The following is a 143496-nucleotide window of genomic DNA, read 5'->3' on the forward strand; positions in this document are numbered from 1 at the left end:
ACAGCAGCAGGACATGACGCTGGGATAAGGAAGTTTCCCGCCAAATAAGGGACGGTTGACAGCTATGAGAGGACCCCTCACCCTGCAATGTTTAGTGATTGATCCCACTCCTGCCACCAAACAGTGACATTGCATTTGCTTAGCTCACTCTACCCAACTCCTCCTTCCTTGCATCAAAACTGGTCACACAACTCATTCCAGATCTGACACCTTCAGGCATGCTAGCAGGGAAAGGATTCAAACACTTTCTTGGGTCTTTCATCACAAATATACTACCAGTGCCACGTTTAATAGTGGACGTTTTATGAATGTGCTGGATGTAGCAAATCAAGTCCCCTGTCATTTGATGCTATCTGAGCTGAGCTTATACCTGCAAAGGTTCATTCGAACAGGAAGATCATGAAGTAATGAACACGCATACATGGAACTCAGATCTAAGTTTCTAGCCAGAAGCACATCCAACCGCGACTATGTCATGCAAACACACCGCAAGGTTGCCAACTTCCCCTCGCAGCTTGGCTCCTGTGCCGTTAACGGCAGGCTTGACAGCCAAGAACTAAGCCTTCCCCAGCATGCTGATGTCAATACGGATAGGCAAAGCTCCCCCTCCCCCACTTAAAAAAACACACGCTGCTTGCCACTCTGCTGCAAAAGGCACAGGAGCCTTAAACATGGGGGGGGGGAGGGAGAAGACGCTGGCAACCTTAAGGAGTAATAAACGTCTTGCGCATACAAGCGCTCTTTTTAACCCGCGACGGCTTGCCCCCCCCCAATGAAAATGGAGAGGCATCTGACTGCGACGAATACTGCAAGTTTCTTTTCTGAGAAGTGCTGGGGAAGGGAGGCGGGGAAGAGAGCACCGCCCGCGGGCTCACGTCGGAGCGCTGCGCCAATCACAAGCCAGTGGGGGGCGCTCCCAGGAGGAGTCCCCCCCACCCACCTCCCCACGTTTTGCAGTCATGGCGTTAGGGGTGGGAGGGTGGCGGGGAAGCGTACAGTACGAGGAGCCCACACCCTGCTGCGAAGCGGCACTGTCTTCCTGCGTCTCCCCGACAAGGGAGGGGGCGGGCACAAAGCCAAACTCCCCAGGGCGCTTTCTTGCAGCGCGATCCTGTGGACGTTTCCTCGCGAGTCCCCGTGTGAATGGGGCTTGCTGCCAGGATTACAGTCTCAAGACATCCATATATAGGGCTTCGGGTGTGTTTGTTTTGCGGGCGGGGGGGGGCACAGTCTTATAAGCCCCGATAAATACTGCAGGCTTCATTTCCGAGGAAACACGCGTCGGATCGGGCCGCGTGCCTCCTCCAGGATGTGTGTCAAACGCACCCTCCTCCTCCTCGGCTCCTTTGCAGAAATGAACCCGCCCTCCGCCCAACTCTGCTCGGATTCAAGAAAGATCCGAGTTACGAAGCAGAGAACGAGGAAACGGCGCGCCATGCACGCAGGGTGTGTGTGTATGTTTGCACACCCCGAGCCTGGAGCGTCACCGGGGATCTCCTGGCCCCCGAGTGCAATTGCTGCTCGCCACCCGGGAATCTGGCTCGGGGCGCCGCCGACAGCTCGGACAGGCAGCAGCGCATGGGGAGGTGGGCTTGTCCTCCGTACCTGCTGCATGGGAACGGCAGCCCTTAGAAAAGGGAAACGAGTGGGGCATTGCAAAAAAGAGAAAAAAAAACCCACCCTCCCTACTGAAAACCCAGGAAGACACGCCGCTAAATTGCCGGAGTTTGCTCCCAGCCCGCAGGTCACTCCTTAAGACCGGAGACCCCGGCGAAGGGCTCCGCGCTCTGCTACTAACTGCCGCCACTGACACCTTATTTCCTGGTTTGCAAACTCAGGACCAGACCCATCTCGGCGGAGTGATTCGATTTTCTTTCCTAGCCTCCTCCCCTTTTTGCTTCTGCTTTCTCTCTCCCCCCCCCCTTCTTTTGCACGAAAATAATTTGACAGCGTTTTGCTGACACGGGGATTTTGCACCAGAGATTAAGAGAGAGGGGGGGCAGAGCCCCCACCCTAAAGTGGCATGCAAGGAATTTCATGCACAAGGTAAGTCCAGCTCCCTTGAGCTTCTCCTCCTGGCGTGGGCTTGGGAAAGAGCGAAGATTAGTTATTTCCACCTCTCTCTCTCCGTCTCCCCCCTGTACTGTCGCGGAGGGGAGGAGGGTGCATTGCACGGGGGGGGGGAGAGAAGAGGGGGCGGAGGCGGCGGGGTTGCGTGTAGATATGCAAGTATATATTTCCTGGCGGAGCGATATTTGTTTACAGCAAGAGCTTGTACTGTAAGCAAAGTAGGACCCGAGTAAATAGCAGCTCAGTAATAAATTAAAATTGCAATTGCCCCGTCGCTGCACAATATAGATCCATTATATGTATTAAAAACTGCGCCCACACGGACCCTGCATGCACTTGTTGCAGACTTGCACCAGGTAGGCAAAACGCTTAACAACTTCCATTCTTGCACGGAGCTTGCAAACTCAACTTTTTCTTTCTTTTTTTAAGTTTGTAAGTTCACTCACTTTCGGTATGTAGGACTGAATGGGCGAGGCCCTCTCTGCCTCCTGCTCCTTCCTGCAAGATATCCCAGCAGGAGGAGAGAGAGAAAAAGGAGATCATTAAGCCTGGCTATTATTATGATTATTATTTTATTATAAATAAATGCCCCCCTGGCTGCGTGCTTCCTTAAGTAAGGTGCAAGGCCGTGAGTGGTTTTTTTTAATCGGATCGAGGCGAGTCCTCGCACTGCGGGGGGTGGGGCGGGAAGAGGGCAGCGTGATCTTTTAAATCGAGTGCGTGTACAGGGAGCTGCCCGCGGTGTGGCAAGAGAACCATATGCGAGGATCTGGCAACGGCGGATCGCACACGCTGCCTTACCTACCTGCTCCCAGTCGGTGGGAAGTTAGAAAGCGAGAGATTTGCATCTTGGCCACTCCCTAAGCCCGTACACCCATGCTTTCTTTCCCCGTAGCGTTCGCTTAGCATTCATCAAAAGGAAAGAGGCACTTAAAGTAAGATGGATGCAATTTTTTTTTAAAAACAGAGATGAGTCAGTGCCTGAAAAACCCCATAAATGAATACGGTTGTGTGTTGCGGTTGTGTTTCATATAAAAATATAGCAACCGGAGAAGGGGAATATGCAAGGCCGGTACTGAGACCATATATATTTTCCTTGTTTCCAGAGTCTGACTCCGAGAGCGTTGCATGAACAGAATCCATATCTGCTTGTGTAATTTGGATTAATGCGGGATTCACATGCTTCACCCAAGAGGTTAAAATGAGATCTGCAACTTTTCATTGATTAGTCAGTTTTTAAAAAATACCCTTTGACCACCCACAAAAGTTGTCTGGTCTAACCTGGTAGCAGTTAATTTTAAATAGAATGTTTATTTATTTTTAAAACAAATATGTATGAAATTGTAGGCAACTGGGCTCCATGTTAGAAGAACCACTTGTTCTTTTCTTGCATATTCATCCCTGAATTGTGCCTATGAGCATTAAGCTTAAAAGCAAAATATGCCTGTTTTTCTTTTGTTTTAATTCATAAGGAGATTTTTTAATTAATCGTCTAAGGTGTCTTTAATCATATGTCAACCCTGGTTTAAAATACTTCAGAGTCAGTTTGTAGGTTTCCAGATGCATAGTGTGAATGTGGTTCTTGGCTATAAGATTAGAGTATATTAATGTGGGGGAAACCATGTGCCTAATTGGTTTGGAATCTCTTGCCAGCTGTCTAGTAGTTTTTAATGTGATATAATCTGCAGTGTTTACTAAAAAGCTGGTGGAGCATTATGGTCAACAGCAAACCTGCATCCCTGCTCAGAAGTTAGTCCCACTGTGATCAATAGGATTTAACTGCTTAGTGTGTTTAGGATTGGAGTGTGGAGCTAGATCTCCACTTTTAGAAGACCAAGACCAACCCACTCTCTTGTGGCACCTTCAAGAGTAACCTTAAAGGTTGGGAATTCCTTAAAGGTTGTTATGGCCTGAGCCAGAGGTGGGAAACCAAGGTATTTTTGTGTGGCTAGAAAATGGTGTCCTTCAACTCCTGCCTCATACTGGCCTGAATGGAAGCTAGATTTGGGAGTAGAGAAACTAGCCTACTGAACAAAGGTAGAACTTGTGTTTGTTGCCCCTTCCATTTTTGTTTCTGGACTACTGAAAGGAAGCCTGGAAGGGAATATGGCCCTGGTAGGTTCCTCATCCTGGTCTGAGTCTTGGTGAAACTAGTCTATTTCCATCAGCTGCATGAATCGTCAGGGTAAGTTAGCAGACATGTGCACCAGTGATTGGGGTGGGGCATTTTTCTTTTTAGGGAGTGACATTTTCAGCATCTGGTTTTAGAGGGAAATGAAATGCTTTCCATATGAACCTACCCAGACCCTGAGATCATCTTCTGAGGCCCTTCGTTGTGTGCCTCCTCCATGAGAGGTCCGGAGGGTGGCAACACAAGAACAGGCCTTTTCTGCAGTGGCTCCGCGTTTAAGGAATTGTCTTCCCAGGGAGATTCTGCTGGCGCTTTCGTTACACACCTTTATGTGCCAGATGTAAACATTTCTCGTTAATAAGGCCTTTGGCTGATTGACATCCAATGCCCTTTTAAAAGGTAGTGGGAAGTACAGTGGTACCTTGGGTTACATACACTTCAGGTTACATACGCTTCAGGTTACAGACTCTGCTAACCCAGAAATAGTGCTTCAGGTTAAGAACTTTGCTTCAGGATGAGAACAGAAATGGTGGTCCAGCGGCGCGGCAGCAGCGGGAGGCCCCATTAGCTAAAGTCGTGCTTCAGGTTAAGAATAGTTTCAGGTTAAGAACGGACCTCCGGAACGAATTAAGTACTTAACCTGAGGTACCACTGTAGGTTGTTTATTGGGTTGCTTTTATTTTTATTATGTATTTTGTGATTTTATATTGTGATTTTATGTTGTAAGTGCCCCTAGAATTGTGGGTATCGAGTGGTATACAGATTTAACTAATTAATAATAATAATAAATGCAAAAAGTACAAGCTCTGACTGTTTTGTTGCAGAGGAATTGCAAGGTTTGTTCACATAATGTATGGTAAGCATTTGTTCAGATTCAATGTGTCTCTTCTCTGGTCTCCACGTTTCTCTATCGCCGCCAGACACAGTGGTCCAGCCGCTTTGGAGCCCCTCTTTGAGAGGGCACTTGGCGAAAGGTGTTTGTAGAAGACCTTGGGGCATGGGTACAGGTGCATATGGGGGGGGGCATTCTTCATTTCCCAAGCCATCTTAAGGTTTTCTATGTCAAAATCAGCATTTTGAATCTGGCTGGGAAGCAATTTGGAAGTCGGTGAAGGTATATGTTCTGAACATGTTCAGAGTTGCTATATAAATCAGAGTCCCGGGAAAGTGTCCTGGTAACTATAGTTTGTTAAGGATATACAGTCCCCAACTTTCCTTTAGTGTCAAAGAGGGTATAAGGTTGTTTTAAATGTAAGGTATTGATGTTAACAGTTGAGGCATGAGCCCAACTACACCTTTTTAGGGGTCTGCTTTTGTGTGCATGGTGCATGTAAGAAAATTGCCAGGCTTCACCATGCTTTGATCTGAGTGCTACTCCTCTTTGGAAAGAGTGTGTATGTATGAGTGTGAGAAGTAATAAGTGTGGTGGTGTAGTGTAGTGGTTAGAGTGTTGGACTAGGACTTGGGAGATGAAGGTTCAAATCCCCTGTCTACTATGAAAGGCAAACATAAAATGAAGAGAATCATGTATGCCACCTCGAGGTCTTTAGAGGAAATGGGGAGTTGTAAATGTAAAAATAAATTAAATAACAATGATGAGAGCTGCTGTACCACTGATAGCAAAGAGTGAGTTATGAGCAGGAAGTTTTTGGTTCAAATGGTAGCTTACCCACAAACTTGTTTTATGGCCTAAGCTAAGCTCCTATCTCTCAGCCACCCCGTTGGGTAAGCTGCTGTTTTTCTGTCCGGCTCCACGTTTGCAATACAGTGTTGATAATACTTCATAAGCACTGTTCATAAACAATCATAATATTGAGTTAGTTATTGAGAATGTGCGCTTGAAGCACTGTGAACCCTTAAAAGCTTTCTTACTACAGTGGTACCTCGGGTTACATAACGCTTCAGGTTACATACACTTCAGGTTACAGACTCCGCTAACCCAGAAATAGTACCTCAGGTTAAGAACTTTGCTTCAGGATGAGAACAGAAATCGTGCTCCGGTGGCGCGGCGGCAGCGGGAGGCCCCATTAGCTAAAGTGGTGCTTCAAGTTAAGAACAGTTTCAGGTTAAGCACGGACCTCTGGAACGAAATAAGTACTTAACCTGAGGTACCACTGTAAGAGTGTCCCTGAGCATGTGCAGTGTCTCACAGGCTTGAGTTTAGGAGACAGAGCATTGCTTCTAGAAATATCTGTTTCTGCACCTGTTTCTTTGGAATTGAACCACTGGAATCTAGGGCGCTTATCTGATCAAAGCAAGTCGATAAATCAGTTGAGTTTTTACTAGATTAAAAGTGGCATTTTCTCCTTTGCGTAAGTACTTCTAGCAACAATGATCAATGCTTGCTAAAAGAATATGTTTTGCGTGATTGATCTGTGAAACCTTTTAAGTTTATTAAATGTTGTTTAGCTGATTAAACAAACTGTTTATTTGACTGTAGGTGGTATCCATATTGGAAACCACCTCAAGTTGTGTACTTCTTTCTAGGTTCTGTAAAGATTTAAGAAAAACATGGTGGAATGTGTAGGAGGTAGCACCAAGTAGCCTCTCTCAAGCTTTCTAGACTTTGAAGGACCTGAATGTTTGACACACTTCCTCGTGTGGGAATGGATTGCCAGCCACTTGGTCGGTTTGAAATTCATTTAATTGTTGAGTTTTCAGGGGGAAACGTTTTCAGTAATACACCCAGGCATTGTGTTGTGTTAGCATCGGACGTTAGGGGCACTGCAGGGTACTTAACATGCTTAGTGATTAAAATGCTTAGTGTGCTCAGCATGGCTCAGATACGCCTCTGGGCAGATAAAGATGGTGGATGGGCTCTCATTGGCACTGTGTTTGCTGTGCATTGCACACAACCACACTGTTAGCAAAGGATGTGGCTGCTTCATTCCCTAGCCTTCTTATGACACATGCAGGTCCTATATATATGCAGAACTAGATTCCCCCCTTTTTGGAGAAAGCTTTTTCTGTGCAAAAGTTAATGCTTTTTTTATTTTCCGTGTTTGTGGTGTTTTCATGAAGAATTATCTGTATGTTGTTTTGTCTTCCCCCAGCATACGTCTCTGGTTTATGATAAGAAAAGCTTATACATAAAATAATAGCAACGACACTGTGCATTTCAAAGGCATTTGCTTGTAAACCCTCAATTTTGCATTTAAAGCAAAACTGAACGATGCGCTTGATTTTGTGAGATCTATGTGTGTCTGACAAAATGAATCGTTCACTGTAGTTTTTCAGCACATCTCTGCAATTTTAATTCTCTTTGAAATAAGGCAGGTTGTGGGTGGCTTCCACGTTCACTTGTTCTGTAGCTGAAAAGATTAGAAGACATTGTGAGTCCTGTGTTCAGTTCTGGGCACCACATCCAGGTGTGGACCAGTGATTCCCAAATTTTGGGGGGCCACCCCCCATTGGTTTCATAAACGCATCTCCAGTGCCCCCCACCTTACCCAGTAAAAAGGCATTATTCAGGTTTGTAAGACCCATTAAGGAAGATAATAACAAAATAAAATTCACTTAATGGCACATTTATTCAAAATCCAGTTGAAACTATTTACCATAATCAGTTCAGCAAAAGTGATGAGTTTGGTCCAATGATACCAGCTTTCAAAAGTCTGAGAGTCATTTACACCTCTAGGTAATCCCACCGCGCTCTACTAGGGGTGGTGTCATTCACTTTAGAAACCACTGGTGTTGACCAATTGGAATGAGTTCACTGAGGGCAGCAAGATGGTCAGGGGTGGGAAATACATGTCCTAAGAGGAATGGAAGCCTGCAGCTCAGTAGCAGAGCATCTGCCTTGCATGCAGAATACGCCATCTATCCTGTGTATCTCCAGGTAGGGTTGAAACCCTGGAGAGCCATTGCCAGTCAAATTAGACAGTATGGAGCTAGATGGACCAATGGACTGACTCAGTATGGCAATTTCCTATGTTCCCAACTGGGTAGAATTATGGAATTGTAGTGATGGAAAGGGACCACAAGGGTCATCCAGTCCACCCCCTGCAATGCAGGAATTTTTTAGCCCACTTCTAGTCTGCGGGGACCTCACCTGTCTCCAAGAATTCTCAAAGATCAGGCTTCCTCAACCTCGGCCCTCCAGATGTTTTGGGACTACAATTCCCATCGTTCCCTGACCACTGGTCCTGCTAGCTAGGGATCATGGGAGTTGTAGGCCAAAAACATCTGGAGGACCGAGGTTGAGGAAGCCTGTCAAAGATTATAGACATACTTCTGTTGATGCAGCCTAGAATAGCATTAGCTTTTTTGGTTGCTGCATCACACTCTTGACTCAGGTTAAGCTTGGAGTCCACTAAGACCCCAATGTCCTTTTCACATGTATTTCCAGTAAGCCAGGTGCCCCCATCTTAGGTTTGTGCATCTGGTTCTTCCTTCCCAAGTGCAAAACTTTTCATTTGTCCCTATTGAAATTCATTTTGTTAGTTTGGGCCTAGGTCTCCAATCTGTTAAGGTCTCTTCCTTCTCTGGGTAGTGGCATGAGTCGTTCTCTGCAGTGTGCCTTCCCCAGCCAACTTGGTGTATTCTGAGGTCTGCAATTGTCCTTGCTCCTCCGGCTGTTGCTTTGGATTTCCTGCATGAAGCAGGCTGCATTGGGGAACCAGTGGCCCTTTTGATGTTGTTAGACTCCCAGCTCCCATCAGCCCTAGTCAGCACAGGCAGTGGTCAAGGATGATGGGCGTTGTAGTCCAGCAACATCAAGTGGCTTACAGATTCCCCATCCCTGGCCTACAAAGTCTTGTGTGATGCTGTATTGGGGGTTGCTTCTCAGGCTAGGTCTACAGTATTCCTTCATTGTGCCATACAGTGGTACCTCTGGTTACATACTTAATTTGATCCGGCGGCCTGTTCTTAACCTAAAACCATTCTTAACCTGAGGTACCACTTAGGTAATGGGACCTCCTGCCACCGCATGATTTCTGTTCTCATCCTGAGGTAAAGTTCTTAACCCGGGGTACTACTTCCAGGTTAGTGGAGTCTGTAACCCGAAGTGTTTGTAACACGAGGTACCACTGTAGTGCTATGTGCTTTAAAAATATATAAGAACTATACACCATTCTATGACATTTAACATACATTTGCCCAAGAGACCTCATTATACTAAGAAAATTCAATAGTAAAGGCAGCTAATTAGATGAGGGAAAAGTTTGTAGTGGAATCCAAAAATGTATACTCAGAAACAAGCGCTATTGAATTCAAGAAGTGGAGTTAGGATTTCAGCCTTAACAAAAGTGATTTTATCTATATATAATTCTCAAGAGAGTATCTTTAAAGAACTATATTTGTGGAGTTCGCATTGGCAGGTGCAAGATCGATTCCCATATTTGACAGCTGCATTGACAGCTGTAATACTAGATGATCCTCACGGTGCCTTCAAACTCTACAATTTTATGACTTTATGTCTTGTAAAAATTTCAGTATTTTTGTCTGCTTGTAAGATATAGTGATGGCCTGGCTACCAGCTTGGATGCGGAGAGGAAGAACCATGTACTTTACCTTGAACTTTGTGGAGGAAAGGTAGAATCTAAATGTGATGGTGATGATGATTTTTTTTATTTTTTAAAAAAACACCCCATAGTTTTTGCTTAGTTCAGATGTAATGGCAACCTATAATTTGCCACAAAACTGGAAGTCAGGGAACATGCAAGCTAGGTAGTGTCACAAGTTAAACATAGTTTGCTGCTTCCTTGTAGTATGCTAAGCACTTGAGAATGCAACTACGTGTGCATTTGAGGAGGTCTGCAATGTGGAATGTAGAAGAATGTGGGCAGGCACGAATATATGGATTGTTCATGCTGGATCAGTGCTCTGCGTCAGGATTGGGGAACCTTTTTTTTTTTTTTGACATTCCATTCTGAGCAACCTTCTCAGGGCAACATGCCAATTGTAGGTGGAGCCGGAGGCAAAAGCAGGCAGAGCAGTGACTCTAAATTTTGCTTTCATGTAGTGGGCACTCCTATCTCCATTCAGGCAAGCAAGAGGCAAACACCAAGAGTTGAAGGACACAATCCAGGCAGGGAAAAACAATCAAGGCCAGAGAGGGGTGTGGCCTGGGGAGAGGAGGTTTGGCTTGGAGAAAGTGCCAAGGGCCAAATAGAGAAGTCCAGAGGGCCACATTTGGTTTGCCAACCCTTCTCTGCATGGACCCTTAGTCTAAGGCAGGCATAGGCAAACTCGGCCCTCCAGATGTTTTGAGATTACAGTTCCCATCATCCCTGACCACTGGTCCTGTTAGCTAGGGATGATGGGAGTTGTAGTCCCAAAACATCTGGAGGGCCGAGTTTGCCTATGCCTGGTCTAAGGTACCATGGGCAGTTCATATGTTCTTACCTTCTGTTTGCGTTTCTACGCTGCGTGTGGCTACATTGGAAAGGTGCACATATGTTACTTGGTTTTTGACATTGACTCATAGCTGAATGTGTGCATTGTTGTTCCATGCCCTGGTAGCTTCCATCTTGGTCTACTGAAATGTGCTTTGTGTAGGGATACCCCTGAGGTTGGTCTGGAAGATGCACCGAGTGCAAAATTGAGTGGCTCAACTGCTCAGTGCAAGGGCCAAATATCACCTCCATGTTACATAGTGCTGAGAGTCTTGTACTGGCTGTCAGTCCTCTACTGCACTAAGTTGAAGGTGCTGATTTTGGTGTACAACAACCAATGCAGGATACTAAACAATCATCTCGTCCCTTCTATACCCAGTCACTATGCCCTGCAGATACCATTTCATCAGGAGGGCCATTCCATTTGATGCAGAAATTGGACCTTTAGTGTTGTGGCATCTACCTCTTGGAATTCCCTTCAATTGTGTATCAGACAAGTGCCATCTCTGTTGTCTTTTGGTGTATATTGAAGATTGTCCTTTTCCAAAAAACCTTTAAAGTGAAGATTTTTGTCCTCTTTCATCTACATTGGATTAGAAATAGTGTGTTTTACAAACAGACACATTTTTGAATCACTTTGGGATGTTTTCTAGGAAGTAAATTATAAATCAAATGAACAAAATTAGCTTGTACTGATACTAAAACTCCAAGAGCTTGGCAGCAACTCTTGGCGAGTTGAAGTATTGCGGGTTTTTCTGGAAAATTTTGAATTGGAAAATTTCCCTCTGTACGTTAGGGTAAGCTGCCTTGGAAAAAAATCATTTTGCATCAGAAAATTTTGTGATGTCTTAGAGAGGGATTTAATTTAGCATCTTTATGATGTACTTGCTCTGTAATACAGATGGTTATAGGTATGTTTATATTGAGTGCTCACTGATGGTTTGGTTTGTCTTCAAGTAACAAAAAAGTTAGCATTTCTATTTTACTCATAGCTGTCAACGTTTCCCTTTTTTAAAGGGAAATTCCCTTATTCCGAATAGGATTCCTCGCAAGAAAAGGGAAAAGTTGACAGCTATGATTTTACTTGCATGTAGTAATCAAAGCTAAAAACTTGGAAACTGCTAAGCTTGTCTAGTGTTGTATTTGCAGTTCGCACCCGTTCATAGTTAGTCATGAACTTAGGAAACAGAAGATTTTCTATGGGGGAAAATAAATCACTGGGGGAAAATTCCACCACACATTGTTAGTGGTGGATTGTGAGGCAAAGGGTATTAAACACAGCGATACACAAGAGGTTGTCAGAAGGCTCCAAACTGAGATAACATATGCGATTGACGGTCCCCTTAGGGTAGTTATTTTCAAAATTCCTGCCGGCTTCCTTATTGCTTTGATGTGGGACCTTGAAACACCTCAGCTGACATTCACACAAAAAGGTTTTAAAGTTGCAGGTGCAGCCTGTACTTAAGAATTGAAGGCATCACTAACTTGTGTTACTACGGTTGTTTGTTGTCAGGCTGTTTGGCATAAGTGAATGCAAATCTTGAGAGAAGTTGTGAAACTACCTCCTGAGGGAAGTTTGTCAGGCCCTGCTCTTGACTGGATATCAGGAGCGAGGTGAAGACTTCAGTGTTCTGGTGAGCATTTGAAGTGTCTGTTCGAATGTTTAAGATTATGCTGCAGTTGATGTGCAGTTCTGCTGCTACAATCTTGTTTTCCACCCTGGTGCTGTTGGGAATTTTCATTATGCGGTGTTTTAACGAAGGGAAGTTTCTGTTTATTGAAAGTTACGTATGATGAGAGGCAGAGTTTTGTGGTGGAACACAAAAACTTAAAATGTGCGTGGACAACAGCAGAGTGCTCCATTCTAGTTGAACAGTGGTTGGGATTTTGCCAGTCTCCACATGTATATTGACTGTAAAAGGAAAGCCAGTTACACAATTAGACTCTCTGACTTTTACTGCATATATTCCACTTTGGTTTATTTCTGACTGATCTGATGTTTTTCTATACAGAGTGTACATTTCCCTTGCAATAATTACTGGCAAGATTGAGTGGGCATATAAAATAAATTTGGTGGTTGGTTGTTTAGCCAAAGTGTTCAGTTTGTAAGTCCAATGGCTAATAACCAAAATGAAAGTTAGGAAGTTACCCTGTGCAGTTGTGGCATTGTAAGCTACTACAGTATTGACTAAGACTCCCCAAGCTGATTAATGATTTGCTATTTAGATTCAAATCAACTCATAAAAAATAATCAGTATTATAGCTTGGAAGGAAAGGAATTCCAAAGGTTGTTATCGGGAAAGGAGAAATGAACTCATAGGCTTTTACTTGCACCAGGGTTTTCTTTTGGTAAAGTAAGGGCATCTGTACTTGGCAACATAGAACTAAAGTAGGACAACTCACTAGAGTAGGTGTGAAATGCTGTCTTAAGAGAAGTGAGGCATAGTTTGAGTGTTGCAGGTAAAAATGAAATGTGATGAACTTAAGCTGCCTTTATACTGAGTAGGGACGGAAGGATCTGTCATTCTGCCAATATTAATCCCCCCCCAGCCCAAAATGCAGTTTGTGCATTTTCTTCTAAAAAATCCACATGCAAATTATTATATGCATTTCTGTATGTAGTTTTGACTGATGTACACTTTTCTGCAAGCAGTTTCTTTTAATATGATTTTTTGGTAATATTAACTGGGGCTGATGGGAGTTGGAGTCCCAAGTTCATACCACCCAGCTCTCCCTTCTGGAGCTGGGTCTAAAAGTTTACTTCAAACTGCAGAAAAGATAGGGAAGCAAAATAAATATTGTGGTACATAGTCAGCTGCTAATGACATAGAAAAGAAAGCACTGTTCTATTTTGTCACCTCTGAAGTGTTGACATCTCATGTTTTGGCTGAATACCAAATATATACGAGAAAAGTACAAAAGCAGCACTACCTAAAAAAAGTTGTTTTTGAGTGATGAAGGTTTTAAAAAAAGGATTGGCTTGGTTTTGCTTCAAACTTAACTGAATATGCAAAATCCCTCCAGAAAGGGATCTAAGATTTCCAGTTATAGCAAAGTAATAAAATTGTAATTTTTTTAAAAAAAGAATTTGTCTGTTAGGTTAAATTTCTAGGCTCCTTTCAAATTCACACGTTGGTTCAAAACATAAACAATGCAATGAGAGCTAATTGAAAAGCCAAATCCAAACGATGTTATTTCTTTTTATACCTTTAATGTAGCAATTTGAAGTCAAATATGGTTCAGGGTTTGAAATGTGCTTGCAGAAAATCAAGTTGGGACTTGTGCAGTTTTGGCGGTTGGCATCGTTAAAATAATGCAGAGGCAAAGTGCATGCACACAAGCTGAAAACAACCCAAAGTGTTAGCTGTGCAGCTTAAAGTACTAAATTGGTTTTTATTAAAACCTACTACTGCTGGACTCGATTATAGACTAAAATACTACAGAAATGATGTGCAGTCAAGTCCTAAGCATGTTTACTGAGAAGTCAGCACTTACTGAATCCCAAGGGGCTTGTTCCTAGGTACATAAGTGTGGTTAGGGCCAAAGCTTTAAACATTACCCAATCTCTGTTATTTCTTGTGTTGGTCTTAAAGCCTATATTATTCTTAGTGTTGAATAACCAGTGCCAGTGAGATGATATCTTACCCACTGCGTGAAGCAGAGGAATAAATTTCTGTGGAATAAGAGCTTTTAACCTTGAAAGGGGTACACGTCTGCTGTGGAAACAGAGCAGACATAACATCCAAGAATTTGTTGGATGCAAGGGGGCAGAAATTGAAACGGCGAGATATAAATGTAGCTAACCAACAAATTGTTCACCTTTCCTCCAAGGAACCTGAGGTGGTTCACGGTTCTTCCACAGGTTGCCCCCCCCCCCCACTATTCTATCCTCTCACAACATCCCTGTGAGGTGAGTTAGGCTGTGAGATTGTGTGGCTGGTCTCAGGTCACCTTGTGGCTGAATGAGGATTTAAACTTCGGTCTCCGTAATGCTTGTCTGACACTTGCAGTGTCAAGCAGAAGGTAGACAGGGATCTGGGTAGACCAGTAAGGGGATCTGGGTAGACCAGAAAGGGTTTCTGACTCACAAATAGGAATAAAACATTTCCCTCACCTAAATGCAGCTGCTGAAATGATGAAATGACCAGAGGTGCTGCAAGAGGACCATGAACTGACTTCAGTTCTGGTATTGAAAGCATAATTTTAGGCTCAGAATGACCCTTGTTTTTGAATCTTTGCGTGTACAGTATTCAGCTCCTGGCTCCTGTTGGTAAATATTGGGGTTCCAGAAAATATCAAAGGAGATCCAAGAAACCTAAAGTCTGCCCATTGCTGCTGTACCCCAGTACCACAGCGGCTTCTGAGATTTCTCCAAAGAGCTTTGTGAGAGCTTGGTTAAAAAACAAACCATCAAATTCACAAAATGGTGTTGGAAGGGGGAGTTGCATTGCTTATTTACCAGCATTCAGCACAGGCACTAGCATGTCATCGTCCTCATGGCATAAACAGAAGGAATTAGTCCCAGGTCCTAGTCCAGCACTCAAACCACTTCCCCAACTGGCCTCCTTGGAATGAAGTGTTTGATGAAAATCCACTAAATTACCGGAGGAAAGTTTGTTTAATGCCTCGGATTGGCTTTTTAAAAAGAAGATGTGATCAAGATGCAAGTGTATGCTTTAAACCAATGGTTGGCTATTATTAACAGCAAGACTTACTGCAACTAGGTATTGGAGATATATGGAAGGAGCCTCTGACCGATTGTTATAATAAAGTCTGGGAATCGGCACTTGTTTAGAAACTCACCAATAAACTTTGAAGGGCACAAGGTTTAAAACAAAAGGACTTCTTTGCGGTAGAATGAAATTGCTTCATTAAGCATACAGTGAAGAATGACTATACAGGACTTCATATCAGCATTCTAGGTTGCTTTCATCATTTTTTTGGGTTATCCTTTGAGGAACCTGTGAAAATAAGGATTTATGATGTGGACTTGTGTGGACTTCAGATTTGGATGCAGACTTAATCTCTCGGCGAGGGTGAGGGTTAAATTAGTCACTTCTCTTTTCAATTTCTGCATCTATATTGTTTTGTAATATACTTACAAAAACAATAGCAACAGCCCTGTGAGGTAGGTTAGGCTACAAGACCAGTGACTGGGCCAACGTCACTCAGGGAGCTTCATGGCAGAGTGAAGATTTGAATCCTGACCTCCCACGTCCCAGTGCAGCATGCCAACCATTACATCTACTGACTACCTTCTGATTGTATGTGGATATGGTTTTTGATGGAAGATTGCATTTCCCCATTGATAAAATGCTATAATTTAAGTGTGAATGTTGGTGTCTTCCTTTTAAGCAGCAGTAAGTTCTTCAGTAACTACTGTGCATTTAACACACAAGTCATTATAAAGTAAGTCAAGTAAGAAAGGCCATTTGAACTGGGTGGGACCCCTCTAAACTCTCCCCAGGCTAAACCCCGTACTGTCACTGCATCTTGTCCCAGTTGTTCTTGTCTGACTGGAATCTATGTTTATTAATTTATTTAGACCACTACTGTACTGCTAGAGAGAGAGCAGGGCACAGAAATCTAAAACAGCAACCAGAAATCTGACCAAACACACACACACACACACACACACACACACACACACACACACAATAAAACGATAAATACAAATTACTAATAAATGTATACTGATATCTGTTCCTTTTCCTTCTGGCACAATTTCCCAATCACCCAGCCTCTTGGCTCTCATCCATGACCCAAACAAACTCACAGAATCATGCCCCTCACACACACAAAATAATCTCACAACGAAGAGAATTCCTGGAACCTTTTGACATCACCCTAGTCTCTCACACTAAGCTTGCTTTTATGGACAGGCACCATGATTGATGGAGCTTTCTCAGGTTGTCCATAGCTGTGTCCCTGCTCAGCACCTTGTTTGCTGCATGGCACACACACAGTCCCAAGCTGCAGTGGGTTTACTTTGGTGAGTTTCCTGTGTTGTGTGTAAAACAGAGAGCAAATAGGGCACTCTTCCACTCTGTGGTCTTGAATTCTCTTAATGCCTCTTGCTTGGCTGGGTGGTGGAAACGGAGGGGGTGTGAGTGTGTGTAGACACTGGCCTACGTACAATACAAAGGTAACCTTGACATTTGATGCTCCATCTACTTTTGCTTCACTGTGCACTGGCATGTGGTCCCTTGCCCTGAAAATGGTTCCCCATCTCTTGTCGTAGAAAGACAGTTGCCCACGAAGCAACCGCAGCTGATTTCATGCTGAAAGGAACTTTGCTGCAAGGCTGGCCTGCAATCTTCAGTTGAAGGTCATCCCTGGTCTCCCCTGTCTGGGATTTAGCCCAGCTAGCAGACATAACAATTCTGTGATTGCCACGTTTATTTTGCCCTCCTTCCTTTTCAGTGTTCTCCCCAACTTTTTGTAATTAGTCTAAGACTGAGTTTTGACCAAGCTGCGGGAGGCAGTGGAAGACAGGAGTGCCTGGCATGCTCTGGTCCATGGGACCATGAAGTGTCGGACATGACTAAACGACTAAGCAACAACAACAAGACTGAGTCTTCAGACCAGACAGTGCAGAACAGTAGTGGGGATTCTGTGGCCCCTCCGTGTGTTGTTGGACTCTAGCTTTCATCAGACTCATCCATCAAGATTAATTGACGAGGTTGATGGGACTTAGTAGCGCAGCAGCCATTGGGGTTAGGCCTCTATCCCTGGTTTAGAATCTAAGCAAGCCTAATTGCTGTACAGGGATGAGGAAAATAAGGAGTAGAATAGATCTGCTGCTGCTCTTCTGCCAGAATAGCACCTCCTGCTGTAGCGTCGTTGAGATTTGCTCCCTCGGAAGGCCAACTTTTCTCCGTCATTGAATAGGTATCGGGAAACGGTGAGAATTTTATTTTCTGTCCTTTTCTGTGCTTCCGGAGAAGCTTACTATCTCGGCATGTCATGCTACTTGTTCTATCCTTTCAAGTTTATCTCTATAGTCTTCCTATTTTAAGATTTCAGTTGTTTCATTTGGCTTCTTGGTGTTGGGTTAGATCAAAGCCCTCTGTTGCGTACTCTGAAAATAGATAAATCAAGTGAGGCTTGTGAAAATATTTCAAGGCTTTTTATGGTGTGAAGTGCTTTTTGTTTAATTCTTTCCTGTTAATTCCCCCCCAAAGAAAGCAGTGTTTTTATTGTAAATGTTGCTTTTAAACTTTTATTAGGATATACATTCTCTTTTTCTTCAGCTTATTAACAACATAACCTTTAAAAACTACTTCTTCTTCTTATTTCTTAGCCTTTTTATATGTTTATTATACTTGGCTATCATCTAAATAGAATCTAAAAACTTTTTTAAAGTGTAAAATTATATCTTATTTTATGCCTAGCTTCTTACTAAGCTTTTATTTACCTTTTCATTTTAGGATCTTTATGTGAGAACTTTGAAGAAAATGAAACTTTTATACAAACATTACTCAATACTCTTTTTCTTTTTTCTTTCTTTCTTTTTTTAAAAACACTTTCCTGCTTTATAGCTTTTTCTTTTTTTAATGCCTGTGTTCATTTTAGATCTATTACATCAGGTTGGTTTTTAAAGGTCTGAGTTAAAGCCGCTTCAGAGTTATTGATTTCTTTTGTGCAAAGTCATCAACCTGGTTTCTGTGTTTCTGTCCTGGTAGCTTAGGGTGAATACTTTTAATACATTTATAATGCAAATGAATTCTATAAGGGTTAAAATGTTTCGTAACTTAGCTGTATACATTTTCAAATGTGTATCATTCAGGCACACATTCCAAGGAGCTAGAATTAGCTGTGTCTCACTTTTGTGTATGTATTTGGTGTCAAATGTGGGTTTACAACTTCATAATGTGTGAAGCAGCCCTTACTCTTGTGGGTTCTCTTTCTGAAGTAGCTTTAACTCTCTGCTATGATTTGCTTTCCTCCACCTCCTTCCTTTCATGTCTGCCAAAGCATTCATTCATGTTCCTTTTCAAGTGCTGTGTGGGGACCATATTAAGTAATGACTTACTAAGTGGATATATGCAGCAAACTTCTGCCCATTCACATGGCCATTTTGATTTTACTTTTGCTTCAAGGAAACCCAGAAGCTGAACCTTGAATTCACCATAGTTTCTTGTTTTGTTTGAAATTTTAAGCTGTAGTTACCAGACTTGGTTTAAAGTTGGTTTGATATCCTGGCTTGTTCCAAACCTGATAACCATGGTTTCCTGGTTGATGAAACAGGAAACTATAATTAATTAGTGGCTTCTTGATTTAGGTTATGCAAACCAGCTCAGTGAGTCAGAGATTCAGTTGCAAGAAGTGAAAACACATAAGCATTGTGAATTTGGGGCAACGGGGACACCTGGATTTGAGAAGCTGTTCTTAAATCTGCAGGTTGGCTGCATGGGCAAAGGAAGGATTAATTTCAGTCTTTCCAGGCATTTCCTCCCTGTATGATAAACGCACTGTGATCTGTCTGCAGATCTAGCCCCCTCACCCACACCCACACCCAGCTCCATTGCAGGATAGCACATTTTCTTACTGTTCAGATTGCAATATTTTGCCACTGGAAAAAGATTTTCAGCTGTGCCGCAAATGACAAAACTCTCTATTGTTTATTGTGATGCAAATTCTCTGTTCCTTAGTTCCCAATCAAACAAAACTATGATTCTGCTTGTAGACTTTTTTAAATAATAAAAAAGCAGCAGTATTTTCTGTTTGTGTGGCTAATGTTTTTTTAAAAAAACCTTATGCTTTTGGAACCTTAATATTAGGAGCTGTGAAGAAGCTGTGTTTTCTAGAAGGTAGGAGTGGGAGTTGTGTTGATGGCTAGACAGGAAATTAGCAGGAACAAAAGCTATTGAGGATTTATTAAAAACAACTACGATTGTCAAGTAGATATTTTGCTTTTGGACTACTTGTGCATTGAAGATAGGTCCAGGGAACATATTTAACTTATTACTTGCATTTGACAAAGCACAAGTGAAACGTTTGTTAAAATGATTTATCAATTTTATTTTGTGTCTTGGTTTGTTCCTATGCTTCGTTTATATAAGGACTATATCTTTTAACTTGGTGCATAGTAGAAAAATGTATGGTTTTGTGCTCTAATTTGCTTTTATTGGGTATGTGGCAATATTAAAAACGACTGTAAAATGTTTGCTGTTTAAAGAAGATATTTCCTGGTGTGTGCGAATATTGTTCTACATTCTTGAAATTGCTTCTCCTAGGTTCAGAAGATTTAAACCTTTTGCAAAATCTTTTTTATTTTTATTTCTGGAAAATGTTCTTCATTGGATATGATTCTCGCCAGCTTAGGGATGTTAATTTCAGACAGAGGGCGTTTTTGAACACTGGGTGTTCTAATTCAGTGTATTGGATACAAGCCGCATGTGAACTTCTACTAAATTGAGTTGCAGACGTGGGACTAGCACAAGCAGGGCAGGTGCTACCTGCATGATTCAAAACAGGAACATAGTTTGTGTGCCTTCCTTAATGTACGCTTTTCTACCACTCTCGGTTTAGTATAGTACCGCAGTGCTAAGTCAGCATGTGGGAAGAAGATGCTCTGCGGACACAGGCTAAAATGTTTCAGGATGGTCCTTGTATTGTAGATCTGCCGTTATGTAAGAAAATAATTACAATTGTGGTTTCTTTATCTGGAGAAAAAATCACCCGCTTTGTAATTATGCATGCGCACACATTGTAATTTGCAAAAGTACAATTGTCAGCGGTAAGCCTCTTGCCTCACTTAACCATAGTAGCTTTTGTTGCGTGTCAAATTAAATTTCTATATTCTTTTGGGGAGCCTTCCAGTTCTAATCCTTTAAGTCAAGAGAAATGAAAAACAGAACAAAAGAACACATGCAATTTATTTTAGGCAATGTGGAATGCAAATATGTATCTGCATGCTTTAATAGCTGCTAATTCGTTTGCCATAGACTATTTCTATTAGAAGCCCTGGGTTAGCTGTAAAGCAAAGCTCCGCTTAGAAGAGGAAAACCAAACCTTCTCTGTTCTGGGCAGCATTCTTGTGCCTGACAAATGTTGAGCAATCCTCTAAACTCTTAACCTCGGGTAAGAAAATATGTGAAATGACCTGACCTTTCTTGAACAGCAGAAATATCTGTGAGTGCAGACTCATGGCTTAGGAGCACCCAATATTATAGAACAGTTGAAGTGGATGTGACGGGTATCAGTATGGGAGCTTGCGGGGCTGTGTGAGCCTTGCAGAGCTTTCAAAGGAGGTGTGAAATGTAAGGCAAGTTCATGCATTACGCAGCAATGAACCTGTTCAGGGAAACTCAAGCAGGCCACAGTTCGGTGGTAGATCACAAGCCTTCCATGCTAAAGGTCTCAACTTCAAACCCCAGCACCTCCAGTTAGGACTGGGAAAGAGCCTGTAATTGGTACAGTGGTCTGACTCAGCATAAGACAGTTTCTTATATTCCTGTCCTAGGTTTTCCACTGAGCATGTGCTCAAGAGGGTGCAATTTATTATCTGTACCCCACCCATCTCATTGGGTTGCCCCAGCTACTCTGGGCAGCTTCCAACAAATATAGAAGCATAATAAAGCACTATTGAAAACTTTCCTATACAGGGCTGCCTTCAGATGCCTTCTAAAAGTTGTGTAGATATTTATCATATTGACATCTGATGGGAGGGCATTCCACAGGGCGGTTGCCACTACTGAGAAGGCCCTCTTCTTGGTTCCCTGTAACTTCACTTCTCTCAGTGAAGGAACTGCCAGAAGATCCTCGGAGGAGGACTTCAGTGTCTGGGCTGAACAAAGGGGGTGGAGACGCTCCTTCAGGTATACTGGGCCAGGGCCGTTTATGGCTTAAAGGTCGGCACCAACACTTTGAATTGTGCTCGGAAACATACTGGGAGCCAGTGGAGACCCTTTAGGAATGGTGTTATATGGTCCCGGTGGACCATAAGACCTCCTGTTTTTCAGTGGAACAAGGGCTAAAAATCAGTAACATTTTCTAGTAGATTGGATGGACTTCTGTTTTCAAGTCTTTAATTTTATGTAAGTTACTGAAATGAGCACAATTTTGGTTTTAATGTAAAAAGGCAGAAGTTTGGAGCCGGGCTTCTTTGATGGCACGCTTAAGTTTGGTGTGAATGAAGTACACTTTTTTTTTTTGTCTGAGCTTCTGGCATATTCACAACGAATGATGTAAATATTGGTCATCACTTACTGTAAATCTTCACGATGCTTGGCAGACGTACGGCTTGATTGAGCTACACAGTGATGCATGCTGGGAAGTAATTTACTGTAAGTGTTGTCTCCACAGTGACTCAAAATTGGAAGTACTTTGATATGTACAGATTTTGAAGACAAGAGAGAGCAGAATAAAAGTCACGGCGGTCATGTAGCGCTACTGTTTGTTTAATCTCTACATAGCTGCAATATAGAAAGTGCTATCTGGGTTCTTTGACTTGGCCACGCATATCTAAGCTGAGAGCACAAGCAGGGAATAGGTGTCTGGTTTTCGGTGCGAAATCTGTTTCGTAACACTTTGAAAACAGCATATGAAAATCCCAGATCAAAATCCGTTGCTTATCGGGTCATTTATAAGCTAGAGGTGGGGAACCTTAGGTCTGGGGGTGGGGTTGAACGCGGCCCTAACCTGTTACAAATGGTTTCTCCATTTACCTGTTCTGTGGCCTGGGCAGTTCAGGTACTTATTTGTGTATGGAACTAAAAGTGCACTTTTACAACTTTGGAGCCGTCTGGCCTGCGAAAATGGCAACTAGATTTTCTGTTTTGGCAACTATAAACCTGGTTTACAGAGCCATTTGGCACCTAGCTTATATATCTCGAGTTTCTTAACACTGTAAGTTGTTAGCTGCCCTGGGCTCTGTATGAGTAAGGGTAGGATATAATAAAAACATGATGATGATGATGATGATGATGATGATGATAATTTTATTATTTATAGCCTGCCCGTCTGGCTGGGACTCCCCAGCCACCCTGGGCGGCTTCCAGCAGAACATTAAAATACAATGGTTGATCAGATATTAAAAAGAGAGACTGGTTTAATACAAACTCTAAACAAAGAAAACAGACACAGGATAATTCTTTTTGTGTGATTGGATGAATTAAAAGAAAAAAGACTGGTACTCCAGGAAGCTTTTTGTGATGCACGTATTTGGCTTCAGTTATGATAAAGATTTGTTGCTTTTGTTGTTGTTCTTGACAGTAATTCTAAATGTGTGTATATACTTTCTGTGGAAAGGAATTGGAGAAGTAAGGCTGAATTCAGTAAGGCTTGTAGCTTGCAGCACCTCAAGGAAAATAAAGAGGAAGTACTGCTACTGTGTGTAAGAGCACTGCACCAAAAATTAATGCGTCCTTCCATGTCCAAAGAGGCTATTGTGAATCAAAGGGAGGGGAAAACATGGAAGGGGAGAGGTGGAAACATGTATGAACTTGGCACTCCAGGTGCATACTACTCCTTCTCTTTCAAATTCCCCAACTCTCATTATTTGAAGGAAAGGGTGGAGGGCATAGCTCACAGTGGAAGCATGGTGGAATAAATGCTGGAAGGTGTCTCAAAAGTCATCTAGTGTTTCAGGACATCCGCTACTATGGCATTGCTGATAGGTAACCATCCAGCCTCCACTTAAAAACTTCTAGTGAGGGACAGTCCACTGCTTTCTGAGGCAGTCTGTTTCTCTGTCCATTACCACTATGAAGTTCCTCCTAATGTTTAGACGTGAGTCCTTCTCCCCTTTGTACTTTGAACACTTTGGTTCAGGTAAGTACCCTCTAGAGCAACACAAACCAAATTTACAACCGTCCTTCAAATATTTGAAGATGTTTTTCCTGTTTCAGGAAGCATTTAATATTTGATTAATATTTTCCCCCTCTGTATTTTGTGGGAAGCTTCCTAGAGTGGCTGAGGTCACCCAGTTAGATGTGCAGGAGTCAATGATAGTTGTGACCTGGGAAGATTTCTGAGGGCTGGTTAGAGACGCCTGGAGTTTTCTTGTTTTGCCGCCAGGCCTGAAGCTTCTGCCGTTGACGTTCACATGTGGAGGCATGTGTTACCTGTGGCTTTTACATGCTGTTTCCTGTTCTGACCCCTGTACAATCCCATTTCTCGCCATGACATAAAATGATTTTGGAAGGCACAAATTTGTGTGTGTGTATCTGTGTGTATGGGTATAAATAAATAAATAAAATCTGTCAGTAACCAGTAGAGAAGATGCTAAGAATACAGAGCACATAAAACAATAAAATACGTTAAGTATGCTATTAAATGTAGAGTTAAAAGCAATGTAAAATATTGCACACTTGTTTAATGTTTAAAACCTCAAAGTCTGCAATTGTGAGAGTGAGTTAGCATGCATACATTGGAAATGAGAAAAAAGATTATTTTGAGGCCAGTGAGGAAAACGAGAAGTAATGAAACAGAATGTGCTCGCAGCCTAGTCTCCACCTACAGCTATCCAGATTCGTATCAGCATGTTGAAGGTGGAAGACTCTCTGTTTTACTCTCGGTCCCAAAGAGCCATTTTGTTCTATATAATCTCTCCTCTCTTTCTCTCTCTCGTTTGCAGCAATGTACACCAGCAAACACACCAGATTGCTTACTCACCAGCTTGGTTTCTCTGTGATTCGTATATTGTGAAAAAGATGGCTAGTTTAGTGTAGTGGGTGATGTCTGGTTTCAGGGTGATGCTGGGCATGTTTGAAAGGAACAAAACTTAGGGCTGAGTGTGCATTGTGTCACACATGAACCTGGCAGTGGGGCATGAACATATAACATTAGCATGTCAAGAGGCTCTGGCCTAGGAGTACACGATGCCCAGGTATTTTTATGAGCTTGATTGTTTAATCCACTCTGCTATTGATTGCTTTTGCTGCCTTAATTTGTTGTGTTGGATTCCCCCCTCCCCCGGTCATTTTATTTGTTGCACCGCTCAGGGGTCCCTTTACCTTTACCTTTATGCTGAATGGAAAATGAGTTACAATATTTTTAATAAGATGTTGTTGGTGTACTCAATATTGTATGTGTGAGTGCCAGCAACCTGGTTCGTGCATGGCATCTGTGCTGATTCCATGTGCTTGACAGGTGTGTTTGGTTTTTAACATGACCAGTGTCACATTTAAAGCAATCCTAAGGGCATGCACTGGGCAGGCACTAGATAAAATTTTACAATGAATTGACTAGGTGACTTTAGGAAAGCTCTTCTCTCTCTCTCTCTCTCTCTCAACACATATTCTTCCATCCACAAGACAGGACTAATATTAGTTCAGTTCATTATAGGGGTACTGGCAATATTTATGTACATGAAGCTCCTTGAATATTTGGCGAAATAATCACCCTTTTAAATATTCAAGGTGCTTCATGTACATAATCTTCACCCTTTTATAGGGGATGCAGGTGGCGCTGTGGTCTAAACCACTGAGCCTAGGGCTTGCTGATCAGAAGGTCAGCGGTTCAAATCCTCACGATGGGGTGAGGCCCCCTTTGCTCGGTCCCAGCTCCTGCCAACCTAGCAGTTCGAAAGCACGTCAGAGTGCAAGTAGATAAATAAGCAGCTTAGTCATGCTGGCCACATGACCCGGAAAAACTGTCTGTGGACAAACATTGGCTCCCTTGGCCAGTAAAGCGAGATGAGCGCCTCAACCCCAGAGTCATTCGCTACTGGACTTAACTGTCAGGGGTCCTTTACCTCCCCTCCCCTTTTAAGACTGGGGCACTGGACCAGTCTTAATTTTCTGCTTTATGGGTTGTATTCAGTGTTGCCTGTGTATGTTATTTTGTTGGCATCCATCTGTCTCAAAAGACAATGGAGTGCACCTCTGGGGGTGAAGTCAAACTGCTGGAGCATCAGAGTGCCATATATAACTGTCATCCCTTCTAGCTAGTATCATTGACAAGTTTCTTTTGGCTCATAAGCTACTGGAAAAAGGAGTTTTAGGATGAAATCTTGTAAAGTAATGCTGTCAGAGTAAATAAAAAGGGGTGTGGGGAAATCAAGGAATATAATAATTCCAACTATTCCTTTGAAATGACAAAGTGCCCACTTCTTATTTTAGCCCATGAATCTAGATTTGCCGAGTTCTAAATTAGGATACGGCAATATTTATTCAGCAAGGCATAAATCTCATTTTACACATCATTCGAACTGTCTTATAATTTAATAGGCTACAAATTTTACTGGGCCTTGTTAAAAAAAAACAAATCAGAAGTGGGTATCTGGCTTAAAGCCTGTTTTCCATCTGTCTGTATTTATAGAATTATGCATGTTTTTAACATGAAAAATGTGAGGTCTGTGTAGTTACAGAGGCAAAGCAAATTAAGTCATTTAGTTGATAAACAGGTCAATGTGAATACCACAAATCCTTTTCATCCTGTAAATAATAGCAAAATGCCTGTCGCTATGATGGGCTTGAAGAAAAGCAAAATTAGAAAGAGCTTGAACATCAGCAGTGTCTGAGAGCAAGGGGACGGTATTTCAACTATGTCCCACATTGCAAGCTCCCATCGAATTTAGCGTCTCCAGTGGGAGCCACTAAGAACGTAGTCCTCACCAACGTCAGTAGCCATATACCCTGGGTTCCCTTTCTTAGTTACACTAGAACACGGGTGCAGAACATTTTTCAGCCCAAGGGTATTTATCAGGGCCTTGTGGGCTGGGACAACACACCACTTGTGAACAACAGTGAATGTAGATTTTACATTTGTACAGTGGGCTATTTTATAGACAAGACCCTTAAACACTCCTGTCTGGCTCCATCTGGGCAAGCAAGAGTAATCACCAGAGTTCAAGGTCACGTTGCAGCTAGGCAAAAGCACCCAAGAAGCCTGTGACTGATGAGGGAGATTCTCAGGGGCCACATAGAGGAGTTCCTCACTCCTGTGCTAGTCTGTGACAATGAGAGGGAACCCAGGAAGCAGTGGTTTTATATACACGGGGTGGAGACCCTGGTATTGTCCAGCTGTTGTTGCACTGTGCCTCCTATTCTCCCTCACCAACTAGATAGTGTCAAGTTAGGAGAAGCTGCCATAAAACGGCTGTCATATTGAAAACAACATTGCTTTCAGTGAGAACTACTTTCTGAAGCTTTAGTCAAATGGAGCCAAGTCCCAATTCTCTAGCTTCATGTGATGTTCTTCGAGCCTTCGGCTGAAGCTGCTACGCTCTTTGTTTTTATTCGTTACCAAACAATACTTCCTCTCCGGCGACTCTTTCTGCATTTTCAGATCAACTCGCCTGCTGACTCAGCAGCCTTTTGTTTTATAAAACGTGAATCTTGAAATATTAATCCTATGTGTTTTGATGGTTTATGTTAGGCCAGGCATAGAGAGCTGATTCTATTTGCAGAAACTGGCCTTCGCTCCTGAAAGGTTTGGATATTCTAGATTGGTATTCTTTATAATGTACTGGTGACTGACAAAACAATGGGTGGTATGTGAATATAGAAAGGGTGGAGGATTCTTCCAAAATCAGGCTTGAATCCCAACTTAAGGTAATTTAACGATTCTCACAGGAGAAAATCCCCTCCAATACCCATCCTATGTTAGGGGGGCTTAACTGAACTTCCAAAGCGCTTTAAGGTACACAGATAGGTTCATGGTGGAAGGAAGAAAGGGTTAACTTGTCATGGAACCCGTTGCTGTATTTTAAAAATAAAATAAAATCCAAAGGCTTTCGAGGGGCTGCATATCTTTAATATGTATTCTGTCACCATACTTTCCTGTGTCTCATTAACTTTTTGTTTTTAAACGCAAATATAGGTTGTGCTCCTTTGTTTCTTTTATTTTTACGTTTTCATTTATTTTCTCAAATTACAGTGATTGACTCCTTAACACGAATCAGCTATACCTTCAAGCATTTTGCCCAAATATTTGTCTACCAGCTGCTTTGTTTGTTCAGTGCAATTTGCTGAATCAGACTATAAATTGAGGGTGTTCCCTGGAACTAAAAGCATGTGAACAGTCTAAATGCATGACTTTTGAAATGTTTAAATTTGTCTTTCAAGGACTGTCCTCTGAGAGGGAGGGTTACAAACTGGGATTAGTTTTTTTTCAAAAGTGCAACCATATTTTTACTGAAATGAAACAAACTTGTTTACAATCACTCCTTGGCATGTTTCATGTTCTTTTTGAATATAGTAGCAGGAGACTCTTTCAGGTGGTCCGCAATTTAACGGAACCACCTTTACCACCGGGGCCTTGTAAAGACCCCAAGATCTCCTGCAACGATTTTGCAAAATTTTTTGCAGATAAAATCACTCATATTCGGAAGGAGCTAGACACCACCGTGGGAGCAGGGCTGGGGCGGGAGAGTGCTAGAGCCCTGTCTGGTCAAGTTGCATGGAATCAGTTTCAATCCGTTACCCCCGAGGATGTGGACAGGCTGCTTGGACGCGTGAAACCAACCACCTGTCTCCTTGATCCTTGCCCATCCTGGCTAATAAAAGCAAGCCGGGAAGGGCTGGGCGATGGGCTCTGCGGGGTGGTGAATGCTTCCCTCTGTGAGGGAACATTCCCAGATCCGCTGAAAGAGGCGGTTGTTAAACCGCTTCTTAAAAAAACATCTTTAGACCCGGCCAGTATGTCCAACTATCGCCCAGTCTCAAATCTTCCATTCTTGGGCAAGGTGATTGAGCGTGTGGTTGCTGAACAACTCCAGGCACGCCTGGAGGATGCGGACCATTTGGATCCCTTCCAATCGGGGTTCAGGCCTCATCATGGGACCGAAACTGCCTTGGTCGCACTGGTTGATGATCTCCGGCGAGCTAGGGACAAAGGTGAGAGTTGTTTCCTAGTTCTGCTGGATCTCTCAGCGGCCTTTGATACAATCGACCATAACATCCTTCTGGACCGTCTAGAGGGGTTGGGAGCTGGGGGCACTGTTATACAGTGGTTTCGCTCCTTCCTCCTGGGCCGTGTTCAGAAAGTGGTGGTGGGGGATGAGTGTTCAGACCCTTGGGCCCTCACTTGTGGGGTACCTCAGGGTTCCGTCCTCTCCCCCATGCTTTTTAACATCTATATGAAGCCGCTGGGAGAGATCATCAGGGGGTTTGGACTGGGTGTCCATCAATATGCAGATGATACCCAGCTCTACCTCTCTTTCAAATCAGAACCAGTGAAGGCGGTGAAGGTCCTGTGTGAGTGCCTGGAGGCGGTTGGAGGATGGATGGCGGCTAATGGATTGAGGCTGAATCCTGACAAGACAGAAGTACTGTTTTTGGGGGACAGGGGGCGGGCTGGTGTGGAGGACTCCCTGGTCCTGAATAGGGTAACTGTGCCCCTGAAGGACCAGGTGCGTAGCCTGGGAGTCATTTTGGACTCACAGCTGTCCATGGAGGCGCAGGTCAATTCTGTATCCAGGGCAGCTGTCTACCAACTCCACCTGGTACGCAGGCTGAGACCCTACCTGCCCGCAGACTGTCTCGCCAGAGTAGTGCAGGCTCTAGTTATCTCCCGCTTGGACTACTGCAATGCGCTCTACGTGGGGCTACCTTTGAAGGTGACTCGGAAACTACAGCTAATCCAGAATGCGGCAGCTAGACTGGTGACTGGGGGCGGCCGCCGAGACCACATAACACCGGTCTTGAAAGACCTACATTGGCTCCCAGTACGTTTCCGAGCACAATTCAAAGTGTTGGTGCTGACCTTTAAAGCCCTAAACGGCCTTGGCCCAGTATACCTGAAGGAGCGTCTCCACCCCCATCGTTCTGCCCGGACGCTGAGGTCCAGTGCCGAGGGCCTTCTGGCGGTTCCCTCATTGCGAGAAGCAAAGCTACAGGGAACCAGACAGAGGGCCTTTTCGGTAGTGGCGCCCGCCCTGTGGAACGCCCTCCCATCAGATGTCAAAACGATAAACAACTACTTGACATTCAGAAAACATCTTAAGGCAGCCCTGTTCAGGGAAGTTTTTAATGTATGATATTTTAGTGTTTCCTGGTTTCTATGGAAGCCGCCCAGAGTGGCTGGGGGGGGCCCAGCCAGATGGGCGGGGTATAAATAATAAATTATTATTATTATTATTTCTGGCAGTCAATATTTAACCCGTGAAAGGAAAGATAATATGAGATCCCAAAATTGGTGGATTATCTGAAAAATATATGTGGTATGAACACAACGTTAGTGGGTTTTCAAGAGGCACTGTAAAAAATCAAATAAGTATTGTTTATTAAAAATAATGGGATTAAGGAGTAATAATGGCAATATAAAAAAAGGGAATGCGTACTAAAGATATAAAAATGGATGACTCTCAGAGACGCTGAAGGAAGTTCAAAACAGACACAATTTGTTGTATTCGGGTTAAAATGTATAAGTGGTGGAAAACTAATAAAAAATTTATTATAAAAGAAAAAAAAGAGAGATCCCAAAATGATTGTCAGAGGGTAATGCACAATATGATCGGATTTGAGTCCCAATAGCCAATATGGCAAGTCATAGACCCCTTTTCATCCCTATTTATTTTGTTGATCAAAGAATCATCATAGAATCTTAGAGTTGGAAGGGACCCCATAGGTCATCTAGTCCAACCCCCTGCAATGCAGGAATCTCAACTAAAGCATCCATGACAGATGGCCATCCGACCTCTGTTTAAAAACCTCCAAGGAAAGAGAGTCCATTACCTCTTGTGGGAGCAAACGTCAATCCACTGAAAACCTGATAGATGTTTGCTCCCCAGGGGAAATCTGCGGGACAAGTGGAAGTGTGTACAAGCCCTGATTGGGCACTGAGGGAGGAGAGGTCTCACTGCAGCGATAGGGAACCTGTGGCCCTCCAAATATTTCTGCACTCCAGTCTCCATCATCCCCAACCATTGTCCACACTCACTGGGGATAATGTGAGTTGTGGTCCAGCAAAATTGGAAAGGCCACTGGTTTCTCATACCTGGAAGGAGATTCAAGGCAGCAGCTGAGGCAGGTTTGGGATGCATCAGCACCTTGCAGATGCATTGCTGTTAAATAACTAGCAGCATCCTACAACAGCCCATTGATGTCAATGTATCATCCAGGTATGCATCTGGCCAGTCAGTAGCTATGCCCCTGTGTGGTGCTGACGGATCTGATCTCTGCTGCAGCTGCCACCTTGTGTCTCCCATTCCTCTTAGCTGTTGCGCAGGGGAAATGGCCAAGTAGCGTCTCTGCTCCAAACCTCCCTAATTTGATAATGACAATTTGATGTTTTATTATGCTTTTATATTTGTTGGAAGCTGCCCAGAGTGGCTGGGGCAACCGAGTCAGGTGGGCGGAATACAAATATGATAACAATAAGGACAACAACAACATTGTATAAGAGGCCCTGCAAAAAGCAGTTTCACAAAAGCGGAGCAGTTCTGCAGTAACAATCTAATGTGGAAGCACCCTAAAATTATTGGCACTCAGGAAATTGAAATATCATTAGAACTTGACTGCCCTGACATTCTTTTCCATCCTTTAATTGAATACCTCTATTTTTAGCTCGACTTTAATGCTAGGCAGCAGACAATTAAAAAATTTGCATACATTTAAATGTATTATGCAGGCCAGCAATGACAATGCTTTAAAAAATAATCTGTAAGCCTTCATGGGCTCCCATTACACCTGTATTGCTTTATGACAGACGTGTAAAGGTCCTTCGACCTCCAGGACATCTGAGGAAGTAAAGCATGAATGTTGTCCCATGTTCACTACAGAACATGCATGCCACCCTGCTCCTAGCATAGACAGGAGGAGATGGACAGGCCATGGAATCATTGGATTGTGACCAGGCTCTGCTGATTGAAATGAAGGCTGGCTGTGTAAACTGATGCCAGAAAGCTGAAGCAAAATGAATATGTCTTGGCTGGGTCAGGGATATATCTAGACTTTCTGGAACTCTTATATGCTCCTGCTCTTCTTCGTATGTTCAGAGCAGAGCAAAACATTGGTTTAGAGAATAGGCTGGCAATGTAATGGTATTTGCCCCCAATAATTTTTAGCCTTTAATCCTGATCTCAGTGCAAAAACCTTTCTGTTCTTCCTTGCCTTTTTAAAACCTCTTTCCAGAGTTTTGGAGCAATATTGGATATGGGCACCCCTGCTTCCCAGGATGTAAGGTCCTGGGGAGTGGGAATGGTGGGAAAGTATGCCCTGCCCCATGTTCTTTTCTGTCACTCTATTTCTTATTATCTCTAATACTTTGGCCACCTCATGAGAAGAGAAGACTCTCTGGGAAAGACCCTGATGTTGGGAAAGATTGAGGGCACAAGGAGAAGGGGGACGACAGAGGACGAGATGGTTGGACAGCGTTCTCGAAGCTACAAACATGAGTCTGACCAAACTACGGGAGGCAGTGGAAGATAGGAGTGCCTAGCGTGCTCTGGTCCATGGGGTCACGAAGAGTCGGACACGACTAAACGACTAAATAATTTTTTTATTATTTATTAAATTTGTATACAGCGGTACCTCGAGTTACAAACGCCTCAGGTTACAAACGCTTCAGGTTACAGACTCCGCTAATGAAATATACTCGGAGTGTGTAGTGATTTCATGCTCTTTATTGCAGCTTGTAAAACAGTGATTGAAATGCCCCCCAAACCTCAGGCTTTTATATACATTATTTACACAATGAATCCCGTCTGATTCTGCTTCCCTCCTGGAGCCTGATTGGTCTTTTCCTGCAGGCCAATCAGTTGTTGCATTCTATGATCCTACTAGCCTAATAGGCAGGTCTCAGGGCAGTTGTTTCAGTGGCGCATGTCCTGGGGGCGTGGCACGCCTCCTGTGCCTAGCACATGCAGGGAGGCAGCTGTGATGGCACCCCACTGGGATTGTGCTGCTGGGGCTGGTGTGCTTCCCCCACACTCCTCTTCCTCCGCCAGTGAGTTGTTTCCTTCCACCCCCACCCCCCAATTCCCTGCAAAGAAAACCCAACCCACCCCCGGGCTATTTAGATCTCTCCATAGTAATGAAATTTCATGGTCAGCTATGAGCAAATCATTGTTTCCAGATGTAATAATTCCAGCCTGATAAACCATGGTTTACTGGACCAGCAGTGAGCTGGCGCCCACATACTTCTTCCTTGTGTGTTTTACTCCATCCTCTCATGCACCCACCTTTAGCAATGGCTGTCTGGGTTTCTGAAATCAGTTTCTCGAGATGTCTGAATCGGGAAACTGGTTTAAGAGCTCTTTCCAAACTAGGATATGAAGCAAGGATCAGATCCTGGAATGCGACGTCTGTCAGTGCATGGCTTGTTACTAGTTATTCAAGTCTCAGCCTATTGTATGTCGCTGAGTTGCCCGGGAGGATAATTGGAGATAAAAGAGGAGGGAAGAAAATTATGTGATTGCTGTACAAGCAGAAACAGCTTTCCCCCCTAAAAACGTTGGTTTATAAAATAAAGCCTGCTAAGTTTGTGAGCTTCTGAGCAGAATGCAATTCACCAGCCATGTATGGTGATGTCTCAAATCTTGTGGGACTGCTACTCCCATCATCCCTGACCAATGATCATGCTGGCTAGAGATAATGGGGATTGGATTGCAACCACATCTGGACTGGGGGAGGCTGTTTTACTGTCTTCCAGGGTCGACAAAAACAGGGGGATTTCCAAGTACCTCATTGTATGGCTGCTGGTGGGCAAAGTTGTGTAAGTCCTCTCCCCATAGTACTGCAAAATACCATAATCAGGATCTAGGTGGATTGGTGGAAATATTTTTATACAATAGATGACCTTCTGTGGACTATAAGTAGCCTGCTGTAAATTGCTTACACACAATGGAACCACAACCATTATTTATGTCCATTTAATCATTAATGAGATTTAAGGTGGCACATCAAGTCATAAAACTCTGCTCTTTGACCATCCAATATTTTCTTACCGAAGAAAAGTTCTGAACTGCACCAATTTCCAGTGGGGTAGTTGTGTTGTTATTATGTTCTTTACTCTTTTACTACTTACAATGCATGCTTATTACAACTTTTAGAACCAGGATTCTAAGTATATTGCTAGTGATTTACTGGAGGTGATTTTCTGTAGGTGTAACTTCTGAATGTTCTTTATGCTTACAAAAAAATAAATAAATACTAGATTTCACTTTCTGATTTACAAGATGTTTGCTCCTGCAGCTTTCCAGAGATTACAGAACTGCATTTTTTTAATTAAAGACTTGCAGATGGCCTCAGTAGGTTTGTTGCTCAGGTTCACATTTAAGGTAGTTAGATGTGTACCAAAACATTTTTTTAGTTGTGTTTGTGTTCAGATATGTGTGTGTTAATTATTTATTTCTTTTAAAAGCAGTTGTGCTTTTCATGCACCTGGTCATAACAGCGTTGTTAAAAACCAACAAAAAGAATAATTCAAACCATGATTAAATTCAAACAAGGAAAAACAAACCAATTCACACCAGAAAGCAGTGGCAGCAGAAAAAAATTCCAGCTAGGTGGAAAGGTGGCAGAATGAGAAGGCCTTTTATCTAAGAGACAGAAACATAAGGCGCCAGCTCTGTAACCAGGGTAGGGCAAATGGGTTCACAACCCCCCTAGATCTGTGCTTCGTCCATCTGTCTCCAGAATTTTGGGAAAGTTGTCTTAATTTGTGGCATGACAGCCTGTGGCAGCCTCCGTTTACAGAATAACAGCTTGTTTTAAGGACAGGAGAAATTGAAGAATAGGACTCTCTAAAAAATTCAGGCAAGGTCTCGGAAGTCTCATCTGGAAGAGCCCCCAAAGTCTGCTTAGACATTTCCCTAACTGAGGGTGGATTTTTCATGATCACAATCACTCTGCAGTCACTTAAGCTGGGGGTTGTAAAACAGACTCAGAACTTCCTTCCTTTTTAAAAAGTACCGTATTTTTCGCCCTATAGGACGCACTTTTCCCCCTCCAAAAATGAAGGGGAAATCTGGGTGCGTCCTATGGGGCGAATGCAGGCTTTCACTGAAACTTGGAGAGCGAGAGGGGTCGGTGCGCACCGACCCCTCTCGCTCTCCAGGCTTCAGGAAGACATCCGCAGCCTAGGCAGCCTTGCGGGAGTTCCTGCAGGGCTGTCTAGGCTGCGGATAGTAGCCTGCTTCCCGGAACGCCAGGTGCGCTCAAAGCAGAGCACCTGGCGCTTTGGGAACACATCCGCAGCCTAGGCAGCCCTGCAGGAGGTCCCACAGGGATGTCTAGGCTGCGAATAGCAGCTTGCTTCCCAGAGCTTCGGGCACTCTGCTTTCAGGGCGCCCGGCGCTTCGGGAACACATCCGCAGCCTAGGCAGCCCTGCGGGAGTTCCCTGTAGGGCTCCCCACGCTGCGGATAGCAGCCTGCCACCCGGTGCGCGGGGCACCCTGAAGCAGAGCGCCCCTCGCGCCGGGCATACATCCACAGCATGGGGAGCTCTGCAGGAGTTCCCCGCAGGGCTCCCTACGCTGTGGATAGCAGCCTGCCGCCTGGCGCGCAGGGCACCCTGAAGCAGAGCTCCCCGTGCGCCGGACAGACATCCGCAGTGTGGGGAGCCCTATCGGCCAGCCCCACAAGCTCGGGGGACAGCAGGGAGGCGCAGCGCCGCCATCCCGCTGTTCCTCGACCTGGTTCGGTTTCCCCGACCTGCTTTTGGGGGGGAAATAAAGGGAAATTTTTTCCCCTTTATTTCCCCCCCAAAAAAACTAGGTGCGTCCTATGGGACGGAGCATCCTATGGGATGAAAAATACGGTAGATCCCTAGACTTCCTAGTGAGAAAGTTAATGGGGCAACATGTATAGGTACTTTATAAATGTTTTCTGTGAAATGCGAGTAAGGTATTTTGTACTTTGTATATTTTTCCTGGTACTGAGGAAAGCTTCAAGTTAGAAAGCAGGAATATCAATGTTTTTGTGTGTGTGTGAAACATGATTGTGTGATTTCCACAATCAGGACCAGCAGGACTTTCTATGGTAAGAATAAAAGTGTCAAAGGTGGCTGTGTCTCTAATTCTATGTTATGCTGTGCTTCCCATGGCAGTCGGTTTTGTGTTATGTCATGATCCCCACCATAGCAGCTATTTTGTGGGCGGTGCACCTAGCACTTTGTCAAATAAAGTAAAATAAAGAGAGAACTTAAAGTGATCTGAAGAAACATCTTCCCTAAATTACCCTTTACTCTCTTAAAATACTGGACTCACGATCATAGTGGCTATTTTCCCTTTTTTTTCTTGAGTGCTTGATGGCAAAGGATGAAACTAGCTGTAAAGGAATATAGTGGTACCTTGGCTCTCAAATGCCTTGGAACTCAAACAACTTGGAACCCAAACACTGAAAACCCGGAAGTAAGTGTTCCGATTTGCAAACTTTTTTGGGAAGCCGAATGTGCTCCGATTTGAATGTTACACTTCCGATTTGAGTGCCACACTTCTGCTTTGAAAGTTACGCTGACGATTTGAGTGCCACACTTCCGTTTTGAGTGTTACGCTGAGGTCTGTCTCTTTTTACTAATTATTTTGTGTTTTTGTTTTTGCGGCTATTTTTGTTTTGTTTTTGTGACTGTGTGGAACCCAGTTCAGCTACTGATTGATTGTTTGACTGCAGTGCATTGTTTATTGCTTTCATTTTATGGATCAGTGGTCTCAATAGATAGTAAAATTCATGTTAAACTGCTGTTTTAGAGTTGTTGTTTTTAAAGTCTGGAATGTATTGATGCATTTTGCATTGCGTTCTATGGGAAAGCGTGCCTTAGTTTTGGAATGCTTTGGTTTTGGAACGGACTTCCGGAACGGATTAAGTTTGAGAACCAAGGTACCGCTGTAGAATCTATCAGCTGCAGAGATTTTTAGTGACCCATAAGGGTTTAGCAAATTTGGTTTTTCTTTCATTTGACCCATGACTTCGGTGTTTGTGTAGATTTGATGCCTCCGGCATCAAAGCATCTTGGGCTGGGCTTTGTGTGGCACTGCCACAAAAGAGTCTCTAACCCAAATGTCTATGAAGTTGGGAGCATTTGTTCGGAGTCGGGTCTCCAGTAAAGATCTTAAGTTAGGGATGGGGAACCTGTGGTTCTCCAGATGTTACGGACTGTAACTCCCATCAGCTTCAAGCCACCATGACCAGGGGTCAGGGATGATGTGAATTGTACTCTCAACATCTGCAGGGCCATACCTTCCTCATCCCTTTGGTACTTAACTAGCAGCAATGAGTAATCTTCAGCTACTTATGTATGATGGTAGCTGCTTCTCATACATTCATATGAATATATCTCCACAGGATGTGACATTTTGTGCGTAGAAGCTCCTCGCATCAGCTGCAGTGGTTTTGTTCATGCTACTGAAGATGTTCTTTTTCAGGGCTTGATAAAGTCCGTAATGCATTAACAACTCATAGTGGCTTTATAATCCATACGCAAGGACTGTGTGTGTGTGTGTGTGTGTGTATACGCGCGCATTCACAATGTTGTTATGGTTGCCATGGCACCAGAGAACCAGTTTTCTCTTGTATTAATTGGCATTTGTGCCTTGGTAATTTTATTTATTTAATTTTAGAGTATTTATTTGTTGCTACCCTGAGGAGCCATGTCAGATCACTGCACAAAGTGGGTCCTTATCGGATATGTGGCAAAACTTCTTGTAGGATTGAAGTAGACCGTGCCTGTGAAATTTGTGACCTGCTAACCACACAGAGGCCACCAGCCATGTTTGATGGCTTGCTAGGAAACTGTTTCACTAGTCCTAAGCAGACAGCAACAGCTTGCATTGTGAGCTCAATATGACTTGATGCAGAGGCACACACGTACTACAATCTAGGTGGCATCGTCGAAGGCTAGAAATCGGTGCACAAGGCTTGCAGGAGAAGAAACAGGCTGGTCTCTGTTTTGCTGTTTAGAGGTACAACCCTTACACCTGTTTTGCTGGGACTAAGTTCCACTGAAACTAGTGGACATAGTTCTGAGTAGATGCATATAGAATTGCATTGCTCATTTTTAGTCACGAGCTTATGTTTCATGTTGTTGCATCAGAACAGTTGTGAACTACCTTAGGTGCAGTAATTGAAGCCAAGGCCAATGTTACTCGAGTGGGCCTTCCACAGACATACACACATGCAATGCGTACACATTGTTTTATCTGTGTGCCACTTTTCCACAGTTAACACCATGCTCAAGGAGGTTCGCAACATGAAAAAAATACATAATTACAGCATAACAAAAATAGTCATAAAGAATAAATAAAACATCAAAAAATACACAACCAAACTGAACAATTTTCATATAAATCACAATAAGATCTGTTGAAGAATCCTTGCAAGGGAATTCTTGGTTTTTTTTAATGAACATCTTTGAGTAAGCCAGCAAGAAGCTCCAGTTTTTAACTCAACTGTGCAAACAAATTACTCGTTAGTCAATTGTGGCCTGGAAGCAGTTTTTGTAAAACTTCCCTTAGTAGTGACAAGGTAAATAGACACTTCATAAGCCTGAATTAATCCATGTGCCAGAATCCAGTATATCCCAGTGAAATCATTGGTGCTTAAACGCTCCAGAACTCTCTGCTGGATCATAACCTAAGGGCCTGACCACCATGTTTGAATAATAATAAAAATGTAGAAGAGATACTATGATCCCTTTCTGATGTGGGCCATTTTGAGCATATTTAATGACAGCAACAGCCTCTTAGCTAAAACAACACAGACAAATTATGGCAGGGGCCATTTTGAGGATATGTAATGATGGCAACATCAGTTCCTTTGCTAAACAATTCAGACAAATAATTTATCACTTGGAACAGCATTTAAAAAGATGTTTCCAAGATCACAGGATGCGCACAGATTGTTTATGCCTGTACTCTAATCATGGAGCATTTGGCAGGGTACAGCCTCAACTAAAAATACACATTTTCAGTCTGATTAATTCATTAATTAAGACTTTAAGCCTGCTCATAACTAATTGCAGTTGAAGCGCCATGTGGATCTGATTATTTTCTCCACACCACATTCCCGCGCCTCCAATCTCACGACATGGAGAAAATAGCCCAATTAGTGTGATGAACAGCTGCACGTGAACCGTCTGATGTGTGAAGGCATCCATTGGAAGGAGCAATTTGGAGTGGCTTCTGTGTGTGGTGTTCCATGAAGAAAAGCTGTTATAGTAGTTCAGATGCTTCTCCCCACCCCGCCTTCCCAAAATTGGGCTTCAAATCTGGCTGGGATCTTGCAGAGTTGCGTGTAGCAGCCTCTACATCATGCCTCTTGGGATTTGCCTCATTGGAGCATCTTTAAAAGGCCTTCCATGGTTGCATAAATTGCAGTGGTCAAATATGAACCCCACCCCCGTGGGGAGACACACCTCCATACAACCTATGCCTGCCAGCAATTCAGCACCTGGACAAGGTGATGCAGGTGGGATATCATGTTGTATGTGGACATGGCCCTGGCACTCGCTCTTCAAGGGGTCATAATTTTATCAGCCTCAGTTCCTCATTTGTAAAATGGGGATAACAGCAGCCTACCTAATTTGACTATTGCCAGAAAAGCCCATTAAGAACTCTGTGAATACAGTGGTACCTGGGGTTAAGAACTTAATTCGTTCTGGGGGTCCGTTCTTAACCTGAAACTGTTCTTAACCTGAGGTACCACTTTAGCTAATGGGGCCTCCTGCTGCCGCCTCACAATTTCTATTCTCATCCTGAAGCAAAGTTCTTAACCTGAGGTACTATTTCTGGGTTAGCGGAGTCTGTAACCTGAAGGGTCTGTAACCTGAAGCATGTAACCTGAGGTACCACTGTAATATTTTTTCTGGTTGAGTAGCAGCTCCCACCGTTCCTGACTCCTGGCCATGCTGACTGGGGCTGCTGGGAGTTGAGAGTCCAGCAACTTCTGAAGGGCAACAGGTTCCTGATCTCTGTACAGTGGTACCTCGGGTTACATACACTTCAGGTTACAGACGCTTCAGGTTACAGACTCCGCTAACCCAAAAATAGTACCTTAGGTTAAGGAGTTTGCTTCAGGATGAGAACAGAAATCGTGCGGCGGCGGCAGGGCACGGCACAGCAGCAGCAGGAGGCCCCATTAGCTAAAGTGGTGCTTCAGGTTAAGTACAGTTTCAGGTTAAGAACGGACCTCCGGAACGAATTAAGTACTTAACCCGAGGTACCACTGTATTAAGACTTAGCGATGCTCAACAATCACCCCCCTTTTTTTTTGCAACCCCAACAGGCAGCTTAAACAGTAGCAGCTTGGTAGGTTGCATATGGAGATCAAGTATCAAATTCCTACTTGGGTACGAACTTTCCTGGTGGCCTTTGACATCACACTCAAGCCACGTACCTCACAGACTTGTTGAGTGGATATAAGCCACTTGTTGCTTCTCTGTGGCTGGAAGGGTGAAATAGCCATTTGGCTATCAAGGCAAGACCGACTGGTGAGAGGTGTCAGGTTGGTGCAAGCTGAGCATGGGCTGGGAAGTGATGGCAAATTTGTTATACTACCCTCATTTGTCCCATGGTGCGAACAGAACAACCTGCTTCACATGAACAACTGGTTATATCAACCCTATAAATGTTTGTTTGTTTGTTGTGTTAGCTTTGAGCCTTGCCTTTTCATATGAAACATCCAAGATGGCAAACGACAAAGCTAAATAGTTACAGAATAAAATTAGATTTGGAAAACAAGAACAGATGAAAATAGACAGAGCATTAAAAAAAAAAAGCAGTCAACTGAAAATGAGCAACAGAGGAAACAAATCGCTTAATAGCCAAAAAGCCTTTCCATACAGGAAGTTTGGAACAGGAAGCCTGACAACGTTAGACAGTCTCAATCAGCGGTTCTCAACCTGTGGGTTCCCAGATGTTGTTGGACTACAACTCCCATCATCCCTGAGCTCCGGCCTTGCTGGCTAGGGGTGATGGGAGTTGTAGTTCAACAACATTTGGTGACCCACAGGTTGAGAAAGGCTGGTCTAGATGGACTTCCCTAGTGAGCAGGTTCTGGAGCATGAATTCGGAACCTTCTGCCTGTAGGCAGAATCAGGCCACAGCCCTTCTGACACACTGGCCGTGTTGTGCTCCCTTCGTGATCATCCCAGCATCAATGTTCATTTACATGACATTGAAAATACTAAGAGACCCAGGGCAGTGGAAGATGTGGTGCTGAGCAGGAAGCAGTTGCTCCCTTCCTGCACTGCTGGCTCTCTTGACTTTCTCACTGGGAAAGAGGAGTTGGCAGTGCAAGATCTGTGTGCCAAGAGATGGGCTCCATTTCCTCAGCATGGCTTCTTCGCTGTGCCCTGAGGAACAAGACTCCCAAGGGAATTCACTTCAGAATGGAGAGGTTCCTCATCCCTGTTTTTAGAGCCTAGGGAATGTAAGAGCATAACAAGAGCGTGCTGGATCAGACCGGTGGCCCATCTAGCCCAGCATCCTCTACTCACAGTGGCTGAACAAGTTCCCTATGGTCAGCCAGCCAGCAAGATTTGAGCAGAAAAGCACTGCGGTTTTCATCTACTAGGAAGGCGCTTCCTCTTGTCTGTCCACAACGTGCCTCCCATGTTGGCAGGATAATAAAGAAGGGCATCTTGTGACGATCTTAAAACCTAGGCAGGTTTGTAATGAAGAAGGCAGCCTTCCAGATCTCAGCAGTATAGACATTTTCTAATTGCAGAAGTAAACTGATAGTGGGGGAAATGTGCATGCACTCTTAGTGTGCCTTCTTTCCAGGAAAATGTTACAGAAATTGCTTGGCTTCAGACCTTAAGAATTGTGCATCAGGATGCAAACTCCGCTTCTGTGCCAGGATGCCTGCGGATCTGATAATGAAGCTATTTTTTTTATGACAGATGCAATTTCAAACTCTGAAAACTGGGACATAGGCAGAAATGCCCTTTGTCTGCCCACTAACTCCTCCAATAGAAGGCCTTTCAAAACAGAACAAAACATAGCAATGAACTCTGTGTATGAAAGCGTACAGTTGGGTTTTCAGGGGACCTAGTCTGAACCAAATATGGTATGTATTTGAATCACTTGTGGCCAGAATAAGTTATTTAATACTCCCAGGTCTTTAACTATACAGTCATACCTTGGGTTGAATGTGCTTCGGGTTGAGCGCGTTCGAGTTGTGCTCTGCGGCAACCCGGAAGTAATGGAACGTATTACTTCTGGGTTTGCCGCTTGCGCATGCACAGACGCTCAAAATGACGTCATGCGCAGAAGCAGTGAAAAGCGACTAGTGCGTGTGCAGACGTGTCGTCGCTAGTTACGTTTGCTTCTAGATACGAATGGGGCTCCAGAACGGATCCCGTTCGTATCCAGAGGTACCACCGTATAGAAAAAGCTCTATATAAATTCTTAATGATGGCAGTATACTAACTTAAGCAATATTTAAATTCTGCTCTGGATGACAAAGGGCCCATTGGACTGAATGAGAGAAATTAAGTGGCAGCAGTTTTATTACTTTTATTAATTTATTTTCATTATTTGTTACATTTTATAAGTACTCCTTCCTTCCATGGAACTCAAGGTGTGCATTGTTTTCCCCTTCTCACAGCAAACCTGCAAGGTAATATATGCTGAGAGTTTATCCCAAAGTCACCCAGTGAGCTTCATAATTGAGATTTAAACCTGGGTCTTGCCTGTAGGAAGTGTGACACTTAGTTTAACCACTATGCCGCAATTTGAGAAGGATGATAAAGCCCCTTTTCCTATAGGAAACACTCCTGGTTTTATTTGGGCATTTCCTTTATAAAGTATGCATAAACAGAGATCCAGTTCTTTTCCAGAGGCATGTATTTTAAACAGGACTGTTGGAGATGCTTACATATTGCATCTGTGATATCTGATGGAAGTGTGTGTGTGTGTGTGTGTGTGTGTGTGTGGTTTTTGGATATTGGAATCTAGTTACAAAACTTTCCAGAGGGATGGCTGGTTTAGTTTCTTGCAGGAGAAACAAAACCCTTGTGGCACTTGAAAGACTAACAAATTTATTATGGCATAAGCTTTTGGGGACTGTGGCCCATTTTTTGGGTTACAGCTGGGAATAATGGGGATGTATCAGGGCAGTGGGAACAAGGGAGGGGCAGTGCATGTGATTTCAGCTGTGTGAACCGGCACATTGTGCAGTCACCTTCAGACATTGGTTTAAGTATGGTTTAAAGCAGGGGTCAGCAAACTTTTTCAGCAGGAGGCCGGTCCACTGTCCCTCAGACCTGTGGGGAGCCGGACTATATTTTTTTGGGGGGGGAGAACGAATTCCTATGCCCCACAAATAACCCAGAGATGCATTTTAAATAAAAGCACACATTCTCCTCATGTAAAAACATGCTGATTCCCGGCCCATCTGCGGGCCGGATTTAAAAGGCAATTGGGCCGGATCCAGCCCCTGGGCCTTAGTTTGTCTACCCATGGTTTACTGTACTTTAAAGTGATGTGTGAACCTGGCCTAGTACAATGAAATATAACTGTGCTTTGCCTCGGTGTTCATGTATTTCCATGACAGTAAAAGAACATATTAAGATTCTTTGGAACTTGTGAGTGTGGATAGTGGTTGCATTACCCTTTTAATGTGTGAAACTATCATTGTTTACTACTTTATTTATTTTATATACCATTCCTTAAGGCATCTACTTGGGTATAAGGCCAGTTGATCTCATTCTTTAAATAGAGCCAGTGTGGTCTAGTGGTTATGAGCGGTAGACTTGTAATCTGGTGAACCGGGTTCACGTCTCCGCTCCTCCACATGCAGCTGCTGGGTGACCTTGGGCCAGTCACACTTCTCTGAAGTCTCTCAGCCCCACTCACCTCACAGAGTGTTTGTTGTGGGGGAGGAAGGGAAAGGAGAATGTTAGCCGCTTTGAGACTCCTGAAGGGGAGTGAAAGGCGGGATATCAAATTCAGACTCTTCTTCTTCTTCTTCTTCTTCTTCTTCTTCTTCTTCTTCTTCTTCTTCTTCTTCTTCTTTCCAATAAGTCCTATTTGGTGTCCTTATTTCCTTACGATATGTACTTAGGCTCACAACCTTAATTTAATTGCTTTTTGTGTGTGCCTTAGATGAATCATATTGGGGCATATGAATACAACATAAAATGCTACAAAGAACAAATTGCCTCAGAGTAATTGAGATTTCTGAAAACAGGAGTTGCTTCACAGATTTATGTGTTGTTTATCAGATTTATAATTGGAGTATGAAGCATGGCACGTTTAAGGAGTCTATTAAGCAAATGTTCGTTTGACAAGATGGTATGTTCTCTCACCTTATGGTTAGAAATAACAATGGAATATAAGAACATCAAAACGGACTTGATGGATCAGAGCAAAAGGACAAGTACCAGTTCGCTTAGACGTAAGTTCTGCAGTATTCAGTGAGGCTTATTCCCTAATAAGTGTGATAATGATTGCAGTCTTAGCCTACAAAAAATGTAGGTGGCATTGTTGGTCCATAGGAAGTGGACGTAGAATCCAAAAACCACATGGCTTTATTAGGACCAGCCAAAATGTCTCAAAATCACAATCAAGCTTTTGATTTGACCAGAACTCTTCCATCAGGGGAGAAGAAACTAGGTGTGGTGATGTTAGCTCAAAGCTGACAGTTTATACAGTGGTGCCCCGCAAGACGAATGCCTCGCAAGACGAAAAACCCGCAAGACGAAAGGGTTTTTCGGTTTTTGCGTCGCTTCGCTAGACGATTTTCCCTATGGGCTTGCTTTGCAAGACGAAAGCCCATAGGGAAATCTCCGGGGACCTCTTTTAAATGCTGGCGGTGGGGAGCAAAGCCTTCCCCCCCCCTCCGGACTTCAGAAGAGGTCCAGGAAGGCCGGCGGGGGCGAAAGGCTTTGTTCCCCACCGCCAGCATTTTAAAAGCGGTCCGGGATAGCAGGGAAGCGCTTCCCGCTATCCCGGACGGCTTTTGAAGGCAGGCGGGGGGGAGCAAAGACTTTTGCCCCCCCCGCCAGCCTTCCCGGGAGAGCGGGAAGGCAGCGTTGCGTTTTCCGCTCTCCCGGGAAGGCAGGCAGGGGGGAGCAAAGACTTTTGCCCCCCGCCAGCCTTCAGAAGAGGTCGGGGGACAGACTGTCCCTGGACCTGGTCTGAAGGCGGTTTCCATAGGAACGCATTAATTGATTTTTAATGCATTCCTATGGGAAACCGTGCTTCGCAAGACGAAAAACTCGCAAGACGAAAAGACTTGCGGAACGAATTAATTTCGTCTTGCGAGGCACCACTGTACAACAATCTACAGGATGCAGAAAGAGTTATGAGGACAGAATTAGATTAGCTTCACCAGCTGTAAGACAGATTGCAAGATGCACCCGGGGCTACATGGACAAAGAAACAACAATGACTTTACTTTCCAGCTATGGTCAGTCAGTTCCCCCGGAAGCTCACAACCAGCCACTTATAAGGGATGGGGCTGGTGATTATTGGGATCTCACCTGACAATGATGGTGGAGTTTAAGCCTTTTGACCCCGGCTATGGTCCCAACGGAAATCTCTCAGCAGCTATTTGCATTGGGAGGAAATCCATCACCATTGTCAGTGGCAAATGGCAACTTCTGATGAGCAGTTTTTGTCAGGACTAGGGGCGTGGGGCAGGGGGAGATGTTTTATTTTGTTAAAAACAACAACACCATTCTCATCTGCTGCAGTTCCAATAACTATCAGTTCCTCGCGGCACCTGCTGTTTTACATTTTAAAAACACCCATGTTGAATTCAAAGACAGTATTTAGCATCCTGCTTGGTTTTGCCATTCCTCAGCATCCAGAACACACAATGGTGGGGATTTTGCTCCATACTACTAATGTTGATGGTAGTGGTGGAGAAACACACTATGTAATGAGATTGGCCTATATATTATGGATGGGAAGGTGACACATAAGCCAAAAGACAATCTGAACTCATCTGTATTCATTAAATGAAAATCAGCTAACAGAGTACATAAAAATAAAAAAATAAAAATCAGCCAGGGTCTCCCTACTCACCCTTTAAGCACTTTATCAAACATGCCGAACTTCCTTTTTCAACCATAGGAATAGCCTTGCTGAAGGCCCATCTTGGCTAGCCTCCTGCTTCCCATGTGGGCTAACGTGCGTTCAGGAAGCCCACAAGCCACAAGCACGAAGGCCTGTCCCTCTGTTTCCTTCAAAAACTGGTATTTAGTGGCATACCTCTTCTGCTCACACGTAACGATGAGCCACGCTTTCTGGCTTATTGTGGTTTGTCGAGAATGAGCAGCATGCTTGTGCACGCTGCCCAATTTGCTCCTTCCATGGCACGTGCGGGATAAGCAAACTAAGAAACACTGGCTTTCCATTATGCCTGAACTGGGTGGTTTGTTCCGCCATAACGAGACTTGAAGCTGTGGTTTTCCTGGATTTAACCCATAAAGCTCTAAGTAGGTTGGGACCAGGTTACTTGGAACTTTGCCTCCTCCCATGTAGGTCTTAGGCTCCTCCGCAAAATCCCTGCTCCTGAGGCCAGCCAAGGAGAGGATGGTTTCAGTAGTGGTACCATGGCTATGGAATGATCTCCCAGGGGGAAGGTTACCTGGTACTTTCTCCAGTGTCTTTTCAGCACCAGATGAAGACCTTTTCAATCACTCGGGCCTTTTAATTTGTTCTTCTTTTCTTTTCCTTTCTTTGAAATCTAGCTTGTTTTTTATTACAACAGAAACAGCATTAAAAAACAAACCAACCCTTGGCTGTCTTTTGTTGAGCAGGATTCAGCTAATGAGTCTTATTAGCAGAAGCTTGTATTAAGGACTTCTGCTTGCCTAGCAGGGCTTCCCCCACTTCTCTTCCCCCTGCAAGCCCCCAAAATTGGCTTGGGCAGGGGGAACCCCTAAATAGTGTGCAGGGGAAAGACAAGGGAAACTTCTGTCTGACAAGCACTCTTTCACTCTTTATCACACACACAGAGCATTGTAGTGTTCATAGGCTGCCAGGGAATATTTGTTTGGTGGGTGGCTATATAAATTCAAATATTACTGCTACTACTAGTAGTATTAACCTTCCCATTAGTATTCTCTATTAGTATTAGTAGGGAAGGTATTACAACTCCTTAATAACTTTTGGTCACCCATTGCTGCACCTTTCCCAGCTCTGTGATACCCTTTTCGATATGTTTGATATCTTGCGCATCTATTAAAATTTGAACCTTGCCTCGTTTTTCAAAATCCATTTTGCATTTTGAAGCAGGCGCCGAGTTTTCTCTCCCCTCTAATGCATGACTCCCAGCAGTGAGAAATATTTGAAGTATCTTGAAAAAAAAATTAATAAAGCAATTTAGCCAAAAGATAATAGCTGACATTTATGGAAGAGAATTGCTTGGCTGCTTTGGGAATAATTGTGTCCATAAGAAATTATCTCTTTTGCATTAAATTGAATAAATGCAATTAATGAGAAGTTAATATAGTCCTCCCATTTCATTGGGTTATATATATATAGACACTGTTATCCCTTTATGTAGGAGGAAGGGCTTTTATTGTGGTTTCCACAATGGTTCTTTAAAGAAGATGAGCAATATTTCCCCCCACAAATTTTAATAAAGAAGATATTAAGAACTGCATTTTTCCCTCCCCTCCTTTCTCATACCCTCAGCTTAATCACATTTGCAGTGCTGTAACTGTTCTAAATCAAATGTTTTCAAGATTCTTGCAGTGAGCATTCCTTAGACAAGAAAATATCTGAGCCTCTGTGCTTTTCCGTCTTCCTCTCTGCCGGATTTCAAGGAAGAGGTCAGAAGTAGTCTATGGTCCTTTAAAAGAGAGGAAATACTTCTGACATTAAATTTAATCTCCACCCCCCAAAAAAAAACCCAAAACCAGCTTCAGGACTGAAATTTGACATTGAGATTTGCTAAGCAAGCCAGTGTGGTGGTGTGGTTCTGTTATGGGCTGGGAACTGGGTTCAAATCCTACCTTAACCATGAAGCTCACTGGGTGGCCATGGGCCAGTCACACCCTTTTAGCCTAACCTACCTCTCTGGGTTATTTTGAGGGTAAAATGGGGAGAGGGAGAACCGTGTGTGCTACTTTCCTGGAGGGAAGGTGGGATATAAGCAGGATAGATAAATAAATGTGTTTGTGCTGGTGAATCATTCAAGCCCTCTGCAGTCTTCTGCATACACAGGATTAGACATGCATTAGCAGAAGAAGCCCATTGACCCCTCCCACTCTGTTAGTCTCATCACCAGTCCCCATCATCCTCTGCAAAGTGAGAGCTGAACATCCGCAGCAAGGAATCTTCACAAGTAGAGAACTGCAGGAGTTGAACCACCTTGGTGGGTGTGGCAAGAGAGAGTTAGGACCAAAGGCTTCATTCGTGCTCTCCACCTCACTGTGTGAGGGGTGTATCTTCAGAAGAGGTCTGTGGCCTGGGTAGTGATGGAGACTTCATTAGATCATCCCAGGCTGAGGCCTAGCACGCATGCACCTGTTAAAATGTGGTGGTGTTGGGGCACAAGGGAAAGAGGCTCAACACATCACTCTTTGTTGCTTGCAGAATAAGGCTCAGTGGGTCTCCCATCTGGTAAATTTCCAGAGAGCTTCTTGCAGGCCATTCTTTACCCACTTTTGCTAGTGAATAGGTTGGTGTCAGGTCTGGCCTTCAACAGCAACGGAGAGCATCTCAAAGGAGAGAAGGGTAAGCCCGGTATAATTTGAGATATCTCTTGTCTGCTCCACACAGCAGCAAGAGGTTTCCCAAAAGCCAGCTTTGGGCACATTGATAGGTGTGGTTTCTAAGCTGGACTCAGACTTTAGTAAGGTCTTCTTGGACACCAAGTCTATCCATGTGACCAGCTGATAGACCTGGTGTCTGTTCTGGATACCTTCCAGGGGCAACAGAAGAAGGTCTGCTAGTTAGTAGACCAAATGTTCCTTGAAGAATTAAACTTTCAGAAGGGTTTTTTGGAGATTGCACACTGTAGCTAACCAGTAGACCTTCAATGTGTTTCTTCTCCAGCGTGCAGAATGTGAATCATTGTCATCTCCAGGTAGGACTGGGAGAGACCCCAGTCTGAAACCCAGGAGAGCCTCTGCAAATCAGTGTAGATGATAACCAACTAGGTGGACTCCGTATGAGACAGCTTCTGATGTTGGTAGCCACCTCTAGGTTTTATGTTACATCTCCCCCACTAACTCACTCTGCCTTTCCATTCTTACTGCCTTCGCAATGTTAGACTTCTCTACTCTGACCTTCATATACAAGTGGGGGGTGGAAGAAGGAAGCCAGAATCTGGGGCAGACTGGAGGGAGCAGGAAAGAGTATGATGGCTGGTTGCAGTTTGCTTTTCTTAACTCTAGGTTGAGACACAACCTGTGGAAAAGAGGTGGAGAAGCACTCTCCTTTCTGTTAGCCACACAGCTTGCTTCTCGGGGGATTCCATAGGGAGGTAAGGGGATTCTTTGGTGGGGAAGGTTAGTGGATGGAGCAATGATTATTACCTGACATTTCCTTTTGGGGAGTGGAATTCTTCATCTGCATTCCAGCTACTCACCCCACTAATTCATTGTATTTGAAATCCCAGGGGTGTCGCATTGGGAGTTGTATTTAGAGCATAGAAATGAAGAGCAGAAAAATGTTTAAGCACACACCCCTTCCCAAGTCATTCTAAGTTGCCTCCCCAAAGTGCTTTTTCTTTTTCTCAATGATAACAGATTTAATTACCTTTTCTTTAAAAAAAAAAACCCCTGCACTTTTGAGTAGGGTCAAGTGTTCTTTCTTTCCTTCCTTTTTCTGTTTTAACTATGCTAGGTGCACTCTTGTCCCAAGGAAAGTTGATAAGGGTATGCAGAACAGAATAAAAACAATTACACCTTTTTCCTTTCCCTTCCCAGGTGTCTAGAGTACGCCGAGTATATATTATCTTCTTAGAATGAAGTCTGATGCTTTTTCGGCCCGTTTAATGAAGGAATGAAGCATTCTCTGCCTGAAAGGGGAACAGCCATTCAGAAAGAATTTAGTTCCATAGTGCAAATGGAAGAGCCAAAAAAATAAATAACTTCACAGACGATTTCTCAGGGATTACAGATCTTGGTGTGTGGTTTCTTAAAAAAAATAACAATTAAAAAATTAAATGGTTTTTGTTGAGAGAAAATGGGAGATCAGCAAATGTACAAAACAAGCCATGTTGTCAACAACAACGAAAGCTTGTATTACCAGCAGCAGCAACAACAACAACACCTAAATTCCCTTGCACCGTTAAACCACAGCTATGGAACATCAGCCATGGATGCAACTCAGGAATCTCCGCTCTCCCCATCGTTTCCTCAAGACACCAGGGAAAACATAGCTTTGAATGCTGGGTCCAAAACCCTTGGGTTGATGGATTCTCCTAGGCAATCCAGTTGGGCCCATTTGGGTTCTGGGAACCACGCCCCAGTGAGGAACAACCAAAACGTTATGTGGGGCTCAGCGAGGCAAGGTGAAGTAACTGACGGATATGAGCATCTGTGTTCCCAAGCCAACGAGGTCAGACCGCAGAAAATGACGAGTGGCGTTTTGCATAAGCTGGACTCCTTCGCCCAAGTGTTTGCAAACCAGAACTTAAGGATCCAAGTCAACAACGTATCTCAGGTCATCCAGCCTTCGGCGATGGGCGGCACTGGCGACAGCGCCCTTCGGCAGCTGCTGTCTCAGAAGCCTGCGGTGGAGCAACAGCCCGCCGTGCAGAGATACCAACAGGTGCCGCAGCAAGTCCACCAGGGGTTTGTCGGCACGCCGCAGAAGCAGCACATGCACATGATGGCGCACCAACAACCCCTCTATTACGACGAACAGCAGCATTTAGCCCATCTGCAGATGCACTCTGCCATGCATCAAGGGCAGGCCCACTTCCAGCAAATGCACTCTCAGCACCTGCTGCCGCAGCAGCTACAACAGGATCAATACTATCTGCAGCAGCAGCAGCAGCAGCAATCCCACCAAGGGCAACATAGGCTTTTAATACACGAGTTGCAGCAGCAGCAGCAGCAGCAGCAGCAGAGGCAATGCCCAGTGCAAACAGCTCAGTATTATTCAATGCCTATGATGCAACAGTTGCAGCAGCAGCAGCAGCAGCAGATGCAATTGCAACTTCCTGCCTTTCACAGAGATCCTGACCAGAAGCCTTTGCACGAGACTCATCAGTACTCTCAGGATCGGGGTCATTCTGTGCAGCTCATTCAGCTGGGAGCAGTGCCTCAGTACTTCTATCAAGATCAGCAGCAACCCTTCAGGCATTTGTATTCACAAAGCTTATTGCAGCAGCAGCAGCAACCGCCACCAGGAGATGCCAGTCAGCCAAACCATTACCAGAGCAACAACAAGGCTCAGGCACTGATGGATTCGCACCTTGGATTCCCCTTGGCAGAAGGGACGGAGGGCCCAGTTCAGCAGGACATGAATTCTGTCGCTGGTGGCGTCCCTCAGCAACCTCTGATGCCCCCAGAAGGTATCCACGTGGATAGCAAAGGACCACAGCCATTGTCCCCTGGTCCAATGTGGCCTCAGGTATGTAATACTTTCTTTCCTGTATCTGAATTTGGGAATAAGCAGAAACCAAATTCGCCTCTGCTGTGTGAAGTGGAATTCCCTCAGAAGTTTTAGGCTCCCATTGGCACAACAGTTTGGTGAATCCACAACTTATTAGCCTGGTCACTGAGGTCCGGCTCCGAGAGCCTTCTGGCGGTTTCCTTACTGCGAGAAGTGAAGCTACAGGGAACCAGGCAGAGGGCCTTCTCGGTGGTGACGCCAGCCCTGTGGAACATCCCATCAGATGTCAGGGAAATAAACAACTACAGTCTTACCTTGGAAGTCGGAACGGATTCCGTTCCAGAAGTCCATTCGACTTCCAAAACGTTCGAAAACCAAATCGCAGCTTCTGATTGGCTGTTCGGCTTCTAAAAATAGTTCGCAAACCAGAACAGTCACTTCCGGGTTTGCCAAAACGTTCGGGAACTAAGCTGTTTGAAAACCAAGGTACACTGCATTTGACTTTTAGAAGTCACCTGAAGGCAGCCCTGTTTAGGAAGGTTTTTAATGCTTTAATGTTTTATTGGGGTTTTTCTTTTTTTGTTGGGAGCTGCCCAGAATAACTGGGGCAATCCAGTCAGATGGGCAGCAAATAATAAAAATTAAATTATTATTATTATTATTATTATTTATTTTAATTAATTAATTGCTGTATTTTTCCGTGAATATGATGCCCCCATGTATAAGTCGCCCCTATTTTTTTAACCCCAAATTAAGAAAATGCACTATACACTATCCGTGTATAAGATGACCCCTTATTTTAAACTTCAAAAAATTAGGGAAAAGTGTAGTCTTATATACGGAAAAATACGGTAATTTGTTGGCTTCCTAATACAGGGCAGTCTTGAAGACGGCATAGTTTAAAAACATAAAAGTTTGTGCTTGTTTAAATTCTAATGGTGGCAGTTGTTTTTCTTCAAAAGAAAAACCCAATGCATAGCATAAAATGCCAGCTTCCATGCCAAAGGCAATGACAGAAAAACCTTGACCTGGCTGTGTCAAATTCCATTAAACGCCCTGGTGAAGAGAGGATAGTCTTTACCTGGTGTCAGTGCTAGCAGGCCTCACTTGGGAGGACATTCCCACAGGCAGAGGGGCTACAACTGAAAAGGCTCTGTCCATCGTTTCCACCCTCTGAGCCTCTCTTGGTGGTAGCATGTAGGGAAGGGCTTCAGATTACACTTTCAAGGTCCAGGCATGTTCTTTTCAGGAGAAGCGGTCAGTCAGGTAACTACTTAGCATTCATTAGCACTGTGTACCTACCCCTCTCCCAAATAGGCGACATGTTGCTAAACTAGAAAAAATGCCCATAGTTCTGATGGCTGAATTAGTGGAGGGTCTATATATTATATTACAGAGATCCCCAAGTGGAGAATTCAGCAGCATTCTGCATTCAAAGATTATCACCATGGGTTCTCTGTTAGTGGAAGCCAAGCTGACCACAGGTGGAAGGGGGAACATTTTGCTCCCACAGTAATATTCCCCGTGCAGCCCCTGTAAACCCAGTGTCTGGGGTGTGAGGCAGGCTTCGTCCCCTCTCACAAGTCCCAGATTCCATCCCATTTAGACCTGGTTTGTGCAGGCAGCAAAAGGTGGAATCTTATTTCTTGTAGTTTGCATCCATTGCTCCGTGTCCGCTTCTCTGGAGCAGCAGAAAACAACCTTTCTCCCTCCTCTATGTGACATCCTTTTATATATTTGTACATGGCTATCATATCACCCCTTAACCTCCTCTTCTCCAGGCTAAACATGCCCAGCTCCCTTAGCTGTTCCTCATAAGGCATCGTTTCCAGGCCTTTGACCATTTTGGTTGCCCTCCTCTGGACACGTTCCAGTTTGTCAGTGTCCTTCTTGAATTTATTTATACCCCGCCCATCTGGCTGGGTTTCCCCAGCCACTCTGGGCGGCTTCCAACCAAATATTAAAAACAATACAGCGTCAGACATTAAAAACCTCCCTAAACAGGGCCGCCTTCAGTTGTCTTTTAAAAGTAAAATAGTTGTTTATTGCCTTGACATCTGCTGGGAGGGCATTCCACAGGGCAAGTGCCACTACCGAAAAGGCCCTCTGCCTGGTTCCCTGTAACCTGATTTCACGCAGAAAGGGACCGCCAGAAGGCCCTCGGCGCTGGACCTTAGTGTCCGGGCTGGATGATGGGGATGGAGACGCTCCTTCAGGTATACATATTCAAATGAGCACCTCTCACGTGTTGAAGGGGGAATAGGGTCAGTCCGCCATCAATACATGCACCAGCTACAGTCTGTCTCTGCAAGCCAAGCCAAGGATGTATGCTTCGCATTATTCCCCCTGGATGTTCTCTCTATTCATGTACATTTGTGTGTGCATACAGCTCCTTCACACTAGCACCAAATGTGCAGCTGGTCAGGGGCTTCACAAACATACACATCATTGTGGATGGGACATAACTAGGGATGTAAGAAGGCGTTTCCCCCCCCTGTTCTGCCCTATACTTACTGCATGCAGTGCTGTTTCCATTCTGCTGCAGCTTGTCTTGCTGTCTGATATGGTGGAATTAAGCATAGCTTACACAGTTCGTATCATTAATTAGGATGTCACTAAGTTATTCCAGCCCAAATATTTCAGTGCAAAGGAAACACAATGCAAGCGTGATCATTTATGTGTAATTTGTGGGCTGAAAGCAACAGCAACAGTGAATACTGATCATATTTGCTAGTCTGATTTCCATTGGGCATGGGGCAAATAAGGAAACACAATGGCAACTTCCACTTCTATAGCTGTTGGAACCTTCTGATCTCCCTAGACAAGATCAGTTAGCATAACCACATCATTCACCTTCACACATCTGTGAATGGGCAGGGGAGGTTGCGTGAAACTCTTTAAATGATTATTTGAATGAGTCATTAAATGTGTGTGAGTCTAGATAGATGATTCTTCAGCATGCTGATATATATACCAGTATTTTCATCTCTTCCTTTAGCAGCAGGTCCATCTGCCTGATGGAAGACTCCAGTCAGTTTCCCCCGAGCAAAGGTATATTTTGGATATAGCTACATTTGTATTCTTAACTTTAGTTTTTTCAAAAGTCCTCAAATAGTGGCCTCTGTGCAAGTCCACCTGTGTGTTTATTGTTCATGTAGTGGAATCTTCTAGAGCTCTAAAGCATCAGGTACTTATTCTATCAATCTTTGACTTAATGGTTTTGGTGCCTGTTGTTTCCTCAGTCTGTTGCCCATGGGACTAAGTTGGTGATGGAACCAGCCAGAACTCTCTGGAACTCATTTCAGGCACCTCTCAGGTGGGCGCCATTGCCATTCTAAGAGAACAACAGAGGTGTTCATTGTAAATTTTGGCACCTCTTTTTCTAGGAAAATAGCACTGGGTGGAACCTTCTGCATAAAAGCATAAAAGTGACCCTTGAGTTAATGCTTGTCTGCTCTCCACCTTTTCACTAGCCGTGAATTGGATCAGGGCCAACCTGTTAAAACCTCACAACAGTAATAAATGGCAAGCACTTTCAGCATTTGAAGGGGAAATTTCATTAATCCTCACTGAAAAATAGTTTAGTTGTGAGAAGATTGCTTAAAAAAAGAAGAAAAGCACTTGCTCACAGAATTGACTCTGACAGTGGATGTTTTTCTGAGGAAAAAATGGCTCACGATCTCCTTAGATCGGGGTGGGCAGACTTGCAGGATCTGCTCTTTTTTTTGTTTACCAGAACTATTCAAAGCTAGGTGCAAAATAATGGTTATGAAGGGTGGATGCAGAGTAAGAATTAAATACAAGCACACCTTCAGCCCAGGTTAATAAATGTACACCTGTTTCCCCACCAATCTCTCTTTTTCTCAGCAGCCTAACTTATGGTCAGGACTCAGCAGAGAAGGTTTCTGTTTAGACATTTGGGAGTCAGAACCCCATGCCAGTCTACTGAAGATCTGCCAGCAGATCCCCATCTATTTTCTGCCTGCCCCTGCTCTGGAGTAGACCTGGTCCTTCACTTCAGGCAGCAAAATGTCTCAAGCTGGCCATGTCAGAGAGAGAATCTGTGATTATAATTTTTTAAGAGTACATGTATGTGGCTGGATTAAAATGTATTTGGAAACATTCTCATCAAAATATGTCTCTCCTTCCTTTCTTCAGCAGCATTCACGATAAAGAAACTCATAGTGAGAGATCTGAAACAAAGAGCAAACTCACATGCACTGTATGCTTGAAGGAATTTAAGAGTCTGCCAGCCCTAAATGGCCACATGAGGTCTCATGGAGGGATACGGGCATCTCCTGCCCTCAGACAGGTAACACTGTGGTGTTTTGCTGTATGGCCTTCACCCTTTTTTACTAAAGTTCGCTGCTTGCTTTGCTTTGCAATTTTCCTTTTTTAAAAAAATACAGTGATTCTCAATCTGATCCTGCTATTGTCAAGGAAATGTGTCTTTCTCCAGTTTCGTTTTCTAGTATGTTCATTCTCCATCAATGGAGATCTATCAATGTCTGATGTCATGTAGACCTGAGAGCTGTTCTGAGGCGCAAGGTTTGGCTAGCCTCCAAGTGAAAGGGGCTCCTCGCTGTCAACACACCTCGACGCCTCCTTATGACACCATTATTATTATTTATTAAATTTGCATACCACCCTTCATTTGTAGAGCTCACAACATAAAATTACAATGTAAAACCCACAAAACACATAACAAAAATAAGAACGGCGACAAACCAATAATCCCTGCCCCCAAAACAGGGATTTTCTCCACTCACCTCACCTGAGTCTACTTTCTGTTCTGTTCTGCGGCGTTTCTTCTGCCAGGGATGTGCATGTGCCACATTTCATGCTGTGTTTTCTAGAGAAGTAGCGGTGTTGACCCCCTACCGCATACTGAGACTTGACAGATCCGCTGCATAGTGGGCTGCAGCCCACAGTGGCCAATGCCTCCATAAGCTGGCTAACCTTGAGAGTACCAGAAGACTCTTTTATTTGTTGTCTGTGCTGCCTTTTAGTGTTCTAGTTGGGAGCAGTCCACGGTTGAGGCTGAATGCCTTTGGTTGTCTGCACAGGACGAAGGGGAGAGCCTGCCGCAGCCCCAGCACCAACACCAGCAGGAGCAGCTGCCCTCCGAGGCGGAGAGCTTCGTCCCCATCGTCATGCCTGTGTCGGTGCCCGTTAAGCTGCTGTCACCCGATCCCGGCAAGCAGGCCGCTGACAGCAGCGCCGTGCTTAAAGATAAGCCTGTCTCAGATGATGAGATGCCCGTTCTTGTGAGGATGACTTGCTCTCCGCCATGCTCCCCTAACGTGGCCAGCCCCTGCCTGTCCTCTGTGAGTGTTCTCTTCCTACTAACTGTGCTAGGGGTGCCTTGTGAATCCCTCTGCATTTTTTTTTAAAGTGCTTCCTGTTAAACATCATCCCTGATTGGACATATGCAATACTGGGTATTAGGTAAAGGTAAAGGGACCCCCGACCATTAGGTCCAGTCGTGGCCGACTCTGAGGCTGTGGCGCTCATCTTGCTTTATTGGCCGAGGAAGCCGGCGTACAGCTTCCCGGTCATATGGCCAGCAGGACTAAGCCGCTTCTGGCAAACCAGAGCAGCGCACGGAAACACTGCTTACCTTCCCGCTGGAGCGGTACCTATTGATCTACTTGCACTTTGATGTGCTTTCGAACTGCTAGGTTGGCAGGAGCAGGGACCGAGCAACAGGAGCTCACCCCGTCGCAGGGATTCAAACCGCCGACCTTCTGATCGGCAAGTCCTAGGCTTTGTGGTTTAACCTACAACGCCATCCGCGTCCCAATACTGGGTACTAGGACTGGGTGATTCCTGGATTTCAACATCGTGATATATCACCAGCTAAATGTCACAATATACCGATATATTGCCATGTCTGAAGTATGGAGTTATGTAGAGGTATTGGCTGGCTTCACAATTTTTTCCACATTGTGATTTATGATGATGTTCATCATCATCAACAATAACAATATACCGTATTTTTCGCACGATTGGACGCACCGGACCATAGGACGCGCCTAGTTTTTTTGGGGGGAAATAAAGGGGAAAAAAATTCCCTTTATTTCCCCCCCAAAAGCAGGTCAGGGAAACCGAACCAGGTCGAGGAACAGCGGGATAGTGGCGCTGCGCCTCCCTGCTGTCCCCCGAGCTTGTGGGGCTGGCTGATGTCTGCCTAGCGCGCGGGGCGCTCTGCTTCAGGGCGCCCCACCCGCCGGGCGGCAGGCTGTTATCCGCAGCTTGGGGAGCCTTGCAGGGAACTCCTGCAAGGCTCTCCACGCAGCGGATGTGTTCCCGAAACGCCAGGCGCTCTGCTTTCAGGGCGCCCGACGCTCCGGGAAGCAGGCTGCTATCCGCAGCGTGGGGAGCCCTGTGAGGAACTGCTGCAGGGCTCTGCACGCTGCAGATGTCTGCCCGGCGCGAGGGGCGCTCTGCTTCAGGGCGCCCCTCGCGCCGGGCGGCAGGCTGCTATCCGCAGCGTGGGGAGCCTTGCGGGGAACTCCTGCAAGGGTCTCCACGCAGCGGATGTGTTCCTGAAGTGCCGGGCGCTCTGCTTTCAGGGCGCCTGACGCTCCGGGAAGCAGGCTGCTATCCGCAGCTTGGGGAGCCTTGCGGGGAACTGCTGCAGGGCTCCCCAAGCTGCGGATGTATGCCTGGCGCGAGGGGCGCTCTGCTTCAGGGCGCCCCACCCGCCGGGCGGCAGGCTGCTATCCGCAGCGTGGGGAGCCTTGCGGGGAGCTCCTGCAAGGGTCCCCACGCTGTGGGTGTGTTCCCGAAGCGCCGGGAGCTCTGGTGGTCCGCTAGCCCTGGGAGAGCCGGGCGACGTCGCGGGGCTCTCCCAGGGCTAGCGGAGACCTTACCGGCACCCAGAAGCTTGGGGCGCGCTGAGCTCCGCACGCCCCAAGCTTCTGGATTAGCGCAGTGGTCCGCTAGCCCTGGGAGAGCCGCGCGACGTCGCGGGGCTCTCCCAGGGCTAGCGGAGACCTTGCCGGCACCCAGAAGCTTGGGGCGCGCTGAGCTCCGCACGCCCCAAGCTTCTGGATTAGCGCAGTGGCCCGCTAGCCCTGGGAGAGCCGGGCGACGTCGCGGGGCTCTCCCAGGGCTAGCGGAGACCTTGCCGGCACCCAGAAGCTTGGGGCGCGCTGAGCTCCGCACGCCCCAAGCTTCTGGATTAGCGCAGTGGTCCGCTAGCCCTGGGAGAGCCGGGCGACGTCGCGGGGCTCTCCCAGGGCTAGCGGAGACCTTGCCGGCACCCAGAAGCTTGGGGCGCGCTGAGCTCCGCACGCCCCAAGCTTCTGGATTAGCGCAGTGGTCCGCTAGCCCTGGGAGAGCCGGGCGACGTCGCGGGGCTCTCCCAGGGCTAGCGGAGACCTTGCCGGCACCCAGAAGCTTGGGGCGCGCTGAGCTCCGCACGCCCCAAGCTTCTGGATTAGCGCAGTGGCCCGCTAGCCCTGGGAGAGCCGGGCGACGTCGCGGGGCTCTTCCAGGGCTAGCGGAGACCTTGCCGGCACCCAGAAGCTTGGGGCGCGCTGAGCTCCTCACGCCCCAAGCTTCGGGATTAATGCAGTGCTCCGCTAGCGGTGGGAGAGCTGGGTCTCCCACTCCTAGCGGATAGCTTCCTGAAGCCTGGAGAGCGAGAGGGGTCGGTGCGCACCGACCCCTCTCGCTCTCCAGGCTTCAGCGAAAGCCTGCATTCGCTCCATAGGACGCACACACATTTTCCCTTGCTTTTTAGGAGGGAAAAAGTGCGTCCTATGGTGCGAAAAATACGGTAATTATTTGTATCCTGCCCATCCAACTGGGTTGCCCTAGCCACTCTGGGCAGCTTCCAGCATATATTAAAATATAGAAAAATATTTCAGGCATAGGCAAACTCAGCCCTCCAGATGTTTTGGGACTACAACTCCCATCCTCCCTAACTAAGGACTAGTGGTCAGGAATGATTGGAGTTGTAGTCCCAAAACATCTGGAAGGCGAGTTTGCCTATGCCTGATATAATTACTCATCCCCTAGACAAACACCCACCCACCCACACCCACACCCACCCACCCACACATACATATACATATCATGATTCGCAATATATTGCCAGGTCAAAAATTATGAAACCAATATCACAATATGGACTTCAGTTTTGGATGATATATTGTTAAATGGCCCAGCCGTAACGAGTACCCTGGTCCCTTCCAGTTCAGGCAGAAGCAGCCTTTTCTTTCTGGATTGTCCCAATATTCCTAAAGGGGATACTTTACTCCCCCCCCCCAAAAAAAGGCAGAGGGATTTATTGCCTATCAGTGTTATTTGTGCTTGTTTGTTTTTAATGTTGCTCGAAACCGTTTTCTTCTTTAATAATGTGGGAGCAGGGCTGAGTGGGATTTTGCCTAATATTGTCTCCTGCAGATTAATAGCCTTTATCACCTAATTATTATTGTAAGAATAATATACTCCGGCAGGTATTGTGAAGGACTTAATTAGTCTCCTCCTTCCTTTCCTCCCTATACATACAAACACCCCCCCCCCAAAGCAGATTATAGATATCTTTGTGTGAATTCTCAAGGACACAAATGACCTTCGGGGAGTCGACTCCCCAGTGTCAACCTCTGTGAGTTCATGGCATTGTCTGAATCGCAGAGGGAGCCCCCCTGAGTCCTGGAAGCTCCCTGCTTCAGATATTTGACCTCCCACTCGTGCAGGGGGGTAGCAGTTGAGGGGTAGGGAGCTTAGTGTTCTCGTCCCCATTTTGCCCTGCGTAATGCTTCTTGTGGGAGGGATTCATTTATTTCCACATTTTTATCCCTCCTTTCCTCCAAAAGAGCTCAAAGTGACATACATGGTTCTCCCGCCCTATATATTGTTACCCTCAGAACAATCCTGTGAAGCTTTCTGCCTGCAGAAACCAGCAAGAAAACCACTGGCAATAGATTTTCTGCCTGCCTGGGTATGGTTGGCAGTGTGGCCAGTGTGGTGTAGTGGTTAAGAGCAGTTGATTCGTAATCTGGTGAACCGGGTTCGCTTCCCCGCTCCTCCACAGGCAGCTGCTGGGTAGTCACACTTCTCTGAAGTCTCTCAGCCTCACTCACCTCACAGAGTGTTTGTTGTGGGGGATGAAGGAAAAGGAGAATGTTAGCCGCTTTGAGACTCCTTTGGGTAGTGATAAAGTGGGATATCAATTCCAAACTCCTCCTCCTCCTCTGCATAGCTGGGGGTTTCTCAGCTGCTTATGCTTCTTTCCACATGTGGAGGTCAGCAGAGATGTGTCAGGACACCATCCTAACTCCATTGGTTTTAGGGGCAGGCAGAGGTTAGGATTCCACTCTTACTTTTTTTCCTGAAAATGGAAAGTTTTAACAACAACAACAAAACCCCCCACATATATGTCTTCAGGAAAGCAAACTTATAACATAAGCAGTGTACCACTTTGGTGCTTGCTGAAAGCTTTTTCATATCAACAAGCCAGCCAAATGCAATTTAGTTTCCTGTACTGATTTATTTTAAAATTGATTCTTTTTATCCATGTTTTAAAGATGATTATTGTGTGTATATTTGTCTTTCAGTTTTTATGGATTTTAGATATGCTTTGGTCAGTTGTTTTATTTCTACGCTGCTTAGAGAGCTCTTTGATTTAGTAGTTCATCATTTTTCTCTCTCTAAATAATGAAATATGTGCAAATAAATGAGGATGGTATCAATTAAAACAACTGGAGCCTATACGTAAAATAAGCAGCAAACGAGGTCTGCAGCACAGGTCATAAAATCAGTGTCATTCATGCCAATAAAGCAAGTTAAAGACTAATGATGAGCTGAAGCATGGTTTCACGAAAACATTTGATAGTGGAAATAAATATCAAACATAAGTTGGTGACTGAAAATGCAAGACTTTGAGTATACATACATAGCTCTATATTTTGGGGCTGTTCTGCGGATCTGTCAAGATCCCTGTCAGGCTGCCAATGTACATAGGGAGGTCTCTGGTTTAGCTTGGCCCATTTTAACTTAAGTTTGCTAATCATTTCACCACTGGGAAAAACCCACACTCTGCCAGACCATTGAAGAACTGAGGGAAGGTGGGTGGAAGCTCACTTCTTAGCTGTCAACCAAAGAAAAAAATGGTGGAGGTTGTTTTAGGGTGTCACCTCATTGATGTCGAAACATAGGTTGGTTCATAGAGGCTCATGAGTTGGTTCAGGTTTTCGTGTCCGCCTGAGACTCTCAAGTACATGATGCAATTTGCCCATGTTACGTCTTAAGTTGTCTGAATGCTGAAAACCTTCCATTCAGGACCTCAACAGAAAACAGCACCAAAGCACGGCCAACGCTGAAGAAAGCTTCAAACCGTTTCAAGACAAGAAAAAATACCGCCACAGACCTGAGCCTCTGTTCATACCGCCACCTTCTTACAACCTCGCTGCACCACACCTGGGCGCGACGCTGTACCAAAGCCAGCTTCGCTCTCCCCGCATCCTGGGAGACCACCTGCTTGACAGCATTCATGAGCCCCCTCCTTACACCCCACCTCCCATGCTCAGCCCAGTACGTCATGGATCTGGCCTCTTCAGCAGCGTTATCACATCTGCTCATGGTGCGTCTCACCCCCAGCTGCCGCTCACGCCTTTGACACCCACTCCCCGGATGCTTCTCTGTCGATCTAGTAAGTATGATGATGTGCTGTAAACCAGGGGTCCCAAACAGTGGTCCATGGACCACCTGTGGTATGTGAGCTTCGTACAGGTGGTTCACGACATGTCCACATGGAACACATATATTGATTTTTAGTTGTGTTTTGTCGTGCGTTTTATTTCTTGCATTTCATTTTACTGTATCGCAAGGCAGATTCTGTGGAATGCAATTAAATGCAACCCAAGCCATTAAAGGACAATAAAAATTAATTGGTATCTAGTGCATTACAGTTGCCACAACAGGCAGAAATTAAGTGTTCTGCCAAGGCCATTTTTTCAAGCGGTCCAGCAATTTTCAAGTGGTCCATGGGGGAGAAAGTTTAGGAACCACTGCTGGAAACTTGACCAGTTTCCATGCAGACGACTTGCCTCACTTCTGTATAGCACAGTGCTGGTTTTTACACGGCATTTTATTTTGCAGTCACTCGGATAGCAGTTTCTCTCTTGCTCACACGTGTCCAAAGAGGAGGGATTGTAGAATATCCCCAGGAACATGCCACCCTGAAAGACTCCTCCATTTTCCCCTGGAATCCATCCAATCCATTTTAGGACTGGGCTACATGATCATTTGCCCCACATAATACAGTGGTACCTTGGGTTACGTACGCTTCAGGTTACAGACTCCACTAACCCAGAAATAGTACCTCGGGTTAAGAACTTTGCTTCAGGATGAGAACAGAAATCATACTCCGGTGGCGCAGCCACAGCAGGAGGCCCCATTAGCTAAAGTGGTGCTTCAGGTTAAGAACAGTTTCAGGTTAAGAACGGACCTCCAGAACGAATTAAGTACTTAACCCGAGGTACCACTGTATATCTGTTGATGAACTGTACCACTTGAGGCTGCAGGTGTGAGGTAGAATGTATAAATGGTCACTCATTTGAAGATGAAGATAGATGTTCAAAGGAGGCAGACATACATTGTTCCATTTGTAGAACCTCCACTAGTTTGCAGTGGGACAGTTTTCACCATGGTTACACAATGGTTTACCAAACCCCCACCCCACCCCCAATTTCATCAGTGCAGAATTTTACTTGCTTGTGGCCTTGAATAATCTCTTTAGCAGTTTTAACTCGCAATATTTTTTACAAAATAGTCTCAAGTTGAAGTTCATGCTAGTCATATATACAGATGCCGCCGAACATAGGAATCTTTCTTAAGAACCTGTGGCCAACCAGATCTTGTTGGACTCCAACTCCCATCGGCCGCAGCCAGCATGGCCAATAGCCAGGGATGATGGGAGTTTTAGTCCAGTAACTTCTTGAAGGTCGCAGATTTGCCATCCCTGTCTACTTTGATGGATCTCAGGGAGAGGCTTTTCCCCACCCGCTGCTATCTTTATCCATTTAATGGGAAAGGCCAGAGATTGAACCTAGGACTATCTGTACGAAAATGTGTATTTTTGTTAGTTTTGTTTTCTGTTAGGTTTTCCCAGAAAGATGCAAATCTGTACTAGTGAAGGGAGTGCCTGCCTGCACACAGAATGACATATTCTTGTTTTTCTTACAGATAGTGTTGATGGAGTCAGTGTCCCAATCACCCCAGGACCTGGAGAACAGACCATTGACGTAGAACCGTAAGAACTAGTCTCATGTATTCAGACATCACTCGGCATCCACTGTAGTTTTATAAACTGAATGCGATCCAAAACAGGATTGCGCTTGCAAAGTGTTTGTAACCTGAGGTGTTTGTAACCCGAGGTACCACTGTAAATAGCTCAATCAGAGGTGATGGGGAAGGAGGTATCTTTAAGCGCAAAATGAAGCATATGGAATTGACACTTTAAATACCCCGGAGGAATGTATTCCTTCCTATGTTTAGTGACCCTTACACTTCCCATCCCTCCGTGTGGCAAACTGATGTAGACCCAGATTTCTCCTTGGGGGCTCCTAAAACCTTGCACTCATTGGGCACCATGTTTAAGCTTTTCAAACCATTAATAAAATCCCTGTCTCACCCAGCTTAACTATTAATGGAACGACGTTCAGCTAAACTAAGCATACATAACCATTTTCAACTGGTTGCTTGGCAGATAATAGCCAAGATGGGAATTCCTTTCCGCCTCACATCACAATTGCATTTTATTCATATTGTTTTTCGTTACAATTCTATCTGTTTAAAAAGTCCACATGGGGGCTGGAGAGTGAAGAACTGGAACAGCTCAGTTTTTAAGGCTTCCTTGTTTGCTAGCATTTGAATTGTCCTAACTCTGTTCCTTAACTCTTCTCTCAAGACAGAGCTTTGCCGTTGAATTCGGTGACTATTCGGTGACTAATCACCTAGTTCTGTTGGGGCAATGGCACAGTTTTAAAGACTTAGGTTAAGATGAAGTTTCATTTTGAGAGGTTCCTCACAGATTGTGCATGTTACGCTATGTCTGGGCCTGTTTGTTTGTTTGTTTATTACTGTATTGGCCTGAATGTAAGCCACCCCCAAATATAGTCCACACCGCTAAAAGCAGATGTCTTAAACGATGGTACTTTTAAGACTCCACTCAGGTTTTATACAAGTCAGGTTGAGCAGGGCGGAGTGTATCCTGTTTTCAGACCGGTATGGCATGGGACGCAGGTGGCGCTGTGGGTTACACCACAGAGCCTAGAACTTGCTGATCAGAAGGTCGGCGGTTCAAATCCCCACGACAGGGTGAGCTCCCATTGCTCGGTCCCTGCTCCTGCCAACCTAGCAGTCTGAAAGTATGTCAAAGTGCAAGTAGATAAATAGGTACCGCTCTGGCGGGAAGGTAAACAGCGTTTCCGTGTGCTGCTCTGGTTTGCCAGAAGCGGCTTAGTCATGCTGGCCACATGACCCGGAAGCTGTACGCCGGCTCCCACAACCCCAGAGTTGGCCACGACTGGACCTAATGGTGAGGGGTCCCTTTACCTTTACCTATGGCATGGGTATATTCCATCTTTCCTCCAAGGAGCTCACAGTGGAATACGTGGTTCTCCCTCCTCCTCTTCATCCTCACAACAACCCTGTGAGGTAGGTTTGGTTGAGAGTTAGTGACTGGCCCAAGGTCACCCAGTGAGTTTCCTGGCTGGGTGAGGATTTGAACCCTGGTCTTCCAGGCTCTAGTCCAACGCTTTAACCACAGTAGTTTGCCCATCAAACCTCAACGCCAAATTTTGGTGAGTGGGTGAAATGGGGAAGAGATGAAGTTTCTTTATATGCTTTCAGGCATATCAATATTGGATCGAGATTCCAAGCCGATATTCCTGAACTTGAAGACAGAGCGTTGGTGGGGGAAGAGGAACACATGGCAACTTTAGTCTGGAAACCAGGGCCAGAACTGGAAGATGAAGATATTCAGCAAAGAGGTACTGTGTTTTCTAACCCCCTTTGCAACTGATCTAAGCATCTCTGCCAAGTGTCCTGTCCCGGTTTATTGTTCCACCTCTGCGTCTTATGGCAAAAAAGTAATCGCTTCATTAAATGGGTACTGACCTTCACATGACTTGCCATGTATCTCTGCAGAATAACACCTTTTGCTGTTCTTTAGCGTGATCACCACTTTGACACTCAGCTCAAAATGTGCCACCTGTTTTTATTTTATTTTATTTTGTTAGCTGTTCTAAATAGCTTAATTAATATTTAAGAGTGTCTACGTGCTGTACAAAATACAATATAAAAACCCATAAAACAGGTAAAAGCAATACCGTGGTACCTCACAAGATGAATGCCTCGCAAGACGAAAAACGCGCAAGACGAAAGGGTTTTTCGTTTTTTGTGTTGCTTCGCAAGACGATTTTCCCTATGGGCTTGCTTTGCAAGACGAAAACGTCTTGCGAGTTTGCTTCCTTTTTCTTAAAGCCGTTTAAACCCCGGGGAATCCGCGCTCCGCAAGAATAAAAAATCGCAAGACGACACAACTCGCGGAACGAATTAATTTCGTCTTGCGAGGCACCACTGTATTATATTCCTCAGTGTTTAAAATAATGCTGGTAGTTGCATTTCAGCCTATATATGCGTTCAGCCACCCCCTCTGAAAGACTTGTCTAGTACAGTCGTAGCTTGGTACTCAAACGCCTTGCTACTCGCTCATTTTGGCTCCCATATGCCGCAAACCCAGAAGTGAGTGTTCCTGTTTGCGAACATTTTTCAGAAGCCGAACAATCAACGCGGCTTCCGCTTGAGTGCAGGAAGCCCCTCCTGCAGCCTTGGTTTTCAAACAGTTTCGGGAGTCGAACAGACTCCTGGAACGGATTAAGTTCAAGAATCAAGGTACCAACTGGTTTTCTGTTCCAACTTTCTCAAAATGAAAATCTGAGCTTGTAAGAATTAGAAGATTTGTCCCGACTTTATGACCCTTTCAGATTTACCGTATTTTTCGTCCTATAGGGCGCACCGGCCCATAGGACGCACCTCGGTTTTTTTGGGGGGGGAATGAATAAAAAAAATTATTTTCCCCCCAGCCGTGGCTGCAGCCCCAAGCCTTGCGCACACCTGCCGAAGCACAGGGCACCCTCTGGAGGGCTCCGCGTGCTTCGGGCTGCAGGCTGCCGCCCCAAGCCTCGCACGCCTGGCGGGACCTCCCACCGGGTGCGCGAGGCTTGCGGACACTCGCCAGGGCTGCAGGCTGCTGCCCGCAAGCCTTGTGAGCCCGCGGGAACTCCCGCCGGGCTTGCAAGGCTTGCGGATAGCTTCCTGAAGCCTGGAGAGCGAGAGGGGTTCAGCGAAAGCCTGCATTCGCCCCATAGGAAGCACACACATTTCCCCTTCATTTTTGGAGGGGGGAAAGTGCGTCCTATGGGGCGAAAAATACGGTATGTTTTTGCTTACAGGCTGAATATTGGACAGGTTTGACAATACTGTTTTGACTTGTTTTCTTACAGTGACCAGCCTTTTAAATCTGTGTTGTTCAAGTGTACTGTCTGGTGGGGGAACCAACCTTGAATATGGCTTGCATTCTCTCTTTGAGGCTAAAGGAGACGTTATGGTAAGAGCAGCTTGTTTATCCTCTCCCAAATATGTGTTAAAATATGTGTAACAGGCTTCATGAGGAAACCGGGCACAAGCAAGCCTTTTCCAGTGACTAATTGGGAGAATTTAGCCTCACTCTGGCGCCCACCACTTTTCTTTCTCAAAAGAAACCTTTTATTTTATTATTCCTAGTTTTTATTTGTTCATTAAAAAACACATACCTTGCCTTTCTTTAGAAAAACATTCAAGACTGTCAGTTGACTTGTTTATTTCATAATGTTTATACACTGTTTGATTGTTAAAAAAAAGGAAAAACAAAACCCTGGATGATGCTCGTTTAAAATACAGTTAACTAAAATGGCAGAATTACAGTAATACTCCATATCAACAGTAGTTGAAATCATACTCGTGGAATACAAAATGCAAAGCCAGCATCAACTAAAATCACACAGAACATCCTGGGTCTGAGATCCATTTAAAAATGGTCAGAGAACGAAACAGGCGTATCTCTTGCAAAAGGTTGTTCCATTGGAATGGGGTTGTGCAGCACCACCTCCATCCCAAAATAGTCCAACAAGTTCATTAGTGCCTTGAGAAACCATCCTGTTGCAGATAAGGATGTGCATCAGCAATGTACTACTATGAAGGTGGTTTGAATGCATGGGTATCCCTTGCTGAGTCAGAACTAATATTCCCCCCTGCTGCCCATGTTTTTAAATCTCTCTCACACATATTCTTAATGTGGAGCTGCTGTAAAGGTTTTTTGTCCAGTGCATTTTTGTCCAGTGCATTGCATTTGCCATGGTACTTTGGTTTGCTACATCTAAGCTTCTTAAATGTTACCAGGATAGCTCAGTGATGGGGTCCTCTTTGAAAGCACAGGCTCACGGGGAATTGAAGCCCGTAGACGGTTATGAATCTGGAAGTGATGCAAAGCAGAGAACGAAAGTGAATTTGGAGAGATAACATTATTGTGAGTGCCTGGAGGCGGTTGGAGGTTGGATGGCGGCTAACAGATTGAGGTTGAATCCTGACAAGACAGAAGTACTGTTTTTGGGGGACAGGAGGCGGGCAGGTGTGGAGGATTCCCTGGTCCTGAATGGGGTAACTGTGCCCCTGAAGGACCAGGTGCGCAGCCTGGGAGTCATTTTGGACTCACAGCTGTCCATGGAGGCGCAGGTTAACTCTGTGTCCAGGGCAGCTGTCTACCAGCTCCACCTGGTAGGCAGGCTAAGACCATACCTCCCCGCGGACTGTCTCGCCAGAGTGGTGCATGCTCTAGTTATCTCACGCTTGGACTACTGCAACGCGCTCTACGTGGGGCTACCTTTGAAGGTGACCCGGAAACTGCAATTAATCCAGAATGCGGCAGCTAGACTGGTGACTGGGAGTGGCCGCCGGGACCACATAACACCGGTTCTGAAAGATCTGCATTGGCTCCCAGTACGTTTCCGAGCACGATTCAAAGTGTTGGTGTTGACCTTTAAAGCCCTAAACGGCCTCGGTCCTGTATACCTGAAGGAGCGTCTCCACCCCCATCGTTCAGCCCGGACACTGAGATCCAGCGCCGAGGGCCTTCTGGCGGTTCCCTCATTGCGAGAAGTGAGGCTACAGGGAACCAGACAGAGGGCCTTCTCGGTAGTGGCACCCGCCCTGTGGAACGCCCTCCCATCAGATGTCAAAGAGATAAAGAATTACCTGACGTTCAGAAGACATCTTAAGGCAGCCCTGTTCAGGGAAGTTTTTAATATGTAATGCTGTACTGTTTTTAACACTGATTGGGAGCCGCCCAGAGTGGCTGGGGAAACTCAGCCAGATGGGCGGGGTATAAATAATAAATTATTATTATTATTATTATTATTATTATTGGAAAAAATTGGAAGGCTTTAAATGAGGATTGGACAAATTCATAGAGGATAAAGCTGTTGGTGGCTATTCATCACTATATCTTTCTCGGTATTGGAGACAGTGTGCCTCTGAGTCCCAGTCACTGAGGAGTGCAAGAGAGAGGCTGTTACTGAGTTTGTGTCCTGTTTGTAGGCTTCCCATTGGCATCCAGATAACACTGTAAGAACAGAGCATTGCACTTGATGGGCTTTGCTCTGATCTAACATTGGCAGGATTATTGCAATAACCTGCAATTTTATAAGAGTATATATTTAAAGTAGATGAATAAATAAGCAAATTAAGTTAATTTGGATATGCAGAAGGTATTAAAAATAAATTTAAGGAACTGCAGAAAGAGGGGGAAGGAAGTCAAGTTTTGAAATGTTAAAATGATTGTAAAATTATAGTGAAATGTATAAATCTGGAAAGCATAAATAAATTTTAAGAAAAAGGATTGCTGAGATAATGTATAAGGAGCTCTTAGTGCACATAGAACAAATGGTATGTAAATATTATTATTTTATTACATTATTATAAGAAGCAAAGGAGTCATAACAATTAAGAGTCATAGAGTCTTAAAAGAAGATAGAGTCATAATAATTAAGAACAAGTTGTATACAATTCTGCTTGCCTCTCTTTGTCCTGCAGGTCGCTCTGGAGATGCTGCTTTTGTTGAAGCCAGCAAGAGCAAAATCGCATCCTCTAGCAAGTTATCACTATGCTGGTAAGTTCCTGAACGGATGAGTTAAAAGGATTACCTAATAAAGGCTAGTTCTGTGTGTGAGTCCTTTACTCGTGGAAGGAATGCAGCTGCCTAGTGTCACTGATGAAGTTCAGAGAAAATAGTTATTCCATTGACAGTATACATACACACCTACTTGCAGAAATCATAGAATCTTCGAACTGCAGAGTTAGAAGTGACCCCTGCAATGCAGGAATCTCAACATGCACTTCCCCATCCAATTTGAAACCATACCGGAACCTGCTTAGCTTTGCAAATGTGATAGCAGTTTTATTTTTGTACCATGGGGCAGGCACACCCCCACCCTCGATTATTATCCGTTTGTTTCTTTCAGGTTCAGACCAGTGGACACCCGTTGAAAGAAAGCTGTTCAGCAAAGCATTACACACATACGGCAAAGATTTTATTTTGGTACAGAAAATGGTAAGGCTTGTTGTCCTTGTTCGTGCTTTGTTGACATTCCTGATCTTCTGGTTTTCAGCCACTAAGTTAGTTTCATCATATGAAAGTAGAACATTATCATCAACATCATCAACATCCCCTGTTGCTTTTCTTTGCCACTTTCTCGCAAAAACCAGGCCGAAAGTGATTCACAGCGTAGCAAATGAACAATAAATATAATGACTGGAAAATATGAGTATCAATGGGTTTAAAAAGAAGAAGAGAGATCCACACAGCATCGTATAAAACAATGCAAAAAAGTGACACAGATTTAGTATTTCCATTTAAGCAATAATGTCAGCACACAAATAGAATAGTAGGATTCAAAACATTGCCCTGTTCCATTCAGTGCACCTGTTTCTAATTGTTTGGTTCCGAAACTCAGTCTCCGTCCCAAGGACTCTAACCCCATCTCCCACGCAGACCCCGTCTCCCTGGCTCTCACCCAGAGGGGCCTTATGCTCATCATTATCATGTGCTGTTACCCACATGGTGGACATTTAACTTTCCTTCCACACTCTCCCACCAAGCATTGCTCATTCACCCAGGTTGGGGGGAATTCATACATTTTAGCTTATGAGAGACTCCTCTAAGCATTCAGTTTATTTTACTGTGTCTGTGGTACCGAGCAGGAATTCGTTGCTGAAATTAGAGTGGGGGAGAGGAAATGTTGAAGGGTAGAGGGCATCTGCGTTGAAGTGGGGAGACCCAAGTTCATATTCCCTACTTGGTAAATGAATCTCACTGGTAGCATAGAGCCCAGCCTCTCCTCTTAGCCCAGCCCCTCTCCCAGTCATAGCTGTCAACATTCCCTTTTTTTTTTTTTTGCGGGAAATTCCCTTATTCCAGTGCCGTTTCCCACTGCTTCCCGCTGCTTTCCCAGACTGTTAGATATCCCATAGGCTGTCCCCGGGACAGGTGAGGCTGCTGATCCCTTATTTTCGAGGCTGCTGATCCCTTATTTTCAAATCTGAAAGTTGACAGCTATGCTCCCAGTCTAAACAGGACTGTCACCCAGTGCTCCCTAATGGACTGGCAGGATAAAAATGAGCATGTGACTGGGAGCATAGGTAAAAATACTTCCATAAGATCTGTAGCCCAATTCGTGCTTTCAAGCCTTCTTCCGCTCTTTGTGATCAAGACACGAGTGAGTGGTGTTTTTGGTGTTGTGCTGAACGCTACACAATCATAGATCAATGTTGCAACATCTGAATTACTGTTTGACCGCAGGTGAAGTCGAAGACGGTGGCCCAGTGTGTGGAATACTATTATACCTGGAAGAAAATCATGCATTTAGGAAGAAAGCACAGAACACGCTTAGCAGAAGTGAAAAATGAATGCCTGGTAAGAGCCACCCTCCGTTTTATTTTTCTAGCTTGTGAACTTGTGCTCTCCAGATATTTATTTCTGACATTGTTCCAAGGTTCAGAAATTCCCTGGCATCTCCAGTTTAAAGGATCAGATAGCAAGGAATAGGAAAGACCTCTTAACTGGAGAGCCACTGCTAGCCAGGGTGCTCCAAGTTGGTGAAAGCAGCTTTTACCAGCTGTTCAACTTGATTTTTCAAGCTGGGAAGAGGTCAGCCAGCTTGGGGAACGACCCCTCCCACCTTCAGAGCTGAGAGAAGAGCTTTCCTGTCTCCCATTTACTTAAGGCATGCTTGCTCTCCACCCCACCTCCCCTAAAATCCCTTTTGAATTTCAGACTAGTGGCGAAGACGATGAATTAGAGGAAGAGGAGCAGACAGAGGAGGACAAGAAGTCAGTCAAAGAGGAAGCCGAAATTCAGAATTCTCCCGAGCCGCCTTCAATTATTGCTGCTGAGCCTATTAACCTGCCTTCCTTGCAAAGCCCCACACTTCCAGCGACCTCATTTACATGTGAAATGCCGGACTGCGGAGCGGTAAGTGGACTTGGAAACATTTTAATTCTATGGTACAGCTGTGCTTGGAATGTTACGTCCAGTTTGGGTTACCCCACCTCAGAAAGGGATATTGCAGTGCTGGGGAAAGGTCAGAAGAGGGCAGCCCAAAACCGTCAGGGAGATGGATCAACTCGCCTTTGATGAAAGGGTAAAACATTTGGGGAGGGCTTGTTGAATTGGCTGACCGCCATCATAGGAAGAAAAAGGTTGGAGATCTCCCAAGTACACAAGAAAAGGTTTATTAAGGCCAACACATTTTGGAGAAAATCCTCCTCATTGAGCGCTCTAGGAACCAAGCTGCAGCTGTGCTTTACAGACTGGGTCACAAACTGTTATTCAAGAGTCCCCCTGAAGAAGGATTTATTCCAAAACACATGAGGCCTGAGAAGTCTCTTCCGAGGTGCCTAGAGGTCTCTTCCCTTTTTCTTCCTTCCCCTTTCTGTTTAAGACGGTGCTCAAGAAAAACAAAGTTGGGCTAGATGGAAGTTTTTAACTGGTCCAGCAGGATTCTCCTTAGGTTTTTAAGCAAGCAACCAGAACGAGAGCAAAACAAGTCCCTGTTTAGAAATGCTTTGATATTACATATGAAGAGACTGCTGAATCCGGCCAGAGGTCCGTCGTAGTGCAACATCCAGTTGTCACAGTGGCCTGTGAGAAACTCTTGATGGCACTTCACTTTTGTGACTCAGAACTACTGTAGCTTTGCAAGGGACCACGAGGGCCCTCTTGCCCAACCCCCCACAAGGCATGATTCTTTTGCCCAACATGGGCCTTGAACCCGCAACCCTGAGATTAAGAGTCTCGGGCTCTACCAACTGAGCTATCCTTTTGCCCCCTAGATGTTCAACTCCAGACCAGCTCTGAATGGCCACGTTCGCATTCATGGCGGTACAAACTCTGTGACGAAAACCCGCGGCGGGAGCCACGGTTCGAAGCAGAAATCCAGCTCCCAGAATGATTGCGGCCCTGCCAAAAGCTCCCCAGCTCACAGTACGACAAGTGGCGAGACAGACCCAACTACACTTTTCCCTTGTAAAGAATGTGGCAAGTGAGTAGATGTGGGAAACACAGAGAGAACTTGTTTCATCGGGGGGGAAATAAACTGAGATGTTAGGAATGGGGCTCCCTAGAATGGTATAAACCAGGGGTACGGAACCTTTGACCCAGGTTCAGAATGTGTCCCACCAGGCCTCCCTGTCTGGCCTTTGGGATGTGCCTGAGGCCACACACCCTTCCCAGACCACACCCCTGGCTGGTCCTGCTGCGATCCCTCCTTGGGTTACCTGCAGTGTTTTGACACCTAAACAGAAGATGGGAAACTTCTTAATGTAGCCAATCCCAGGGTAGTTTGCTGCCAGCACCAATCAGCTGATAGGCACTGACAGCAAGGCCCCTTGGCTGCACCAGGGGGTTCTATGTCTTCAGGGTGGGGAGCTAGATCTGGCCACTGGACTGGATCCCCATCTCCCCCACTCGCTGTAGACCAAGTTTGAGAGGTGGATGGAGCCACCTGGGGCTTGAAATGTGCAAGCTTCATCAATCAACCGGCTATTTCAAAGTAACGCGTGGCATGCCGGCCTTTTTGCAGGAACTGGCAAGCAGGTGATTGTGGTTGTTTGTGAAGTACTTTGTATGGTGTACCACTGGACTATGAATCTGCATCATAGCGGCAGAAAATTGGCTGTGCTTGCAGGACGTCCCAGCTTCAAACCCCAGCATCTCCAGGGAGGGCTGGAAACATTCCCTGCCTGAATTCCCGGAGTGCTGCTTCCAGGTAGTGTAGATAGTCCTGAGCGAGATAGACCAGTGGTCTGAATCAGTATAGAGCAGCTGTGTTTTGCAGGTACTGCTGATCAGCTGGTAAGTTATGCCTTTGACCCAGCCGCATCTTTTACCCGTCCCACACCTGGCATCGTATATAATGTCAAGGGTTGGACAGGTGAGTGTGTGGTGTGGCCAAAAGAGCCTCACAAGGCCAGATGGTTCCCTGCTGCTGATCCCTGCGAGGCTTTGCTGTCAGTTCCCCTTGGGACTTCTTGTAACAACCACCCTTTCAGCAGTGAGACATGCTTGGCCCAAAGGATCCTGGAGAATGAGGGAATTGGTGTCTGAGGATGCATACCCTCTGTGGCTCATTATTTCAACCCAGAGTTCTTTTCTACAAAGGAACTTCTAGCAGCAAAAGGGCCTGGTCTGCCTCCATCCCTTGATGACCAGAGGGGTGTTGGGAGAGCAGGGGGCACCCATCCTTGGAGCCCAGTTCTCCCCTTGCCTTCCAGTATCCTTCCATTGGTAACAAGGCAGCCTTCTTCCCCCCTTGAAATGATCATTCAAGGGCTTAACTAACACCTTAGGTTTATTCTGGTTCCCTTCTTGTGAATGCTTGGAAACAGTGCGGGCAGTTACCCCAGAGAGGCAGCTGAGCTGACAGAGTGCAAAATAATAGTAGTAGTAATAATAATAGTAATACAATGGTACCTCTGGTTGTGAACGGGATCCATTCTGGAGGCCCATTCACAACATGAAAAGAATGCAACCCGCAGCGACGCATTTGCTCATGCGCAGGTTGCGATTCGCCGCTTCTGCGCATGCGCAAGACGTCATTTTGCGCTTCTATACATGCGCGAGCGGCAAAACCCGGAAGTAACCCTTTCTGGTACTTCTGGGTCGCCGCAGGACGTAACCTGAAAGAACGTAACATGAAGCAGATGTAACATGACTGTACTAGCGCTACTACTACTACTACTGCTGCTGCTACTACTACTAGCCAGATAGGCAGGATATAAATATAATAATAATAATAATAATTGTCAGGGTTTCTGGGAGAGAGGAGGAGATGACAGAGGAGACGGAGAGCGAGTGGGAGGAGGGGCAGAAGGATGAGGAAGAAGATGACGGAATTCTGAGGGAATCCACGAGTCTGAGCAGCGAGTCAGAGGATTCTCAAAAGGGGGTTACCTTAATCAAGCAAAAGGGAGGAGAAGGGAGAAGCGGAGAGGAGCCCAGTGGAAGACAGACGCAGCAAGAGGCGTCTCAGCCGGAACGGAGAAAAGGGGGTGGAGTCGTCAGCCTCTCGGAGGGAGCAGGATTAGGAGAGAACAGAGAAAGGGGGTTGGAGCAAGGTGTTCAGCCGGAAAGGGTGGAGAGCAGAACAAGGGGTGGTGTAGCGGTCGAAAGAAAGGTCAGCAGCAACGTACGCGCGCCAAGTTCAAACGTAGAGGCGCGCGGAAGTGGAGAGAGCTCAGGGGAGGAGCCCGGCCCTAAAGCCAGAAGGAGGGGGGAAGAGGCGGCAGAGGATTCAGCCTCAGGCGAGTCACGGAGAGAGGGAACCCAGGGGGGCAGGAAGACCCTGCGGAAAAGAAAGGAGAGGAAGAGGTGGTCTAGAGCCAGGCTATTAAGTTGGTGTGGAAGAGGGGAGGAGTCAGAGGGGACTTCAGCGGTCTAAGGTGACAGACGTACGGCCACGATGCTGAACTGTACGAGAAGCAGAAATCTTCAATAAACTTTTCCTGTAAATAAACTGCAACGGAGTGAGGTCTCTTGTGAGCTGGGACCCGTCCTGGGTGGCCGTGACAATAATAATAATAATAATAATAATAATAATAATAATAATAATAATGATGATGATGTTATTATATTGCCAAAGTCTGCCTGCTTGAAAATGCATTTAACTGTATATTCAACTAACACCTACACTTTTTGGATGTTCACAGTAGCACACAGGTCCCCATATACTCAAAATAATTGTTTCTGAAATCTGCTCTCTCTCTCTCTGCATTCCTTTTTCTTCCTCTCCCCCCCCCCCCCCACTAGGATGTTTTTCAAAATCAAAAGCCGGAATGCTCACATGAAAACACACCGGCAGCAGGAAGAGCAGCAGCGGCAGAAAGCCCAGAAGGCGGCTGTTGCAGCTGAAATGGCGGCTACGATTGCAAGGACCACGGGGCCCTCTGGGCATAGCTTGATACCCTTGGATCATTTGGACTTGATAAAGCAGGTTGAGGAAGCCGACGACCTCAGCAGCGATGTTGTTCAGGAATTGGGAGAGGTCATGGACGGTACTGAAGTAATAGACCCTGACCTCTTACTGGATGAAGAAGACACAGATTTGCTTCAGGATGATGTGGAGCTCTAGAGAGAGAAAGCCATTCTGTAAAATTATACATGCCTGTTGGAATTATTTTCCTTCGGCTGGGAGGGTTAAGTGTTTACTTCCCTTTTATTTTAAACTATCTGAATAGTTTGAATGTTTTGTTTTGGTTTGTAACTCGGGGGTGGAGGAGGGTGGGATAAATCTGGTTCTTGCTGTTGGTCCTTTTACTTTTTGCAACTATGATTGCAAAAAGATTCATTTCCCCCCCTCATTCGAAAGGTATTTTTTGTCAAATACCTTGCAAACTAGTTGGTTCTGAGAAGTCTTATTTCCTTACTGTTTCCTTTCAGGCATTTATGTGACAAGTCCCCAAATTAATTTGCAACACCTCAGGGTTTTTGTTTTCCCTCCCACCCCACCACACCCCCTATACGAGTAGGTTTTGGTTTCTTTTTCTTTTCAAAACGTGTTTCATTTTGTGCCTTCAGCTCTGGCCTCAAAACATCTGCCACAACAAAGAATGCCGTCTCTGCAATAAACAGAAGCTGAGACTTGGATTGTTGGCATCTGAAAGTTTTGCTCTAACATGTCGCTGGGGCTGTTAGAGGGCCTCTCTGCTGATAAGACAAGTAGCTGTGGCGAGTTCTTTCCCATTGCACAGAATGTTCTGTGGTGGATGGAGGCTTTCAAGATGCCTACAGATTTCCTTCTTAACAAGAAGACTGGCCTATTCCTCTTTACTGCGGCCTATTCCTCTTTACTTTGACCCAGAAGAAATTTGAGCGGCCCTGAAAGGAGGGAGAACAGCTAGATTGGCCCTCTGCGAATCTGCATTCACTTCCTTCTTTTCCTTTTATGAGGCAATCTGTTTCTTTGAGGGCTCTATTCGTGTTGTGCACTTCAGAGCTCCCGGTTAAACAGGATTGAAGGAGGGATACAGTGAAATCAGAAGTCCGCAGGCTTCACCATGGGAGATGCTGCTGAGGCATTTCTCAAAAGTCTTTTGACTGGAGACTACTGGCTTGGATACTTGGACTTGGATGTGCATTAGTGATAGGAATGCACTGAAATACCTCCATTTGCAAAAGTTGTATCACTTTTTTGTTTTAAAAAGGTTATCCTTGAGAGTATGCAGGGATTTATTATTGTTAATTATTATTATTATTTGCTGCCTAGAGGCAGTGGTACTTATCAAGACCTTTCCTCACCGAAAGAAGAGGGAGGAGATTTCCACTTTGAGGTAAAGCACGTTAAGATATTCATCATGGCCAGAGGCCGTTTATGTATGTATGTAAGAAATAAATAAAAATTACATAGCTTGGCTGATAACGTTAGCATAAATATACACAGTGGGGGTTTTATGCCTGCCAGGACTCTCTTATGGAGCCATAGGTTTGCTCTTGGAAGCGATAAAGCCCAGCAAACATTCAGCAGTTTGGGTTAGGGGGCGGCGGGTATGGAAATGCAATAAATAAACACACACACACACCTCTTCTATATGAAATTTTTATCAGGCCACAACTTCCTCATTCCTGTTCAGGGAAGTCAGCATGTTCAACTTTGGAATGACTTGGCTAGGCAGCTTGCACCTTTCTCCTTCCCAGAGCTAGGAGTGGGATCATTCCCCAGGCACGGTCTTCTTGTGCATCACCTCTATTGCTTATAAAAGTTGCAAAGTATGATGGGAAAAGTTGCAAAGTATGATGGGAAAAGTAGCAAAGTATGATGGGAAAATAGACAGTTACTGTATCTTATGTTGACCAGAGCCCTAGAAAAAGTTAAGTGTCAGAAACATCTTTATTTCTCTCAATCAAAGCCAAACCGTTCATAGCCATGCTCCCACTTGGTTCAAAAGCTGCTCCAGTCATGGGTGACACTGGTGAGATGTGGCTCTTGGATTCCCCCAAATCAGATGAAGATTGACCCTCTTAAGCCAGGGCCACTTTAGACAACTGAAATGGTCTCCACTTGGCACATCCCCCAAGCATTTCAGGAAAAAAAGTAGCACCTGACCCAGGGTGTTCCCAGTTTACACCCAATAGTTCTCAGTGGTGATTCAGGGTTGAAAAGAAATGTGTTGCTTTGTTCACTTAAATTGCTGCCAAAAAACTGTGGTCAGATACTAGTTTTCCAGGTAAATTGCATCTCCAGTTGGAATCTCACCCTCTGTGTGGCCGTGTCCCTGAGAATCTGCACGGAGACAATCTCAGAGAAGATGAACTGGCTTTCAATATGAGCGGACCGATTTAATAATCATTGAAAGCATTTTGATAAACGCAGAGGAACTATTTGGGTGTTCCTTGCAAGCTACTCTTTCCCCCAATATTTCTCCCTGAGAATCTGTTCTTATCAGGGAATAGCTAGCGTCACCCAGGTTGTCTTTGGAGAATTGGATATGGTTCTTGAGTGTGTCTGCCCATCTCAGTCCCGGGGTGTGATTTGCCTTCACCTGTCACTGTCGCCCGACATTGCTGATGGAGAGAACTGGCAACTTGCATGCTGTGTGAGATGTTTCTCATATGTCCAGCTGATCACTGACAGCCTTGCGTGGTTGACCCCTTTCGAGGGGTTAGCTAATGTAGGGAGTTACGTGACACCTGTAAGCATGCCTGCTCTCATGTGAAATGTTTGCTGGCAAGTGACATTTGTAGTGTTCTTAGTGAGATGCTGGTACCTGCATGTCTGAGCAGAATATTTTTTCTCTCTCGGTATTATTTTCAAAAGGAATGTAAATGTCCCTCCCAGTTTTCATTGACTGGCATCTACTGGGAAAGACCCTTAGGAATTCTCAATAGTCAGGGATTGTGTATTTTCCATCTGTAATCTAATCGGATTCTGTCGTTAGCAGCTTGGCAGGGGACTGGCATAATGGTGTTGTTGTGTAGGTCAGTATCTGATCAGCTCGCTGATTATTTGTTTTAGCCATTGGCCATAACAGTTACATGTGGTTGCAGTAAAAAAAATGCATCAAAAACAAAAAATAGAGGAGCATCATAAAACAAAATATATCCAGCCTATAGGCAACTAATTACACAAGCATCCAGATTTTTTTTGTCAAAAGTTTTGTAGCAGCCAAGGCAAACATAGCCATAGTTCCAGAGATCTCTATCCTGTTTGCAATGGAAAAAATATTATTTCTGCTGATTTTACCAGTTGACATACTCCTTCAGTAGGCAAAGGAATCATTGTACCTTTAGGATAAAACAAGAACAAACTAAATAGGTGCCACAGACTGTCTTCCATTGCTTCCTCATCACAAACGCAATAATGCTGTGGTATTGCCTGGCTAACACAGCAGAGGGCATCAGCTGAAATCTTACCAATGTATATTCTTTCCTGTAGTGCAAATCTAGACCAATCAGTTTAACTAATTCATTTGCCATTAAAGTACGATTACATGGACGAAGATTTCTTGTATTTCCAGTTTAACAGGGTAACACAGAATCTAAATGTAATACACAGGAAAGACCAGCTGAGCTATTCTTTGAAACCAGTTGGACAGTCCTAGGCAATCGGGTTGCAAGTGTTTGGAAGCCTATTATGATATATGCATGATCTGTAACCAATAAATAAGGCGTGGAGGCTAATGCGTATATAACAATAGTTCCTTCCAAACAGATTCATTGAGTTTATATTTGACTATATGATGCAGCATTACACCAACAAGCCCATGTAATAAATGTCTGTTCTAGGTCAGGACTTGTTAAAACATGGAAGGTTTGGGGTGATACATATTCTTGTCAGCGAGCAATGATTTCTCCAATGTGAAATTGCGGTGTATAGGCCTTTCCTTCAGATTTATAACCACAAAGTTGTCCTTTAGTAGTAGTCTTACATCACACTGGAAGGTGTTACAGGGAAAATTGCCATCTTGAAAAAGTATTGTGGAGCAAATGATGTGGCTTAAAATAACCAAAGAGAATCTCAAATAATTCCTGGAAGAAATATTGATCCTCGTTTAACTTCTATACATAGGTTCTGTATTTCTAAGACAATTGCAGTGATAAAAAACATCTAAATATGGTCAACATTTTGCTGGAAAATCTGACCTTTTATTTCCCTTTTTTGTTAATGTTTCATGTTTATTGTGGTATAATTCCAGTAGAGAATTAGAGAAAAATTGTACATAACAAAAGAAAAAATCTATTTTATGGGGGAGGAAATCTTATTTTCAGGCATATTTAACTGCTGTTATATTGTTACAGAAAAGCTGTAAATAATTTCAGAGTTACAGTGTAGTGTAAAGAATTTTCTTTGGGGATAAAATAATAAACATTTTAATGTAGTTCTTTTTATTTTTGTAAAGAAAACTTTGCCTGTTACGGCTTAATTGCACCTGAACTGCATGTGGTTTAACTTCAGGGTGTAATTTTATTCAGGTTTGCACTAAAATGTTTAATTTCATACGATGATGTGCCATGGTGTTTTTTTCTTTCTTTTCCCCCTTTCCTTTTTGTTTCTTTGGAGGGGGCACGAATCCCAGTTAGTTCATGAGAGCACTATGTACTATATAGAAATATTTCAGCTTTTTCTTAAATCGACAGAATATTGTATTTGTAAAATCAAAGGGAACCAACATAACGCTGCCACAGAACAGTATTTTATACTTTTGATAAGATGTACTTTGCTGATTTTTTTCCTTGTTCACGTGACAAAAGAATTCTTTTAAATAAATTAATATTCATTTGAAATATGTAGTATTTTTTAAAAGTTGGGATGTTTATCTGAGTTGCCTGTACCAAAATGGGCCCCCAAACTTAGAGGTAGTGCTCCGCTACATACGTGAGAAAGAATAGGCGTGTGCATAACCGCCACACTAGCGTTTCAGTCATTTCCAGAGGATTATCTGTGCTTGTCTCATGTACCAAAAACAAGAGACTTGTGACGCTGTAAAGATTTGACACATTTATTGTGGCATGAGGTTTTGTGGGCTATAGCCCACTTCATCAGATGCCTGAAGTTCATATTAAATTTGTTGACGGTTGCATCCAGCTAACGCTGTGTCCACATTTGAGCATTACAGTATTTAGTTGTTTGGCTGCCTCACCACCACCCCAGCACACATTTGAATTAGAGCAGAGTAGTCCACACCCATGGCTAAATTTTAAAAATCTCTGGCCTTTTAAATCGGGCAAGAGGGGGAGTTATTGTTTTGTTTATTGTGTTATGTGGCGTTGTACAGTAAGCAGTCCTGTGATCCGCGGATGAAAGGTGGTATAGAAATTTAATGAATAATAGTAACAAATTCTTCAGCATTCCCATCTTCCCCTCCCAGCTCAGCATTGTAGCTAGAACAACCCAGAGCTGCAGCGCAAGGTTGCTCTCCGAATGCCATTTACAAGTCATTTATGAACCACTGACTATGCCGGTCGGGTTTTTGCGAGCAGGGATGGCAACCTGCGTCTTTCCCATCTTCTGTTGGACTACAACTCCCATCATCCTTGATGCTGAGGTTGATGGGAATTGTAGTTCCAAAACCCAATTCATCCTCAAGACTCTGGAATATGGGCCTTAACCATTCTTTCGCAATATTAAGGGAAATTTTAGATGGTTTTGATTTTTCCTTCCTGGAGCAGGGAGAATTTGCAGGTCATTAAGATGATGATGATGATGATTAATTATAAAATGCCGCAGTTCTTAAAATAAAATAGTAATAATCAAATTTCCCCCACACTGGAAGATCTGTTTGTAGCCCTGGTAGTTTTTTGTTAGATTGCTGCCAAAGGCACTGCAGCAATGAGCAGCTGCAGCTTTTGCCTCTCTAGCTAGAAAGTCGCACGACCAGAGGAGGAACTTTTGTTGTTTACGCCTCTATGGTTTCTTCGGCTAGAGAACTCTATGATTACCTGTATCCCAGGGCCATAGAGATCGACGCCGCCGCTCAGACCCTACAGGAAGTTGAGCTCTATGATGTCATGGCCGTAGGAAGTTGCTTGAGGAAGGGCAAGATGGCGGCGCGGAGGGGAATGAGCTTCTTGTGCCGGCTGTGGAAGGTGATTGTGGCGTCCCTAGGGGCAGGGTTCGGCTGAGCAGCGAGGAGGCTCCCCGGGGCGGTATAAGTTAATGTCTAAGCCGCTAAATATAGGGTGATAATCTTAAAAAGCCGACGTCGGAGCTGCTTTTGGATAATATATATCTGAGCGGGAGGGATGTGCCAGGAGAGGGAGGCTGGCGAATATGGTCACCTCAGAACTGGGCTTTTATGTGGGAAGGACCACCTCAGCGACGGGTCTGCTCTCGCAGGATTTTATCCCTTCCCCACCACAGGGCCCCGCGAGAAAGCGTCATACGTTGATATCGTTTGCTGTGGTGTGATGGTTTTTCTGTAAGGTGCACTGGAAAGATTAGCATTCCGAGGTTACTGCAGCTGTAATAACTGGCAATGTAATAAATACGTATGTGCAAACTAGGAGACCCGGGTTCAAATGCCTACTGAGCCACAAAATTCACACAGTGACCTTGGGCCAGACACTGCCAACCTAGCCTACTTGGCAGGGTTGCATTCCAGTCTTTGCAATGGAAAATTGTTAAAAGCTTTTACTGGCAATGGCTCTATGTTATTGGAATTATTCAACGCTAAAGCAACGGTCTGTTGCTTAAATGGTGATCTCTAAAACCCTTTGAGTAGCTTTGCCATTCATCTCAGTTGACATAGTAAACAAAAGAGAAAAATAGTCATTGTCACTTTCGTGTTAGTAAGTCTCCAGCACCTTTATCTGTCTTTTATCAGGCAACATTCAAAGAGGTTTTCCCGGTGACCACCTTCACACTGGAAAAATACCTATTTGCTGTGGTTTTGCCTGGCTTTTCTCATTTGTTTTAGAATGCATAGCACTCCCAGAATCCCAATGGCAAACTTTATTGGTGGCTGCTTATGAACTGATGTGCGTATCTCATGAGAAGCATGGGACATAGAAGCTTCCATGTCATTGCAGCCTGGTAAGGGAAGTAGCTATGCTATTGCCCTTCCCCCCTCCTGTTGCACTGCTGCCCTTTACAGCTTTTTTTACTACATCAGGTTTGGAATCTACTGCTAAGAAACCCCAAAAGCAGCCAGGGGGCAATGAGTGGGAAATGCTGTGCTTATGAGGCGGCAGGTTTGGCCTCAATGGATGAGCAGCAGCCCATTTAAACATGAAGGCCTTGAAGGGGATTGTGTGTAGAAGATCCAGTTATGACAGTTACAGAATACATGAGGAATCTAGAAAGAACTGATGTGTTAGTTTGTAATTGTGGACTGCCTTTTGTATGAATAATGTTCTAAATAAAGTCTCCTTTCTCATCAACTGCCCACTTTTTCTAATGTATTTTAAATGGGGGTGGGCATCTAGGTATTTATTTTCTTATTTGACTAAATAAATCTGGAAAGCTGAAGTAGCTGGCCAACAATGTAGCAACATTGCTATCTTAACATACCAATCCTATTTTATGTTCTTAGGGACCAGAGGCTTGCCTTTTAAAAAGAAGAGTTCCACTAAAGCAATGTAGCTTTCTTCAGTAAGTTTATCACTTCCAGCTAAATTCTTAAAACACTCATTTTCTTATATTGCTCCTGTCGTGATATTATCACACACATCCCTTTTTCCTATTTCAGCAACAATCACTTGATGTGGTTTCAGTTTTCAGGCGTGCACACCAATATTCAGCAGCCTAAGGAAAAATCCCTGGTAAGTCTTGAGTTTTGAACTTCTTATAACTTGCCAGTAACTAATAAAATGTTCTGAAAAATATTAACTTTGAGATTGGGAGTACAGGTACTTTACAACTTATGCATATTGAACTTGTGCACATTCGGCTTTACGTACTTGGCAAATTAAAAATAAATAAATAAAAGGGGATGGAAAGGGGGCGGGGATCCTGAAAACAAAATACATTGGTTTTCCCACCTGCCATTTATTCCTGTGTTTTGGCTATGTGCAATTTTGGCTTTATGCACTATCCCCAGAATGTAACCCCCATGTAAGTTCAAGTCATTTTTATACAGTGGTACCTTGGTACTTGAACGGCTGGGCTCCCAAACAAATTGGCTCCTGAACGCCACAAACCTGGAAGTGTTCCAGTTTGCAAACATTTTTTGGAAGCTGAACTTCAGACGCGGCTTCCACTTGAGTGCAGGAAGATCCGGCAGCCAATCGGAAGCCGCACCTTGGTTTTCGAATGGTTTCATGAGTCGAATGGACTCCTGGAAGAACCAAGGTACCACTGCATATTGATAAGGTTTAAACAATGTTGGGGCACAAAAAATGCATATAACAACTTAATTTGAACTCAATTATTTAAAACAAGACTTTAATTAAGGCTGCCAAGCCTTAAAATATGAGTGCTTCTTTGCTTATTTCTCATTGTTTTTACATCCAGGTATCTGTTTCAGATGAACCAGATGTGTTATATAAGAAACTGGCTGTTTTGGTGAAAGGTCATGACAGAATGGTGTTGGACAGTTATGAGTATTTCATGGTGCTTGCAGCTAAAGAACTTGGTCTCTCCATAGAAAAAGTGTAAGTACAATTATCCATTGTAGTTACTCAGTAATTCTAAAATCTCATTTTCTAATTGGTCCAACCAATTATCCAACTATAGCTGGATAATTGTAGATAAAAGACTTAGCAAAATTGCATCTTAGCTTAATGCTTTCAAATCTAATGGTTTCGTTGACATTTGAAAAACAAGAGAGAATGCATAAAGCACACTAAAACTGTTTTATTGATTGGAAAGAATCCAGGATATCAAATTACTACCCTTATATAATTTTGAGGTCAAGTGTGGTGCAGTGGTTAGAGACAAGGGTCTGTGAGATTAAAATTCAAAATCCTCATTCAGCTGCAAAGTTCACTGGTTGACCTTCAGCCAACCACATCACAGGGTTGTTGTAAGGATAAAATATGGAGGGCTGAACCACATATGACAGTTTGAACTCATTGGAGTTAAGATGGGATATAACCGTAGTCATAAACAGACAGTTGAGCTCATTGATTCTAACTTTGGAATATGGACTATTAGGCAATCTGCTTAAGGACTAGTAAATTATGCAAGACACTTTCTTGCAAATTTACAGTCCAGAAGTACAACATCTTGTGGCTGCTGTTGCTAAGAAATCTATCATATTGAACAACAGTTCAATGTTTCTGAAGGTAGAAGTAACCTTGTGTTTTAGGCAATGCATATTTACTCAAAAGTATGATTTTAACTAGCAGTATTACTGTTAAGATTTTTTATTAAAAAGTTTGTCATATTTAAATTGTTGACAACAGTTCTTGAAGTCAGCAAGAGTTTTGCCACTGACTTTAGTTTAATGAGGTTTTCCCTTGCCCATTTCCATGACCCCCCCCCCCAAAAAAACCTTAGGTTACTTGCATCTCTTTGCATACAGCCACAAAGGCCAATCAGTTGAGTTGGAGGCTCAGTTGTTTCTCTCCCTGCTCCCCACTGCTTGCCAGGCAGCTTCATTATTGAAAGCTGTCAGTGGAGTGGCTGTAATTTCAGAAACAAATGAATATACTAAAATGACCAATGATTCTATGAAAACTGCTGTATCTCTTAGAGAAGAACCTCCAAAGAAGATAGAACGATTCACACTTCTAAAATCAGTGCACATATTCAAGAAGCACAGAGTTCAGTATGAAATGAGAACGCATTACCGTCACGTGCAGGTGAGTGAAGAGCTGCATGTTTAAATAAGAGACGTGCTTAGCAAACAGATTAACATTTTTTTATTATTCAGGAAATAACAGCTGTCTACCCCCTCTTTCATCATACACATACCGTATTTTTCGCACCATAGGGCGCACCGGACCATAGGGCGCACCCATTTTTTTGGGGGGAAATAAAGGGAAAAAAATTATTCCCCCCCCCCCCAGGCGTGGGGCTGGGGCGGGGGAAGCTCGAGCTTCCCCCGACCCCAGCCCGCAAACAGGCAGCTCTCTGCAAGCCGTGGGAGCACTCCCGCTGCTTGTGGAGAGGTCCGCGAAGCCTGGGCGCGCTGAGCTCAGCACGCGCAGGCTTCGGCATGCTGGCAACTCTCCGCAAGGAGCCGGAGCGCTCCGGCTCCTTGCGGAGAGGTCCGCGAAGCCTGGGCGCGCTGAGCTCAGCGCGCGCAGGCTTCGGCATGCTGGCAACTCCCCGCAAGGAGCCGGAGCGCTCCGGCTCCTTGCGGAGAGGTCCGCGAAGCCTGGGCGCGCTGAGCTCAGCGCGCGCAGGCTTCGGCATGCTGGCAACTCCCCGCAAGGAGCCGGAGCGCTCCGGCTCCTTGCGGAGAGGTCCGCGAAGCCTGGGCGCGCTGAGCTCAGCGCGCGCAGGCTTCGGCATGCTGGCAACTCCCCGCAAGGAGCAGGAGCGCTCCGGCTCCTTGCGGAGAGGTCCGCGAAGCCTGGGCGCGCTGAGCTCAGCGCGCGCAGGCTTCGGCATGCTGGCAACTCTCCGCAAGGAGCCGGAGCGGTCCGGCTCCTTGCGGAGAGGTCCGCGAAGCCTGGGCGCGCTGAGCTCAGCGCGCGCAGGCTTCGGCATGCTGGCAACTCTCCGCAAGGAGCCGGAGTGCTCCCGCTCCTTGCGAAGAGGTCCGCGAAGCCTGGAGAGCGTGAGGGGTCGGTGCGCACCGACCCCTCTCACTCTCCAGGCTTCAGCGAAAGCCTGCATTCGCACCATAGGACGCACACACATTTCCCCTTCATTTTTGGAGGGGAAAAAGTGCGTCCTATGGTGCGAAAAATACGGTACATACTCGTGTGTAAAATATTAAACGTAATAGGTGGTGAATAGCTTGAGAGCCATATTCAAGCCTCTAATGTTTGACCTAGAATGGTCATAACAGTGGTATCTATATTGGTCCAAGTAGGGCTACAAAAGCTGGGGAAAAGTAAGCCAGATACAGCCTACAGATTGGTTTCCTTTAGCACATGTCTTATTCATTGCTATGTGAGAACTAAAATACTGTTTTTGTTTCAGTTAAAGCATTTAACCGGCAGCACAGCCAATGTTTACTTGGAATACATTCAACGAAACCTACCTGAAGGGGTTGCTATGGAAGTAAAAAAGGTATTAGTTAACTTTGTTCTTGCTTCTGTAGTATAAACTGTTCTGTAGTTTTATCATTTATCGGACAAAATGGGATTTTTGCCACTTGGTAGCCTATCTGCAAGGGGACGCAGGTGGCGCTGTGGGTTAAAGCCTCAGCGCCTAGGGCTTGCCGATCGAAAGGTCGGCGGTTCGAATCCCCGCGGCGGGGTGCGCTCCCGCTGCTCGGTCCCAGCGTCTGCCAACCTAGCAGTTCGAAAGCACCCTCGGGTGCAAGTAGATAAATAGGGACCGCTTTCTAGCGGGAAGGTAAACGGCGTTTCCGTGTGCAGCTCTGGCTCGCCAGAGCAGCGATGTCACGCTGGCCACGTGACCCGGAAGTGTCTTCGGACAGCGCTGGCCCCTGGCCTCTTGAGTGAGATGGGCGCACAACCCCAGAGTCTGGCAAGACTGGCCCGTACGGGCAGGGGTACCTTTACCTTTACCTTTAGCCTATCTGCATGTCATACATGTGTTGAATTTTAGGAATATAAGTATCACAGAAACTTATAGAAACACAGAAATCATATAAGTATCACAGAAACGTGCTAGGATTGTTCTAGCATAAAAATGGCTATTGCACATGCATGATTTTTTAAACCTCATTTTTGATACTTTCTTTTTAGACAAGACTAGAAAGACTTCCTGAACATATCCAGAGACCAGTCTGGGACACACTGCCTCAGGTAGAAGAATCAACAAGTAAATCCTAAATGCCTGGTCTGAAGACCCCATCCTCTAGAGTTGAAATTAAATGTAACAATGTCATTCTGTTAGAGAGAAATATACTATTTCTTGAATGGACCTGTAATGAACTAGTTTTTAATGAGCCTGCTTTTCGACCAGATTAATTCTCAAAAAAACACTCATGTTTCGGAAGAGATTGTGGACGACAGACACTTGACAGAAGTTGTGTTATCTGTTGTTTGTGTATCATGTCTTGCTGTACAGTACACGCTCAGGTTGCGAACGTGATCCGTGTGGGAGGCACATCTGCAACCCGCAGTGCTGCGTCTGCACACACACGGGCTGCGATTTGGCATTTCTGCGCATGCGCGACCGCCAAAACCCAGAAGTAACTCATTCTGGTACTTCCGGGTTTCGGTGGGTCTGTAACCCGAAAAAACGGAACCTGAAGCATCTGCAACCCGAGGTATGACTGTACATGGAAAAAAGGTTTTAAATTATGCTGACACTGTTGCTTATAATCAGAATATTTACTTCAATATGAACAGCATAATATAAAGAGGCCCTTAGCAGAGTACTGTTGAATTTGTAAACCATCTGCAACCAACTGTATTTATAACCTGTACTTCCTTCTATATAACTCTTAGAAAAGGTGTTAACAGAATACAATGGTGTTAACAGAATCCGTTCCAGAAGTCCGTTTGACTTCCAAAACGTTTGGAAAGCAAGGCACAGCTTCCGCTTGGCTGCAGGAAGCTCCTACAGCCAATCGGAAGCCACGGAAACAGCGTTGGATGTTCAGGTTCCAAAGAACGTTCGCAAACCGGAACACTCACGTCCAGGTTTTCAGCATTCAGGAGCCAAAATGTTCGACTCACAAGGCGTTTGGGATCCAAGGTACGACTGTATTTTGTTCACAATAGGGATCTTATCAGAAGAGTCACTGTGTTCTACGTATGAATCTTTTATGTGTACCACTCATAAGAAATGGAAGGTAACATCAGCTAGAAGGAGCAGGTGTGTGGTGCCAGATATCCATAGTTCTTAGTGCCAAATACAGCTAAGGACCATGTTTGCCACAGCTTCCCCTCTACCCCCACTGATGTATGGATGTTTGCTGCTACATTCACCACACACGAAATTAGCTGTGGACGGGCACTATGATTCATGCAAGAAGCCTGAAGCAGCCTCATGTTAGTGTTTAAACAATCATAGAAATTGTCCTGCTTCTCTGCAAAAAACACTGGGCAACTGTAGATGTATAGTGAAATCCTGTGTTTACTCAGAAGACAGAGTTCAATGCGGCTTACTCTAAGATGATTAAATCAAGGTTGCAGTGCTATAGAGACATGGTTCATTTGCTTCGACTGAAGAAAAAAATCCCCTCAATTTCAGTGCAAAGGTGCTTCTTTTATCTTCATTCTCTTTATTACCAAATGGACATTAATTGTAGTGGATAAAAAATTACCCTGTTAACCTGTTACTTAATAGGCACCAAATTCCCAAGTACTTAATGTGTAATAACCGCTTCTAAAAAGAAAAGTGACTGCTTTTTTGAAAACGAGATGAGAACTAGTCAGCTTGAGATGCAAAATGTCTAATTGCTTGAGACAGAGCTTCGATTTCACACAGCCAAGGATGATTTTGCAGGATTTATGACTTTCTCCAATTGCTGTTAGTTCTGATCCATAGTGTCAGCTATTCTTGGAGAATTGGGCATACTGCTGGAAAGGTAATCTTAAGCTGATTTTTCCTTCTTAGCTTTTTTGTTGTTGTTGCTAAAGAGGAAGTGTAAGACCAAGCTGTGCCAAAGAGCTTGTCTTAATTAGGCCAGCCCTGAGCAGATGCTAATCTCCCACATAGAGCTTACTAATAACCACAGGATGTTTAGGAAACAATCAAAAGCCTACAGAAATATTTTTAACTGGGGCACAAGCCAATCTGTTTCTCCCATAAACACACTTAATAATTTGATATGTTAATCTGCACCCCCACCCCAAATCTCTCAATTGCCCAGCAACCATATTCTTGTTTTACAAATCAGTGACATCACTCAGTTTGCTAAAGCATTTTGATCTCTTGGAACCAAACCCAGAATGCTCTAACCCCGTAGTAGTTACTGGCATTCCTGGAAAAGATATTCACTAACCTATGAACAAGCTTCATTTAACATACCAATTTCCATAAAGGACTGCATTGTTACGTCTCACTCAGGTTTTTTTTTAAATTAAAATTTTTGGTTTTTTTAAATATGCAAAATGGATAATTTTGAAAACTGCATCTCTCCCCTTTTTCTATTTAGTTCAGGGAATCAAGTTCTTTTTTTCATTATTGCTTTGAGCAATATTTGAATAGTAGTCTTTTTTTACTGAAACAGTGTTTCAAAGAAAGTTGTCTTCCTAAGAAAAAGAAAACCACAAATAGCCAACGCTTTCCTAGGTATAGGCTGTCGCTTAGCAACTAGACTCAAGGTAGCTAGGATACAGAAAATACAAAGGGAAAAAGGTTTCTATTCTGCCATAGCACAAAAAAGATGCCTGATAAAGGGACTGGTCAGTACATGATCCTACTGCTGTAATGAGTGTCTAGCTAGGTATCTATTTGTATTGAGAGCTCCCCATGTGGTTTGGCTCTCAAGAAACTACAGCAGGGAGACTGAATTACCAGTCATGTTTAGTTAATGGTGGGGTTACTGTTACTCCACCCCATGTTGATGACTTTAGCCAGAAAGTTAAAAGTGCTACATATCTCCTCAGCAGCAATAATACTGCCAGGGCAAAATAAGCCAGCTATGTATCTTGTGCCAGTTTAACAGGAGCTCCATTGGACCTAAGCAAACCATCTGACATAAGCAGCTTGAGTGCAACAGAAGATGAATAGGGCCATAGACAAGAGCATAATGTCCTCTTGAGTAGCAGTTGTTCATTTAAAGGGGTTTGTGCGGTAGGAATAGATGCTGGATTTTATTCAAATGCAACTAGGATTAATTGGATGAATATGTCTACAGAATAATCTCATGTCAGACAGGAAACTTCATATCCACCACTGTGAGTTGCAGCATGGAAGAAAGCATGCAGTGAATAATGTATATATTCATATGAGCCATTTCCTTCCTCCCAATGATGCTGCACAGAAGAGTAGTGTTTATGTACTGTATACACCTTGTAAATACTTCCATCACACAACAATCACAGTGCTTAGATACTTTATTAGTTTCTCATTCATTGACCACAAAATACATTTTTGTCTCTAAAATGAGTTGATCTAGGGATGTAATTTATTGCAATAGACAAAACATTCCTAATATATTACACACACCCCTTGGCTCAAGCTTGAATCAAGATCAGGCTACTGTGAAAGATTTATCTACCGTGTTTCTCTGTGAAATGGTCCCTATGGGAAAAATTTGAGTTAAATGTACTTACAGAGTTACTGACAAGGGGAATAATTCAGCAGGAATTTCCTCTGCAGAGACCCCATTGAAATTAACAGGATCAGTGCAAAAATACCAAAGATGAGAGATCTATCAATGACTATTCTTCCTGGTAACAGAAACAGTATCTCCGAACGCTGGGTCCCTGGGGCAACCTACCACATTCATGCTCTGCTTATGGTTCTTAAAACATCCAGATTGTGGCTAAAATAACAATACACTGGCCTTTCTAAATAGGGCAATAGACTCTCAGAGCAACTTACAAAAGCTTCTCACAATACAATTCAAGTATAGTATCAGAAACATAAATACCATGGAATTGAATCTGGACTAATTCTGCAATCCTATATAAATCCAGTGGGACTAACCTCTGAATAAACAAGTGTAATATTAGTGTTAGTTAGCTTAATTTAGTAATGAGTAAGTCTGAATAATCTTATACATGCCTATTCAGGCTTTTTTTTTAAAAAAGTGATACAACAAATAGGGGTGGGGGAGATGATTATAAATTATGTGTTCAAACATCGAAATGTTGTCAATTGGCCTTACTCCCAGGTAAGTCTGGATTCAGCAAATGATGCTAAGATAATTCAAGTTTTGCCCTCATCCTTGCTTTGTCTTTACTAGTGTCAGCCTTTGACCATCCTGTACAACATCATGACCAACAATTCCCACTGAGGACTTCTTAAGGAAGGAGAGCCAAGCAGGTTGAACTTGCTTGGCCAATGATGAAGGCATGTGTTGCTCATATTAGGACCATGTTTCTATCATTTCACTTTGCATCAGAGCATTATTACAGTTTATACAGGCACTAGACACTAGCTCTTTCTGCACTCAGTTGCAATTCAGTGCAAGTAGAATTTTATCAAAAGGAGGAGAGTGTTAGTTTCTGTTTCCCACTGAGCAGCTGCTGGGAGTCACAGGACTCTGTTTACATTCCAGAGACCTTGCAGTCTCACAGGAAAGGGAGACAGGACCTCAACCTAATCTTCCTGAAAAGTTAAAATAGCTGCACCGATACACACTGCTTCGCAGGCTGTTAACTTAAGTCCACATCTGCAATGGATGTTCCCCACAGAAATATAGAAGGTCAGAAAAACAGTTCACTGTCAAAGCAGCATCATCACCATTTTTAAAAAAGAAGGCAATAATGAAAGCAAGTGTTACCTTAACAATAGACTTGAAATCTTCCTGCAGAGTAGTATGCTTATACACAATTCAGATGGCTGCAGCAACTTTAATACACTAGAAAGGACAATTAATTCTCAGTCTATACAAACATTTGTGCGATTGCAAGCTTCCAAACTGATTGCTTCTCCATGAACATTAAAAATCAGAAATATGTGTTGTCAGCCTGCTACTGTATTTTAAATTTCTGAACAGTAATCTCATGCAGCTTATAGTAAAAGAAAGGAAAAAGAAAAGAGGAATTCCAAGCCCCAGATCTTTAGTGCTGAATGGGATTAAGAGACAACTGAGGTACTACATCTCTGAAATGGGGTGCAAGCAGAGGGCAAAGCCACGCTGACTATGTAACAGCATCAAAGCTGTTCCATTCCCCTTCCATCCCTCAGCTATGCCAGCCTGAACTGGTGTACTGACAGAGAACACCCACATCACCTACCCTGGTTGGCATGAGCTAGCAGGACTTGGGATGTAGTGGTAGATATGCCATGCCATGCTACCTTATCATTTTTGATTGCTCTGCCCATCACGTAGGTGAATTGCTGTACTAGAGCACTAAAAGTGTTTGCGTTCTCTCTTATGCTTGGGTTCAATTACTCTCCATATCAACAGATAAAATTCAGCAATATATTCCTGCTACTAAATGTACAGGCTAGTACTGATTTACTATTACCAAAGCAGCTTTGCTTTGCTTGTTCATTACTCTTGTCAGCAGTTGGTATAGAATAATATAGAAGACTGAACATACTAATCCTTTTCTCCTTGCATTTTCAAACACATGGAGAACAGCAAATACTAGTTCAGTTTAAGGGGGAAATCAAGGGCATGTGGTTCCTTTAACAAGATGGGCCACACTCAGTGGTATTTGCAAGCAGAATGCCAGCTTCAATTTCTGGAAGCACCAAGTTACAGCTATCTCAGAAAACAAGGCTGGGGAAAATCTTAGGAGATCCATGGTCAGTAAGAACAGACATTACTAGGCTGGATCAGCAGGAAACCTATGAGGCCCTTTGGGTTAAGCCACACGGACTTGCCCTACATGCAGTCTCAAGTGTGGGTTAGGTATAGATGCATCTGTGCCAAAAGTGGGTTTGCAAGCGCCTGCAAAGTCCACCTTTTGCAAGCCCCAATAATAAGCATGGCGCTTGAACCACACAGCCAAAAACAGGTCATCTGACATCATGAGGTCAGGTGACTGACAGATGGCCAACCCCACCCACCTCACAAAGTGGATCTATTATGTGTCTCTGTGTTGCAGAGATAAGGATATAGCCTGGTAGCTAGATCATTCCCCACCCCTGGACTAGACGGAGGAATGTTCCAATTCAGTGTAAACATGGCTTTATATGTTCAAATGTTATTTCAAGTAACAGAATTTGTGTATTGCTTAGTAATTTCTGACAGTAACCTTTTCGGTAAAGCTCTGCATAAAGCCCAGCTTCATTGGACACACGCCTGGTTGACCCACCACTTTGTGCTTGGCAACTCAGTTTCTCCAACTGAACCTGATGAATCCCTTTTGTATGACTGGGTTGCACTAGGATGTAACTCTGTATATTGGCCGCTATTGTTCTGAGTGAAACAGAATCGAGACTGTGTGTTGTGTATGTGCCCCACTTCAGACATGAATCAAACTCGGATGAATGTGCACTTCACTCAAAGAAAAAGAAAGTGAGTGGGGAAAATGTTTAAATACTGTCTCACCTCAAGGCCTTGATGAAAGCTCTCCCAAAGGTCTGCATGCCATCTCCCACTGGCCTCAAAGGGTGACTATGTTACCCTTCAGAAGATAACAACAGCATCATTCTTTCACCATTGGGCAACATTAGATTGCTTTTTTAAAAGTTGCAGTCAATACTGTGTTTTTAAACCAACATAATGAACCAACACAAAGTCAAAACAAAGCATCGTTGCAGTATAATGATTTAACCAAATGAATAAAGTATTTTCTAATATGTTATACACAACTGAATTTTTTCACTTTTAAAGAATAAGTTGTGAAGGCTAAATATTAGCTTTCGTGATTTATTGGGAACGTTGAGGTTCTGATCAAGTATCAATCTAAGTCAGGTTTTTGTTTTGTTTTATCAAAGCTAAGGTTAATACATTTTGTTAAGATACCAATTAACTGGAAGCCAAGTGTTAAGAGTAGAATATAGACATCTATATATGCTTTCATACCTCAATTTATTGCTTTTCTTCATTTTTTTTAAACTTTGCTTGTAGACTTTGGACCCAGTGTAGGAACTGCTTAAGTTAAAAAGTCCCAAACTGCACCAGACTGGTAAAAAAAAGTTTCTATTCAGCCCTCAGCACAGAAGAACACAGACCGTATTAATGAATGTAAATTTACTACTGTGATCATCCTTGACATTAAATAGCACTGTTTCAGAATTTTACAATTTTATCTGTCATTTTAACAAGCAAAAAAAGATTTACATGTTCCATTTTTGTTAAGTTTTTCTAGCGCACAACAAAATCAAATCTAAAGTGATTGTGTAATGTACAGAAATCTGTCAACAATATGCACACTGCGGATTTTAATACAGCCTTTCATTTTATGTTTTTGATAACATCACCAGTTGTAATTATACAATAGGTCAAATGTTTAGCCTTGTACTCCACGTAGTTATTACATGCTAGAAATTTAAACACCAAGGTCAAGCTGCGTAACAGAAACAGTAATTAAAATTTTAAACAAAGTCCATAAACTTCTGTTCATTTGTAATTTTTTTTTCTTAAATTAACATCCACAGTTTCTTTTATCCATTACATTTTGTGCATTGCTTATATTTCCCCACATGATACAGAATAATTGCCCCTTTGAAGTAAGAAGTATCTTAATGAATTTATTGTTACCACATGTAAGTGCATTTGAAACCAGAGTTCACAAGATTTAGAACAAACAAATACATGTTACTGAAACAGATCAAGATGTATTTCCAAAAAAAGAGCTGCACACAACTTAATTGAATTAAGTTAAAGCTTGACCTATTCTTAAGATATGTTTCTTTTAACTTTTAGTGTGCAGATGCCAAGGTCCACAAACAACAGGCTTCAAAAGGATATGCTTGAAAGTGTCCAAGGAGTCACAGGTCTTTAGGATATTTTTTAAAAATATATGGCTTTTACCAACTTGGTGCATAAGGGCTGCTGGAAAAATATGGAATATCAAGCACTCTGTTATTTTCTTTGCCTTCTTTAATGCTTTATAGGCAATTCTTAGTCCAGCCATTTCAAATGGTCTTAAGGTAAAAAGGATGTATCCCAGTTACTGAATTTAAAGAATAAGCCTCTTTAATAGTATCTGCCACCTGGCGGCCCAGGCCATCTCTGGCCCCGCCCAGGTGGCGGAAGAGGTGGTGCACCGGGTCCACTGGGAAAGCTGTATAAAAGGATAAAATCATAATTGTTGTTTTTTCCCTTCTCAAAAGAGTTACTTTTTAAAAACAACAGACTTAAAACCCTACATTACAATTTGGGAGTATGCTTCCAACATGCATATTTAGAAAGCTTCCAGTGTGGTTAAATATTATGCTAACAATAAGTTCCGATTTTTAAAGTCTCTACGTGATATGCCTCGTTCTGAATACTTAACCTTCCTTAAGTTTTAAACACTGTTACATAAAATTCTTTAAGTGTAAAGTAATATGAGCTAAAAAAGGGAGTGGGAAAGGAATCTTACCTGCTTGGAGGTGGGAAACGGCCTCGTGGCCATGGCGGCATCCCTCTGCCTCTGGGGGGAGGAGGAGGTATTCCTCTGAAGCCCATTGGTCCAGGTGGTGGGGGAGGGGGAGGTGGGGGAGGAAGCTCAAAACTGCAGAGACAGACCCAACTGACCATCATCATATGACTATGGTTAGTACCCAGTTATATATCATGTAACTATTTGTTTTGTTTTCCCTGCTTCAGACAGGCATTTTCTTCAAATAATAATAAAAACATACCGTATTTCTCTGTCTATAAGATGCCCCCAATTTAAGAAAATGGGGGGAGATGGCCCCCGTGTATAAGACACCCCTCCCCAATTTTGGACATTATTTATTAGGGGGGAAACCTAGTCTTATACATAGAAAAATACGGTAATTTTTATTAGAATTTGCTCATTCATTCAGTTTACATTCTGCCATTCTTCCCAAAGGAGCCCAGGACAGCAATCATATTGATAATAAAACATGTTTTTTAACCTAAAAATTGTGCTTTCAGAGTTGCCAGGAATAGTTGCCTGTTTTACAAGATTTCCTCCAAATTTCAGATGAGTGTGGGGGAGATATATATATATATATATGGGGAAGGTAATTTCTCCTTGTATGTACAGGAGTGCTTGATCTAACTCAGTAGCTCTCAGTCCTAAACTTTCATTGTCTGATTAGCATCAGCTATCTTGAGGTATATTTTACAACCCCAAATCTTTCCAAAGACAAAGATTCCTACCACCCTTCTGAGTAATACCCCTCCCCACCTTCTCACTTTATAGAAGGGTCTGGTAACTTCTGTTTCAGTGTATCTGAAGAAGTGTGCATGCACACGAAAGCTCATACCAAGAACTAACTTAGTTGGTCTTTAAGGTGCTACTGTTCTTTCCAAAGAAGCACTCCTGATATTGAGTCACATACAACCTTTCGGTTGCATAACTTAGATTCCAAAAAAACCCCCATCAATTGCAGTGTCATCTCCTCAGTGGAAAATCCCCAAAACTGATCTCCAGCTCTTGAAACTTTTTTTTCCCTTTGTGGACACAACCAATTCTGCAACTAATGCAAATTGCATATATAAAACATATAGCTAGGTGAATCAACCCCAAGCACAGCCCTAACTAACCCAAAACTACAGTCACTGTTTTTAAATATATTTGCACTGTCAACCTCAATACTAACCATGGTGGGGGTGGCAGAAAAGGCACTCTCATCATTCCTCTCCGAGGCAGAGATGGCGAGAAGTGAGGTCCGCCTCGTCCTCCTCTTCGCCCTCTTACATCTGAATATGGCCGCATTCTTCCCATTCCACGTCTACAAAAACAAGAACTTTTCAGCACCAATCTAAAAGCATGAGCAACTCAGCAAATCTTAATAAAGAGACAAAAGTCCAGGTTTGCAAATGTGCAGACTCCTGGAAAAGAACTTGCAGCCATTTTGGCCCTTTCCGGTCCCTTTTGCTCCTAAGCCATGTGTGAGGTAAGTCAAGGTCTGGCTTATCTTATCTTCTGAACAAAAGCTCATGATTAAGTTCTAACCACGTTCTTGGTTACAGCTCAACATATGAAGCTGCCTTATTCCATAACCGAGGGTCAGGAATAAGAGGGGCTCCAGTCCAGTGACATCTGGATGACCCCATTTTGGCTACACCCTGAATGGCAGTCACATTCTGGAGTTTCAGAAGGAGCCTTTCCCAAGCCCTACTTGGAAATGCTGGAAGTTGGACCTGTGATCATCTGCAAGCAAGTGCAACACTCATTTCAGTAGGGGAAACGTACCTGCATGCACATCCCTTTAAGCCTGCAAAACCATCACAATTTGAACTGCAACTGTGTATTCAAGCTTTGCCAGTTATGAAGTTTGCACCCTGAAGTTAATGTGTACAACATTATACAATAAGTAAATAATGTACATTAGGTAAAAAAAATTAAAGATTACCTTATCGGCCCAAAGCCATTCAGTGATCTGCCTCGCATTTTCCCTCTGGTATAGCCTCTGCCACCTCGGCCTCTTCCCCGACCTCTTGGGCCTCTGAGCATAACGAAGGAGAACATATGAAATTCTGACCACTTTTTTTTTGTTCTAAGAACAACGGACAAGTTGCTATGGCTAGGGGTGCCAACAGGATTTTGCAGGTCCACACTGTATGTAGATTAGGCCCTCTGCCCCACCCATAAAAGAGAACACAAATTTGCATCAACCTTGCAGATATTTTGTGTCATATGGAAAGCTGTATCCTCCTTTAACAAGGGTCAGAAATAACCTGTGGGCCACACAGAACTAACTAACAAGACGGATGAAGTTCTTTGCAGAATTGCATTTCCATACTAGAAGTCTTAACCCACTGAATTTGTGATTTCCTCATAGCTGTGGCACATGAGCCTGCTTTCCCTTCCTAAACCATGCACAGAAGCAGAGTTTCATCGGCTGTCAACCTAGGGTTGCCATATGTCAGGAATTTCCCAGACATACTGTATATGGAATACTGCAAATATATGGAAAACCTGGAAGTATGGCAGCCCATGTGGCAGTGCAGTTTTTCCATAAAACTAGCTCAAAAACGGCTCACAAATTTGCCCCCACCCTCCCCAAAAAGAAAAAAGCTCAACAACTTTTCTTTCCGGATTTTCAATTCAAAATATGCCAACCCTATGTCACTCAAAATCTTTCATCAATTGATCTTACCTGGGAATGCTGCATTGTGCCTAGTACCAGTCATGCTCAGAGTAGATACTGACAGTAATAGTCAGAGTTAACTTCAGTGAACTAATTTCTATCAGTCTACTCAAAGCAAAATTTAGTTGGATACAACCCACTATGTTAGTACATGACCTAGGGCACTTAGTTTCAGATTACATATATGTAAAAATATACACAAACCCAATGGAAGGGGGGGATGACTGCTTACAATCCCAGTACATATGTACTTGCAACTCAGGATAACACTTAATGCAGCTGATGAACATGAAAATATCCATATATGTTAAGGTGGTATTCAACCAAATTTATTCAGAGTAGGCCCACTGAAATTAATGAACACAACCAAGTTATTTCCATAAATTTCATTGGAACTACTCTAAGAAAAACTTAGCTGAATACCACCCTTCAAGATGCCGTAAAACTCACTCTAGTTTTTATAAAACATTTTTCATTGTTTAAATATGACATTTAACAACAGCAGCAACTTAGGAATTATATCTCACCTTTTTTTTGTTTCAGTCACTTGTATGTTTTCTGGAGCAGATTCAGGCTGATCCATTAGGTCTTCAGCTCCTCCTTCCATCTATTAGAAATACTGGAAGGGAAAATAAAGTCATGTTTCAACATAAAAGTTTAAGAATCAAATTTCCCCTAATGTAATTTTGGAGGTTTCCAGCAGAGTCTGTTAAAAATAGTTACCAACAATTATACACCATCTTATTGATACAAAGAGAAATATCAAAGCAAGTCTTCTAGATAATCTTACCCAAGTCTGTGCCTTGTACCATACGATGCAACTATGAGTACAGTTTCAAAACGAAGATGTCACAAATAGGCAAATGCAAGGCTGCTGAGCCAACAGCAGGGGTGGGGAACTGGATCCAGCCAGCCAGAGGGCCAGCCCTCCACAGGCCACTTTAATTGGCGAGAACCCCTGCCCACCTATCAATCACAGGACATCGTATGATGTCCGGTGATTCTATCTGTAGATTCAGTCAGATCTTTCCTTGCAGCCACAGCTTGAAATCAATTGCAGTACAGACAAGCAAAACGGCTTGGTTTTTTTCTTGTAAAGGAAGAATCAGGAACACAAACTTCACAACATCTGCTACTTGAACTTTCCTAAATCTGACATCATATACGACCTCAGATGCAAGAAAGGTGGATGTCACTGGCCTGGTCAACCCTGAGGCTAGGGAGACATAATGAGACTCATGAGCCACTTTACATTGGCCAACAGGAAAATTCCACCACCACTCTCGGTGAACGCATGGAAAGGTACTGTGTAGGCACTACTATTGGTAACACAGAATCAGAAAACAATAGTCCCCTATCAGAGAAGAGGGGAACATGAACCACACATCTCTCTTTTAAGAAATTATTCTTTGCATTCTATTAAGATGGCATGTATCATGAAACTGACTAGCACAGTAGTAGTACAAGAGGGTAGGAAAGTGGGAAACGGAGTTTATTCATTATATATTAAAACAATAAAGCTTTATGCTTTGTTCAAGACAATTTAAGGTACTTTGTTGTTGTTTAGCAAAGTTTAAAACAGATTACTTAGATTTCTTGTTGTTAGGGATATAGCAGAAGAAATGGGCTTGCAGGATTCCTATCAGCAGAGGTCGGCACTTTTGGTTACCCTAAAATTTTCCATTCCAGTGGTCACTACAAGAATTATCTAACCAAGAACAAGTTTATGGTTTCCTCATCCATTTTTCTTTTTGTGCCATTTATTTTCAATTAAAAGTCTGACATTTCTAAACTGCTCTGGAAGCCTTTTCTCAGCCAAAGAGCTGGCCAAAGGGGTTTTAAATAAAGTATGTTACATATTTTGCTGTATTTTATATTGTATATCTATATGACCTTTTTTGTATAACTTGCTATAAACCTCTGATTGATGTTTCAAACTAATCCCTCCCCAATCAGCCTGGCTCTGTTGATCTGTTGTTTAACTTCATCAGGCGGATATTTTAGTTCTAAAAAGCTTTGCTGTAGATCTTTTAGGTGAGAGTCTCTGTCTGTAGGGTTGGAACAGATGCGGCTGTAACGTAGGGCATGGCTATATACAACGGATTGTTTGATATGTTTGGGATGGTAGCTAGAAGCAGGTAGATCTGTTTGTCGGTCAGTTTTGGTTTAAGGTATAAGGTGGTGTCTCTACGCCCATCCTGTGTTTTTAGCGTAGTGTCCAAAAATTCTGGCCGGTTCCCCTGAGGGAAAAGACGGATCAGGATCAGGCCCTTTATGCCTGACCCAGCCAGGCGACGGTTATACAGTATATGCTCCAGGCGCTCGGAGAAGAAAACGAGGACGGAGCAGTAGCCGCGGAGCGAGGGAGGACTTACCCGGCTCGACGCTTTGCCAAATGGCTGACAGAAACAACGTCGCGGCCGCGCCGAAAGGGGTGGGAGGAGAAAGCCGCCTCTCCTCCTCTCGTCTCTCTCGGGTTCGGCCCACAAACAAAACGCTTTTCAAAATGGCGCCTCGGCGAAGTCTCAGGAGAGGGAGCGAGCCGCGAAGCCACGCCCCCAGAAGCAGGAGGAGGAGCCCGGGCAGAAGGGCGGGGCTTAGTTTCGGCAAGCAGCTGCCGCGGCTAGGCCCCGCCTTCTCTACGTCCAAGTTGCGTCTGCGGCCGGGCTGCGATTGCCGCAAAGGATTCTGGGCACTGTAGTCCGCCCCCTCACAGAGTTACAGTCCCCAGCGAGGCTCAAGGAACCCTAGAACTGTCTCAAGAATACGTGTATTAAAGAAAGCATTCAACGAACCGGGGTTGGGGGGCGGGAATAACCGATATGGGCTGCGATTCTAAACACATTTACTTGCCAGCAAGTTCATTGGGACCCCATGAAACTTATGCGTAAGGTGCAAACCCCCCCCCTAACTATAAGCCCTTACAGGCAAGGTACCAGCCGCTCCTCCTCCAGGAGGAGCCACAGCAGATCCAGCCCAGCCCACTGTCGTAAGCGGCGGACTTGGGGGGCCGTAAAGCGACAGGGGAGGAAATCCACGTGGGAAGCGGAGCAGGAAGTTCGGCAACATGGGGAAGAGGAAAGCTCGCCGGCAGCAGCAGCTGATCAGCAGCTTGAGTAAGAAGCAGAAGAAGCACCTCAAGGATTTCGGGGAGGAGCACCCCTTCTATGATCGGTGAGCGGGGCTTGTTTGAATGGCGTCTAAGGTGAAAGGTGAAGGATCTGTTTGCTGATGAGGCTTCTTGCCTGCAACGATTTCCCCACAGTAGCCTTCCCTGAGTCGGCGCCCTCCTGGTGTTGTCGGACTACGACTCCCATCGTCCCTGGTAACTGGCCCTGTCGGCTAAGGGTGATGGGAGTTGGAGTCTAACAACGTCTGGAGAGCCACAATCCCTCACATAGACTGAATTGCTAAGGCAGACGGCTCCGAGGATTTTGGCTGTCCTAAATGCCCTTCTCCCCACGCCTGCAGCATTTTCAGTGATCCATAGCTGACTATATGTCTTCATTTTCATTTTTCAATGGCCTTTGCCTCCTTTCTTCCTGTGTCTTCATCTCTCACAACTGATAGAGAGCAGAAAGTTTTTAGTTATCTGTCCCAGAATGCAGAGGATATCGCCTCCCCAGTCAGAGGCAGTCCAGTCAGCACCCATCTGTATCGGGAGACAATGGAGGAATGCACCTATGGGGCTGACAGCAAACTGTTGGAAGGTTATAGAGCCTGCTGCTCCTGTAGAAACCAATACTGGAGAGATAAGTTTTGTTGCAGTTGGGGCAGATGAAGGTGTCTGGTTGTGCTGCTGCAGATGCACCATTGTGTTTCTTCTCTCTGGGAACCGCAGGAGAGGAGTGCTGTTGTGAACAGATACCACTTGCTGGCTTCCCATGGACATCTGGTTGTGATCCTCATACTTTGCACACTTATCCCACACTCAGCTTCTGTTCACTGTTTTTGCATGGTTCTGTAGTGCTTCAAAACCCCACAAACACTACAGTTTGACAGGAGTGAGCACTGGGGCAAGAGTTGTGCGATCCACCACAACTCTTTTAGACTGGCGTTGTATGCACACTTACCAGGAACTAAGCCCTATAGAGCTCAGTGGGGCTTACATCTGACTAAACATGCTTATTAAAAGCTATTGCTTGTACCCAGTATAACTGCATCTCTGGGCTCCTCTCCTTTCCAATTATTCAATGCCAGATTCTCCACAATGTATTAGGTGATGCAGCAGCAATAATAATCTGGGACTGATGCTTTTTTTCCTTCAGCCATTTGGGGGCACAGAAAGGACAACTCACTTGGGATGGTTTGATCACAGCTTTCTGTAAAGTTTCCTCTTTTTCGAAAGGTGCACTTCAGCTTTGAGCCATCAGTGATCTCCTTCCAGCTCCCAGGTGGTGTCCACACAGGTGTGCAAAGGCTGCACACAGTAGAGTGATGCAAGCAGTAAGGAACTCTTAAAATATGTTGTTCTGGTTCCAATCAGGACATTATAAGTTGTGATGGGCATCTATGTGCAGTAATGCTCACGTCTTCTTGTGCTAAACTCTCCAAATATTAAAAGCTACACACCATTTTGATTATTTTTAATTTTTTCCAATCTATGTATCAGTAGCTAAAGATAAATTAAATTCAAATGGTTTCCTTTTAGGGTTTCTGGGAAAGAAAAACCAACTCAAATCTGTGAACTGGTAAGAGTGACCCTACCTTTTTTTAAGCATGCCTCTTTTTATATGGATAAATTAATGGGAAATGCTAATGCATGAAAACTGACTAATTGTATTAACACAGTTAGTTCAAATTCTATAGCACATCCCTCCTCGCTGCCTTTGCTGTTTCCATCCTTGGTTGCAGTGTAATTCGATAGCTCAGTGTGGTGCTAATAGTGGCAATGTTGCAGGTTCGATCCCTGTATAGGACAGCTGCATTGTATTGCAGGGGTTCAGGCTGGATGATCCTCAGGGTCCCTTCCAACTCCACAGTTCTATGGTTTTATGTGTCTGCTTTAGCGCCTGGTATTTCACCCAGAATTTAGGCTTCAGCATATCTTGTTGGACTCCACTCACATCACCCTCAGCCAAGCACAGCCAGTGGTCGAGCATGGTAGGAATTGTCATCCAACAACATTTGAAAGGCCACAGGTTCCCCATTCCTGTCCTAGCACTTGTGACTTCAGAGAAAAGCTTGCAAATCTGAAAAAGCTGGGGAAGGTTTGCAGAAGCTTGCAGTAATAACAGAGTAGGACTTCAGCAGTCCCATCCTCTGGCTCCAGCTCATTCTCTATCCCTGCCCCAACCCATCCCGCTTGCACAACACATTTCTGCTGTTGCAAATGGGAATTCCTTTCCCTCCTTCCTGCAGCTCCCCACAAGCCCCAAACATCTGCTCCAATGAGTTGAGGGATACTCTAGAGCAGGTAGGGGTGCAGGGGAAGAAGAGAAGTACCGTCACGGCCCCGGCGTGCCATTGGATCTCACCCATAACTTGGATTTCTTAACACAAAACTTGAAATATTTATTAGCAGTTTAAGTCCCATGATGAGGCCTGAATCCCTATTGGAAGGGATGCAAGTGGTCCGCATCAGTCTTCTCCAACCTGTTGCTTTCCAGATGTTTCAGGCTACAGCTGAACACAGCCAGGAGTTGCCCATCTTGAGGGCACCATGTTGTAGAAGGACAGTCTACATGCATGAGATCCTAAGTTTAATCACTGGCATTACCAGTCAAGAAGGAAACCCCTCAGCCTGTGAACTTTGGAGGGTTGCTGACATATAAAAGCTGGATTTGGATAGAATAGTGTAGAAGGTAATACTAGGCTCAGCATCCAGTGATCAGACTCTGTATCAGTATGTTTGCAGTATACGTTATTTTTTCCCATTTCTAGTTAGAAACTTCTGAGCAGTCAAGCTCAGAAAGTGACACAGAGAATGATTCTGAACAAGCCTCAGTATATCACAAGTTACTGGCCACCTTAAAAACTGCTCCGTATTCGGACAGTGAGGATGATGAAGATGAATCAGAAGGAGGAAGCAACAAAGGTGATGCAGAAGTGGGCAGTGATGATGAGTACGAAGAAGTTGAGGGAGAAATGGAGGACGAAGACAATGACAGCAATGCGTCTGACCCCCCAGAATCAGGTAATCCAGTGCATCTCAAATTCTGTAGACCACAGCTCTCGTACGAATACAACCTACGACTCTTCTTCTTTTTGATCTGGCATAGATCAAGAAGCACCACTGCAGAAAAACAGCCAAGAGGAACCTGGAGATCCAGAGGCTTCTAGCGACCTGAAACATGAAGCTACTGAAGAATTCACAGACGTGCAGCACGAATCTGAGTTTAGCCTGGAAACCAATTTCATAGAAGAAGAGTGCGGTGATCCTTCTGCAGATGGGAAAGAAAGCAGTGGTTCTGCAGATATTGCAAAAGGTAAAATGCATGGTCTTTATATTAAATGTTTGTTGGGTGGGGGAGAGTACCTACATACAAGCTTCTTGACATCTCGAAGGACTGCCTTCAGCTCTTTGGACCAGTCTGAGCCCTGTGGTTGAATTTGGAGGCCCTGTTCATTGGCATGCCACTAAGGCCAATTAAACTGGCAGACACTAGACACAGGTCCTTTTCAGTGGTGGCCCCTGTCCAATGGAACTCCCAAGGAATGTGGGGTTGGCTTCATCTGTACCTGTTTTAATTAAGAGGATTTTTATTATGGTTGTTACTGTTTTTTAGAGTTGTTTCAATTGCTAATTGAAATTTTGGTCATTTTTATGCCTTTATGTTTTAAAAGGTTTAATAATCCTGGTTACTGCTTGCTGGATTCTTGATATTTTATATGTAATATATATATTATTGTATTGTGTTATATAATTGTAACTGTGATGGTCTTGGTTATAGGTTCATATGTTGCTGCTTAGGGGAGGACATTATTCCTTAATGTAGCCTAAGAACCTTGAGAAATGGATTTAAAGCAGATTTGAGCAGCTGATGAGCCACAGAACCCATCCGTTGCCTTCCACCTGAGGTCAGATGAACCTCCGCTTTGTGCTGCCTGATTAAAACTACACAAAGAAGAGTTTGCCATTGCATCTGGCAAACCACACATAGCGAGCTGCGTTTAACTTAAGAGGTCATCAATTGTGCAGATCAGACTTGAACACTAATAGCTAATTGTTTTTTTATTGTCACTAAGTTCAGTTCTCTAGTGGTAGAAAAAATCTCTTGCCATTCCTTCCAAAACCTGCTTGGGTTTGCCAAACCTCTTGAGAATGGGTGTTCCTTTTTTGAGGAATGACAAGGCTTATGTGTATGCTCATTGTAGAACAGAGGTGGACTGCACTGATTGAGGCAGATGGGAGCTGGAGTCCTACCACATCGGGGTGAGGCAGAAGTTCCCCTTTAGCCATGCTGCTGTTTTCTGTACTATAGAATTGCCTTGTCATGCAAGATTCTTTTATGATTACATTCTTCTTCTTCTTCTTCTTCTTCTTCTTCTTCTTCTTCTTCTTCTTCTTCTTCTTTTACTGTTAGATGCAGCATTTGAGATCTCTGACAGACCTCTAACAATTCATAATTGCGATAACAATTTCTTCCTTCTGATCAGATTTCTTTTAAAAATGTGTAGAGCAGAGTCTAGTTTCCATAACATTGTTTTTATCTCTCCACACAGATCCATTTAAGTGTCATGTCGAAGAAGAACTGGAAGAAAAACAAATAGATAAAATTATTGCGTGTTCAAAATCTACCAGCCAAGTCAAGGTAATAACGTACATTTATTTCATATTCACTGTGGTTGGTTTCTATTCCTTATTTGGCTCAAAACTTGCTGACTCATCTCTGAATGTGTTGTGCTCATCCTCTGTAAAAAAAGAGAAATAGGGTATTTTACAGCGTATCTGAGACTATTAACAGGAGTTGTGTTTAACCTTATGTTGTGTTTGTTTCTCCTTTCTAGTGGCCAGCACTGGGTCAGTTAGTGTTTTCTTCAAAATTGGAGAAGTTTGGAATGGTTAAGCCAGACAAAGAAGTTGATTTGAAACGGCTTCATCTTCGCAAGCCTTTAGGATCTGCTTGGCCTAAAGTCAACAGCCCATTCCTTTCCACGCAGGTGAAATCAAAAGATCAGCCATTTACTTCGCTGCAGAAAGAGCTTTTCTGCATCATGAATTCATACAAGGACTTGTTCTACCCTGAGAGGACTGCTTTAAGCAATGGGGAAGAAGTCCGTCAAGTCTACTGCCTGCATGCCCTGAACCACGTCTTGAAGGCAAATGCCCAAGTGCTTGGCAATAATGCCAAGCGAAGGGACCAAAAACCTGGGACTGACGATGATAGCTTCAGAGATCAAGGACTCACAAGACCAAAGGTGAAAGGATTTCCTTAATTTGTCGTCATTGCATGGAAAAAATGCCTTGGTGTTTGTGGTATTCCCTAAACAGAGCTGCCATTGTACAGTAAAGGTGTCTCTTCAAATCAGCCTATGAATCCCTGACCAGTAGGGGAAATGATTAAATCTCTTACAACTTGGAAACTGTAAGGTGCCCATGCTTGGCCAACTGTCCATGAGTCCATAATCATCATGCAATAAGACTTCGATTGATTCCACCCAATATTTGCTTCTCTTGTGTCGCAAATGATGGACCAATTTTCTTTTTGGACTTGAGTAGAAAACGTTATTGGAATCTCCAGGATCTATTCCTTGGGGATGTTTAACTATTGTATCATAACACAGGGTATGTTTTTTGTTTCTTTGTTTGTTAGATCTTCATTTTAATGCTCAAATGCCAGGGACAGGGAGTTTGATAATGAATGACAAACATGGTTCAATATATCCCATGGAGAATGCTCCTTATTTCTGTATAGTTATCTAGAACTCTCTCATTCATATACATGGACCCAGGTATTTACTGAACTGCCTTCTCCAGCAGCAATCTGCCTGCTCACTGAGATTATCATCTGAGACCATTATCCAATCCAACACCACTGGTCTGTGTGTCAAATGAGGAGAAAACACCATTTCATTGGTGGCTCCTCACCTTTGGAATGTCATCCACAGGGAGACCCACCTAATGCCCTTATTACTGTGATTTAGGCACCAGTCATTTTTTTCTACTGTTTTCCCATGCTTCTTAGAACGGTAAATTTTAACACTTACAACTTTGAGCAGCTCTCATTTTCACTGGACTGTTTGAACAGACAATTGCTGTTTTAGTTTGTTGTGCTAGTTATTCTCATTACAATATTTTTTTTCTATCTTTCTACTTTGTTAGCTGCCCTGGGTACAAAGATAAATTTATGTTAAAAGTTGGGTAGGATATAAATTCTGCAAATAAATATGTATTTTAAGGAGTAGTCAGTCAGCTAAAGCTAGATGAGGGGCACATAATTTTTTTAATGGCTAGCCCTAAATACCTACAATATAGCATCTCACTCTGTGTGTGTCTTCTTTTGAAAAATATTTCTTGCTCAAAATAGATTTGCTTCTGCATTTCCCTGCATAGGTGTTGATAGTGGTGCCCTTCCGGGAATCTGCTTTACGTGTGGTGCAGATTTTCATCAGCCTCCTTGAATCGACAAGTCAAAAGAAAATTGATGTTAGTAACAAAAAGCGGTTCAAGGGGGAGTTTGGCTCAGATCCAGAAGAGAAACCGCCCAATCTGAAAAGGCCAGAAGATTATGAAGCTGTCTTTGCTGGGAACATTGATGACCACTTCAGGCTAGGTACTGACATTTTAAGATCAGTCCTTTTGTGTTCTAAAAAATAGTTCAAAGCATTAAGCATGTTTCACAAGTTTAGGGTTGTTTTTTTGAATGCCCAGTGGAAGCCCACCAAATCTCCAAAATAGTATTTGATTTTTTGCGTAGATTCCCCCCCCCCCTTGGTAAAGCCAACACTGCCTTGTTTTTAAGTGTAATTCTCCCTCTTACCATTTAGACTCCTTAGGGCTGCTTCATTTATAGGAAAAACAACGAAGAGTCACTTGGCACCAAATTTATTATGATATTTTGTGGAGTACAGTCCATTTCATCAGATACAGGAGTTGCAGGTGTGGTTTGGTGTGTAGTGCTGCAAACAGGGATTTCAAAAGAAAAAGATAGCACAAAGTGCTAACCCCACTACTTTGTGTATCTCATTTGCTTCAGATCTCTCTTGTTTATAATCTTCCACAAACCAAACACACCCACACACACCTGCAATATTTTTACCAGTTGCCAGTGATGTGGGTTTGCTGGGAAAACAATTCCAGTGCCCAAAAATGATTTAAATGTGGTTTAGCATGTTTGTTTCTGATTAGTTAGTATGCTGTAAAAATGTTTTACAAAGCATGCTGTGTAAATTTTATACACTGAATAACTATCTCTAATTTTTCTGCAGTTGCCAAAATTATTTGTATGGAACAATTTCCTTAGTGGGGAAAAAAATAGTCAAGTGCAATTAATGCAGCTTAGATGTTCCATTCAAAGCCTTACAGATATTATTGAAATACTTGAAAATATTTAAGACATTATAATGACAACACCAAAAACTGTTAGCATGCTAATTTCAGCATGCCAAAAGACCTGTACAATTATATTGTATGTGCGTGCGTGCGTGCATTTATGCTTTTTTACGAATAGTACTCTGAAAAACGTACATTGCAATCTTTAAACTTTCCCAGTTTCACTACCAGCATATTTGTTCATCTTGTTACTACGTAATTTTGAGGAACAATGCATTTTCAGAAATGGACACTCTTTTTCCATGGAAAATTCCATTGCATTGCAAACAGTTTGCATGGAAAATTTGATTGCAGAACCATTTTTTTAAAACAACAATAAAGGGCTCAAGCTTGGCCCTGCTTGTAACACTGAGGCAAATGCACAAGCTGGACCACATTGTGTGGGTTGGATGTGATTCAAAACAATTGGTGCTTCAGAATTATGGATGAAGCTGCTGCTACTTAATTGTCTTTCATGCTCTCCTTCCTCTGCTTGAGACATTGCTGCCAAGTGGAGTAGACAGTACTGGCTGAGATGGGCCAGTGGTCTCATTCGGCCATAACTCAGCTCAGTGGAGGACCTTATATCTTGCTCCTTTTTGTTTCTTTTAAACTGCTCTGATCTCCCTTGTCTCTCTACGGCAAGATTGACTTAAGGTAACAAAAGATGGTAGGGAGATGCAGGCTAATTCGGAATCTCACTGAGCATCAGCACTGAGAGCTGTACTGGATATATAGCTCCAGCAGCTACGGGCCCAACCACATTGTGCAGGATTGAAAAGTAGATGCCTTGGTGTATTTCCTCGCTGCCACCTACCGCTGCCTAGCAACTGCATCACTTGTCCTTCCTCCTCAAAAGTGAAGAAGAGGTGGACGTGGACTAATTTGGAGCGCACAAGAAAACACTTTGCACAACCATGGGAAGACATGCTCAATATGGAGAAATTGGCTGGGACAGAAGCAGTATGCGGCTGTGTCTTGTGCTGCTTTTGGTCCAGTTGTGCCTTTACCCTGCATAAAGTTGGACCGTGCCCTGGTATTTCAGGAGTCAAAATCCTAGACACAGAGAGTGTGTCCCCCTCTTCTCAATCAGCTGGTTGTTGCTCTGTGCAAAACAGGAAATCTGTCCATTGGTCCTCTGTGGCAGTGCTGTGATCTTTGGAAGACCCTTGAGATCATCTTCTGAGGTCCTCCTTTATGTGCCTCCTCCTTGAGAGGTCTGCAGGGTGGCAACACGAGAACGGGGCTTCTCTGCAGTGGCTCCCTGTCTGTGGAATGCTCTCCCCAGGGAAGTTTGCCTGGTGCCTTTATTATACACTTTTAGGCACCAGGCAAAAAACGTTCCTTTTTAACCAGGCCTTTGGTTGATCTGATTGATATCCTATGCCCTTTTAAAATGAGACCCCTGGGTATAGGGCGGTATACAAATTCTAATAATAATAAAAAATAATAATATTAATAATAATTTGTGCCATGCCTTCTCCTTACAAACTGGAAAGTGCCTAGGGAAGAGAGAAACTACGATAGTGAAGGGTCTGGAATCCATTACCTATGAGGAACAGTTGAAAGAGTTGGGCATGTAAGCCTGGAGGAGAGAAGATTAAGGGGTTTTGTTGTTGTTTAGTCGTCTTAGTCATGTTTGACTCTCCATGACCCCATGAACCAGAGCATGCCTTGGAAACTCTCACTTTCTTCTCAAAGCTTCTCCTTTTTTATGTCCATGGAGTTTTCTTGGCAAAATACTGGAGTGGTTTGCCAGTTCCTTCTCCAGAAGGGGTTGACAGCAGTCTTAAAATATCTAAAGAGTGATCACACAGAAAAGGGAGAAGACGGGTTCTCCATTGCTGCTGAAACATTCGGAGAAGCTGCCAGATGATAAAAGAGCTATCTGAGGATGGAACAGACTGTCTTGTGTGGCAGTGGTGGACTTTTATTTTGCTGGAGGTGTTTAAACAGAAGCTGGGCAGCCATTTATCAGGAGTGCGCCCTGCATTGCAGATTCTTCACTGAGCAGCGTGTTGGACTAGGTGAATTCCCAGGTCCCTTCTAACTCTACACTTCGGTAAGCATAGAGCAAAGCTGTATGCTTTTGTATGGAACATGCAGCCTGTTAATCTACCACCAGCACAAGCACACCCCAGCTGCAATGGTGTGCAATAAACATTGTGGATGCCCTTATTCTGGAGTTGTTGAACCCCTAACGAGCCCTGCACTGCGCTGAAACTAGAAAACCGAAATCGAATCTGATGGCAGTGTTGTAACCGTCACTCTTCTTTGTTGCCCTTGAGGACTGGAGAAAGCAGAAATTCAGTAAATGATCTAGATGATGTGTTCGTCTGCAAAATGGTGATTGTGCAGCTAGAATGCCTGCGGCTTCCAGCTGAGCCCTGCTGTACCTGGGGAGAGCCCCAGGTGAAGTGAGTCCAAATGTTGGCTAAACAGAAAGCGTCAAGACTCTTCCAGAAATTGCAATTTCATGCTGGTTTATTGGTGCATTATGCAGAGTCTTTCCCTGTGGCTTGATGTCTAGGACTCTTGCTATGAGAAGGCTGCTTTAAAACTTAATGTTACTTGAAGGTATTGTCTCATGAAAGATATTGCTTAATAATACAGCCAAGAGATGCAAGTAGTGCGTCATGACTGCCGCTGATGGTTTCCTTTTGATTAAGTCCAGTTGCCAAATGGTTCCCTTCAGGATTTCCCTTCCCTGTATGAATGTGTCTTACCTACTTACTAGGCATGCTGAAAGAAGCAGAGAAGTTCTCTTCACCGTAGTGACAAACATGGCGTACGTTCATTTTTGTGATACTGGTTGCTGCATTGTCACTTAATGTTGACCCTGTAGGTGTGTTTGGAATCAGGGAAGCAGCTGATCCCAATTCAAACAAGGGAATGTTGACCCTGTAGGTGTGTTTGGAATCAGGGAAGCAGCTGGTCCCAATTCAAACAAGGGAATTGGAGGAAGGTCTACTATCCAGTTCATGTCGTTGGTTCCATGTATTTGGACCCACCAGTGGGCTTTACACCATGGCGGTGGTTGCATGGAAATGGGTTGTGCCTCCATTTAGGATGGGGAACTTTTTTTACTCCATATGCCAGGTCTTTATCAGGATCTGCCTTGCAGACTTAATTTGACGAGTGGGCAAGGCTGCCCACCTGTCAAAATGCCTTTCACTCTGATGGGAGTGAGAGAGGAGCCTTTGTGAGTTTCCCTCACCCTTCCCCTTCGAGTCTCTAGTCCCATGCTGATCTTGTTCTGCTGCCTAGGCTGTGCATTTTTTGCTGGGAACAAGATCATGCAACCAGTGCAGGATTAAACCCTGCCTGTCAACTGGTGTCACCAGTGATGTCAGCTGATGGGTGGATGGTCATAGGTTTGGGGAAGATGGCCTGGCAGGCCAAGATATGCTCATGGGCTGGATGTTCCCCATCCCTGACTTAGGGCCTATCCCAAGGGCAGCATTCCCACATGGGCAACCCTAGCTAGCAATGGGTAGGACCAAAGAAGAAGAAGAAGAAGAGTTTGCATTTGATACCCCGCTTTATCACTACCCGAAGGAGTCTCAAAGCGACCAACAATCTCCTTTCCCTTCCTCCCCCACAACAAACACTCTGTGAGGTGAGTGGGACTGAGAGACTTCAGAGAAGTGTGACTAGCCCAAGGTCACCCAGCAGCTGCATGTGGAGGAGTGGAGACGCGAACCCGGTTCCCCAGATTACGAGTCCACCACTCTTAACCACCACACCACACTGGCTCTCAGAGACAAAATTGGGCAGAGTGGCACATGTGATCATTGCCTTTTGTAGAATAAGCTGCATCCACTCAGAGGTTTCTATGCACACTTGCATGCTCACCCAACTCACCCATACATACACAGCCATTGTGATCAGGTGCGAAGGTTGTGATGGTTCAGAGAGAAAGGAACAACTATACACAACCGTTCTGGGATTCTGTGAAATAATGACTGTTGAAATGACTGACTGGTGACTGACTTGCCTGTCTGTGTTTGGGCAGGTGTTTCTGTTCTTCAGAAGAGCATACGGCTGTACGCGCCTTTTTACTCCTCCGATATTATCATTGCATCTCCCCTTGGCCTGAGGACTGTTATTGGAGCTGAGGGAGAGAACAAGAGAGACTATGATTTCCTCTCATCCATAGAAATTCTTATCATCGATGAGGCCGACATCTACCTAATGCAGAACTGGGAGCATGTTTTGGTAATGCGTCTCCTTACCCCTTCTTACCCTTTTCACTCATGTATCATGCCTCACGAACAGGGTTCACAAGATAGGTAATGCAGTAAACAGCCAGCAAATTTTAACGCGGGTGTTTAATTTGAACTCATGGGATGGAGACATGTGTTCTGGGTTTCTGAGTGCGGATGCATTCTTAAAATTTAGTGAAGCCGATTCTCCTTTTGGACTGCCTTCAACAGGCAAGGCTTCCCTCTAGAAGTAGCACATTGCTTAGAAATTCTCCTGGCAAGGCTTCCACAAGTAGCAATGGCCACCAGCTTTAAAAATAGGATTGCAGTGGTGCCTCGGGTTACAGACGCTTCAGGTTACAGACTCCGCTAACCCAGAAATAGTACCTCAGGTTAAGAACTTTGCTTCAGGATGAGAACAGAAATCGCGTGGCGGCAGCGGGAGGCCCCATTAGCTAAAGCGGTCTTCAGGTTAAGAACAGTTTCAGGTTAAGAACTGACCTCCAGAACGAATTAAGTTCTTAACCCAAAGTGCCACTGTAGTCATATCTGTGGAGGATAAGGCTATTCTCTACTTCCACTGTCAGAGGCATTATGCCCTGAGTACCGGTTTCTGGGAATTTCAGATTGGTAGAGTTCAGCTGTACTGATGTCTGTGAGAAGCCTGCCAGCAGGACATCTGGTTGAGCAGTGTGATAAGGAGACTCAATGGGCCACTGGCCTGATCCAGCCAGCTCTTCTGATGTTATGCTAGAAAACAGTGGGGAGTTCTTTCTAAGGGCAAATCAGTTGCAAAGACATGGAAACTATGAAAAGCAGCCTAAGCAGCTCCTGTGATCTCTTCTTGTATCATATTATTTCCTGTGGGCCGGTTGAGAACATTAGAACCAACTAAAAGATTTCATTTTGTATGGTTTCTAACACTGGATGGTTCAAACAACACTTAGAGCAAGCCAGGTGTCGAATGACCCTCGTTTCACTAAACACATGCTGCAGTGATCATTGACAGTCTCTTGGATGCTGCAGAACGATTTTCCAGAAATGAGCTTGAGAGGCAACAAAAGCCTCCTAGCAACAACAGCCAAAGAGCTGTTAGGAACATAAGGAAGCTGCCAAATACTGAGTCGGACCTTTGGTCTGTTTAGCTCAGTATTGTCTCGGCGCCAGGCAAGAATGTTTCTCTATAACCAGGTCTTCGGCTGATTAAACAATCTATGGCCTTTAAAATGTGCTCATGGGAGGGGGGGTTATTGATTTGATTGTTTTGTTACCTATTTTGTGTTCTCATGTTGTATTTTTATGTTGTGAACTGCCCTGTGGTCTTTGGATGAAGGGCAGTATACCAACAATTCAGTACTGGCTGGCAATGGCTCTCCCAAGTTTTCAGACGCATGACTTTCCTCTCCCTGGAGATGCCAAGGATTGAACCTACGGCCTTCTGTATTCAGACTGGTGCGCTACCAGTGAGCCAAATCCGCTGCTCAGTTTCAGCCAGGAAAGGCATTTAATAGTTCAGATTTGCATTCACGTGGCTCATTTTAGTATAATGCATGAACTTTTCAGGGTTCTCTTTCCTTGATTTTCCTCTTCCTGCAAACGAATCCAGATTGATGGACATCTTCCTTTTCTTTTTAAAATCTGCTCACAGCACCTGATGAACCACATTAACCTGTTGCCTTTGGAGTCTCATGGGGTGGATTTCTCGCGGGTGCGAATGTTCAATCTGAACAACTGGTCCAAGTATTATCGGCAGACGCTGCTGTTCAGCGCCCTCCAGGATCCACAGATCAACTCCATCTTCAATAAGCACTGCTTCAATTACAGGGGGCAGGTTAGTGTTCCCATGTGTCTGTAGCCCTTGTGAAGAAGGCTTATTGGCCTTCCAACATGACCTTGCAGCAAAGGGCAATGGGAGGGTGTGTGCTTATGGACTTACAGATAATAAATCTTCCCATTCCTAATGTGTTTTAATGTCTCAAGACAAGCTGACCTCAGATTATTGCTGCCTCCAGTTATTACATTTGTCTCCTGCTGCCAAGCTGATATTGAAGCTTGTTTGTTAAAATATCCCACCACCCCCATTGTCCCGTTAAAGATATAAACCTTGACAGGCATCGTCCTCAACAGTAATGTCCTATTTCTATCTTCCTTGCACCAACACAAATCTTCTTTGTTCATGTAAAATAAGGGTTGGCAACTAGTATCGCTGGGGCCAAGCACAACCCTATGATGTGTACCCTCTGTCTCTCTTCCTCCCTTAAATGGTAATTTATAGGTACAAAGAGAAAGCATAGCGTGCAGGAGACTTTCCCGTAAAAAGAAGTGTTTCTTTGGCACTGGATTCATGACAGGAAGAAGGAAGTGTCTCCTTTCCCGACAATTCTTGATTTACTTGTCGAATTCACCACTCTCCTTGACGAGTTGATGGCCACTAGTTAGAGGGTTTTTAAAAAAAGGATTAAGCCAGTTCGTGGAGGATAGACAAATGGCCTTATTAAGTATTGCTAACCTTGACAGCTGAATGAAGAGTCCTTTTTCACAGGCAACTTGCCAGTTGCTAAAGCTAAATAATGAAGGTAGCCGTCATTGCCATGCCCTACTTGTTTCTAAGAGCACCCGGCTGTCTGTTGCTGTTGAGAACAGGATTCTAAAGTAGACAAGGGGGACATACAATAAAATGTTGCACTTCCAGTTCTATTTTGGTTTTATTCTGCTTTAAGGGCAATGGCATCCTTCAGTGAATCCTGGGAATTGCAGTTGTTTGTTTTTATTTCTTTAAGTTTTAAGTTTTTATTTTTTAAAAAAATTGTACACTCTTTACACCAGAGGATTTTACGACCAAAATAAACCATAATACAAACAAGAACATGATTTTGCTTTTCATTCATGTTAATCTCCTTCTTTTAACTCCTTGTTCTTAACCTCTTAAATCACATATATATCATTAACAATTTTCCAAATGCTGCCCTGTACCTCCCTCCCCCCCGTTCCCGTTACTTCCCTTCACCCATGTGTGATCTTCTCAATCTAATATTTTTTCTCGTTGTGTTAACAAAAGTTTGTATTTGTTGTTCCATATATGTCATGACATTGTCTTGTATCCTTGCGCATTTTACCTATTGCATGTTAAATTTAAGCTCCAAAACCAAATCTTTCCATGTATTCCTTTATGCACTCCCACTCTTTGTAAATTTTTTGGTTGGAACATGTTGCAGCTCTAGTTCAGTGTCCCCTTTCTCAATAGGATGTTCCATTCTGTTTCCCCCTCCTGTGTAGTTTTCCATTTTTCCACCCCAAGAGGCAGCCAGTGTTCTGGGTATGCGAAGCACCCTCAGTCCTCATTAGGCTGTTTTGCGTCTCTTAGTCCCCTGAGCAAGGAAAATATTGTTTATATATTTGCAAACCTTGGGCAGAGGGAGTGTTTGGGTTACATAAGCAAATGGCACTCATGCCTGAGTGCTGGTTATAGAGGGAATGAAGAACCAAACTGTTCCAAGCCGGCAAGCCAACTCTTAGCCTTTCCATGAGAGTTGATCTCAGATGTAACCTATCTGTTCTAACATTGCCTTCATTTGCCTGTTGTGTTTGCTTCTTGCAGGTAGCGGTAAGGAACATACCTCTGAAGGGCTCTATCAGCCACGTTGTAGTACAGCTTCCTCATGTTTTTCGCAAGCTGGAAGCAGAAAATTCCATTTCTGCAATAGATGCCAGGTAATGTCGTTTCAGCTGTGCTCTTCTGACATCAGGTTCAGATTTGGTGCTCAGTAGAGTGTAGCATTGTGGAAAGTGTGTGTGTGTGTGTGTGTGTGTGTGTGTGTGTGTGTGTGTAGGCAGTGGGCGGGGGAATAAATTTTAAAAATCCAAGGAAACCAACACAGCCTGCTGAATGGCAACATTATGCACACCAGAATCTTCGGCTAACCTCCTGCGGTGCTATAGAAACCTCAATCCTATATACTAATAGCAAACTCCTTCTCCAAGTGCTGATCTTTATGCAGGCAAAACGGCACCATCTGCAGACAAGGAGGAGGTGTCAGCAGGGGACCTCAAGCCTTGCCAAAGTGCAGTGAATCTTTAGCCAGGGGGCAGGCAGGGAAGCCTAGTGGGCAGACCCCAGAAACAGCACAATGTGGACTGGGCACACTCTGTAGGCAAAGATTGCTACCCAGTGGCGTAGCGTGGGGGTGCAGGGGGGGCCGGCCACACCGGGCGCAACATCTGGGGGTTAGGGTTAGGGGGCGCAAATCCACGGATTAGGGGGTGCAAATTACTTGCCTTGCCCCGGGTGCTGACAACCCACGCTACGCCACTGTTGCTACCTACCAGGGCTGTGGGGAGATGATGGTAATAATAATAATAATAATAATAATAATAATAATAATAATAATAATAATTTTTATTATTTATACCCCGCCCTCCCCAGACCGGGCTCAGTGCGGTTAACACCAGATATAAAAACAATGGATTAAAATACAACTTAAAAACAAGATTAAAATACAACATTAAATTGCAGCCTCATTTCAGTAGAAACTCAAATCAAAAACTTTTTGGGGATGAAAACATCAAATCTTTACCAAGGCCAACTATCCAGACTGGTCCTACGTGGGCCAGAAAAAAGCCAGGCAAGTCCCCAAATAGGGGTTCCATCACAGAAGGAAAAGGAAAGAGGGGAAGGGGATCAGGCTGGTTCCAAGCCAAAGGCCAGGCGGAACAACTCTGTCTTACAGGCCCTGCGGAAAGAAATCAGATCCTGCAGGGCCCTGGTCTCATGAGACAGGGCGTTACACCAGGGCAGAGCCAGTGTTGAAAAGGCCCTGGCTCTGGTTGAGGCTAATCTGACTTCCTTAGGACCCGAGACCTCTAAGGTGTTGCTATTTATGGACCTTAAGGTCCTCCGCGGGGCATACCAGGAGACAATAGAAAACCAGGGGATGGAACTCTGGAAGATGGCAACCCTGAACAACTCTGCACTGAAACACTCTGTTGCCGGTCCCAATTATTTTCCTTGGGCATTAGACACTTGCCTTGTGGAGGACTCCTAAACGTTTCCTTGTGGTTAAGTGCTCTGCATTGCAGCTGCAACAGCCCTCCCCAGTCTGATGCCCTCCCAAGTGCTTTGGACTGCATCTCCCATTACTTGAGCAATGTAATCACTGCCATAGTGGAAATTCCCCATGCTCCCACTAAAGCTCACCAAGAAAGTTTGAGAGCCAAGTGCCCACTCAGTCGCCAAAATATCTTGGAGTGTCCTTTGACCCATCACCATCTATCCACCTAACCAATCTCACAGGGGTGTTGCATAGATAAATGGGACAGGAGAAACCATATAGGTCACCCTGCGGTCGTTGAAGGAAAAGTGGGATATGAATAATAGTAAAAATGCGGAGACGCCACACAATGTTAGATTTAGTTAGTGGTCTGTCTGTGCAGTGTTTTTACTATGAAACTCTAGCGATCTGTGTATAAATCATTTTTATATGCATTTACGATGTTTTTAATAAGATTTTTTATTGCTTTCGCTAGAAAATACGATCAAGAATAAGATAGCCTGTGGTGCATGTAAAAAATAGTCATAAAGACACATTTGTGCATATCAGTTAAGGGGGAGACCCTCCTTTTGTATTAAGCAGCATTAATAAAACCTCTCCCAATTGAGAAGGGGGTGACATCTTTCCCTTATTCTGCTTATGTAGGAAATAAATTGGAACTAGGCTCCTTCAAAATGGTCCCTTTTGCAGTGTGTTGAGTAAGACGTGTATTTAAAATGTAAAGAGAGTGTTTGTGTGTGATATATATTCTACATTTGCATTAAGTGAGATGCTGGGAATTTTTTTTATTTTTGGAGCAGAATAACGTGCTTATGTTTCCTTAATCAGGTTTCATTTTTTCATTGAGAAAGTGTTGCCCGAGTATCGCGATGCCGTCATGTCGCACACACTCATCTACGTCCCGTCATATTTTGATTATGTGCGCCTTCGGAACTACTTCAAGAAGGAGGAGTTGAGTTTTGTGCACATCTGTGAATACACCAGTAAATCTGGCATTTCCAGAGCGAGACAATTCTTCCTAAAGGGAGTGAAGCAATTTCTGATTTTCACGGAGCGTTTCCACTTTTATAAAAGGTAGGCTGAGGTGGTTGCTAAAGTCCAAGTCTTTAATAGAAGAGGGTGCATGAGGTCATACTTGCTCCCCCCCAAAAATTAATAATGCTTCATAATTAGGCTAAAAATGTGGAATTTTTCACACAGCACTGGAAGATTTTTTAAATGTGTATTATTTTCATCACCTATGCAGCACCATCAATGTAGATGCTACTCCACAGATCATAAATATAGGCTAAAAGACAATACACTTCTGGTTTGATTTCTGAATGTGTTAATAACTGATGTTTCTTGGGCTCATATTTCTCCCATAGAAAGGTAAAATGTGTCTTGAAAATCATTGCCAGCTGATCATAATGGTGATGCTGTGTATACTTTCTTTTGAACCAAAGCTGTACGTATTTATTTAATAGCAAGGAAGGGCCATAGCTCACCGATAGAGAGTGTACTTTGAGAGCAAGTCTCAGTTTTAATCCCCAACAGCTCCAGATTTGGCTGGAAGAGACCTCTGTCTGACATCCCCGAGAGCTGCTGTTAGTCAGTGTAGACCAGGGGTAGTCAACCTTTTCATACCTACTGCCCACTAATCTATCTTTCTTGATGGTAAAATTTCCTTACCACCAACCAGTGCTCGATGGAAGGAAGATTCAGCTTGTGCCATAGAACCCCCTACCGCCCACCTAGAACCCTGAAACACCCACTAGTGGGCGGTAGGGACCAGGTTGTCAACCCCTTGTGTAGACAGTGCTGAGCTAGATGGACCAAAGGTTGGACTTGGTATGAGGAAGTTTCCCTTGTTCCAGAAGTCTGAATTAAGTGGTAAGAACAAAGGTGGATAGAGATGTTCCAGTTTGACAAGAGGAGAAGGGACCTAGGGGGTGTTACTTTGCTGGTCCACTAGAGGAGTGATCTTTGAATAGGAATCTGCAGGCCTTCCTTATAAAAATGATGCCACCTTTGTCATCTTTGGGGCACCAATTGAAGCCCTTTTGATTCACCCAAACCTTTTAAATTTTGAAGGCTGGGCCTCTCAGCATTTATATCTGTATTTTAATGGGGGTGGGGGTACAGTGAGGTTTGCTTTTGTTTGCATTTATGTAGATATCAGTTTGATAGTTTGTTTTGCATTGCATCGTTTTTTACTTATTCACTGAAAGTCAACCAGATACCTTTATGATATAGGGGGTCCAACAAGTGCCAAACATACAAAAATAAGGTGGAGAGGGAAGAGGTTCAGCAAATAGCTGCAGGAAGGTTTCAGGCATCCAGAGACCCTGTTTTTTGGTGGCTAGCAGTCTACAGAATCTATTCTACCTCTTTTCCATGTAACTTTTAATCCTGCTTCACTGCCGGGGAGGGGGCAGGTTCAGGAAGTCCCATTTCCCTTGTTGAAATCCCAAGTCTGTTAAATTAAAAAAAGGGGGCTGTATTCTGTTTCATCTGTAAATGGTTAAAGTTTCAAAAAGGAATTTCTGTGTTGCCCGGTTGCATATTAATAATTTTGTGCCCTCTTGTTTGTTTGCTTTATTCAGGTACTCAATTAGAGGCATCCGGAACCTTATTTTTTATGAACTGCCCACCTATCCCCATTTCTATAGTGAGGTCTGCAATATGATGAAACTGGCGGGCAGCGAGGAAGAGGCCACCTTGACCTGCACAGTGCTGTACTCAAAATACGATGCTCAAAAGGTGGCTGCGGTGGTGGGTGTCGACCGAGCGGCCCAAATGCTCCGGTCTTCCAAAAATGTGCACCTTTTTGTCACCGGAGAAACAGAGTGAAATAAGCAGTGGACTGAGATTTCGAATGGACTCCTTGACCTGTTCAGCCTATTATTTGGGGCTTGTGCTTCTTCCAGAACAAATGTTAGGGGGGGAAAGGCCATGTCCACACCATGCATTTAAAATGTGATTATACCACACGAGCAGTTATGGCTCCCCACACCCCAAAACAATCCTGGGAACTGTAGTTAAGGGTCCTGAGAGTTGTTCCCCCCACATTTGCTTTTAACTGTTTTGAATACACTGTCTAATACAATACAGCTCCAGTAGGGATCAGCAACTAGCAGACCCTGGCTCCAGTCCACCCCTCTAGCAAGCACCCTTTAGCCCTACAATGGCCAGTGGTTGCCAGCTGTTCTTTAGGGTCTGGTCCATCATTCTCCACCTGTTCCTTGAAGTGACCTTCAGTAAAGCTAGATGCTGACCAGGGCACTACGGTGACCAGAAAAACACAGCCAGTCAGTCACTCACCCTTTGGATAACTATAAACATCAAACATGTGAGAGATGTCTTGTTAAAAAAAAATTGCGGTCTTTTTGTGTTTTGTCATTGCATTTATTTAAAAAAAAATGTCAAACTTTTTAAAATCTTTGTATAATGATTGTGTCCTTTAAATGTCAAAATAGGCCTGCAGAGCTGTGGTTCACTAGTCTCCGCCATTGCATTGCTGTCTATTTTAGTTTTAAGCTGATTAACTGTGTCTAATTCCTCTAGTGCAGGAACTAAACACCAATAAAGAGGCAATTCCATTTCAGTCCCTGAATTAGCCAGCATTGATATAGGAATGTTCCTTTAAAAAGAGAGAGTTTATTTTAGCATTTTCAGGTTTACAAGCAACAACAAAGAAAACATTTAAAACATAATCAATAAATCCCCTTTGACTTCCCTACTCCCTTTTGTGGATCCTTATGCGAACATTTTTCTCCTCTCTTCTCTCTCTTCTATTACTCCAATTTTATCAAATCTTTAAATAGACCATAATTCAACTTTCAACTACAGGTATTTATTCTTCCTGGTTCCTAATTCTTCTGGTCAGTTTTGCCATTTCAGTGTGGTCCATCAGTTTTATCTGCCATTCTTCCTTGGTAGGGGCTGTATTTTCTTTCCCATCTCTGACCTAACAAAGTCCGGGCAGCTATAGTCACTGTCAGGGAACTGCCATCGGAGCCAGAGGCGGAGGCAAGGCTCCCAAGCGATGCTGGAGAAGGGCCCAGCAGGGAGAGAGGCAACTCATTGGCTGGGGAAGGAAATCAGCGTAACACCAGGGATAAAGGGGGGCAGATGGGGGAATCGGCGAGGGGGCTCCAGGACTCCTCGCCGGAGACCAGCGGGGAGAGCACGGGTCCTCCGCTGCCCACACCCACCCTGCGCAGAAGACTTCCGCGCAGGGAGAGTAGGCGGAGACTTGGCGTCAAAGAACTTCTTTGCTGGAAGAGGTTCAAGAAATGCCCACTGACGGATTCTGCTAGCGACTGAAACAGCCACAAAGTGAAGGGCTGTCCGGACAGAAAAGGTTTAACCAGGCAACCTAGCCAAGAGTGGCGGCAACTTACGCACGAGCAACCCCTAGAACCATTACAGTCACATACATAAATAGTCTCTTCTGGTCATTTGGAATCTCTGTACCGAAGACTCCTAAAAGAAAAGCTTCTGGTTTCTTAGAAAAGGTTATCTTTAACAGGAATGTTCCTGTTTTTGTACTGAGAGGCTAACTTACTTTATTTCTAAAATTCTACATGCTTCCCAGGCTGACTCATGGTTAGAGACAGAAAAGCAAGCTGCTAAATTAAGATTAAAGGTCTCCTGTCCCTCTCTTCAGGATGTATTTATTAGAGATGAGTGCCTGAGCAACCTAAAGCAGGATAACAAAGTTAGGGAGCAATGAAAGATAAAGCATGTTGCTTTGTAGTTTCTTGGCAACAACAGGGATGTCATTGAAGTCACCCTGTTCACAAAGGCTGATTTTTTATTTTATTTTTTTGAAAAGATCGTAACTTTTGGTTTTAAAATGAAAACTTGAGAAATGGTAGCTATATAACCACTACCTCACCCAAGTGATGGGCCCAGGTCAGAGGAGTGGGCGGCCTCTGAGCTGAGTTCTGGAATTGTGCCTGTGTTACTGTTTGACTGACATCTTGTGTGAGCAGAGCAAATTCATTTGCCTTGCTCACACACTGTGTCATTTGTATTGTGCTGGGAACCAGCGCTGCTTAGGTCTGGATCCCCACCACACAAAATACATTACTGTCGGCTGTAAATTGGTGGCGCCTCAAACAGGCCTCAGATACCATTTTTTAGTTTCAGAGGAGTGGAACTGGCCTAGAGCCATTTTACTCTCAGAGAGATCCCTGCATATAAAATGTCAAAAGGTTAATCCCTCTTCCCTGTATCTTCTCATGCCACTGTTCTGCTTGAGCTGGAATGGGACTGTCCCTTTGACTTAGCTGATTTGACCTTACTCTGTTTCCTGAGAGCCTATTAGGCTAATACCATATTAACTGTCTCCTCTTAGAGCGCTGATGATGCCCTGTGTAAAAAGCTTTCAGCGTTAAGGGCTGTGTGCTAATTTCTTGGTTGTTGAAAGCCAGATAAATTGTGGTCCAAAACACTTAATGGGAAACCACCAAGAAATTATCCCTCATCCCTGGAATGAGAGCACACATTATTGGAATTAAATGTTTGTGAAGCATTAAGCAATGACAATGTAAGACAGCCATTCAGAGGAAGGAGCGTGATTTGTGCCAGCATTGGGGAACCTGTGACTCTCAGGTATTGCTGGACCACAGCTGTCATCAGCCCTAGCCAGGATAGCTGGTGATTAGGGATGATGGGATATGAAGTCTCGCTACATCTGGTGGGCCACAGGTTCCCCATTCCTTGCCTATATTAATGCTCCTTTCTCTGAATAGTCAACTCTACAGCAAAGGAGACAAATTAGATAGTTTCTGCCCAGATGGCACCCAAGGGAATATATATGGCATTCAGATCTGAGCAAGCGGGATATGCCTCAGGTGTGTGATAGGTGAAATGCTTCTCAGATAATAAGACAAATGATAAAAAAAAGGATTTAAGGTTCCCAGGGTGACTGAATAGTCATTTGCACCCAAATTGCCCATGAGAACACTCTTACGCTGCCATATTGTCTATTTCTATGGGCTATCCAGTATCTCTCATCCACTGGGAATTTCTCCACTGTGGCAGCTAGTCAGGAACCTCATCTCATTATTTCTGTCCCACTCCCAAGAAGTTTGGGATCTGTTAGGCTTGAAAAGAATTAGGCACTACAAGAGCAGTTTGGAAAGGCTGATGTAATCACTTCATTTTTGCACACACAGTCTTGGTAGATCAGGCACGGGGGGCCTCAGGGCCAGGGGCCACTCCTTTTGGCCCTGGGCTGGCACACTTCTTGTGACACACACACCTCCCCATGGTAATGTCTCCTGCTTGCCTGGATAAGTAACAGACATATCTGTCAATTTCAGTTCTCCAACTTTCTATTTTAATTTTTTAATCTTAACTTCACTTCTCAACATTTCCACAATTTGTGATTATTATTTTTGTGATCCCCATGAAAATCCACCAGCCTTTTAGTGCACATTTTACTAATAAACACTTTTTTTGTATACGGTTTTGACTAATAGCATTTTTGCAAGCAGCTTTCCCTAATGTCCATTTTTGTAAGATAGTTTCACAAATATATGCACTTTCATGTGCACTTTACCCTGGTATATATATTATGTGGCTGAAGAAATGCATTGCAAAACTTGAAGAAGTATGAATTTGAAAGGGTGGCGTTGCACATTGTTTCAGAAAGGGTGGTTTTGGCTCATCTTTAAAAGTGAACTGAATCAACTTTCTCTCCCACCCTTGTCTATGTCTGTCTGTCTGTTTGTCTGTCTGTCTCTGTCTAGAAACCTGACTTTATTGCATGGCTAGAATATAATCTTAAGAGTCACATCCATTTCAGCTCCCATAGGGCTGCCCACAAGGGAATGTGGCACTTAGTCTTTTTTTAAAAAAAAAACCTCACCCCTGTGGTAGATAATATTTCTGTGATGCCCTGGTGATCATAGATATAGATATAGGTGTGTGTTTGTTTAAAACAGCTTTGAATTAATGGCAGGGAATCTCTGATTCCCACCTACAGTGTGCCGTTCACAGAATATTTGGCTCTTTGTTCTCAAACTGTGAGGGAATTAATGCAATTTGTGCTGGTTGACTGACTGAACAGTTTGAAATGAACCATAAAGCCCATCTGTTCACCCAGATGATATCAAGCGTGCTGGGAACAGTGAGGGAATGTAGCGAAGAGGAATTTACAAGTGGTCGTCTTTTCTAAAGTGTGGAGCAAAGTCTTAGTAATTGTGACAGATCTTTATTATATGTACCGTATCTGTGACAAACAACGCTTGCTTGACGATACCATTGGCCTGATCCAGAGAACAAGGAAGTTATCCCAACCAGGGACCACCTGTTCCACATGACAATTGGTTTTGAAGCAGTTGGCCAGAGGGATAGGCTGTGATAACTCAATCAAGATCTGGCGTAGTACTTGCCCGTTTCCCAGAGTTCTTATGAATTCTGGGACAAAAGGCTTAGACTAAAGTTGCTGCTGCTGCTGCTTCAGTTATTTTTGTAATGGTACTTACCGGCATGGAGTACACCCTCTCTCTCCTCCCTTCCTCCCTCTCTTGTTGTGCATGGCTTTTACCAGGCTCCTTTCCCTGCTTTCCATCAGCCCAATGTTTGGTGCTTTAAAACCCTAAACGGCCTCAGTCCAGTATACCTGAAGGAACATCTCATCCTCACCCTCATCATTCTGCCCGGACACTGAAGTCCAGCGCCGAGGGCCTTCTGGCAGTTCCCTCACTGCGAGAAGCCAAGTTACAGGGAACCAGGCAGACGGCCTTCTCAGTAGTGGCACCCGCCCTGTGGAACTCCCTCCCACCAGCTGTCAAAGAGAAAAACAGCCTTGTTTAGGGAAGCTTTTAATGTTTAATAGACTATTGTCTTTTAATATTCTGTTGGAAGCTGCCCAGAGTGGCTGGGGAAACCCAGCCAGGTGGGCAGGGTATGTATGTATGTATGTATGTATGTATGTATGTATGTATGTATGTATGTATTACATTGGTACCTCAGGTTACATATGCTTCAGGTTACATATGCTTCAGATTACACACTCTGCTAACCCAGAAATAGTGCTTCAGGTTAAGAACTTTGCTTCAGGAAAAGAACAGAAATCTGGCTCCGGCGGCGCAGCGGCAGCAGGAGGCCCCACTAGCTAAAGTGGTGCTTCAGGTTAAGAACAGTTTCAGATTAAGAACAGAATGGATTAAGTACTTAACCCGAGGTACCACTGTATTATTATTATTATTATTATTATTATTATTATTATTATTATTATTGAGAAGCACGTATTTCTCTCCCAGTCCCACTAGCAGCTGATGCTTTCCTTCCCCACTGCCTGCCACTGGATGGGCGCAGGAGAAGGAAGTGCTTTTCCCAGTGCTATTTTTCTAGAAAAAGAGGTGCCGGAACTCACCATGAAGACCTCCCTGGTTCTCTTATAATGGCAATGGCACCCATCTGAGAAGTGCTGGAACTGAGTTCTGGTAAGTTCCCACTGAAGAAAAGCCCTGGCTTTGCCAGCCCTATATGTGTGGAACTTCCCAAAGAGACACCTAACTGCCTCAGTGCCATAAACCAGGGACACACAGGTTGGCTGAAAATAAAAATAATTTCTAAAAACACAACTGAGACCCTTTAGCCTGCTAGGCATAATCTTGGCGTGCTTTGAGAATGGATGGTGTCTGTGAAGGCTCTCTGATGAGCAAAGCCCAAAGCATATCCACTGTCAAGAGACGGTGTTGCCTCTGAATACCAGTTGTTGGAAATCATGTGTGGGAAGAGCTCTGTCATGCTCAGGACTGTTTGTCCACTGTGAGAACAGGATGCTAGATTAGATGCGCCGTTGCGCCTGATCCAATATGGCTCTTCTCATGTCATATGGCTCCATTTGCCAGTAAGCGGCTACAGCTTGTCAATAGACGAGGGCTAAGGAGAAATCTGTATTGTTCCTCAGACAAATTTCACTTAATAATTTAAAGCAAAGAAGCATTGCTAGTTGTCTCTCCACCCGCTTTTGACTTGGCATAGGAAAGAAATTGGATGGTGACTCTTGAGATTATTCATGAGCGTGCCAGGTTTATGCACTGCAGTAACTTAATGTTTTGCCAAATGGATCTCTCAGTTCTGGTGCTTGACAGCCATTTTTGAGTAAGTGGGTAGATAAATTACCAGTTTGTCACTTTTTATATATTTTACGGAAACTTTTACATTTATTTACAGCACTTTGGAGAAGAAATGATAAGAGCTTTGAATACAATTTAAACTCACATATCATAAATAACCAAATTCTCAATTGTACCATTTTACCACAGAACGCAGATTCATCTTTCTAAACTTTTTCATCTTTTCTTCCAGGAAATTGACAAAACTGGAAGAGTTATAATGTGAATCCCTTCATTCTCTTTTCTTTGTCTTATCTTGCATCCCAGAGCTGTTGAGGAGGGAGAAAAGATATATAGGGCCAGGGCAATCCACTCCATCCCACATGGTGAAGGAATAAAACCCATTGCTCTAGAGCTCACTCTGAGTTAGGATTGCCAACCAGCTAAGATCTTGTTTGGTCTTAATAGCAGTCTTGCTTGGTCTTATAGCAGCAGTAACGCCATGGCACTCATGGGCACCATAGTGTGTCCTCCATGTACAGTGGTACCTCGGGTTAAGTACTTAATTCATTCCAGAGGTCAGTTCTTAACCTGAAACTGTTCTTAACCTGAAGCACCACTTTAGCTAATGGGGGTTCCTGCTGCTGCGGCGCCACCGGAGCACAATTTCTGTTCTCATCCTGAAGCAAAGTTCTTAACGTGAAGCACAATTTCTGGGTTATTGGAGTCTGTAACCTGAAGCGTATGTAACCTGAAGCGTATGTAACCTGAGGTACCACTGTACTTTCAGTGGCATTGCAAAATGTCTCTGTAAGTATCCCTTCAGAACTCCAGGGTGCCTGAGAGACTGTTAGCTCTTCCTGTTCCGTTCCTGTTTGCATTGGCTTGGTCTCTCCTCTGAACGACATGACCAGTCCAACAAAGTTGATGCTGAAGAATCATTGCTTTCACACTGTTGATCTTTGCTTCTGACATGTGTACACTGGCATGTGTTCACATAATCACTTACGGACACACAGTTAAGACCAGTGCTTTTCTGGGGGTACGCATACCCCTAAACATTTTGTGAATCTAACGGGATGAATCATCAGTTCTGTTGCTACCCCTGATGGCCGCCTCATTTCCCGTCACGGTGTTTCCTGAGTCTCAGATGGAAGTGAGTGTTTAACGTATGAAGCAGTGTGGAATGTGGGTGTGTTGTCTTTTACTGATGAGGTGATGCATGTTCTTTGTACTTTTGTCCATTTATTCCCCCCGATTTGAACTATAAAAGGGTGATTTTCTTGAGTCAAAATGAGATTACCCCTAAACATTTTTAAAGAAAAAAAGTACTGGTTAAGACCATATTCATGGAAGACATATTCCTACACTGAACACCCCCCCCTTATGATTACTGTGATTGCGCCTGAAAAAGGGAAATATATTTGCAAAATGTGTTGGGTTTCAATAAACTTTGGCCTTCTTAATAATCTGTGTCTCCCTTGCTTTCCTGTCCTGCTGCTTTTAAAGCTGAAAAAGCTTTATGATCTTAAGATCTCATGATATTAAGACCGGCTGGGGAGGTTCTTCCCTGTTTCTCATCAAGAGGGACATCTGGCCAGGACTCAAAGGAGTCCCCCCCCCTCCCTAGGAACAGTTGCCTATCCCTTTCCTGAATAGTATTTCACTACTTCAGAAAAACTTTTTTATTTCAACAGGTATTTAACCTTTCAGTTTGCAGGTGTTTTATTATGATCTGATGGTTTTATAAAGTTTATTTAAAACCTGCTGTTCTCTCTGCCCCTCTCCAAACCCTGACATTTCAATGGTTTCTGGATTGTTTTATTTCAACTCATGTTAACTGCCTTAAGTGTCTCTTAAGAGACTGAAACTTACACAAGCTATAATGAAGCATTAATGGCATTGGATGACATCCAACACTATGCAAATAGACACTGGCTCATGTACTTCCTCGTCCTCTCTTTCCCACGCAGCCCCACCTCCCAGGAGGCTCTAGAGAGTCCCCAACCTTCTGGAGCAGATTTGGGGTGAATGCAGGAGGTTGCATGGGGAAGAGAAATCTGTTCCGCTGATAGTGTCTGATCCACATGCAGAGGGATGCTATCGGCTCTCATATTCTGTATACGTATCACCTGAGAAAGATTAACCTGTCCAACTATGTTGCTGCAACAAGTGCCGGTCATTGAAATAAAACATGATGTGGCTGTTAAAAACACGCACTCATACACACACATTTCTCACCTGGTTTCCCTTAGGGCGATGGCTTGTCTGCCACTAACGAACATTGACAGATCAATCCATCACCGATTTTTGTGGAGCGGTGCCAGAAATAAATCTGACCCAGTTTGCTTTTATTCTGTGATGTTTCTGTTCATTTTTCCTGCGCAAGGCTGCAATCTGATCAAGACTGCTCCCTTCTATTTGGTCTCTGCCAGCTGCTCACTTGCTAGGCAGCCAAAAAGGGAAGACATTCCAGATGCTTTCATTTTGGTTTCAAAGTACACGGGATCTATTAATTATAGGGAAGTGAGCAGATGATGAAAAGCAAAGGCGAGCCATTTTTATATTGCTTGGCTGCGGTTCCTGGGAGACAAACAGATCTGGTGCTGGAGACAGGCACAGTTCCCTGGTGACTATTAATATTTTAGGGCACGTGTAATATTTTCAGGATTGTATTACAACTCTTATTCATAGAATCACAAAGCTGAGGAAGTCTTTGCAGGCCATCAAGTCCACCTCTTGCTCAGGCAAGTAACCCAGATGTCCCAACAGATGGCTGTCTGTTTGAAGACTTCCAGCAAGGAACAGATCACCTGACTCTGGCGAATATTTACATTGTCAACGGAGGGGAGCAATAAAAAACAAAACAAGGGATGAAATGAAAAAGAGGGAGGGAATAAAATAAAAAGGGAGACCAAAATCTGGGATGATTTTCCTCCTCATCTAGGAATTCGTATTTGCCAATATGATGCGTGAACAGGGATTCTAATAAAACAGAAACAGAAATAGTATGCCCCCCCGAATAATTATTGCATCAGATGGGAAGAAAGGCTATACAATATGATTGGTTTTTCTGCAGAAAATCCAGGCTGCCTTGGAGTGGGAGGAGCCTTTCCAAAAGCAGGTGGAGCAGAAATTTAATAGGTAAAGGTAAAGGGTAAAGGTACCCCTGCCCGTACGGGCCAGTCTTGCCAGACTCTGGGGTTGTGCGCCCATCTCACTCAAGAGGCCAGGGGCCAGCGCTGTCCGAAGACACTTCCGGGTCACGTGGCCAGCGTGACATCGCTGCTCTGGCGAGCCAGAGCTGCACACGGAAACGCCGTTTACCTTCCCGCTAGAAAGCGGTCCCTATTTATCTACTTGCACCCGAGGTTGCTTTCAAACTGCTAGGTTGGCAGGCGCTGGGACTGAGCAACGGGAGCGCACCCCGCCGCGGGGATTCGAACCCCCGACCTTTCGATCGGCAAGCCCTAGGCGCTGAGGCTTTTACCCACAGCGCAAATAATAAAAATGTATGCATCTTTATGTGGAAATGTTTCAGGGATGCTTTGCCCAGCCAGGCATCCCAGACGTGTGTATCCACATATGTATCAGCTGTCCACAAGCATTTTCCCCCAACTTCACTTTATGTGATCGCGACAGGAGTCACCAATGAGTAGAATTTCAGGATGTGCTTAGGAGAGCCACAAGCACTAGATGGCGCCCTAAGCAACAGCAGGGGCTACTTCGAAAGAGACCTGATGGTGCTGTGCAAGGAGGAGCTGTCCATTTCATAGAACAAATATTGTGAGTGGGGTACCTGTGCAACATTTTTCTTTGCATTGTAAAACGCCTCAATCGAAGGAGCGACAATATATGTAAAGTGCTCAGTACATTTACTCCATCCTTCTGCTATAAGATTGGCTGTGGGAGGACTCCTTAAATGCCTACCATCTCTATGTAGGCATTTATTACCTGTCTTACCTGTCTTAGGACTATAGTTGGTGACTGAGGCTGCACCCCTAACCCCTCTTACCTGGGAGTGAGCCCTATTGAATGAAATAGGACTGACTTCTGAGTCAACGCAGTTAATATTTTGTTATAAACCTCACATTGTCTGTAAGCTCCCGATTTTTGTTCTGTTACAAAAACAAGGGACTATTTTCCCATGGCTTAAAGTGTGCACTTTTCACAACATTCTGTGCAAAAGGATGTTGTTTCTTAGACATAAAAAATGTAAGAGCCTGCTGGTTTAGGGCAATGACCCATCCCGTCCAGACTCCTCTTCTCAGAGTGGCCAACAAGATGCGTGTGGGAAACCCGCAAGAAGGAACCAAGCACAAAAGCACCCTCCACACTTACAATTTCTTTCTTTTTAAAATTTTATTTGCAAAACAATTTACATAAAAGAACAACAAATAAGAAAGAAAACAGTTGGGACTAAAAAACAACAACACGCACAACAACGTTAGACATTGACTAACAATACATCAACTAACATCGCACACTCTTGACTTCCGATTCACCTCCTTGTGCTTTCAACGTATTCTTAACCTATATGCACTTTCTATTGTATCTGTTACATATCTAAAATTATCTACATTTGTCACTTTCCTTTTAATCTTCAGGATTCAATCTAAACCTGTCAGATTTACATTTCCACAATATTGTTTTAAGTATTCTTTAAATATTATCCAGTCTTTGCACACTCTCTGATTTGAGTTTCTTCTTATTCTCCCAGTCATTTTAGCCTAGTAGCCATTGGTAGTCTTATGCTAATTCCTTTTTGTTTCAACCGCCCTGACAATTTGCCATCATCAGAAAATTTGGCTACCTCGCTACTCACCCCTAGCTCTAAACCACTTATGAACAAGTTGCAAAGTACGGTTCCCAGTACCAGTCTTTGTGTATCTCTGCTTCCTGTTTCTTAACCAGATCCACAAGCGGATGTCTCTTATTATATGACTGCTAAGCTTATTCAGGAGGCAGCCTATAGGTTATGTTACAGTAATGCCACAAGTCTCCAGCGACCTTCAAAAGAAACCTTCCTTGGGGCACACACTTCCCTTTAGAAGATTGGGGTATGTGGTGGGTGGCGCTGTAGTCTAAATCACAGAGCCTAGGGCTTGCCGATCAGAAGGTTGGCAGTTCAAATCCCTGCGACGGGGTGAGCTCCCATTCTTCGGTCCCTGCTCCTGCCAACCTAGCAATTCGAAAGCATGTCAAAGTCCAAGTAGATAAATAGGTACTGCTCCGGCAGGAAGGTAAACAGCGTTTCCGTGCGCTGCTCTGGTTCGCCAGAAGCGGCTTAGTAATGCTGGCCACATGACCCGGAAAAACTGTCTGCAATTAAACGTCAGCTGCCTCAGCCAGTAAAGCGAGATGAGTGCCACAACCCCAGAGACATTCACGACTGGACTTAATTGTCAGGGGTCCTTTACCTTTACCTTTTTTTTACCAATACAGTGGTACCTCGGGTTACAGACACTTCAGGTTACAGATGCTTCAGGTTACAGACTCCGCCAACCCAGAAATAGTACCTTGGGTTAAGAACTTTGCTTCAGGATGAGAACAGAAATTGCGCAGCGGCAGCAGTGGGAGGCCCCATTAGCTAAAGTGGTACCTCAGGTTAAGAACAGTTTCAGGTTAAGAACGGACCTCCAGAATGAATTAAGTTCTTAACCAGAGGTACCACTGTATTGTGCTTTTTGTGTATATTAATTATAAGCTATCTTGGCTGGGAAATAGAGTACAAATATCAAAATTAATAACTGAGATAGGCTTGAGTCCAACTAAGTAACAGTGCAAGAAGCAATTGCCCCCCTTCCTTTTCTCCAACTGCACAGATTCTGGGTGTGCACCAGGGACAGAGGGAGGGGATATTCCATTGCACAAAGGAAGTTGTTCTGCTTGTGCAGTGACCTCATTGGATACAACCCATATTTTCCCATATGTAAAGCTAAACTTCATGCCTCATTAGATTATTTTTTTTTTATGTCCACAGATATTTCTAGATGTCCCTGCATTTGCCATCTTCACAGTGATAATTCAGGTTCAGTAACCTAGCAATTCTGACTGCAGCTCGGTGTCACAAGTCCAAGTTCAACTTACCTTGCGCTCTTCCACAGAGCTATGACAACTTAATAAATAGCACCTTGTTAAAGCTAATGAGAAGAATAACTAGAGTGCGAAATGGAAGATGAAAGAGCAAGGCACCATTTGACAATGTCTCACAGAAATTACTTGGAGTTTTGCCTTAATAAAGCTGACAACTTCCGATTCTCTTTCAAAGGTTGGGTGGGAAGCAGCAGTGGCTATTAATCTATCAGGTAAAATGTTACAATCGGGGCAGATTTGTTATAACCTGTCACAATTTTTTAATGCAAGATGCTACTGAGGCGGCTCATTAATTTCCACACAATTTAAATTTCACATGTCATTATTTTATAATACTCAGAGGATTTTTAAAAATAATAATTAATGAGGAAGCCCAGGGGGCTGAATTTCCCTCGGATGGAAACTTATATGTTATGACAAGTGATTGCCACATAGATTTCAAAATAACCCACCTATAATATATTACCTGAAGTCTTAACTTGACATGTGAAACCACTGTGTTACAGTATGTTGGGGGTTTTTTTTAAATGTGCAATATTTTAGATATTTTATGCAGAATTCAGGAAGGTGTAGATAATTTCCTCATTACTCCAATTTCTTCCTTACAGCTATCTGTAGCATATGTTATGTTGCAGAGTTGTGAGCCAGTTCTGTCTTGGTTTCTAAACCCCAGTTTAGAGTACAAGGCTGTATATTGTCTCCCTGCTTATTTAACTTATATGCAGAACTCATCATGCGAAAGGCTGGGCTGGATGAATCCCATGCCGGAAATAAGATTGCCGGAAGAAATATCAACAACCTCAGATATGCAGATGACATAACCTTGATGGCAGAAATTGAGGAGGAATTAAAGAACCTTTTACTGAGGGTGAAAGAGGAGAGCACAAAATATAGTCTGAAGCTCAACATCAAAAAAACGAAGATCATGGCCACTGGTCCCATCACCTCCTGGGCAAATAGAAGGGGAAGAAATGGAGGCAGTGAGAGATTTTACTTTCTTGGGCTCCATGATAACAGCAGATGATGACAGCAGCCACGAAATTAAAAGACGCCTGCTTCTTGGGAGAAAAGCAATGACAAACCTAGACAGCATCTTAAAAAGCAGAGACATCACCTTGTCGACAAAGGTCCGTATAGTAAAAGCCATGGTTTTCCCAGTAGTGATGTATGGAAGTGAAAGCTGGACCATAAAGAAGGCTGATCGTCGAAGAATTGATGCTTGTGAATTGTGGTGCTGGAGGAGACTCTTGAGAGTCCCATGAAGATCAAAGAAGATCAAGAAGATCAAGAAGATCAAACCTATCCATTCTATCCAGTCCCAAGAAGATCAAACCTATCCATTCTTAAGGAAATCAGCCCTGAGCGCTCACTGGAAGGACAGCTCCTGAAGCTGAGGCTCCAATACTTTGGCCACCTCATGAGAAGAGAAGACTCCCTGGAAAAGACCCTGATGATGGGAAAGATGGAGGGCACAAGGAGAAGGGGACGACAGAGGACGAGATGGTTGGATAGTGTTCTCGAAGTTACCAGCATGAGTCTGACCAAACTGCGGGAGGCAGTGGAAGACAGGCGTGCCTGGCGTGCTCTGGTCCATGGGGTCACGAAGAGTCGGACATGACTAAACGACTAAACAACAACAACTATCCTTAACATCCCCACACTCAGTAGCCATGTGAAGGACTGCGACGGGAAGGACTGCAGCTCCGTTGCAGAGCATCTGCTATGCATGCAGAAGGTCCCAGGATCAATCCCCAGCACCAGTAGGTAGGTAGGGCTGGAAGAGGCTCCTATCTGGAACCCTGGAGAGTCACTGCCAGTCAGTGTAGACAACATTTAGCTAGATGGATATAAGATATGATATGGCAGCTTCCTATGCCCTAAGATATCGTTCATCGGGTGACAGTCTTAATTTGTAGGGTTGCCATATTTCATGCAAAGTTGTTGAGCTTTTTTGGCAAAATCACAAAAAAATGCCTATTTTTATGGAAAATCGGCAAGAACTGCATTGCTGACATGGGCTGCTATTTCCACACGACACTGCCGCTACCAAGTGTAGTATTCCAGATATGTCTGGGAAATCCAGAACATATGACAATCCTATTTCAGAATTATTGAGGGACACACCTGGCAGAAGCCACTTAGTACAAATATTGAATTCAGTGGGACTTCTCAAAAGCAAAAGACTTTAAGGATCTAAGGTACTAATGAATAACTGCTGAGGCAAGTCATAGCTCTTCAGCAGAACTAAAAAGTTTTCGGATTAGCTGACAGCCATAATTCCCCCCATGTCTATTTGAAAGTCAATTATAGTTTCATAATTTAAGTCCAGTCCCAAAGGTTAACAAACTCTTCGAGATCTAGACTTGATATAGATTGGGCTTGCAAAGGGCACATTGATTTTTAGACCTGACTCATAAAAATGCCAAGCGGTCTTGAAGGAACTGAACTTTCTCCTCACCTTGCCAGGATTAGATTTACAATAAATCTCCTTTATGATTGTTTTTCTGTATTCTATGAATATTCAACAGGATGGAAAACACCTGCTCAAGTCTCACCTAGGGATGGGGGGGATTTGATTCGGTTTGCATTTAAAGCCAAATGTATCAAATTAATGCTAGAGAGAGAGAGATGTTTGTAAAGCATATATTGAAAAGTGTTACAAAAATCAGAGAGGGAAATGGATAATTGAGATTATTCTACTCTTGGTATTGTTTTTCTACTTGTACATAGAAGCCATGAATATCCTAACAGAGATAAGGCAAGGGAATGTTGTCAGATCTGAACTACTGCAGCCTCTTCCCAATGGAACATCCATTTATCTCTCTATTGACTGGAACAAAGGAATCTAACACCCTTACACAGTTCATTGGTCACCTCAGTTGTTAGGGACATATTTTTGAATACTTGCATTTGGCTCCAAGTAACTGTTTTTCTGATTTATGGAGACAGTAAAAGCTATAGAAGATGTATAGAAGATGCAAAGTGCTACCGCTGAGATATCATCCATGACCAAAAGTGCTGAATAGTGAGAGGCTGACTCCAAGGATAATTTTTATTTATCTCTCCAAATCACAGGAGACTAATTTAAACCACTCATGCTGTCCTTTTCCATTTCAACATTTACCTTCATTAACAGTGTGGTCCTTTGCATGTCTGCTCAGAACTAAATCATGCTGAGTTCAATCTAGCTTCCTCCCCAGGAAATAGCTGGGATGAGGAACCTTTCTACAGCACAAGGGCCACATTCGTTCCTGGGAAGCATTCTAAGGGCCACATGCCAGGGATCGGCGGGGCCAGAAGCCCATGTAAAATTTATGTCTGTACTATAGGCTAGCTTCTTACACACGCTCACACACAACCTCCATCCGGATAAGCAAGCAGCATTATCAAAGTTCAAGTTTACTTGGAGTGATTTTAAGCCTGCTTTCTGCAGAGATTGGCTGTGTGATCGAGTTCCCCATAGGGAACAGAGTTGAATAGCTGGTTGAGCCATGTCTCTGTACCTGCTATCACATATGATGTCAGGTATGGAGCAAGTGGCCATGGTTTGGGGAAAACAGCCTTGTGGGCCAAAGAGGAATCCATGCTCAAACAAACTTGGCCAACAGTCCACAACTTCCTCATCCTTGGCTCAGCATGTCATCCAAACCAGGACAATGTCTTGTTATGTTGACTCTGTGCTCACATCCTTGAAGCTTGATTATTTTGTCTGTTTTGTTTATTAAAACCCCATGACCTTGCTGTTAGCTTTTTAAATGACTTGCATTTGGGTCAGCAATCTGTGGTCAGAAGAGTTTTTCAGGGACTTGAAGGTAGCAAACCATAGTTGCTACAAAAAAATAAAAATAAAAATCCTTCCAGTAGCACCTTAGAGACCAAGTTTGTTATTGGCATGATCTTTCATGTGCATGCACACTTCTAAGACCAATAACAAACTTAGCTGGTCTCTAAGGTGCTACTGGAAGGATTTTTTTATTTTGACTTCAGCAGACCAGCACGGCTACCTACCTGTAACATAGTTGCTACAGTATACTCACCATTTTTTCTCTCAAACAATAATTCTGTTCCAAGAGGTTTTGCAATGTTTTGACTCCATCCGCAAACCTGTAAACCCTCCTCGCATTAATAAAATATCTTTTTCTGCAGCTATCCTACTTACAAGTCGTTAAAAAATAAATAAACTGGAACATGGGCTGTCATCAACGGCCAGGGAACAGACGATTCTGTGGAACACATCCCAATTTATTCTTATTATATCTGTACATTCATGTGCATTTTACTCGTAAGCGGCTTTGGGAGCCAATTTTGGCTGAAACGTAGGGTGTCATGCAGCAGAATAAGCAGAATAAATGAATAAATAACAGACATAAACCAAAACCACCTCCACATTACTGGTTTGAATGCCTTCTGAGTTAAGCAACCATTTAAAAAAACCTGTAACTTAAGAATCTTAGTGGCAATACAGTAAGATTGCCTAAAACCAAAATTGTCTATAGTCAAAACACATTGGGTTCAGTGGCACGTAGGGATTGCCAATATATTTATTCCTGGATGCATGCTGTTTCCTGCTTCCTTATTTATTTTTTATTATTGTTCTGCCAAGTGCATAAAGCTGAATGCGCACAAGTTAAATGTGTGCAAGTTGTGGGCTGACTGTATAACATTCATCTAAAGCATTTATTTCTGTCTGTAATTCCTTGGACCAATCAATAAACAACAAGCACTATAGAGGCTCAGACAAACCTGAATCAGGTCAATGTGGGGGGCTGACACTAGATCCCATAGGAGAAATCTGCACACAGTATTTTTTTATCTGACACTCCTCCTGCATAACTTGACCATTTATTGATTTCTCATAAGACCAAACTTCAACTAGGATACATGCTCAATTGGGTATAGCATGGTGCTGATAATGCCAAGGTTGATAGCTACATGTTCCTGCATTGCAGGGGGTTGAACTAGAACAGGGGTCAGCAACCCGCGGCTCCGGAGTCGCATGTGGCTCTTTTACACCTTTGCCGCGGCTCCAGGGCAGATACTAGCGAGGGGAGGAGGCGCACTGTGCGCCCCGACACTCCCCACTGTGGCGGGCACTGTACTGGCTGTGACGACACATGGGGGCGGTGCGTGCGTTAGTCACGCACCGTCCCGACGTCACCTTCCCGCCCACTGTCAGATTGCGGCTCCGGAGATATATTTGTTTTAAATGTCGCAATGGTTTTGCGGCTCCCAGGTTTTTTTTCCCTTCGGAAATGGGTCCAAGTGGCTCTTTTTCTCTTAAAGGTTGCAGACCCCTGAACTAGAAGATCCTTGCGGTCCCTTCTAACTCTACAATTCGATGATTCGATGATCAGGCATTACCATTAGCAGTATTGATTTACCACAGTGATAAATTTGGAATAGTAAGATGAATGACCGACAAATGGAAGAGAGTCCTTTGCCAGGCATTATTCAGTCTGCTACATAAATAAGCACCTTAAATAATGTAATGAACCACTAAGAAGACTTTAATGCACGGGGAGGGCCCAGCTACACATAATGGTGTATTAAACCATAGACATGTGGTTAAATAAACCAGCCAGTGATTAATTTGTGATAAAGAATGGTAAAAACAAATTGATCTTTATTTCGTTTTCTGTATGCTGGACCATGTGTGACTAAATTAGTTAAGGTAAAGGTAAAGGACCCCTGGGCAGTTAAGTCCAGTCAAAGGTGACTATGGGGTATGGTCAAAATATATAAAAAAATAATAATAAATTGTCCAGTAGCACCTTAGAGACCAACTAAGTTTGTTCTTGATATAAGCACACACACGAAAGCTTATACCAAGAACAAACTTAGTTGGTCTCTAAGGTGCTACTGGACAATTTTTTATTTATTTATTTAAATATATTTTGACTGCGTCAGACCAACATGGCTACCTACCAGAATCTAGAACTATGGGATATGGTCTCATCTCACTTTTCAGGCCAAGGGAGCCGGCGTTTGTCCACAGACAGCTTTTCGGGTCATGTAGCCAGCATGACTAAACCACTGCTGGTGCATGGAGGGCCGTGACGGAGGCCAGAGTTCACGGAAATGCCGTTTACCTTCCTGCCACAGTGGTACCAATTTATCTACTGGCACCTGCATGCTTTCGAACTGCTAGGTTGGCAGGAGCAGGGAGAGAGCAGTGGGAACCCACCCCATCACGTGGATTTGAACCACTGACCTTCTGATCAGGGAGCCCAAGAGGCTCATTGGTTTAGACCACTGCATGTGAGCAGTGTTATTTTTGTTGTTGCCCAATCACTTCCTACACATTTTCCCAATGCTACTCCCATTTCAATTGTTCATCTTCTCTTGGCAACCAAATCAACTTCTGTTTAAAAAAGTAAATAAACCAGGAAGCTGTATACAACATACCCAGTGTGCATGAATTATTAGAGCTATAGCTCTTTCTTGAACAGTTCTTTGGTGCCTCAACTCTTCAAAACCCACATTTCCACTTATGATGCAATCATATAAATCAGGGGTGGGGAACTTTTTTCAGCCTTGTGGGCCAAGGTCCCTTTATCTTCACAAGCCCCATGGACCAAGGGAAATGAATCACTATATAATGAAAAATGAAAAACAGTAAAGGAACACTAAGGGAAGAACTTTATACTGTATTACATTTTGCAAAACAAAGACAAGGCCCACATAACAGACTCTTCTTGCATATGTACAGTGGTACCTTGGGTTACAGACACTTCAGGTTACAGACGCTTCAGGTTACAGACTCCACTAACCCAGAAATAGTACCTTGGGTTAAGAACTTTGCTTTAGGATGAGAACAGAAATTGTGTGATGGTAGCGGGAGGCCCCATTAGCTAAAGTGGTACCTCAGGTTAAGAATGGACCTCCAGAATGAATTAAGTTCTTAACCCGAGGTACCACTGTACAGGAGAAAACAATTTAAGTGAATTTTATGTGTATGGTAGCACTGCCTCTCACTAACAGAAGGCTAAGACATGGGTCAAGTCACCAAGGTGCTTCATAAGGCAACACAGCTACAGGATAAGGTGAGATACCATTGCCAAGGCCCTTGCTGATGCAATCTGTAAGTTCAAGTTTGTGGTATCCCTTGTTCCATGTTACAACATCCTTTTTGAAGTCAATCTTACAAGCAAGCCACTACAAAATAAGGAAGCTGATTTAAATTCAGCAAAGGACCAAGAATTACCTTGTGGGCTGAAAGTGTTTTCAACAAGTTTTGATAGCTGATACTGAGATTGCAAAGCAGCTAGGAATGCTACCAAACTCTGAGAAAGAAAAAGGAGAAAGAAATGGCAATTTGAGTATGAGGCCTAAGAAGAAGCACCGCCAGATTCCAAATAGAAATTCAGAGTAGGTTTCTACTATGCTGCCTTAGACATGGCCAACCATGCAATCTGTTAAAGAGTTTCCAACAGATACAATAATATACCGTATTTTTCGCCCCATAGGGCGCACCGGCCCATAGGACGCACCTAGTTTTTTTGGGGGGGGAAATAAAGAAAAAATTGTTTATTTCTCCCCCAGGTGCGGGGGCTTCCCCTGACTCCAGCCCCCAGAACAGGCTGCTATCCGCAAGCCGTGGGAGAGCTGCGCGACTTTAGGAAAGCTTCCTAAAGCCTGGAGAGCGAGAGGGGTCGGTGCGCACCGACCCCCCTCGCTCTCCAGGCTTCAGCGAAAGCCTGCATTCCCCCCATCGGACGCACACACATTTCTCCTTCATTTTTGGAGGGGGAAAAGTGTGTCCTATAGGGCGAAAAATACGGTAATTCCTTATTTGTCTTTCTGTATGATATATACAAAAAAAATCTACTTCAGATGTACTTAAGGCCTGCAAGCACTTGGAAAAATAACTGATGCACAGCGGAAACAAAGATAACAATGCTGAAGATCTGTGGTGTGAACTTATAGCAGTAGCTCAAAGACTTTCAAAGAGTACTTCTCTTCATTCCACAACAAAACCTCTTGGATAATGTGCCTAATGTTTCTTTCACTCTAAAGATCCTTCTAATGCTTCTGGTGTCAGTGGCAAGTGGTGACTGCAGTTTCTCAGAGCTCAGACTTATAAAAATGTACATGCACTCAGCAATGTTGCAAAAGAGGCTGGTTGGCTTGGAAACTGTATCATTTGAACATGGCCAAGCATCAGGCCTTGATCTGAAGGAATTGGTGACAAAATTTGCAAAGGCATGCAAAGTGAGATTTTGATGTGCCTGAAATTGAAACTTTTAAGAGACTTGAATTTTAACATCACATTTCACAAGATTATTCAATAAGCTTTGTGTGCAGCTAAAATATTTTCTTTTGCATTTGGGAAAGACATTCAAAGAATGTTGCACTTTAAAATAAATTTAGCAGTTTCAAGTTTTGTGCTTTTTATTTTTCTACAGCTTTTGAAAATTGATGTTAGCAATTTTTTGACAGGGGTGTAAGTAGTTAGCCTTGCCCAGGGCATAAACTAGCCTGGCACCAGCACTGCCCAGATATCAGTTCACCATTATAATTAGAAACCAGTTGTTCTATATATATGGAAGCATAGGAGAATAAGCCTTGAGTAAACTTCTCTCCCATGATAGAGACCTTTTATTACATCTGTTGGTAACATATTATTCATAAGATATTCTTAATTATCCATAATTGAGAGCCAGGAGGCTGCTGGCACCCATGGGGAAAAGTTTGCTATCCAAGAAAAAACACCTCATCAAAAGCAGATGATTATAAGAGAACTGGTATATACATCACTCAACCTAAAGTTACATAAAATCTCAGAATTATAGTGGCAAATTCAATGCCAGGAGAAGGTACCTGTTGCTAGAGAAGCAAACAAAGAGCTACAGAGAATGACGAAAGAGGACATGGATATACTGTATAAGAGGCCTGCTGAAACAGCATGGTCACTGTTTTAGGAGCAGAGTGTATAAGTCTTCATCTCAGCTGCAGATTCACATTGAATTGAAATGTGTTCATTGGACCCCAGGCTTGAAGATCTTCCTGGGACCATATAACACTGGTCCTAAAGGATCTTCATTGGCTTCCAGTACATTTCCCAGCACAATTCAAAGTGTTGGTACTGACCTTTAAAGCCCTAAACAGCCTATGCCCAGTATACCTGAAGGAGCGTCTCCACCTGCACTGCTCAGCCCAGACACTGAGATCCAGTGCCAAGGGTCTTCTGCTGGTTCCCTCACTGCAATAATCAAAGTTACAGGCAACCAGGAAGAGGGCCTTCTTGGTAGTGGCACCTTCCCTGTGGAACGCCCTCCCTTCAGATGTCAAGGAAATAAACAACTATCTGACTTTTTATTTTGTTTTTAGGTATGTTGTAAGTCACCCAGAGTGGCTAGGGAAACCCCGTCAGATGGGTGGGATGTAAATAAAAATAAAAAAATAAAAAATTTAAAGTATCTCCTGAAAAAGCCAAACATACATGGAGAAAGCTGAAATGTTGATAGTCCATAGGCCTTTGGACCAGGATGCAATATAGATATCCACCCACTTGCTGGGGTTTAGAATCCCTGGTCAAAGTTACAGATGCCCATCCCTTCTAAAATATATCCTGGGGTCTTTTGTTCCATTGCAAATGTCCATTTTCAGCCATGTCTATGACACTAGCACCCAAACCCTTTTCTTTGGGGCCACTGTCTTTATAGAACAGTCTTTACTATTGCTGTATACTCTCCATCAGAGATAGCGAATGTGGTGCCCTGAATGTGTGTTGGACTACAATTCCCATCAGCCCTTTGACATCTGCAGGGCACCACACTGTCAATTTTTGTTTCTCGCAGATTCTCATTTTTTCCAATCTTAATTTCAGCTTTCCTCATTTCTGTACCAATTTGCAATTTTTCTTTTAAAAAGGCTACTAAAAGCTACCCAAAGGCTATTGCGTGGCTAGTGAGTAGACCAGGTGACTGAGGATGCACCGGACAGATTGTGGTACTCAGACCCATCTGAAATGTCCACTGTTTGAGAAACACTGGTCTAATGCAAAAATCCCCCACGCCATAGGTTGCATGAGGAGCACTATGGAAAGTTGAGTTGTTGACTAAGTCCTTCACCATGGGAAAATGTTTGGCTGTCCATTAATATACCAACTGGGAGTCAGACTTCTCACGGTTTCCTTTGTTCTCAGAACAGCATAGTCAGGCAAATTACAGCAAAATCAATTTCATGCTGTGAACATCTAGTCCTACAGTCTTGAAACTCAAACATTGGAGCTGGAAAGCTCACAAAATAGGATCAATAAAATATCTTAGGTCACCTATTTTATTATTCTAACTCT

The 143496-nt window shown here is 43.9% G+C and overlaps 4 protein-coding genes across 20 annotated transcripts; 3 read left to right on the plus strand and 1 right to left on the minus strand.

Moving 5' to 3' along the window:
* Positions 1-1058: 1058 nt before the first annotated feature.
* On the plus strand, positions 1059-76311 carry TRERF1 (transcriptional regulating factor 1). Of its 10 annotated transcripts, XM_081903729.1 has the most exons (16): positions 1060-2046; positions 35675-35789; positions 49267-50912; positions 53893-53945; positions 55053-55206; positions 55904-56221; positions 61188-61557; positions 63093-63159; positions 64761-64900; positions 66416-66519; positions 69039-69114; positions 69467-69555; positions 70804-70917; positions 71278-71475; positions 72336-72544; positions 75310-76311. In XM_081903729.1, the coding sequence occupies exons 3-16, from the start codon at positions 49518-49520 to the stop codon at positions 75629-75631; spliced, it is 3609 nt and encodes a 1202-aa protein (XP_081759855.1). In that variant the 5' UTR covers positions 1060-2046; positions 35675-35789; positions 49267-49517; the 3' UTR covers positions 75632-76311. The 10 variants fall into 10 exon arrangements, with proteins under 10 accessions (XP_081759857.1, XP_081759856.1, XP_081759858.1 ...); XM_081903731.1 differs by lacking the exon at positions 35675-35789 and having other exon boundaries at positions 1059-2046; positions 49259-50912; positions 55056-55206; XM_081903730.1 differs by lacking the exon at positions 35675-35789 and having other exon boundaries at positions 1059-2046; positions 49259-50912; positions 53896-53945.
* A 5060-nt stretch (positions 76312-81371) lies between these two features.
* MRPS10 (mitochondrial ribosomal protein S10) lies at positions 81372-87442 on the plus strand. The gene is made up of 7 exons (XM_081904440.1): positions 81372-81582; positions 83028-83086; positions 83184-83256; positions 83948-84087; positions 85131-85239; positions 86531-86620; positions 87265-87442. The coding sequence occupies exons 1-7, from the start codon at positions 81403-81405 to the stop codon at positions 87349-87351; spliced, it is 738 nt and encodes a 245-aa protein (XP_081760566.1). The 5' UTR covers positions 81372-81402; the 3' UTR covers positions 87352-87442.
* Positions 87443-88260: 818 nt separating this feature from the next.
* On the minus strand, positions 88261-100844 carry LOC309365904 (uncharacterized protein). Of its 8 annotated transcripts, none has more exons than XR_014166275.1 (8): positions 100690-100844; positions 98842-98933; positions 97577-97669; positions 96821-96952; positions 95629-95760; positions 93648-95328; positions 91926-92003; positions 88261-90718 (listed from the first exon to the last, which is right to left on the minus strand). XR_014166275.1 is itself a non-coding variant. In XM_081904515.1 (6 exons), exons 2-6 carry the CDS (start codon positions 98919-98921, stop codon positions 93714-93716), a joined length of 447 nt encoding a protein of 148 aa, XP_081760641.1. In that variant the 5' UTR covers positions 98922-98933; positions 100690-100844; the 3' UTR covers positions 88261-93713. The 8 variants fall into 8 exon arrangements, 2 of the variants coding, with proteins under 2 accessions (XP_081760641.1, XP_081760640.1); XR_014166276.1 differs by having other exon boundaries at positions 88261-91814; XR_014166274.1 differs by having other exon boundaries at positions 88261-92003; positions 93648-93723.
* Positions 100845-100975: 131 nt separating this feature from the next.
* On the plus strand, positions 100976-120962 carry UTP25 (UTP25 small subunit processome component). The gene is made up of 12 exons (XM_081903943.1): positions 100976-101488; positions 102966-103005; positions 104198-104450; positions 104536-104742; positions 105980-106068; positions 106265-106675; positions 107811-108030; positions 112804-113006; positions 114642-114824; positions 116592-116704; positions 118870-119115; positions 120627-120962. The coding sequence occupies exons 1-12, from the start codon at positions 101382-101384 to the stop codon at positions 120871-120873; spliced, it is 2319 nt and encodes a 772-aa protein (XP_081760069.1). The 5' UTR covers positions 100976-101381; the 3' UTR covers positions 120874-120962.
* Positions 120963-143496: the final 22534 nt, after the last annotated feature.

Source organism: Podarcis melisellensis (genome assembly GCF_964234715.1).
Source record: "Podarcis melisellensis genome assembly, chromosome: 3".
Taxonomy (NCBI): domain Eukaryota; kingdom Metazoa; phylum Chordata; class Lepidosauria; order Squamata; family Lacertidae; genus Podarcis; species Podarcis melisellensis.

Coding starts and splice junctions, on each gene's coding strand:
- TRERF1 (XM_081903729.1), top strand. CDS start 49,518: ATGGGAGATCAGCAAATGTACAAAACAAGCCATGTTGTCAACAACAAC. Junction 50,913..53,892: donor CTGGTCCAATGTGGCCTCAG/GTATGTAATACT, acceptor CTCTTCCTTTAG/CAGCAGGTCCATCTGCCTGA. Junction 56,222..61,187: donor CCAGCCCCTGCCTGTCCTCT/GTGAGTGTTCTC, acceptor CCTTCCATTCAG/GACCTCAACAGAAAACAGCA.
- MRPS10 (XM_081904440.1), top strand. CDS start 81,403: ATGGTTTCTTCGGCTAGAGAACTCTATGATTACCTGTATCCCAGGGCC. Junction 83,087..83,183: donor AAGCAATGTAGCTTTCTTCA/GTAAGTTTATCA, acceptor TTCCTATTTCAG/CAACAATCACTTGATGTGGT. Junction 85,240..86,530: donor CGCATTACCGTCACGTGCAG/GTGAGTGAAGAG, acceptor TTTTTGTTTCAG/TTAAAGCATTTAACCGGCAG.
- LOC309365904 (XM_081904514.1), bottom strand. CDS start 98,921: ATGGAAGGAGGAGCTGAAGACCTAATGGATCAGCCTGAATCTGCTCCA. Junction 97,670..98,841: donor GTGACTGAAACAAAAAAAAG/GTGAGATATAAT, acceptor CGTTATGCTCAG/AGGCCCAAGAGGTCGGGGAA. Junction 95,329..95,628: donor CGTTTCCCACCTCCAAGCAG/GTAAGATTCCTT, acceptor CCTTTTATACAG/CTTTCCCAGTGGACCCGGTG.
- UTP25 (XM_081903943.1), top strand. CDS start 101,382: ATGGGGAAGAGGAAAGCTCGCCGGCAGCAGCAGCTGATCAGCAGCTTG. Junction 104,743..105,979: donor TTCTGCAGATATTGCAAAAG/GTAAAATGCATG, acceptor CTCTCCACACAG/ATCCATTTAAGTGTCATGTC. Junction 114,825..116,591: donor GCTTCAATTACAGGGGGCAG/GTTAGTGTTCCC, acceptor TGCTTCTTGCAG/GTAGCGGTAAGGAACATACC.